General features: G+C 26.9%; 4 protein-coding genes across 18 annotated transcripts; all 4 read left to right on the plus strand.

Moving 5' to 3' along the window:
• Window positions 1-5,763: 5,763 nt before the first annotated feature.
• LOC119680044 (F-box/LRR-repeat protein 7) lies at window positions 5,764-8,623 on the plus strand. The gene is made up of 4 exons (XM_038092668.1): window positions 5,764-6,689; window positions 6,747-7,577; window positions 7,650-7,829; window positions 7,895-8,623. The coding sequence occupies exons 1-4, from the start codon at window positions 5,801-5,803 to the stop codon at window positions 8,428-8,430; spliced, it is 2,436 nt and encodes an 811-aa protein (XP_037948596.1). The 5' UTR covers window positions 5,764-5,800; the 3' UTR covers window positions 8,431-8,623.
• A 2,666-nt stretch (window positions 8,624-11,289) lies between these two features.
• On the plus strand, window positions 11,290-12,349 carry LOC119680045 (mitochondrial import inner membrane translocase subunit Tim16). 2 transcript variants are annotated; one of them, XR_005252443.1, is made up of 3 exons: window positions 11,290-11,645; window positions 11,702-12,052; window positions 12,219-12,349. XR_005252443.1 is itself a non-coding variant. In XM_038092669.1 (2 exons), exons 1-2 carry the CDS (start codon window positions 11,483-11,485, stop codon window positions 11,926-11,928), a joined length of 390 nt encoding a protein of 129 aa, XP_037948597.1. In that variant the 5' UTR covers window positions 11,290-11,482; the 3' UTR covers window positions 11,929-12,166. The 2 variants fall into 2 exon arrangements, 1 of the variants encoding a protein (XP_037948597.1); XM_038092669.1 differs by lacking the exon at window positions 12,219-12,349 and having other exon boundaries at window positions 11,702-12,166.
• Window positions 12,350-15,744: 3,395 nt separating this feature from the next.
• LOC119683899 (synapse-associated protein of 47 kDa) lies at window positions 15,745-120,158 on the plus strand. 14 transcript variants are annotated; one of them, XM_038097773.1, is made up of 12 exons: window positions 15,990-16,129; window positions 16,184-16,279; window positions 16,580-17,218; window positions 78,800-78,838; window positions 96,750-96,989; window positions 100,559-100,656; window positions 100,918-101,018; window positions 101,088-101,362; window positions 101,447-101,565; window positions 105,035-105,349; window positions 119,401-119,620; window positions 120,065-120,157. In XM_038097773.1, exons 3-12 carry the CDS (start codon window positions 17,019-17,021, stop codon window positions 120,105-120,107), a joined length of 1,650 nt encoding a protein of 549 aa, XP_037953701.1. In that variant the 5' UTR covers window positions 15,990-16,129; window positions 16,184-16,279; window positions 16,580-17,018; the 3' UTR covers window positions 120,108-120,157. The 14 variants fall into 14 exon arrangements, with proteins under 14 accessions (XP_037953705.1, XP_037953706.1, XP_037953709.1 ...); XM_038097777.1 differs by lacking the exons at window positions 15,990-16,129; window positions 16,184-16,279 and adding an exon at window positions 15,745-15,935 and having other exon boundaries at window positions 16,755-17,218; XM_038097778.1 differs by lacking the exons at window positions 15,990-16,129; window positions 16,184-16,279 and adding an exon at window positions 15,958-15,975 and having other exon boundaries at window positions 16,755-17,218.
• On the plus strand, window positions 39,826-40,880 carry LOC119683901. The gene is made up of 2 exons (XM_038097787.1): window positions 39,826-40,463; window positions 40,520-40,880. Exon 1 carries the CDS (start codon window positions 39,977-39,979, stop codon window positions 40,454-40,456), a length of 480 nt encoding a protein of 159 aa, XP_037953715.1. The 5' UTR covers window positions 39,826-39,976; the 3' UTR covers window positions 40,457-40,463; window positions 40,520-40,880.
• Window positions 120,159-126,314: the final 6,156 nt, after the last annotated feature.

The following is a 126,314-nucleotide window of genomic DNA, read 5'->3' on the forward strand; positions in this document are numbered from 1 at the left end:
ACACCGTCTGCAGCTTTATAATCGTCCGCATAAACTAGTATGAAGCTTATCACAGATGCCTGATACTGACTAAATTTGCCCTCATCATTTTTAAGTAACAACTTGAGCCTGTGTGCGAGTAAGAATTCACTGCAATTTGTATATACCCACTGGGACTTTTGAAATGCATTAAATTAATGAGCGCAGAATGTGCACTCAATATATTTACCTGTTGCCTGTTATTGGTACATGTTAAGTAGCAAAAATAGTATGTGTACTTGGTTGCTATATCTCGATATACTGAACTTTTATTAAATGTGCTTATTCAGCAAAGTAAATTTATTTCATAGAAAACAATCGGCTTGAATTTTTTTTTGAATTAAATTTGTTTACACTGTCTACCTCGTTTGCGAAAAATTATTCATTCTAATATCTCGAAAACTATTTATTATATAAATTTAAAAGAATAACTATATAGTATAGTCTGAAAACATTTTAAAAATAGTTATAAATCGGGTTCAGCGACAATTATAGCTATCAGATCCAAAGATGATTTAATTAGCTAATAAATAAATAGTCTAAAAATGAAGGCAAACCCTAAACTATTTAGAACATACTACATAATAAGAAACCACTAATATTGATGATTATTCACATTTGTCGAAATAATTGTTTACCTAGATACACGATTCTTTATCTTTTTTAACAGTTGGTTAGATTGTTTATCAGTAAAAATAAAATATCTGTTACTAACAATAACTCAACTGGATAAATCTTGTTTATCCATAGAAGTTTCTCACGATATTTGGTATTAAAAGTGGGAATAATTATCTGAAGGTATCTGCTGATCAGCAATATAACTAACAAAATACGCGAGTACTTCCCGTTCACTTTATCAAAATGTAAGTTCAATTAAATTTTATTGAGGTCTTACATAGACTATCCGATTCTTATACATATATTTCGAATCATAAATGCTTAACACTAAGAATATGAAACTCTTTATGCTCTTTGCAATATCTTTAAAAGTGCAAATTTCTTGGAACTCTTAAGGCTTTAAGAGCCTCTTAGCAAAAAATCATTAAAATTCGCAGCTTATATTATTGATAGAATAAGTTTATAATATTCAGCACCTGAGCAAAATGAAAATTCTTGCATAGGAATATATACGAGCGGAGTCAGGGAAATACAGAAGAAATCGTTTGAATAGACCTCAATTCAAATGCAACTTTAGCATGAATGAAAGAAACAGTGAAATACTCTAGAAAATATAGTATAAAGAGATAAAAAATACCTTTATAGGCCGTATGCGAATTCTAGTCAATTGATGGTACATTGAGGGAAATAGTAAATTATATCGATATGGCAGCAAATGGTATTTATCACAATTTCAAGTAGGGTAAATTAGATAAAAGTTAATTTATTAAATTTTATAAGATGTTTAATAAATAAATATAAATTTAATAAATAAAAATAAATTTGAAACCTTTTAACAGAAAAATAACAAATAAGTACAATAAAAAAGTGTAAATAAATGCAGTGCAAAAAATCCCTAGGAAATTTCAATTTAGTTGACCTCGAACTCGCACTGGGCCATAATAGTAAATTCCTCCGTCCTTTCAGGTCTGCTAACTTGATTTTGAACAACACTTTTATTAGAGTTTCTAAGCACATCTTAATTTTTATGCGATGACTGTATCACTCATTTTTTCAGTTCTTTTCAAAGCAAAAGCAGATAAAGTGGTTTTTGGAATCTATCTATATTCTATTAATCCCTTAAAATACTGTTTGGTTTGGTCCTTTTACCCTTTTATAGAACGGGTAAGAACCAATACAAATTTACTTCCAAAATTGAAATGGGATAAATATATAGTACGGGTATTTACTCACTAATGTTCTCACATAGATAAAAAAGCATTTATTAATTTTATGAAATATTATATGATAGTATAAATCTATATAGCTTATGGTACTTGCAATCTTAAAAAATTATTTACGAAAAATTAATTACAAGAAATAATTCCAACACCATTGATGATGGGTATTTGGCTAAACTCGAAACAGCTGTTTGGTTAGCCAAAAAATCAATTATTTAAAATAATATTATCAGTGTTAATAGCTTTATTTTTACTTCATTTTAAATTTGTTGTATTACATAAAAATTAATAACAATTATATTATATATATAAAGCTTGCAGCTTTGGCCGTCTTAAAATAATATAAAATTAATTTTTATTGTTGCTGTTCACTACTTTTCAAAATCTCTCTAATTTTAGTTTTGAAATACTTATTAATATGGAATGTATAAAATTATAAGATTCCATAATTTATCATAAAAATTATCTAGTACTTTAAAAGTAATTTTAATATAAAATTACATCTGTTATAATCACAAACTGCTAACCCAAGGAAAACTTAAAAAACTTCAAACCGCATACCAAAAATGACAATCCGCTTTATGCACCATTTGAGCTCTATCTAAAAGAAAAGAAAGCACCATTTATTAGCCACTTAGGCACTCTATTAGTAGCCTATCGGACTGCTCTTTGGCATGTCAAACCTCTAATGCTACTAATATTTGATACATGTGGGACAATGCTAAAACCATGTAAAAAATATTTAGTGCATTACATTCTTATCAAACTTCATACATCATTTTCTTTAGAACATAAGTAAGACATCCTTCTTAAAGATTATTTCATTATGAAAAATTATGAAAAAACCATTAGCACCGCACGGGAAAAAGATTGAACCAGTTTTTGTTATTGCGTGAATATACGTCTAAGTATTTTCCCAGTTTCCTAATATAATTACATATATTGACTCCAATAACAATACACGTAGGTGCATATTTTCATAATGAAAAATTAAGTTGTTATTGCGCTTTTTTTCTGCAGCGGTCGTCCAGCTCCGTGCTCATATGCAGTCTGCGGTTTATTCGAGCCGTACAAGTGACAATTTCTTTTGCCTCATATATTATTACCTACTTTGAGTGCGCCCGTAACAAGAATGTAGCAATGTAAAAAATTATGAGAACACAAAATCTAGAGAAAAAGAAAAAAATTAATAAAGAATTTCTAATCCTAAAAAATGAAAAATTGTGCATACAACATTCTAAAGAAATTATAGGCGCATAATTAATGATCACTTTTACCAGAGTTTTTCCAAAGCAGCTCGGCTTGGTTGTTCCTGTTTTGGCTTGGTTTGGCTTGGCTGCTTGGCTTAGGTTGACTTGGCTTGGCTGTAACAAGTCTGCTTTAGGCAAATTCAGTTGAGAGCTTAAGTGGCTTTTATAGAAAATTTAATTGGAATTTTGCATTTGAAACAACACACACAAAATTGAGCTACTGTTCTATTAAGTATTTAACTTGTTTTAATATTTTTAATTTTTTTTCAATGTTTTTTCAATGCAACTTAAAATAACAGGCAAAATTGTAGTCTTTACCACTTCATAACAAGAGCAAAGAAATTTCAGCTAAATGGGTTCGATCTGCTTTCTGTCTTCCTCATGGAAGATTAAATGCGTAAATGACTTTGGCACAACAGTTCGCTGCTTCCGCTAAAAATGCCTGACTTATGATTCAATCTTTCGCTGCCATCGTTCATATTTTAGGCACATCTATCTTCATAACTTTACAGAAAATGTGGAAAAAAATATGCTTATTTTTTAGAGTTTCTTTGCTCTGAATTGCATTTTACAAATTATGCAAATCATTCGAAAATTGTTGTCAAATTTGAATTTAAAATGAAAAATTACCATAAAATGGAATCATTTTTGTTTTGGTTGAACGAAAATTCATTACCTTTTGGGATGACAAGGTATTGCCGTCTGAGGTAACATCTCGACAAAATAATGGGTAGACAATAGGACAGCGAGGACTGACGGATGACTGTTTTAGGACACAATTGGATTGATAATGATTTGGCAGCCAACCTCAAGCTAAATGATCTCCTTACACTAACAAAGAATGTTATGCGAACGGAAGCGGCACAATAATAAAAAAAGGCTGGGAAAACTGGAATAATTCAGTCATTCAGTCATATCTTAAGACCCCCAGAAAAATATGGTGCACTTAAGTTAATCATTGCTACCAGAAGAGAACGGAAACATGGCCTTGGAAGCCGAAGGATACAAAGGTCTATAAATCTACACGATAGTGGCTCAATAAAATACAAGGTCGCTTTTGCGCAAATTTATGAATAAAACAAAATTATTATTATTATTCGAAGCAGATAAAGCATTTAGAAGAAGAAGAAAATGTGAAATAGTTGTTGAACACTTTCGTTGTAAATACCCTAAATTGAGCAGCAGCAAAGCTAATTATCCTCCAGATAGACTTGATTCCCTTATAACATATAGAATAATGCAAAACCAAAAAACGTACTGACATTCATTAAAATCGTAATCGGTTAATGCAACCGATTAACACAACTGATTAACGCAACTTGGATTAATAAAATTGACCACTTGAAGATACAGTATTAGTGGTCATGAAATATACTATTCAAATTTTTAATTTTATAATAAATAAATGTTTGTCTGCACAAATAATGTATGAATTGCGAACAAAATAGATGAAAGTACTTATAGCCTACAGAAAGCACTTTTGCGAATTAGCGATACTGTAATAGTAGATCTCTATCTAATATTTATTTCTACTATTCTGTCAAAATAATTTTGCAGTAAGGGCTATGGTATGTAGAGTATCACGGGCACGTCACTTTCGGACTATGTCGAAAATGCAGCGGGTATCGACAACCAGTCGATCGAATGTTATAGGTATATAGCAGACTCTAGACGAAAACAATCTCCTATACACTGAACGGAGGTCTCATGATAAAGTTACTAAAAAGGGATTTATTTAAAATTTTATAATGTCACCTTGTATCGACAAGCTACCAGTCGAATTTTACCTAAGAAGCAGACTCAGTGATGCAAACTCTTATACATGAAATGAACATCTCATAGTAAAAATATTTAAATAGATCTGTAGCTGTTAATGTAAGATTACACTTGCTTTAGCGTTTTTCACAATTTAGTAAAATCCTACATGAACACATTCTGGAACTAATAAATTGACAACCAAAGAAGTATTAAGCAAATTTCCACCAAATAGATCCTATATTGTTCCTCTAAATATCTTTTGACTTATATTTATACATATATATGTATAGACTTCAAAACATTTTACTAAATTACTTTAAAGCAGAAATACTTCTTCAAAAATCAATAAAGTTCTTGAAGTATAACACAACGGTGACAATATCCGTGTGATGCCCTGCGAAACTCTTGATAATTTGATCACTATTTTAAACGGAAGTACATAAGGTAACTGCTTCGGTTTGCTAATATCCTCGTTGAAATTATGAGAAGCTAATTGAATAAGAAAATGAGGATTAGATTAAAGTTAAGCGTATAACCCGAAGAACATCAATTAAACCGACTATATAGTCTATTCATATAGCTGAGTATTTAGCCACTAGTAAATACCTAGTTTTTTACAAATGTAGACGAATTGTGTTATTAATAATCTGTATAAAAGATTTGTATTTAGTAACAAAGCTACAATTTAACCTAATTTGTAGATAGTGCTGCTATATATATCTTATAAAATCAATTTCAAACTCAGTTATATATATTTTCTTATGCATATTTTCTTAAAGTTTATGCATAAAACTTTAAAATTTTTATATTTTCTTTCTCTCACACTTGACCGATATCTTTCTCTATATATCTTAAAATACATTAAACACAAATCTTTAATTTTTCTGTTTTTTAAATTTCAGATTTATATGGGGTAAACATTAAGCAGAAAGTAGTATGTCACATCAAGCAACACGTCGCGCACCTGTTGTTGCGCCAACAAGCCTAGAATGTCCATTAGCTTCATTAGGCCGTAACAGCAATGCAGTTTTGGACTCGCTAACAGGTCATCATCCACCACCTTATCATCATCCACTTAGTTCGAGTCCACTAGATCCACAAATATATCAAATGTCACGGAAATCACCTGATTTGAGTATTGACACAGATGATATCATATACACTTCCTCAGTATCACAGCAAGGCGATACAGTGGATGGTCTTATAAATGAAATTACGAATATGGAAGAAGATGCTGCAGCAGCGGCAGCGGCGGCACAACGTAATCATGTACTGCCTGAAATGTATCAACTCTCACGTAGTTCTTCGCACAGTTCACTAGAACAAGCTTTACCCGTCCCGCATAAAGCAGCAACCTTCGAGTTGCGTGGACGACATGGTTTTAGTGCCAACAATGGCATATGCGCTGCAATGTCTTCAGCATCTGTGGGACGTAGTGCTCATCAACAACGCTCAACACAAGCGCAGCATAAGAACTTTTTAGCTTTGGAGCATTTACTGCAATACGGACGACATGAACGCACGCCGAGTGCGTATTTGTTGCCCGGCAATAATGCAGACACAGAAGACTCTAGTGATGCTGCTGTTGGAGATGTACGCATACGTCGACATCAAGGTGGACGTTGCAGTGTGCCCACTGTTTCCAGCAATTGCGCACGTAATAATCAATATTATTTAGAAAATAAAATGGATGCTTTATATTTGAGAAGTGGTATGCGTGGTTTACCTTTGGGTTCAGAAGCGAATCACTTTCAAAATGAACGCTACTATTTAGAAGATGGTCTACGGAATATGTGTGATTATAGTGGTAATGATAGAATAACAGGTGAGTTGAAAAAAAGTTTAATATCATTCACAACACTTATTTGTATATTATTTGCAGAAGGTCACTTAATACATCATCGAGCTTCAAGTCCAAGCGAAACTAGTGGTTCGGATCGTTATTTATTAAATCGGACAAGTTCGCCTTCTAATGCATTTAGCTCCTCAAATCATTTGGATCACTTTTCTAATTCAAATAATACTACTTCATCATCAAATTTAGCTTTGGATCAACGTTTTCACCATGGAAAAGTGAAAAGTCTCTCAGATGGTCTTTGTAATTTAGGACGCTTTTCACCTAGTCTAGACCAAGGTTATGCAACTTTAGTCTCACCTTCACCAACAGGCCATCATCCAAATACCATAACCACACATAGCATAGTACACCATCAACCGAATGTAGCTTTAACTGCCGCAACAGCACGTAGACACTTAGAAGCAGGTCCACCGCCATGGGGTAAAAAAGGTCCCTATCGTTCTGGTCCACTATTTGATCGCTTGCCTGATGAAGCTATAATTAAAATATTTAGTTGGTTCGATAGTTGTGAATTGTGTAAAGTAGCAAGAGCATGTCGACGTTTCGAACAGCTAGCCTGGAAACCCATACTTTGGAAAGTTATTTCCCTGAAAGGTGAACACCTAAATGGTGACAAAACACTTAAAATGATATTTCGTAAACTATGCGGACAAAGCCGAAATGGTTCTTGCATGGAAGTTGAACGCGTTTTACTTGCAGACGGCTGTAGAATATCAGATAAAGGTCTACAACTGCTAACACGACGTTGTCCAGAATTAACGCATCTGCAATTGCAAATGTGTGGATGTATATCAAATCAAGCCATGATAGATGTACTCACCAAATGCACCAATTTGCAGCACCTTGATGTAACAGGTAGGTTTATAACTTTAGTGAAGTCCTTCACATCTAGATACAACAATTTTATTTATTTCTATAATTATTTAGGTTGCAGTCAAGTAAATAGCATTAGTCCAAACCCTAACCTGGAGCCAACTCGTAGATTGCTACTGCAATATTTAGACTTAACAGATTGTATAGCCATTGATGACGTGGGTCTTAAAATAGTGGTAAAAAACTGTCCTCAGCTTATATATTTGTATCTAAGAAGATGCATACAAATAACAGGTAAGATAAAATGAAAAAGTTTAAAAGTTTATCTCAATATCTTACATAATAATTTTTTTAAAAAGATGCGGGTCTGAAGTATGTGCCAAGTTTTTGTATAGCTCTAAAAGAGCTGAGCGTATCGGACTGTGTAAATATAACTGATTTCGGTCTCTACGAACTAGCAAAATTGGGCGCTGCGTTACGTTATCTCTCTGTGGCGAAATGTGATAGAGTCTCCGATGCGGGACTAAAAGTAATAGCGAGACGTTGTTATAAACTACGTTACTTGAATGCACGAGGCTGTGAGGCAGTTAGCGACGATTCCATTACAGTGCTCGCCAGATCATGTCCACGTCTGCGTGCACTGGATATTGGTAAATGCGATGTTAGTGATGCTGGTCTACGTGCATTGGCGGAAAGCTGTCCCAATCTGAAGAAGTTGAGTTTACGAAATTGTGATATGATAACTGATCGTGGCGTACAATGCATCGCTTACTACTGCCGTGGTTTACAACAACTGAATATACAGGATTGTCAGATATCAATTGAAGGTTATAGAGCAGTTAAAAAATATTGCAAACGTTGTATAATTGAGCACACAAATCCAGGATTTTGTTAAGATTTAGAAAAGTTACTTATTGATACTGATAAGAAATATTGTACATTTTTTAAACTAGAAAATTGATTTTGAGAGGCAATAGTTGAAACTTAATTTGTAGTTAGTATTTTTATGAAAGGAATTAGTTAAACGATTTTTTAATATAATTATTAAATATATTGGAGATATAATGCGTATATGTGCAAAGTTCTTATTTTTGGCAGGATTTTTTAAATAATGTATATAAGAATAGTATTAGTTTTATGCAAAATAATTTATATTGATTTTAAATAAAATTAGTTTAATTTTAGGTCCTTGTTGTGTTTTACCATAAATTATTATTTTAATTAATATAAAAATTAAATAATATAATTATATTAATATAATACAAAAGAATAAATTAAAGTGAATAAATTAAATTTAATATTTGTTGCGTTTAATTTTAGAAATATTTAATTATGAAATTATGTATTTGAAATTAACAAAAATCAAATATTTTTAAAAATATTATTTTTAAATTTAAGTTTTGTTATTGTAACTCAACTTAAAATAGGGAATCCGATTTCCCAGATACGCTTATTTGGCAACAATTTTTGGTAGAATCAACTATTTTAACTAAACCGTACCAACTAACACTTTCAATTAAAAAATATTTTTTTACTGAAATCATAGCCACAATAGAGGAGTTAAGTGTTTTTTTTGAAACTATTACAAATATCTATGATACTTAAATTACATAAACGCCTTGAATATGTTAGGTCGTATGGTCTAATAAGTCTTATTCCGTTACTATCGAAAATAATGGAAATATTATATCTGAAACATATTAAAGCAAGGATCAAAGATTTATCCCTGATCAGCAATGTACTTTTCGCCAAAAGCGTAGCTCTATTGAGTAAACGAAGACACATATGTATTTTCCACAAAGTAAAGTATAATTTACCAATTAATTACTTATATATTTCTGAGATCATTTTTTTTACTCAAAGCTCATAAAATCTGGATTACCTTAACGTAGCATTACCATTTCTACCCCTGTATACAGTTGACATTACACTTACGAAGGCAGTTTAATGGGTACGAATAAAAATCCAATGATAATAATCCAAGTAGAGGATGAGTAAAACTAAATATGTACCTCGATAACACCACGCTGTAAGTAAAAAATTGCGAATAAAACCAAATGAAATCAGTCCGTCTTGGTCATATTTACCACAAGTCGATCTATTTGCTACCTGTTCGTATTAGTATTAGTCTTTTAACAATTTAATATTTACAGTGTGCAATGTTTAATGATTGTCATATCATTATTTAAAGCAATTCTGCCATACATCAGACTGAATTTTAACAACTATCATATATCACATTGATTCGTCAAATTTTGCTTAATTAGTTTTAAGTGTTTACACTAAGTTAATAACGTTTTTTATAATTTTTATACCCAGCTACAGGTCACCTTTTTATTAAAATTTAAATTAAACATTTGTTTAATATTTTTTAATATATTATATATTCAAAAGAAACAAATTCAAATTTTAATAATTTATTAACATTAGCAAAGAACGAATAAACACATATAACTTATAAATTATATGTGCATAATGTAATTAAATTACTAAATCACTCAATAACTTAATGGTATATTAAATAAAATTAAATTTCTCCCCAAAAATAAAATTTTTTAATTTCTGCTTTATAATAATATTTTTGTGTGTAGAATTTGTTTTTAATGCAAAATGTTGTCCTTAATTTCATCATATGTTGAACGTATAAATTTCACCCTTGAAAATTCTTAAAGCAAAGTCCAATAATTTTAAATGTGTATACATTTAAATAAAAATTTAAATATTATAGTTCATTAAATTAATATACATACATACATATATACATATGAATAAAAGTTATTAGATATATATATACCTATATACATAAGATTAACAATTTATTTTTACTTATCTAATAACTATTATTCAAATGTATATATGTATGTATGTATATTAATTTAATGAACTATAATATTTAAATTTATATATATATATATATATATATATATATATATATATACATGTGATTCACTACTATTATTCATATGCATATATGTATGTGTACTAATTTAACGAACCATAATATTTAAATTTTTATTTAAATGTATACACATTTAAAACAATTATTTTTTAATTTAACAAATTTAATATAATATAAAATTGAATTAAATTTTTCTTAACATTGAAATTAATATTATTTATAACAAAATAATGTAACAAATTTCAATCTACATAATTTAGACATGCAATACTTATGCTAAATAGTTAAAATGTTAAATTTGTGCTAAGTTTTGCGTATAAAAAAATCAAAATATGCTATATGTTAAATACATACTACCGACTCAGATGTAATTGCCATATTAACACATAATTTTATTTATTTTGACATTTCAATCAAATACGTGTGTTATTTGTTATTGTACACAAAAATAGTCACAAAAAATTTTTTTTGTTTATAACTTCAAATAGTTATATAACTAGTCAAACAGTTAAATGCTTCAAATAGTTAATAGGTAAATTATATAGTTTAATTATTATTTAGCAATTTACCTCATGTTACAACTTCGCCCAATTATCACGAGTTTATAGGCAAAATAAAAATGTGAAGAGCTCTGGTATGATATATACAAAAATTTGCTAGCAACTATTATAGTATACTACATTGTTGAACATTTTTTTTCTGTTGTATATTTATTTATAAATTTTTTGTATATAACATTATAAAAAATTAAATAAACAAAAATATAATTTTATCGGTTCATAATAATTTTCGTAAAACATATGTTCTTAAAATTTAAAATTTTATTTTTTGAAAATACAACACTGCCGTCATATTGTTTTTTAGGTTAAGAAATTAAATTGTGTAATGTCAAAAACAAGTGATTGTAACGCACAGTATTTATAATTGTGCTAAAATTAATATTTTATTTAAATGAACAAAATTGTACAGAAAATAAAACAAAATTATAAATTATATAATAATTCCGAGCACCTATAACACTTGTCAGTTTCGAAAACTACCTCAGAAAATGGCTAAATACTTAGCACAAATCATCGTGCTCGGCGGACAGGCAATTGGTAAAGCCTTTGCCAAAGCTTTACGACAGGAATTTGCTGTATCACAGGAAGCCGCAAGGCGTGGAGGTGGTGGCCGAGAGGGCAGAAAAAGAGCAGAAACAAATGCGAGGACGGGTAATATAAGTTTCTGTCATTTTAAGTAAAATACTATTATAACATTTTGAATGCAGGCATGACACTTGAGGAAGCAAAACAAATTTTAAATGTTAATGACTTGAAAAACTTGGAAGACATTGTAAAAAATTATGAACATCTTTTCAAAGTAAATGAAAAATCAAATGGTGGTTCATTCTATCTGCAATCGAAAGTTTTCCGGGCGAAAGAACGTATCGATGCAGAATTACAAAATTTAAAAGACTCTAGCAGGCAGAAAGAAGATCCAACGGACAAACGATGAAATCTAGCCAATTTAGTGATTTAGTTGTATAATAGAATATTTAAATTAATACCAAAATTTAACAAATGAAACTGACAAGGATACACTTTTCTAGTGGTGCTTAGCAAACGATTCGAAGAGAAAGGTATACTTTTGTTAAAATTTCGAAATTACACGTGCTTCATTGAAGAGCTTACGAACTGCTGAATGATTAGTTTTCTTATATATTTGTGAAATATACATGATGTTAAATTTGCAATTTCAGTTTGAATTTTATTTAAAGTTATATTTTTTTATTATAAAATGTTTAGTGTCAACATTATCGCACATAAGAGAGTGAGAATTGCATATAACTGACAGATGTGTAAACACATAGTGCGGATTAACACTAACTTTAGTTAACCATTCTTCATCATTAGTCGACATGTCATGAAATAATTCTAGTGTTAAAGTAAAATTCTAATGTATTTATGCGTTAATGTTTATACTTTACCTATCAGAATCATTTCTTCTTATTATTGCATTAGATGTATTGGTTAAAAACTAAATATATCCATAGCTATGTCTAAATACTCTATTAAGATATATTATAATCAATTTATTGCTGTAATATTACTATCGGCTCATTTAAATTAAATGTTTTTAAATTGTGATCCTATCTCTATTTGGATTTAATCTAACTATAAACTATAAAATGAAGTTTCGATTAATGAAGAAATAATTTTACATTTATGTTACAAGAAAATTGTAGCTCATGGAGTTCCTATTGCAACTATAAATTGCAAAAATTATAGATTTTATGATTGAATATGATAATATTTAATGTCATTAAAGAAACTATTTTTAAAAATCTATTATTTGTTAGTGCAAGTTAAGGTTAAGGTTAAGAGTATAGTATATATATTTAAAATGAAATGAAAAAAAAAATTTTTGTTGCAATTCACTGGTGTTCAAAACCTTTTTAAGGTCGTGTGCGAGTTAGGCTAAGTTGATGCTAAACCAAATGGGAGATTTTTTGTACTGCACACATTTTGCCATTTATCAACACGTATCAACACATCAATACATTATCGACACAACTTAGAATTTCCCTCATTTAGAACGCAACTTAGCCTAACTCGCACACGACCTAACATAGTGGCGCATTAGCTATAATATGATTTTTATTGAATACCAAATTTATGTAGTTTCCATTCTACACTAATCTACTATTTTGTTATTAAAACATATTTAAAATAGCTTGGTTTTAATTACATAAAATAATTCTAAATTGTTGTTTTTTAAAGTCTACATAAGTAAATCCTTCCTTATTAAAACCCTCAATTGTTCTAAGAGTAATTAAGTGATAATTTATTTATAAATTTATAATTTATTAATCTACATAGTATTGCTAGAAGATATTTCTATTCGAAATAGATTTCTGGTCCTAGAACAAAATTAATTTTTAATTAAAAAAAAATAAAATTAAATGCCGCTTTTACAATACACATATATAGAGCAGAGTAAGACAATATCCTGTGAATTATTATTTTCTTATCTTCTTGATGATTTCATTGTAAAAACCATTTAAATAATATTGTAATAACTCAATATGCTTCTTAATAAAAAGAAGTTCTGCAAAAACTCTTACTGAGGTATAAGATAGACAGACACTACATTATTAAATTTATTTATTTGTCTTAAGCCAGATAAGCAATTTTATTAAATTGTTTGTCTTAAGTCAGATAAACAATTTAAGAGTTATTTTAAAGCCATCTAAGAGTTTTGTTTTATATAAAATGAACTAGTAAATAAATCTCGTTATAAATTGCTTAAAAACAGAAGAAACAGTGAATACTTCAGTCAGAGAAAAACATCCAAAACTGGAACAATATATTTAAATTCTATCTTATTTTATATGTTTAGACTATCGTATTTAATTCGTTTTCGGGCTTATCTTGATAAGGATGTACAATGGATATATTTATATTTCTTATACAATATCCATACATAGATATTCAAAATATGCTTATTGAACTTATTTTATAAGTCCGTTAGCTGTTTAGAAAAATTTCTGTGACGATGTGACTCATTGTACAAGTTTAAATAGAAACAAAAAGGAAATAAATAAATGTTGAATACACTCAAGCATAATTGAAGCAGTGCATATACTTATATTCTCTTATCTGAAATCTGTTTTGTTTAATATATTCAAAATAAATTTGCGAAAATTGTATATGTTTTGTTATTTTTTCGAAATTAAACAATAAAAATATATGGTGGCGTATAATATTCAGAAGCAAGTTAAAACAAAAAATGACTTGCCTTCTGTTTTGTTTTGCTGTTCCCAAATCTCTAAAAGTTGAAGTGTAAACGCTTAATATCAATTTCATACTACGCACATAAGTCTCGATTTAACACAAATTTGACTTTTTCATTTGAATATGAAAATATTTATGATATATTCAAATTTTTAAATTTATTTATTTAAAAAGAAATATATAAAATAAAATTAATACATGTAAAAATTTTATTGTATCATATAGCACATTCACACTGTCTTATTTAGCCAGTTTTCTCATTATAGCCACTACTTAGGATGATTTACTATACAAAAATATTTCATATTAGTAAGCTCATTATTAATAAATCAGCTCATTTGGATCAAAAAATGTCGAATGCAACCCTAAAAATAAATTTCTCCGAAGAGTAATTATCAAAATTTGATTTATGTATCATATGTTTTAAATATAAAATGTAAACAAACAATAGTTGAACTGTATCAAATGCACTGAGAAAGTAAATATTTAATAAAATCTTTGTTTTTATTAATTGAATTTGTAATCTTATATATAAAATGTATATAAATGATTTTATATATAAAAAATATAATAAATTTTTTTTGAGATATTTTAAGTAAAGTTTATAAGAGTTCTATCAGCTGCATAAATAAGCTCATCATAATGTGAACGTTCACTCATTGATTTAAATGAGCAAGTCCCTAATTAAGACAGTGTGAATATACTGTTTGCTTATGAACGAACTTTTGCAGATACCATTATCTGCGAAGTTCGTTTGTTCGCAAGCGTTCACTTTGGTGTGGTTGCACCTTTTGGTGTGGATATACCTTTATATACATAGGTACTATGTATATCACTAATATAATAAAATACACATATTGTTACATTTAATTGAAAAAAATAATGAATTGTAACATGTGCATTATACATTTATTTAAAGAAATGCAAATTTTAATAAATATTAAGAATTTGTTTCTTAAAAATTTTGTTACAATAACTTCGTGTGCAAGTTCGAGTAAATTGATGGTAAATTAAGGGAAATAGGATATTATGTCGGTATGGCAGCAAATGTTGGTATTTACCAGAATTTCGAGTAGGATAAATTATTTGCGAAATCTGACAAACTTACCAACACCGCGTTATCAAATCTCAGAATGGTTACAGGCTCCTCGGGGAGGTATGCAGATCTGAGGTCAATTATTGCTTAGTCTGATGAAGTGATAAATAATAATTCAGTCAAAACGCAAAGAGGGGTTTTGAAGAAACCTCGCAGTTAATACAACATAATAATAATAAATTACATAAAAATTAGGTAAATTAGATGTGACCATTATAAAAGTTTTATAAGGTGTTAAATAAATAAATTTAAAAACTTTTAACTAAAAATAATAAATAAGTTCAATATATATATATTTACATAAGTGCATTGCAATTTACTCCAACTCGCACACGGACTAAAATTTTATAAATACATTACAATAAGTCCGAACATCGAAAAGAAATTTGCAAACACATCACGAGGCATCTTTTCATTTGTACTGTAGATTTGACACATCACTGAAAAAAAAAGTTAGAACAGAAAACAAATAAGAAGTTTGTGTGATTAGATTGATAAACATCAACTGAAATATATAAAAAGTGAAATGACTGATTAAAGTGTGACTTTGTCTTAAAATATTGAGCAATAATTATTAAATAAATAATTGCAAGTCATAACATACACTAATTTTTATATTGCGCAGGTCTAGCGTAAGTAAGAGAATTCAAATTCCGACACATCATTGAAAATGTAAAGCTCTTTAAAATATGTACGTGAGGATTTCTTTAGGAAAATTAGACTGAAAAGTGGGTGATGAAGGTTACAAAACAGATTTTCTATTCTTTTGCAGACTTAATATTGGTAAAACGTATACTGAGTAATTTGTCTGCATAGCGCAGCAGCAGTAAGTTCGTAAATAACAGAGCACCTTTTATTCTAAAATCAATTCCTTTTACAGTTAGTTTTCATAGGACCTTCATCACAGTTGGAAGCCAAAAAAGCACACGAAGTTTTGTTAAATAATTTCAATTCAAATTGGAAATTTTAGGAAGTGGTAAACTTCATAGCAAACATTTTTTAAAATAAACGAAACCACAAAACTCAGTACCAAATTAATTGCGTGTTAAAACTTAGTTTTTTGCAATAATTTTTGCTATTTTTCAAACGTGTCACAACACAAAAGCTGCTTTTATTTTATTTTTATTTTAAAATCTTAACTGAATTTTTCACATTCTAAAACGTATATTGATTTTTCTGATTTATTCGATTTTTCTATTTGTGCATTTCTTACTTTTACTTAAAATTTCATCATTTTTTTCCTGCAATTATAAAATAAAAGCATCTCGTATTTCAGTGAAGTGTTAAGTTTTTGAAAAAAAAATATCAAAACGAAAATTCTAAAAGAATTCGAATTCTGCAAAGCAATTTTCCACAAAATCAACCAAATAACGAAAAACACGAGTGAAGCAATTCTGTGCTGCACGCGATTTAAAAAAAATCTCTAACCCCTTTTTTCTGTATCGTCGCAGTTGTCCCCAGTACTCTTTCAATTCGAATATCTGTACAGAAACACGTTGAACGTTGAACATTGCCTTCCTCTTAGAGTTTGTGTCTGCAAAATCTTTTACGCACGTACACTGACATACAAACATATTCATTGATTCAAAAACTTGTGCAAAATAGACAAAAACGCTAAAATACAAAACCACAGCAAAAGTAGCAACAATTTGATTAAAGACAGCAGTTAGAGAAAAAAAAAACTAACAACTTTCAAATCAAATAATCAAACGGACATGTTCTCCGGTTTAACAAATCAGTTTACCTCATTAGTTGGTGCCGTTAAAGGTGGCCAAACTGATGAGGATGCGTCAGCACCAACACAGGATGCAAGCGCTGCTGATGCGACAGTTACTGCCGGTGGTGCTACACTAGAACAGGATGCTAATGCTGCAGCCGGTGGTGAACATGCTGAGGGCGAGGAAGGCGCAAAAAGGTAAGTTTAAGTTATATTCTAATTCAATTTATTGTGCAGTATTGTAAGAATTCTTTGTATAGGATCTGTATAACTGTAACTATTCCATAAGTCTAGCATTAAAACTGATACAGACTTTTTAAAACGTTAGTTACATGTATAAAGAGAGAACTTGTTCACAGTAATATTTAGTATCTTTGTACCTGATCTGATTTAGTACTGTTATTATAATTAACAGTGGTATGTAAACCGCGACTTATTAGATTCATTTGCGATCCATGAAGAAAGGTTTTATCTACAAAGTAAGGCTATTGATAAACCTATTGATCTATTCACATCCTAACCAATGTATTCGTTGTGTAAATTCTTTCATGTTATCTATCTGTTTTCCTGATTCTAGCCGGTTACAATAATAACATAAACCTCTTGGTTCAAGAATTTTGTACTCGGGTGAAAGAAATCCAAGGCAGAAAGTTACTATGTAGGTCAAGCAAAGATAAGATAGCCAAATATCCTCAATATTTCACAGATCTGCAGGACCATTTACGAAATGTCTTATTAGAAGTGTGCTGAATGAAGAAACCATTTAGAGTATATCTTTCTCGACATCTGCAATATTTTATCTTATCATAAACTATCTTTCTTATATCTTGATCATATTAACGAAATTGCATTAGTTTGATTTTTTATCTTATCATTATCTTGTAATTTTTATAATTATTATTTTGTTATTATAATTAATATTATCCAAGAGTCTAGTGTTACTGCTACTAGTACTTTCAAGTCTCTTAGATATTTGTTATATGTCACAAATTTATTGTCTTTATATTATTTATTATTATTATATTATCTTATTTTAATGTTAATTATTATTTTGTATTAAATTGTAATTAATATTTTCCAAGATTCGAATGCTTTTGCTGTTGCTGTACTTTCTAGTTCCTTAAATATATAATTTTGGTATACACATACATACTATATAACTGCTACTTAACCTATTACTGTATTAGTGCTGATACATTACTGCGTATTAAGAAAATATGTAAGGAGACTTGGTCTGAACTATAATGAGTTTTGATGCGGCTCTGCAAAGAAGAAAACTATGTTTTATAGTCTTTTCACCAGTAGGGTCTTATCTCTGGTATTACAACGATTTCACATCACTGGTATTTGTGTTTCAGTGGGCTTAGGTATGTAAGATTGCTGTTTAAACCTAACCTAACCTACCATATGTTCTACTAGTTCATATTGCGATATATTTTTTAAGCAAAATCCTCTTCTATGTTTTTGAAAGCATTAGTTAGTTGGTTGCTCTCCTAGAAATTAGCAAGACGAGTAGGGTCTACTTTCTATTACATAGTATTATTAATAAAGAATAGTTGATCAAAATATTTACAAAACAGTGCTAAATGTATACAAATTTTGGATCTGATAGTTCAAAACTCAACTATAGTTGAGTTAACTTTCTTCCTTTTTTGTTGACTGTATTTTCTTCAGAAAATAAAATAGTGTCCCATTAGGAACTCACATTTCCATATGTATTTCATTTGGGATATGTCCCTGAGGTCGTATTAATATCCATCCTGAATATTTATTACTTACTTAATTAGTTGGCCATTAAAGGCGTGAGTCGTCCTCGCCTCTGGGTGGCACGACGTGACCTATATTACATATATTACGCAGGACATTACTCTATATAAGTAATAAGTAAAAATTATAGACCTACAGATTTTTTTAGCTTTTACGTGTAAAGTTAAAGTGTGTTAGCTTATTTAGATACATTAGTCTTTCAATGAAATTCTTTTCATTGACGTAACGAATTTCAGTATTCGATATCAACACTTAAACTAATACTGATCTTAAGATATTATTCACGAATATTCTTTAAAGTTGATTGTATGTGTATGATATTTTCGTTACCAGGTTTTAGCAATATATACTGTATATTAGGCATAGACACATATGTTGAACAACTTTTTCTACTATGTTATATGTCAATACAGAAGTAGGAAATGTTAACAGGAGGCGTTATCGTTTGTGTTATTAATGTAAATGTAGAAATTGGATATTTTTATTCGGGCTAGATGGTTGGTGTAGTTTTTATATTAGCGCAATCAATGTTTAAACCTTGATACTTCGAGAAAAAACTTGCTCTAAATAGCTGATTCAATTAGAATCACTTGGTAAATCAGTGTACTCGACAAATCGAAATCGTGTCTATCATTTTTATTTTGTATTTTATAATTCTTTACTTCTCTTTAGTCTCTTTTTCCGAGTACTATATAAATTAAAATGATTATTACGTTATAATCTTCAGATTTAATAAATTCTATTAAGTTTTAAAATGGAATAGGTTTTTCCTGTTAAATATATTTATTACTGTAAATACTTTAAAATATAATCTATCTATTAAATATTCTTTTGCAAGCAGTGTTTGATAATAAGTGCTGATGAAATGTATATTTGAGTTTAATCTAATTTGAGAAAAGTTGTGCAATACACTAAATTTTCTTGTACGAAGCTTATGAGGAATACACGAATTACTCAGCGAGATGGTTGAGACTCTGTAGAAACCCCCCAGCTATCAAAGAGCAAAAGTGCCCAGATGCATAACTCGGAAAAGGCTCAACTTTAGGCATTAGACAGTAGGTACAATGATAAGACATTATTCTTTTTAGTTGTGTGGTAAGTAGTCAAACCGTTTGTGAGATATCGACAATGGTCGAACTGTTGACACCGTTTAAAGCTAGACATATCCACAATAAGCGCACAAAGCCAAGATGTACCCATGGCATCGGTACCCTCGTGATGTGAGACATTGGTGGTGAATCAATAGTACAAACAAAGAGAATGTGTGTAAGTAAATATGAAGTTTGCACAACCAAGATTAAGCTCCACAAATTTTAGTACAAATTTTTAATCAATTTCATAACAATTATTATAATGAAGTAAATACTGTTCCTGTCAGTGCATATTTAATAACTTTTTTGTATTAATTTCATACATACATATGTACTGTATACATAACATACAAATATAGCTAAATACAAATTATTTAACATTTACTCTATAGAGTATTATATTTAACAGATTGATGAAAGTATTTGTAGACTGCATAAAATGTCTAGTACAGGGATATAGTAAATTCTTGCATAGTTAAGTAGGAATATCGTAATGATATATAAATGTTGTTTTTAATCGTACGGTTAATAACCTACCCATTTATGAGATATTGCGGATGACTTAGAGAGTGGAGACAGCATCGACCGTTCTTTGTGTACTACTTCATGTAACCTCAATGTAAAAATGAAGGTTAATGATTACAAGAATGATGTTAACACACTTGGGATATCTCTTTGTATGAGTTAAAAATGTATAGGGAAAGTATAGATAGAAAAAGTAGAGAGACAGAGAGAGAGAGAGGGAGAGAGAAAGTATAAAGAGTGGATTATAGAGAGTAGACTACAGAGTATAGATAATAAACATAAAAAAATATAATATATCTCTACAATTATGATTATTCTCTATATATTTTGATGCAGACAGTTGCCAACAATATCTAAAGAGTAGTAATAGTGATGTTTATTTTTATTAGTTAAAAAACTTATTTTTTTGCAAAAATTGTTGTTATCATTCAATCTAGGTTATTACTTAAATATCGTCAACTATGAGATTATGTGTAGAGTATGGGATAATTATTAAGTAGAGAATATTATTCACCGCAAATCAAGTTTTTAGTTGTACTAAGATGTTTGGGAGACGCAATTAGAAGGTAGTTGTGGACTCATGTAGGTACTATTTTGATATTAATCTTCATAAATAATAAATTCTAAAATAAATGCTGAAAGAATATTTACTTACTCAACTTCTTGAATAATTTTTAGACTTAAACAAGTTAAACCTAATTTAGGTTCCGCGTTATAGGAAAACGCGTTATAGGCATATTCCCATATACCCCGTATACACACTTGTAAAAGCATGCAAAGGTAATTATGAACTGTACAAATCCCAACGTTATATGGGGGAATGCCCGTGTTATAGGGGGGATTGCAAACGCGTAAATGAAAACGCGTTATAGGGGGGATTACTGTTTTATATTTTTATGTACTTTGCATTTGAAATTCATGCGAAAACTTCACTTATTGCAAACATATCCTTGACATTTATTTTTTAATATTTTACTAATCTGAATAATTTTAAAATTTTTTAATATTTTATACCTTTTCGTATTACAAATAGAAAAGTTAAATTTAACAAAACGGCATTTACGTCAATTATGTAAAAATAAAAATAATAATGCCTGAAATACATTTCTCATATTAAATTTGCATAATTCCATCTCGAATGATATATGAAAATGAAAGCAAGGTTCACACGTAAACAGCGGAGGTAAAAAATATCTGAAAATGATTTATTAAAAAATAAAAACGCTTTGAAAGTGAAAAACGAAGAAATATAAAACTGTGAATCCGCAAGGCCATAAAAAACACGCCATTCAAAATTTTTTCAGTAAATTTTATTTGAATTTCACGCGACGGAATGAAGTTGATCCTGCAACATATTTTGTAATGAAATTTCAGTATTGTGAGAAGTTCAGAAAAAAATTAAAACTAAAATAAAAATTGAAATAAAAATAAAAATAAACATTTAAAAAAAACTTAATTGTTATTTTAATATTAAAATTTGGACTTCATGAAAACGTGTGAGTTTCATTTTCTGAATAAAGCAAAACGCTGTTTACTCACACGGCAAGCAAATAAAAAATTTTTTCAAAACAATTTTTTTAATTATTTTATTTGAAAAACACTTAACATTTTTGCATTTCAATTAACAATGAATAATAAAAATAAATAAAAATTATTAAACGCAAATATTTTCCACATTTGGAAAATACCTTTTGTGGAAACCGAATTGGGTGTGGAGTCAAAAATTGCGTGGATAGATGCCAGTAATTGTTGCTAAACTTACACAACGTGATTATCCTCGTGCTCTAGTAAATGTCCACCCCCTGCGTCCCTGCGCCCATTTTGCATGGAGGTCAAATGCGATTACTGTGTTGTGTATAGTAAATTCTTTACGAAATCGAAAACATTTTAAAATAATCTTTCTCCGAAGAAGTGAAGTGCAGAATTAGGTAAATTTTTACTCTCATTTAGTGACTGCGCTTTCTCTTCTTTGCCTTGTGGTTTCATTTGACTTTCATGTCCTTTTTTGACTTTATTTTGAAGTGTGCCATTTTGTGAAAAGCCAGTGTAAAAAAATATACGAGAATGAAAAAAAATTTTTTTAAAACTGCAAGGAAGTAAATTGTGCGCAAAGTTGGTCAGGAGAATGAGAACAAAATTGTGGATAATCTCAGAAAAAGAAAATTGCACTCAAAAAAAAAAAACTTTAATAATATCTCTAACATATGTTATTTAACTTATTTTAAATAAATATATTTTTATTTTTAAAAATCAGTTATTATTACAATCAATAATAAGTTTTTTTATTTTCACTGGGATTAGTTCATTTATTTAACACATAAAATTATAAAAAAATTACACTTATTAATTTGTGTTTATATTTATATTATTTATTTATAAAACAGATATTTCAATTTACTTTGTTGATCAACTTTAATAAAAAAATACATAAGTAGAAAAAAAAATTAATTAAATACAAGTAAATAAAAATATAAACATGTATCAAAACAAATATATTTATTTTATTAATTTTTAAATAAAATAAACTATTTAAAAATCGTATATATATTTTTTTATATTCATTATATATGTATATTTCTTTAGTAGAGAGATTTTAAATAGTAATGAACTACAACAACAAAAATTGCAACCAAAAAAGGCGCTTTACATATAATAAGTAAAAAATATGCATAACAGATATCTCTGCAAAAAGAATAGCTTTACGATATAAATAGGCAACCTCAAAAATTAACTTTCAATTCGTTGAACTTGTGTTTCCAAATAAAGTCGTAGTTTTTAAGCTTATTCTAATTTAAAGCACGGCAAAATGCTTTGATTAATGTCACTAATCAAATAAAAAAGTTGCAAAAAACCTGAAACTAGAGCAGTGAAAGTTTGTGCAGCCTGGTTACTTGTGAAAAAACAAGATTAGTTATCGCTTCTAATTTGACAGGCACGAGTTCTAAGTCTGGCACCTGCAGTCCAAACAAATTATATACACACTAGAAACTAATTAAAAAGAAGTTCAAATATTTTCTAAGACCACTGATGATGAATACTTGGCAATACTCGAAAAAGCGTTGTATGGTCAGTCAAATTTAAAAAAATTAACATAATTTTTGTTCTTATCTTTTCTTTGCTATTCGAATCCTTTTAATCTTTAAAAAGTTTCTTTGCGTCGTAAAGACGTGTCACTCTCGTCAAGAAAAAGCTAACATTCTTTTTTTTCATATTATTATAATTAATTGAAAATTCGGGTGACTATGCAGCTATTTCTAGTATTGCTAAATATGAATAAAGCGCTATCTATTAGCCCAAACACCGCTTATGTTGGCTTACAGGCTGCTCCATGTTTCTGGTTTATCTAGGTTTGGTTGAAGAGGCAGCTTTGTGCCTAAAACCCAATTAAGTTCAAGGATCGTTTGTGATTCCATGGATTACAGTTCATATGCAAATCAAAATGACTCCCAAAAAGGACCGCAGTGATCACTGTACAAAAAACGCTGAAAGGTATGAAAGGTTTCAAGTGAAACCAAATGGCGGGACCTGAGACAAGTTTATATATTTGACCAACCTGACAAGTCTTTGAACTTGAACGAGTTTCTAATTTTGCAGGATAGCAAATTTTAAATTTTCACACTTATCAACGATGGATTGTAGAATAGAGTTTCACATCCAAACACATTGCCACAACCCCTACGAAAGTCTTAATCTCATAGCATATACTACCAAACACACTGATACAATAGTACTAAGCAGGTTACGCTGTAGTTTCTTCTCCAGTTTGGATAATATCTTACGGATGATCTTGAGATCTGATATGAATTTTCATTTCTCCACGTTTGTTTATTTATTTAAGTAGATCAGTGATTTCACATACTAGCATAGAAAATTTTCAAGATAAATTAGGTCAGACAATTTGATAGAACCATTACGTGAAGTTATGCATTCATCATATTTTTTCTTTAATAACTTACTTGCTTGTACGACGTGAATTGTGACAAGTTGCACCATCTTCTAGGAAAGTGATGCTATTGCACATAGGGGAATAAAAGAGTCATAATTAATTTAACTTTGGTGCTCTCCATTGAGTGTTGCATATCGGTTGCCAAAATATTGAAAAAAATATAGGCCAGTAATTCTACCAACCAAAGCAGACTTAAATCCACTTATCTATTAAAAGCAAAACATACTGAATATAAATCATATTTCAATTGTTAAACTAATTGTCAGTAAAAATCAGTGTTGCCACTTAAAATCAGTGTTGCCAACTTAAATTTAAAATTCCTAACAAAAACACTTTATATATTTAAATTAAGTTGAACACTAACTGCTTGAGTAACTGAAGGTAAAAAATTTGTTATCTAATTGATATCTATGATATGGCAAAATCTAGTAAATGTAAGTCAGTCATTAATTGTCGAAGTGGATAATACTAGAAATAGTATTGCCAACATAAGAACACTGTATTCATTAGAAAACTGCGATTCAGCGCTGGTATTGTCAGTAATATATTTTTTTATATTATGTATAAGTATATATATTTATATAAAATTATATTTTACTTTCGTCAGTATAAGTTTTTTATGTTGGTATTATTGTTTCTTTAATAATATTTTATTTATATTATTATTTATTAATAATTTACATACAAATAAATATTTATTTATTAATTTGTATATAATAAATATATATTTATTAATTTATTTATGTAAATCAATAGTATATATACTAAGCGGCAATACCAGTGTGAATAATAATTTGTTATAGTTTTAATTTTAAAAACTTTAGTAATATAACGTAGTAAATTACGATTTATTTAAAGATTATTTTATATATTGTACAAATATTTTATGGTTTTATTTTTTTTTATATCTTAGAATAAAATATGAAAATGTATGACTATACCTACAATATAATTGAAATTTTAGTGACAGTAAAATATTAATTTGAAATTTATTTAAACAGTTGTGTATTATTTAAACAACTGACCGATTAGTCCGTTCAAAAATGCATAAATAAAATAATAAATTATAGAATAAAAAATACAAATAGTAAAATTAGCAAAAAAAATTCCTTTTATATATATGGTATATCTCCGAGGCGTGATCAAAAAGTAACGAAAATCTTTAAATTCTTTTAAAAAGTATTTGTTTAATATTGGATGTCTATTCCGTAATCCCCATTGTGTGTTATGTACTTATATCACTCTAGTTTCCTGTTAAAGAAAGATTTTTAGAACTGTTTTATAGTTATTTTCTTAAGCTTGTTTAACTTACACCATTCATAACTCACTCATTCACTAATGGTTGTCACATAGTATTGTCACCAAAGGCTGAGGTAGACGTGCATTCAAGAAAAATGAGAAGCAAATAAATATGACGCGATATCTGACCGCTGTAACACTTTTAACGTTATTCATAAAAGCCTTTTTTAAAACTTTAAATACTTTACACACTTAATTTCGTTTTAACACGAACTTGTACAAAAACTATCTGATCCAACAGTCTGCTATCCAAAAAATCTTTAAATGCACTAATGTAAGTTTTGCTTATTTGGTTAGCAAACATAAACTAATCATCGCAACTATCTTACAATTAACATACACATCACTAGCAGTGCAACCAATACACAAAAACAACTGGACTTATTGAAGACTCTTTTTGATTGCATCCCTTACGCTATAATAAAGTATAATATTATTTGAAGTGCTTTGAAAGTGAAATATTTCTTTTTTCAATTTTTTGTTTATTTTTTTAATATAAAAAATATTGATTTTTAACTAAAAATTTTTCATAATCATATAAATCTTATAATAAATTTAAAGTAATAAATTTTGCTTTTTATTGCATATTTTTATTTCTTTAACAAAAATTCTACTAAGAACTCATAAGCTATTATAACAAAAGATATTCTTCAACATTAATATTATTTATTACACCGTTATCTGGTACAACATAGCGTATGATGATTTTTTTCTCTTTTCACATTAAATCTACTTCAATTTACAAACTTCATTTTATTTACTTTTTTATACAACATATTTTTTTTTATATATATTTTTCTTTTCTGACTCTATTTATACGAGTACAGATAATTTTTTATCCTTACAAATTATCATGCGTATGTCCTTAATTCTCTTAATGATAACTCTCCCTTTTCCCCAGGCACTGATTGTCACTTTATTCTTACGCATTTTTATTAAATTGTGCGTACCATAATTTTATGTAATTTTTTTTCATTTTAACGCCTGGGGATTTGTTTTTGATTATATATTCTCGAATCGTTTAGCCTGCAGGTGGTCTTATGGACGAGCTTCATTTTTTATGACTCAAAAGTGAAAGTATTTAGTAGTTAACAAAATGTTTATGGTTCCAAAAGTGTGTGAAATAAATTTTATTTCGTTTTTCATATTAATATATAAGATTATAGAATGTGTGTACTCATACTTTATAAGGGGGGACTAGTTGTATAGTGTATCAGTTAGAATAACCAAAAAGATAAATTGCTCTATTAAATAAAAGTGGTTAGATATATTAATAAAAAAAAGGTTGTAAATAATGTTATTAATGAATACAACAAATAAATAAATCAGTAAAAATAAATAATTAAGTATAAAAAAATAAATTATTTATTTATATAAAATGTAATATGAGTAATTAAAATGAAAATAGTATTATTGACGCTACAGGGTTTAGAAATCTTCTCAACCCAGAAGGAGGCACAATAGAACCGACGTTCGTAGTAACACATCCCTTAACAATAATAATAATAAAATGAATAAAATATTTTATTTTGTTTTAAGTGCAGATTCAGATGTTCAGATGTTTTGAATATTGCCACATATTCATCATCATTGGGTCTTGAAAATATTTGATTTTCAAAGACCACTGATTATTTAAGATTAATTATTTGAATGAAATTTATTAAAAAATTAATATATTAATTAAATTAATATATATAAAATTTATTAAACATTTATTTTTAATACAATTATTGTATTCCTTCATTTAACGTAATTTAATTTAAATTTATTTACCCTAAAAATGATTTGCTAATAATAAAAAAAAAAGTGAAATTAAATAAAATTTAAAATGTAACATTGAAAACTCTAATTTTTTTTTAAATAAAATACATTGTACATTTTTCTATTACATACATAAATAATAATCTCATTTTTTTTTCTAATTAATTAATAGAATTCATATTTTACTAAAAATTCAATTAAACTAAACCAAAACCAACAACAATAATTTAATCGTATTTTAAATTAATAAAATATTAAATATTTTTCTGTATAGAATTTGAAATAAAAATTATTAAAATTGAAGCAGTATATAATATAAATAGTAATATCAAATATTTTCCAAACATTTTCTTTACTAACTGCAGAGTACCTGTAATGATAACATATGATATTAAAATATTATAGGAACATAATAAATTTTAAATTATTTCTAGTAAAAATGTGAATATGTGCTTTAAAGAAATAAGTAAATAAACGATTTTATTATTATGTAGATTGATTTCAAATATCTCAGGAATATTAAAAATTAATGATAACGCCACGCTGAGAATCATTATATTTTATGAGATATAAAAAATTTTTATGGGAATTTTCTCACGAATGAAATGTCTGAATTCTTATATTTGAATATGTGAAGTGAAATAACACTTGTCAGCAAAATACAAATTAATTACAGTTTTAAATACATATACATAATTTCCATAAATTCTATTCAGCCTTTATATTCGATAAGTAAGAAAGGTCATATATTTTTAATCTTTCTAGATAAACCTTTCTAGATACCACTATTTATATATTTTGTAAAATGTGTGTTGAAAAGTTTAAGAGCTTAGTCTGAATGCCCTTAACTGAGCAGCAGCGGACCTTTTATAGTCCATTTATAGAATAGACTTATTGCTCTTTATATAATTTAAAACAATACAAAATCGTTATAGGTGCTCTTCTAATAATTGGGTGAAATATCTGGAATTAGCACAACAGATCACTTAAGTTGCAATGTATTTCTCTCTGAATAATAATAATAAAGCAATAATACTAAAACATTTGTATTAATGCTTTTCATACAATAAATATTTTAAATATTTTCTTAAACAAACATTTATATTCATTTGATTTGATTACAAAAGTGGTTTCATTGCACATTTTTTCAATAACTATATCTATATATAGTTATTTTTGATATATTTAAATACATCTGTAATATACCATATTTTTATCATTGTTTCACAGTTTGATAGATTTAAAAAATTATAAAAAATATACTTTTATTTGTCTACCTGCAAATAATAAACTTTTCTATTGTAGTAATTTTAATTTACTATTTACTCTTTGCTATTAACAAAAAAAATCTAATTAAAAATCTAATTCTAATTATACAATATTTAAGTGAATAAATTTTTTTAAACTTTATTTTCTCGATCAGTATCAAATTTAAGTATATTACAAAAGTTCTATTTCTAGCCCTTCTATCAATATTTTAAAAATTTAATAAAAGTTCGTATAATTTGTATTTAGTATAAACTGAATACTAGATTACGGTAACAAAAAGACTTTTATTTACAAGTGTTCTGAATTATCTAAGTTCATCGCTTCTTTCGCATTTCATAGTTTAGTTAACGTTTATTCGATTTAGTCCTTTTTAAAATTTAACAATAAATTCTTTCACTAATTTATTTTGTTTCAAATAAATAAAATATGAAGAACTTCAGTTTATGTCAAAGAATATTTCTATAACGTAAAGCAGATCATTATGCGCACCTGATAACTACAAAGACTAACCACCAGGCATCCATGGTTCCAAATCAATCAACATCTAGATGTAGATGTTATCTTCGATATTTCGGATTTTCATCTATGTACTAAGTCGGAGGTTATACATTTGGAATATAAGAGCCATGTTGCTTTTGAACTAGATGTTGAATAAATATTAGCCTGAATAAATATCGTCTGTTGCTAGTACGAGCAGAGATTGGAACGGGACGTTCCATAGAAGGGTTGTCAAATCATGCTAGCTCATCCGAACGTTTATTTCCTACTATATTAGAATGTCCAGGTACTCAAATCAGAGTAATTTTGAAGTTACTGCGTAGTACATTAATAAATCACCTACTTTCATGGACTATAAAAATAGATGAGATAATATTGAAATGCAGATAGCTGAAACAGCTTGAATAACCGACTGTCTATCAGTGAAAATATGTACATGATTGCAGTAAGAGAAGAGGCTATCAAGATAGCAAAAATTGCTGCTTCAAATATTGAAGTAGAGTTGCAATGGTTGTAAGACTAAGAAATCATTAAGTCCACTAATGAGAATCTGGCGCCTGTACTATCATCCATTTTTCATCCGTCAGTGTAAATATATGTCTTCCGATACGTTGTAATCAGCCCTATCTCCCGATTCCCTACAAATAAAAAATAGTATTTTCTTAGTAAAATATCAAGAGGAAAAATGAAATAGCAAGAGGAAAAAAAATAAAGTCCGTACATAACCTTTAGTAATGACTCTAGACTTATCATAGACTTATATGGTTTTTCTACTCTTACAGTCATTAACTCCTCATCCATGACACCAAAAAATTCGTTAAGTTTAACTTAATTTAAATTTTATTTTATTTTTTATACATTAAACATTATACTATGCAGCAGTTAATAATTCTTCTAATTTTATTTTTTTTAAGTTTTTATTTTGTAAACTGGCGTAAATGGCACATTTGGTTGAGTCATGCTGTGCTTTTGACACGTTTTCTTTTTCCATGTATTAAAGGCTCAGTTTAATATACTTATTGCTTTATTTTTGTTGTTGCTTTTTTTACTCTCTTAAATGTACATATTTCTCGATTTCTTCCTTTTTAGTTGTTTTTTTTTTTACTTTCTAGTCTTATTTGCTCTTGTGCTCGAATTAACTTCCTTTCGTTTTTCTTAAATGTACAACGAAAATGAACCACAACTTGTCATACACTGCAGCACACAGCATAAGAGCATTAATGTGTGTACGAGTGTGTATGTGTGTGTTTGCGTAGCCGAGTCCTTTGATAGAAATACCACAAAATCATGTTCATTGGCAGCGCAGTGCTCGTGAATGAGTGACGACGACTGGTAACGAAGTCTTTTACAAATGCTGTGGAAGAATTTTTTTTTCTGTGCCAATGTGATTACATTTGTTTTTATTGTTGTTTTGTACTAACATTGGCCATATGAATTGGCATCCCATTTTATTCATAGTAAAAAGTGCACTGTTCTCTTAAGCGTATTCGCTCTGGAAAACCTACCTTTGTTTCTCTTAATTCGCTTTATGTTTTCTAAAAACAATTTAAATCATTTGTGACCGACTTTGCAGCTAAATTTTTTTTTTTTTTTGTTTCTCTAATGTTGGCTTGAATAGTACACAAATTTGGATCGATAAGGATTTTATTGTTGTTGTTCCTCTATGAGCAGTGAGAGCTTTTTAGATATTTTACTCTTTGGTACGTATTCTGTACATGAAAATTACGTCTGCAAAGTTGCACATGTGATTTATTTTGCAATTTTTTATTATTATTATCTGTGCATGGTTTTTTTTTGGTTTTCTAAGTAAAAAGGTAAAAACTTATCAAACAAAAAAAATTATTTGTACTTCAGATTATGCAAAACAAATCAATTTGCATAAATGCTTTAATGGAACTGATACACTGCGCTATCTATTATACCCAAGTGCATAATTACGAAAAATTATGTAAAAATTTTAAGATAAAATTAAATTTTCATTTTTTCATATATGCACAATCGTGTTCAAGGATTTAAAATTTTTTATCACATGCGAATATAACTTTAATATCACTTCCTTTCGAAAATTCAGGCTCAAATTAAGAGCTGAAATATTAACTTCATGGTCTTTTTTAAGTGCCAGTAAAAGTAAAAAAAAATTTTAAAATGTATAAATTTATTTTTTTTTTACCTTTCTATATACGAGTAGTAAATGTGTCTCCTTATTGTTTTTTTTTTTTTTGCTTTATAAGGTGAATTCTACTATGCCAACGCCATTTTCGCATATTCAAGGACTTCTGTTGCTTTACCATGCAGTTTTATTGAAGTGTACTTCAATTTTTGCAGTGTAGTATTTATTTTATTGACTTATTTAGGTACATAAAGTACGTCCGCAATGTGAGCATAAACTTTTTAGTATGTTTTAAATATTTTTCATAACCGAAATGAAAGTAATTGAGTTTAATCAAATTGTCAAAAAATATACCATATAAACAAATTAGTAAAATAAAATAAATTAGAGTACAACAGTAATTTTTTTAAAGCTAAATTTATTTTTTATTTTATTTAAAAACATAAAATGTAAAAGCTAAATATTTAATTTAGCTAAATTTATTTTGAAGCTATATATGACCAAATAAATTACTTTTTAAATAATAATATTTCTTTTAAATAGCTAGCAATTACAGCAACAAAATATTTATTTAAATTAATTGAATGTTTTGCTGACCATACAGCTGTCCATCGTCAGTGGTCTTTGGAAATATTAGGAATTAATTGTTTGTTAATAATTATTAAGATTGTAGGTATCAAGTAGCCATGCGGGAAAGGGGTTCCAATATTCTTGAGGCAAGGCATGCCTGTCATAAAAGGCAACTATAGTAGGCACCACCTCATACAGTTTGTAGTATAAATCGTAGTAAATGGTTTGGAACACCCGACCATTGGTGTAAATCTGATACCACGGATGTCAGGACCGCAACTTGGTCTGTTTAGACCAATTGAGGATGGCCTCTTTAATTGAAGTATCGTGGTGGTTGTGGTTAAAACAGAAAGTTACATGGGTAAATAGACTGTATTCATTACTTTAATTCGGTGTGGAGTTGCGTTTTACGACCAGCTTTTTTATAAATGTTTATTTTTTTTAAAAATAAATATCTTACACAAAGTATTGTGTATTGTGTTTTTCCATTTTTTGCGTTTCCATGATCAATTAGTTAATTACTAACAAACAAAACTAAAAACAAATACTAAAAACAAATGATTAAAACAAATACTCTCCTAGAATTTTTCGATAACTTTCTGACACATAAAAGCTCATTCACATTGCAATAATCAATTTTTACAAATGAAAACGACCAAAATTTAATTTTGATAGCTGTGAAAACATAGTATAAACCACCTTTACGATGATATCTGGCATTAATATAGGATTATCTATTTTGTAGTGCCAAAACCTAACGTGAATTATTATTATCAAGATGTGACAATTTTGTTTGTCACATTTTTCACATTTATTAAGTGAAAAATGTGTCTCATTAGAGGAGAGAATTCGATGAGAGAGGAGAGAAAAACGTCATAATTTATATAGTAACAATTTTAATATGATCAGAAATTATTGAATGATCTACAGCATGGATCAATATTTAATGAATTTTTCAATTTCAATATTTAACAAAACATAAGATATTAAATAAGTAACCCTAAATTTGATTGCAGCGGCTGATCAGCAGATACCGTTTGCTTTTAAGTGATTATTCATCATTTTAATACCATATTCCTTGCAATAAACTTCGTCAAAAAAAACTAATTAATTCTAACGGGCTTATATGATTAAACAAATATATTTTCTCTTCTGATAAGCAATCCGACAAATTGTCAAAAAAGTATATCCATAAAAACTTTGTTTTTCGGTAAGTCAAAGTTGATCAATCACAGAAAAATCAAGTGATTTTTTTTCATCTTAATTAGATTTATGATACATTAAAACAAATGTGATCTAATAGTGCACAAAAAACATTAAAATTAAGCTTTTGCAATAAGTTGTTTTTTCATTTGGATCCACTAAAAAGTAAAACCTCGTAAAGTTTTATTTAGTATTTAGTACTGCTAGTACTGATCATAGTCCCTATAATATCCTTAATTTTGTATTTAATTAAACTTTTTTATTCAAAATATTTTGCTGTGAAATATAAGTTTTATTGTTTTTTACTGCAAGTATCGTTTGTACATTTAAACTATATACCTTTTTTATTACAAAGATATTTACTTGTAAACTGTTCAACTAAAATGAGCGTTATAAAAATTTACGACCACTTGTATTGACCTTGTTTGTCAATTACCATAAAAACGGCCTAAACATATGTTTGTGTGAATAATTTTTACACCTTGTTGATGGTCAATAAAGTCAATAGAACTTCAAAATAAACTTTGGTTTATATTAAACATCTAAAAACTTTTGCAATTTGTTGTGAGGGACAACTCAACTTAAACAAATGCTGAGGTTATTACTCAGAATATTGGGGTATTGGTTAACTCCTCACTTCTTTTTTGTTTAGTGTTTACCTTTTCAGACTATTAACAATTTCACTCTTGATTTTATTTCTTTTGAATATCTTTCAAATAACATATGTATATTAAAGAAGATATATAAATCCAAGAGATAAATTCTTATCTGTTTATTTTATATTTACATTTATTTCTGTTTGAAAATTATATTCGCTTACAGTATTTATTGTTGTTGAAATGTTTTTCTTCTGTTTAAATAAATTTTACCTTTTTAAAGATTAAATGTTGTTGTGTTTATGGCAAAGCTGGCTAATATCATTGAAATCTTAAATTAATCTTTAAAGCCAATATAAATATATGTACTTAAAGAAGAGTAATACAATTCAATTTTATTTATTTTACTTAGAATCTACAAAATTGTATCTCTCTCTTCAAATATTCAAATTTTCAAGCTAAAAATTGTAATATTTTTTCACCTAAATAAACATTGGTTTTATCGAAAGTTTAAATTTGAAACCTTTTGTTTTTCATTGTCGTTGATTTAGGTATTTTTAAATATTTACTTTATTTACTTGTTTTTATGATTATTGAAAAACCGCTGATTACATTTTTATTACGCGTTGAATTGTTAGGAGCCTTCACTTGCAAACAAACTCCAATTCAAATTCACTAAATATGCATTTATTCGATGTTTTGTTATATTTTTGAATATTTTGAGAGCACTTTTAGTTTAGTATTTGTACATTGAAATTCAAATAAAATTTGAATATATATTTTAGAAACATTTTTATTTTAACTTTACAAACACAGAAAATTTATTTTCTGTGTGTAATATAATTTATAAAATTATATAACTACTATATATTACCACATTACGATTACCACATTAATCTGAAAATTTATTCAATTTACCTTGTGATCAAAAAAGAACTTCAATTTTTAATTTTTGAATTCCCGCGTTTATTCAATCGGTAAATTTTTTTCACGCTGGCAATACTATTATACACATTCTGTCAAAGTTTAACGCATATCGTACGATTAGTTTTTGTTTGGCGTCTATACAAAGAAGTCGAAAAATTTTCGTGTGGCCTCTATGGTCTCAAAACGCGTTCCTCGCAATGGCAATTTGAGTCGGGGGAAGAGGAAAAAGTCACACGGGGCCATATCTAGAGAGTACGGTGCTTAGTTGATGATATTGGTGGAGTTTTTGGCCAAAAACTGCTACTTTTTTGAATGAAATTCAGCCTTTTTGCCACCAGCCGAGAAGCGACGCGTTTCAAACCCAAAACATCTGTTAAAATGTTTTCGGCCAATCCATATGAGATGCCATTAGAGAGATGCAATCTCTCTAATCGGTTCACCACGATTTTCCAACACGATCTACTTCGCCGATTCAATGTTTTCTTCAGTAATAGAAGTTGTTGGACGGCCAGGGATCTCATCATGGTCCACGCTTATACGACCGTCTTTGAACATTTTAAACCATTCGTATACTCGTGGTTGCGAAACACATAAATCACCAAAGATCTTTTTTAACATTTTTTAAGTTTCAGCACATTTGAACCCATAAAAATCGCCACACGAAAATTTTTCGACTTTTTGTATAGACGCCAAACAAAAACTAATCGTACGATATGCGTTAAACTTTGACAGAATGTGTATAATAGTGTTTGAAAGCGTGAAAATAAAAAAAATTTTCCGATTGGTTATGCGCGGAAATTCAAAAATTAAAATTTAAAGTTCTTTTTTGATCACAAGGTATGTATCTAAATTAACTTTAAAGCTTAACTATTCTTTATTTATAATATTTCTTTTACCCTTAAATGAATTAAAAATCCCAAGAACTTTACGTATATTTCTCGTATAACTTATCTGTGTACATATAAAATCAACGAACTCAAAAGATATAAGATAATATTGTATTTTAGTAATTTTATTAGGTTGGATTAGTTTGTTTAAAATTACTCGAGAAATGTTTAAAATTGCATATATAAACATACTAGGTGGATTGATAAATAACCGGCCTAATAATAAAATGGCATTTTTTTTTGGTAAAATATATTTTAAGCTTCAATATAGTCCACTTTGAGCTCAACGCACTAAGTCCAACGATCAAGATTTGGATACTTTTTAAATAATATGATTTATCAAGTCCTCCAAAATATACCTCAGTTTCCACATTCCACTCCATCATTTGACGCAAATTTCTTTCCCTGGAGCAATCTTTTTAAGTTTGCAAAAAGGAAATAGTCACTGGGAGCCAAATCTGGAGAATGCGGTGGGTAAGAAAGTAATTTATACTATCATTTATTTAATTTTGTCATCGTTTTCATTAAGTTGTGAGCAAGTGCGTTATCCTGCAAAAAGCAAAAGTTTTTCTTCGCAAATGTTTTCTCTTAATTTTCTCATTCAATCGATCTAATAATATGCAATAGTAGTCTGATACTATTGGTTTTCCTTTTTCCAAATAGTCTATGAAAATTATTCTATTTGAATCCCAAAAGACTGAAACCAAAATCTATCCATCCGATTGTTGAGTTCGTGGTCGTTTGAGAGCACTATCCCGGATTTAACCCATTCTCTGGCTTTTTCTTTTCCCTCAGATATGAAGTAATGGATCCATGTTTCATCAATTATCACGAAACCTTTACGACTGTCGTTTAAAACTTTCCAAATATACAAAATATAATTATTTTCGTTCTGGCGTTACCACTTCTTGTGAAGTCAAGTAATCAATCCATCTAGTATATAAACAGAAAGAAATATGAATAAATATTTATTGTTTAGTTAGCTCTGTACTAAATATTCGCTATTGTTAATAATTTTACTTTATTGCTATAATTTGTGGTATTTATTTGAGAAAATCCGTTACTAAAAATTTTGGGTTCGATATTTTTTTTACCACAGAATTTATCGCAGTTTTTAGTACAGACATTTTTTTGTGTTTATAAAAAAATTATATTATATTGCAATCAAGGTTACAATATAAATTCGAACTTTCTTTTAAACTTTTTCAAATATTTTTGGCACCAGTAAAAATTAAATATAAGGTGCTAAAGTTTTGGATACTTTTTACCATTGAAGCTATAAACGATCTGAGGATTCTTGTGGTGATTTGTCTTAAAAGTAATGGGCAATAAGCTTGTTAAAATCATCAAAAGTTAAAAACTGTTTGCAACACATCAGGTCTTTTATTTCGAGTCCTTATGAGATATATGAAATAAAGCTAATAAATATTATAAAAATAATAACATTAATATTTAACAAAAACCTAGATCGTAGATTGTATAGTATATATTATATATTAGCACACGAATTTTGAACTCCAGCATATAGCTTTATTTAGATAAACTATATGTTACGTATATGTATATTACTGCTTTTATGTTTTTGATTTCTAAAATAAGTTACTTGAAAATAACTTAACAAATATCAATAGTACCCACTTATAACAATGTGAGCCAAAAAAAAAAGAAGTTTTCTTTTCTCTTCTTTGAATTTCAAAATCATTGGTTTAAAAAAATCGTTTTAAGAAATATTTGGCAAGCCACTTTTTTTAATAAGAAAGGAGAGAAGTTAGGAGTTGGACATCTCAGCCAAAAATGTTAATATATTAATCAGTAGCAAATTTACTAAAGACACGACAGTTCGTATGTCTAAAATAAAAAATTGTAATCACTCCTTTTAAAACTTAAATTAATCTAAAACTCTTGAAAAACAAAAAAAAAAAGTAGTGTCATTTGGTGTAGTTTATAACATGTAAATGACATGATTACATATATATATATATGAAGCTTATAGATTTTAGTACAAGTACAGCAGTCGGAATAAAAAGTATTACTGGGGATAATCTACCAGGATTACCACAATCCAAATCACTTATTGGTACCTATAAAATAGAAGATATCAGGATTGTATGGATTTATCGAAAGAAAAACTTGTATCATCACAGTTTTCTTAACAGGACAATGCAATCTAAAATACCACTTTACGATACTGGGCATATATACGAATGCAAATTGTAGATTCAGCGAAGAGTGCTCTTAGAATGTGCTGCGTCTGAAAAGGCAATAAAACTCTGTAAAGTAACTGCCATACTACTGTTTATCGAAGCTACAGGGCTTAAAGATTTACTGTAAACCCAGAAAGGGAAAATAGTCCCGACGATCGCAGTATCACATCAATAATAATAATAATAGCAGTCAGGATCCAGAAATCATCTGTTCTTTCAATATATTTCTTCTTAACTAGGAATTCAAATCCAAACTCTTATTGACTCGACACCAGCAAATACTACTAGTATCGCAGCAAAACTGTTAAGTTGTATAAATTACAAATAACAAAATTGAAACCAATATATCAATTTCATCTTAATTATAGCTTTATTGTTCTATAATGTAAATTAAAGTTTTTAATTTGTTTAAAACAAAAACTATACCGCAAAATGCATTGTACTATATTTACAAGTGTACCATAAATTTTCCTTACTTTTCAATTAATATTTTCCACTCAAAGTGAAAAATTGTTATATCAGCCGCATAAGCAATTAATAATATTTTACGCAATTATATAGGTCGGCAAAATAAAAAAGGATAACAACAATTTTACATAAACCGCATTGAAACCAATTAAAATGAAAGCTGTGAGACTACTCTTCTACCAATGCCTATGGCACAACAAATATACAACGGAGGAAAACTATTTAACACAATTTATTGTATATAGATATATATTTTAGTATAAAAGCAATTTGCTTGTATGCCATTATTGTTAAATTTATATTTGTAGGCCAACTTTTATGATTACCAATATTTACGCATTTGCATCGTTTTTGTGCATTCAAATTATCAGAAATTTTTTTGTTATAACTTATAATAGTAGTTATAATAAGTATTGCATACTTTCTGGGGTCTCTCTATTTTAATAGAGGCTTGAGGGAAATTTTTAGTAACTGCTTTTATAACAACAAAAGTTGTAAGTATGTTTCTGAGTGGGGATTTTTTACTAATGACTTTCATTATTGATGGGATTATAAATGTTTGTTAAAGATACTTGATTAAAACTTTAAAATATTTGCATATTCTTTTTTCCACTTATATTTACTAGGGTTCTACAAATACAGGTATATATTTCAAAAATAAATTCTTTAATCTTATTAAAAAATTTTCTATTAAATTGAATGAAATTAAACTTTCATTAAGTTTCCTATTTTTATGAAGAAAGCTGATGAAGTGAAAAAATTAAATATAATTAAATTTATTTTTTATCAAGTGAATGTTTGGGCGACAAGACATTTATATTCTTATATTCTTTTTTTTGTGGTGAGAAGGTAGAATGCTTTATGCACCGTCAAACCGATAAATCGGTATGGTGTGTCCTCCCTAACATTCATATGTAGTATACGTACTAAAACACCTCCTCTTCGGCGAAGCTTATTCCCCCTCCGAACCGCTTTCGCATTACTTCGAGGAGGGTCTCTTTTATGTTGGCATTTCAAGCCAAGGTCCAATCTATGCTATTATGTCGTCTCTACTTGTGAGCTACCTATTACAGTAAAAGAAGGTGTGCTTTGCGTCGTCACAGTCTTTATCGCCATAAATGCAGTCGGGTAGATCCACCTTTCCATTGTGGTATAGGTACTTACAAAAGTATCCATGTCCGGTCAGCATCTGAAGCAGATTATAATTTGCGATTTCTCACGATTTCCGTTTGAGCCAAGTGATAATATTTGGTATCAGTCTAGCTGTCCATCTTCCTATAGTGCTCTTGTTCCATCTTTGTTTCCACATTTCGATGGTTTGCTCCTGATCTTCTCTTGCCATTTGTTGAGTATAGTAGCCGGTTCTTTTCTTGTTATAAGACATTTCCATGCCAAATTGGTATATTATGGAAATACCTATTGGTATTATTGTCTTTGAACCACATTGAGACAAAGGGTCAGAAATGGGACCCTGTTAAATTTGAGTCGGTAGGTTCTCGTGTTAACACCCAAAGGTAGCGTCACAATTGGTTTGTGTTATTGAAATTGCAAATTCTTTTAAATTCTTATATTACATTACTTAAATCACTTGAAAATTACTTTGTTGGTTTTGAAATATGAATAAATTAATATTTCATTTCAAAAGTTGAATATTCAAATTCAAATATTTTTATTTTAAATGTAAAATTATTGGGATACGAAATTAGAATATATAAAATATTAATAGAAACAGGTTCCAAAAATCCTGAAGTAATAACTCCTTAGAACGAATCATTTTGGTAAGATTCTAAATTACAGTTTTACAAAATTTTGGTTAAGATCACTCCAAAAACATTATGAAAGGTAAGAAAGTACAAAGCATAATCCACTTTGAACTTGATGGCTGGTATAAGTCGAAAACTTTAAAGTTTTCGGAAAATATTCGTAATAAGAGTGGTCCAATGAATTGTGAATACACATTGGAACCTAAAGTTACTCGCGCTGATAATTGTACCCAAATCATTATAGAACAGAAGTATAAATATCCTCTTGCAAACGATGCTTTTAAACGTACCGAAGCAGGTGCAAATCCACCAAGTGAAAAACCATTTGAAAATTTCAAGGACTTCTATTACGCTTCCGTTGGTTGTACTGATATCAACAAGGACCGGTATAGACGGGCTGCCTATGATGCCTGGCTAAATTTAACCGCTGAAGAACGTATACCTTTTGTTGCTGATGCCATAATTGCCAAAGGAAATGCAGGAAAAATAGATCTCAACAACAAACGTCAAGTGCGTCGTGCTATGAAAAATATGCGCAATATTTATGTCTAAATGCTGTGTAAGTAATATGAATTGCTAAGATTTTACAAATTTTACTTACCACTATCTTTTAAGTTTTTCCTAAGTTTTCGAATTATCTGCATGCAGTCAAAAATTCTTTAACTGCTAGTACTGCAGAATCCTGTTAAATCATCGGAGTGAACAACAAAAAAAACCGAAAACTCTTGATGTTAGCAAGTGTACGAATGAAACAAAAAGTGAATGGTTACATTAAACGTTTTTGGATCATAGTAGCTGTGCCTTGATGGATGGTTAAATGCTTGCAATTATTTGTGGTCTATCTGTCTGTCTGTCATAGAAGTAAAATGTGCTGTTATTTTTTTTTTTGAATCTATTTTGAGAATGTAAGTTTACAAACGTTAAAGGAGTTGCGATAGCATAAATGAAAGAAGCCATTAATACAACATAAAAGCAATTTTTTTTTTTTTTCGTTTTTATCTATTAAAACCAAATTACTATTATCACCGAAAACCATGGATAATCATAAAAATAGCACCTGTATTTCATTTTATTATTTGTTTTCAAAAAAGATATTCTTATGCGCAGACTTGACTTACATAAATGTATACTTGTGATATATGTACAAAAAAATATCTGATATACATGTCGTCTAGTAAGTTGTTCCGTTAATCGATTTCTGTCGTAACTCTGGATCAGAGAAGGAGGAGAAAAATAATGCATCTACTCTTACTTTGTTTGCCATTCACTAGATGGCGTGTACCTAAGGTTTCTTTTTGTCAAGTGTCTCCAAATCGTTAGTAAAACTAAATTTACAATAGTATGCCGTCTGATCCTGTAAATCTTGTTTCCCAACGCTCCAAGAAGAGACACCAAAATATCAGTTGTACCACCAAACAAATTTACCCAGATTAATATAATCTAATAATAAGATAGAAACTTATAGGCGCTAAAATCTTTAATTTATTCAACAATATATCCAACATAAAAGTTAAATATGAGTATAAACAGATATATTCATCAACACCTTCGACTGGTACTCAAAAGCTTAAGACTCTAAGCAATAAGCCTCTAATATTAGAATCAAATATGAAATAGATACTGGGTTTGGGCCTCAGCCAAACTACAAGAAATGTAGTTTTGTGCTTACCAAATTAAGAAGAATTTGATTCCCTTTTAATTGACCTAAATAAATATGTTTAATGTAAGGTAATAAAAAATCGATTAAAAATGTGTTCAAATAAGAGTTTACAATTACACAATTACAATGTGTGGGTGGAACAATATCATTTAGCAGTACAACTCGGCTTGAATTTTAGATTTCTCTATAATGATCTTCCCAATATCTCTCTGCTTTGCTTTTATAGTTCAGTTTGTCACGCTGTTTATACCGGTTTCTTTTTCGATGTAGAAAATCAACTCTTTTCTTGAAGGACTTTTGCTTCTTGTTAAAGATTGGTTTTTGTACGTGATTTTGATTCATTCTAGTCTATGCGTTTTGATATTAAAAACAATAACTTTTCACTGCGTTAATTTCAGCACGGTAACGTTCTCTCTAAGAATGTATTTTATATTCCTGCTGCCCATCTCGCTTTGGTTCCACAATTTTACATTTAAGATAGTTTTCAAATCTAATTGTAGTCATTTCGCTCCTTATAGACCCTCAGCTCGTAAAGTTTGGATCGAATTTTGAATTTGCAAAATTGTTTTAGGCACTCTATTCCATTATTGGACTTGCATTCTCTGAAATATATATCTTTTACTCTTAATGTTCCCCAACAGAAGATGTCGTCTTCAGTTGAAGTTAGGTAAAGTGACTTCAGTTAAAGTCAGGTCAACAATTTTTGTTATGTGTTCAGGGCTCATGCATGAACATATTATTTTTTTTATGTAAAGAGGATACATTAAATACATTTCTTATTTCCTTCTTCAATTTTTGTTGAAGATATAGGATGAAAATTATATTTTATATATGTATTATGTATTATTATATATATTATATTATAATATAATATTATATATTATGACTAGAGAATATGGTCTAGACTATAGTTGAAATATTAGTTACAATAAAATCTTTGAAAAAACTAAAAAAAAATTTTTTTAGTGTATTATTTAACTATTGCCCGATTAGCTCTTTTAAAAAACAAAATTATTCATAAAATATTTTATAAATAATTTTCAGTACAAAAATTTATCGGTCCACTACTGATCTGTTAGCTCGAAAGTCATAATATGCTTTTAACACACTTTATGTTATTGAACTAAGTTGAGTTGTATTTCTTTATGTTCGCTATTATATAAATATATTATATACATAATTAGTTAAATTATATACATTAAAGTGTATTTGACTTGGGCTTATAAGTATATTTAAATGATCAAAGCTCTTTCATTAACTATTTAATTTCAGACACAAAGTGTAATCTCCATTTCTGTTTAGGTTTCTGATTTCAAATCACTTTGGGAATTTCAAAATAAACAAAAACAAAAAAGAATAAAAATTTACCTTTCGTAAAACAATTAAAAAAATTTTCCTTAAAGGTTAAAAACAAAATCTTTTCAAAGTGTGTTATAAAACACTCTAAGGACTTGGCATATCGTCACATACAGAAAAGCTTTTAGTGTATCCTAAATTAATAGTAAAAAAGGGACTCAAAAAAGGTCAAAGGTAACTAGCACATAAAAGTACAACATTTTACACACAATCAAATTAAAATGTTTATATACAGAACAAAAAATACTTATTCTGGAGGTTCATGAAACCCGACAAAATTGTGTAATAGCTTAGGACGCTTAGTGAAAGGAAAACAAAGTTGCCAAATAAATGTTCTTTAAGGATTATACAATATTTATATGGTATTAAAAGCATGAAAATAGAAGCGTGCATTAAAAATAATTTTTTTTTAAATATTAAAGTTGTTAAATACGCATATGAAAGTTTTTGAAATTTTTCAAATTTATATATTGTTTAATATTCATAAGAAAAAATGTGAAACATGTTAAAACGGAAATAAAACTTTGACATCCGCTTTCCTTATATTTTGGTTTTGTAGCAATATTTGTTGCCACCCACAAGACATAAGAAGTTATAAAAAAAAACAACAAATATCAAGTACGTTTACGTTAAACAGAAAAGCTCCTTCAGCCATTTTACGCCATTTTTGTAATATTCTCACATTGTGAATTTTTTTGCAATTTTATTTTTATTTTGTAAAATTTTTATATATTTTCCAACTGTCAAATGCGCCTTCGCCCTCAGTTTTCCCCAGGCCTTTGTGGTTTTATGCAAGTCTGTAAATGGTTGGTTTATGCTGGTTGGTAAGCTTCATACACAACTGCAACCATTGCTCCAGTTTTTCAAGAAGTTTTCTGTAATTTTACGAATTTATTAAAATAAGCAATTTTATGTTTTATTTATTTTTCCAACGACATTTAGGTCTTGACTTTAGCGGCGTGGGTTTTGAGGCCTCACTGCAATTTTATGCGCTGTTTAACAATTTCCATAAATATTATTTCCATGCTTTAAGCTATAAATATGTTAAATAATTCAAATTGAAATAGTATTTTTTAACAACTCACTATTTAAGTGGTAAAGTAAAAAACTATTATATAAATTATTATATTCGGTTCTTCAAAGCAAGAACTTTGAAAATTATACAAATTAAGTAATTCAAATTTATTTGCTAATTAAGGCAAACATTTAATTAAGTCATTAATTAAGTCATAGCGCCTCTGGAACTGTAACAACACTTCATTCAATTATTCGCCATTTCGTCCTTTCGACTAGTGTAAATTGCATAGATTTTAATGAATTGTGTCTGAATATGGCAAGGAAAGTGGACTTTTTGAATAAAAAAACTAAATTATTTTATTTCTGAAATGAAGTAAATTTGTGTCACACTTCTAGAATTTTAATAACTTCTCTATATAATAATGTAAGCATAAAGTTTATTAAATAAATTTCTTTTATCTTAAATTAAATGTATTTAATGCTATAGCTTTTTTAAATTTTAAATATCTACATATTAAATACTATTTTTATGATTACTATATATATATAAATACTATATAATAAATACTATTTACATATTTATTTATATATATATATATATATATATATATATATATATATATATATATATATATTATATATAAATATATTAAAATTTATTTATACTGTTAATTTATCACATCAAGAAAAGGAAACCAAGAAAACTTATGAATAGTTTTTTAAGTTGGAGAAAATTATTAGAGAAATTATTGGAGAAAATTGGCAATTGGTGTCTCATAAGAACTAAGAGCAATAAAAACATGGTTATACAAAACTAGAGTCGATTACCATTTAATCAGGATCCAGCGATCGCGAACAACCACTTCAATTCTTAGACCTTACACAGCAACACGTTAAAATACATACGCCCAAGCTTAAAAAGATACAATAATTAATAATGGTTAAATATTTTATTAAAGTACATTAATGCTGAAAAAAAGATTGTTTGTTTTTGGATACCATCCACTTATCAAGCCAATTTTTGATTTCATCGTGGATTCTTGAAGAGCGCTTTGCACTTATCTAAAAAAACCAGTGAACTGATGCAGCGCCATCTGATGAATAAGAATCATTTAAGTGCTTCAACTTTTAAAATCACTTTACGCTATTTGTTGCCTGTTATCAGAGGTTTTTTGTGTAATGCATGGTTCAAATCTATTAATTATCAAATCTATTAATTATTTCATCTCCAGTCAAAATGAAATGCAAAAAATATCATCTTCGATTTTTTGTAAGCAAGGATTTGTAAATTCATAATTATTAACTTCAATTAATTCATGTGGTACCCATATTTCTTCTTTTAAAAAAATTTTTATTTTATGTAAACGCTAGATTATGGTTACTTAAATGACATAAAACAGTTCTGCAAGTTCTTTTTCATTTTGAGCTGAGATTTCCTTTAATAATACTTCATCTTCGAACTTTTTTAACTGATCAAAATGTTCTTTCTCAAAATCAAAATCAAATTGTTTTTTTCTGTAGCAAAATTGCTTAAAAAAGGTACCATTTCTGTAAAAAAAGATCCAATTTTTTTTATTGTCTTTTAATAAGAAAATGCAATATATATAAAATGTATAAAAGATATAGCACGGTACAAGTATTTTAATCCATGACAATTTTATTATTTAAAGAATTGGACTATCTTATGCTGACCATACATAGTGCATATTTTTTTTTATCAAATAGTTATTTACATAATATAATATTATTTAAGGTCTTAAAATCCATTAGTTTGGTAGTGCACAGTTGTATATATTAATAAATTTAATTGGATAATATAATAAAATGTACAATAAAGTTCGCGCTTCAAAAAAGTACCATTTTCTAAAAATGAGTACCAAAGTACCATAAGGAAAAAAAGTACCAATTTTGGTATTAAAGTACCACATGTGGCAACCATGCGTAAATGTATACAAAATATATACTCCGTGCTACTCGTGAAAGTAACATAAGCATAACTTTCTCAGTACTACGTTCCTAGATTAGGTTCTATACATAAGAAAGAATATATGAATCATGCAACAAATAATGCCTCTACAAACAGAATAGTATTGAAATTTAACAATTAACAAACGTAACAAAACTCCAGAAAAATGTGCGAAAAGTCAAAGTACGGCTTTGGGTCAGCTGGCTAATGAACGATAACTCTGAGCTTCAAATTTGGCATGCACGATTTCGATTCTAAGTATTTGCAGTCTCAAAAAAATGTTAACGAATACTTAAATACCCGACACAGCTGTATGGTCAGTCAAAAATTCAATTAATTAAAATAATATAAAATGAATTTTTGTTATTGTAGTTCACTACTGAAAAACCTCTTTACAAAATAAAAACACAAATTGACCAAATTCTTAGTTAAATAAATTTTGTAATATAATTATTCGTTTAATGCACGTGCTACTATTAACATTTTGAGTGTTAAGGAACTAACCTTAGCCCGTTGAAATTAAATTTTATAACTATTATTATTATATTGAAAAATTCCATTTTTATTGTATTTAAATTTTTTTGTAATCTTTAAGATTTCAATTCATTTAAATTCTACTACAATTTTTGTTTTACAAAAACGACTTATTTAGTTACTGCCTTATCCAATAGCCTCAAGCATGCCTTTTTCAGCTATTATAAATCAAATAAAAAGCAACAACAATCACACCAGTAATAACGGCAATTGCTACGCTAAAGAAAGGACATCACACGCAGTCCTGGTGTCTGTCTGAGCGAGCTTTGTTTTATGAATAATTCAATTTTCGCCTCTATTTTCAAAATTAATGTTATTGTTTTCGTTGGTCCCAACATTTTGTTGTAGTTGTTGAGCTGAGCACTGCCTGTTTGTTAGGTATTCCAAACTTGATGCATACCAGACTTACGAGTGACCGTCATTAGGAAGGAGACTACAACGAAAACAAATAAAGGAAGTACAAAATTGTCATATAGCTAGAATTATATTAACGACGCCAACTTACACTACATGACGACAATGACAACAACAACAACAACAACAACAACAACAACAACAACAATGATAAGAATGAGTTCAGTGACAAAATTTATGTGACAGCATAAAATTTTTTAACAGCATTTTCCAGATATCCTGCGGGCACATTTTACGTTTTAATTATGCAATATTGTTGCTACTTTTATGCTAATATCTATTGTTGTTGTTATTGTAGTTGTTGTTGTTTGCTGATTTCTACTGTTTGCTTAAAATGTTGGTTTTGACAGAATTAAAATGTTTCGCAATTAGCAAGACTTCATCTAATTTTCATATACATGAGGTATATAAGGAAGTTTATTTGTGGGTATTTTTATGTATATCTTTGATATACTATTTTAATTTTCTATTTATACTATTTAATTTTTTTTTTAAATTATTTGGTGTAAAGTATATAATGTTAAATATGTAATTTATTTGAATAATTTAAGAATAAGACCAAGAAAAATTGTATGGTTTAGTATGCATATATTAAATTTACATATTTTATTCAAAATAATTTTCTGAATTATATTATAAATTTATTTAATTTTTAAAAAAAAATCATTTTTTTAAATATTTAATGAAATAGAAAAGAAAATTATCTATTATGTCAGTGAATGTCTACAAATCTAGCTCAATCAAAAAATGTGAAATAAGATGAAATAGTGCATATTATTTACATTATTATTGAACTAAAAATTGTAAATATTTGTCTAAAATTCCCTTATATTTAGAAAATTAAGTAATGCAAAAAGATTCCATCATCAATTCTGATTTTCTTCATGATTAGTGGCATATATTAACTAAGATTTTCAAAGTACTAAGACTTTAATACTAAAGATTATGGCTATTTCTAGTTATATAATTTATTATTATTAGTAAAAATGATTAAATGTTATGGATATTAATAGATTTTATAGTTATAATAAAATAGAAAATTTATTGAAGATTCCTAGCATAATACGTTACTCTACTGTATGTTTAGCAATTATTTAAGATCATACTTTTAATGAATGTAAAAAATAAAATTAAAAAATATATTTCACGCTCGTAAAATATAATATTTAATTTTGATAGTATATAAATCATTAGGCTCCCTTTTCTTAATAACCTGAGAGAGTTGTCATCCAGTAAAATTATAACTTTTTTAAGTTTATAGACTTCTCAGATTAGCTCACTTTTACTTGAATGGAGGAATTGTAAGTTACCGCGTTGCTCGTACGCTGACCAGCATATATATAAAGAATCCTAATGTAATAAATAAATATATATTTAAAGAATCTTTATGTAAACAATTCTTTTAAATTAAATTAGATTGTTAAATGCGATAAAAATAAAAAACAGCGGTAAGTGCTTTTGGAAGATTTCCAAAAATAAGAAACACAAGAATGAGTATAAAGAAATATCCAATGAAATTGGTACACCTCAAAGTAATTAACATTAAAATCAAATTCTGTATTCAATTACTTAAATATTTATGAAGTTATATATAGCCACAATAATAAATCACGTGAGAATTGTAATTTATGCTTATGTATATAACAGAAATAAACTTAATAGGAATAATAAGTCCAAAATATGCATTTGAGAGTAATACAAATGTAAATAATTCTTATTACTAATAATTCTTCTGTTATATACAAACGCTAAAATTACAATTGTAATCATATTTATTACTATAGATATATAAGTTCGTAATTTTATATTGTTTTAATATTACTTATTTTCTATTATATCAAATTCATTGTCTAGTCGATTGTACTCGCTTATATATTTGTTAGTCTTCCAACTCCTATATTCAATAATTTTTAAATATTGAGTCCGCCCTTTACATAAAGATTTTTTGCAGTGTCTTGTACTTTGTTTTCACTGCTTCTCAAGTAAGTTACTTGAGTAACTTTGGGATTTTATCGTTTATATTGACATAAATTACTTGAGGCATGTGAAAGAGCTTTTCTGTATCAAAAAGTTCTAGTTGCATAGCTTATCTTTGTTAAGATTTTAATTGTAAATAGATAACATTAAATTTTGTATTGTTAGAAGAAAATAATTCAGCATGGAAAATGCAAAGAATTTAATAGATAATATATGTGATATTGTTCACAATATGAATGCAGCAGTTGTTGCATATAGAAAAAAACGTGCAATGATTTATAAAATATTACAAACTATTCAAAAACAACAAAATAATAATGATATTCTTCTCTTCTTGATTCTTCTTCTTGAGTTAGTGCTATTACTCACTTTTACTCTATAATGGCTGGGGGCTTACCTCTACCCCACACTAGGCTTTAACTAGGCTAAGAAATCATATCATTTATTTGTTTTTTAGTTGATGACGGACCTTAAATCAGCACATCTTCCTGAGAGCCCAGAAGTGGACTTGAGGATTGTTAGGGCGGGGTTAAGTAGCGTATCAACTTTAGTGAATAATTTTAGAGCTCTGTCTCTGATATATTTTTTCACTGAGTCAATCCTAAGATCTCTATGTATGTATGATATTAAATATATTTTTCATATATAAACTCAATTATATATTTTTATATATCAGTTATATATTTTAATTATAAAAATCAAATATTTTAAAATATTTTTACCTCTTGATTGTTTTGATTTGTTCCTTTTCTTTCCTTTTGTTTTACTCTAAGGTTGGTTATAGAAAAACCTTTATTCCCTTATATGGGCGAGATTATGGTAATTTGGCGTATTAATTTGGTGTATTTAAAAAAGTAAAAATAATTGCGATAACATTCAAAGCTAAGAAATTAAGTTCAAAGTTAATAGAGACGCAGACGGCACAATCGGCAAGTTTAAAACTAATCTTACTGTGACATATAGTGTCAGTTATATTTGTTTGCTTTTTTGTTTTTTTTAAATCTGAGGTAACTATATCGTTGTGGAGAACCAGCAAATTGCTTATGTGCTTAATGAAAAAAATTCACTATTGTTGCATCATTTCGTTAAATTATTATCGTTCTCAATGGTTGTCGAGTTTGAAACAACTGTTAAGACTTCAAAAATATCGCATTAGCTTCTATCTGAACACTCAACATCACTACTGGGTTCATATGTAGATCCTTTATCAAGCACATCTTATCACATCTTCATTTTATCTTTCAATATGTTTTATTTGTATAGAACATTTGCTATTGTTCAGATCTATTTCTGTTAAAAGAACAGAAATAGATAAAGAACAGAAATAAATAGACATAGATAAATCCATACAAAAAAAAAACGCAATCAGAAATTAGAAGTTTTAAATCTAATTTTAGAGCGTTTAATTTCTGGAAGATTCGAATTTCAGAGAGTTCTAATTTGTGAACTTATATATATATATCGTTTTCTCAAAAAGTAGTTATTTTGATTACTAATGTACTTATGGTTAATTAAACCATCAACAGTATTCAACAAAACTTTATGCCCAGTAACATACAACAAACATTGTTCACAGGGTTATTGATTTCCCTCATGTACGACGCTGTTTTAATTTAAATTTAATTTCTCCTTTTTCAGTCCTTTTTAATGAAAAGAAATCCTTTTCTGTCATTTAACTTCGAGTAATTAAATTTTTGCACTCTGTTAATTGCTTAATCGCTTAGTTTGTTTAGTTTGAATTTACTATGAACTTGCGTGTACAACGCCCTTTATAAACGTCGATTTTATTATTACAGCTCTCCAATATTTGTGTTTGTAATTAGGCATTGTCTTATAAAAAATGTTCGCCGTCAGCTAATTTAATAGTTGTTAGCTTTATTTTATGTTGACAGTTCATTAGCGTTAATAGAACAGTGGGCGGGTTGTAGATACTTTCTGCAGTCATTATGTAAATTTCTTTTAAAAAATTACATTTATCATCCAACTATGGTGTGCTTAAATATATTTTGAAAGAGATTTATTAGATATCATAATGTTCGAAATTAGCTTAATTTCGTGACTGTTTAGCGAAAGTATCTTAACTTTCTTAACTAATATATTTTCCTATATAAAGTTTGACATCTATATATATAAAAGAAAGATGTGTTTTTGTTACACCACTTATAACTCAAGAACGGCTGAACCGATTTAGCTGAAAATTGGCAGGGAGGTTAGTTTAAGGCCAGGAGAAGGACATAGGCTGAACCGATTTAGCTGAAAATTGGCAGGGAGGTAGTTTAAGGCCAGGAGAAGGACATAGGATACCTGTTTATCCGTTCACGACAAAGTAGGTTTTTGAAATTATCAAATTTTTGATATAAGAAAATATTTTATTGGAATTTTCGAATAGCAAAGAAAAAATAAAGTACAAAACACAAAAAATTTATTTTAATTTATTGAAGTTCGGCTGACCATACAACGCTGTTTCGAGTATTGCCAAGTACTCTTCATCAGTGGTCTTTAGAAATAATCGAATTTTATTTAATTAGTTTATAGTCCGTATATAATTTGTTTAGACTGCAAATGCCAGGCTTAGAACTCGTGCCTGTCAAATTAGAAGCGATGACTAATCGTGTTATCCACAAGAAGTCAAGGCTGCACAAACTTTCAATGCTCAAGTTCCAGGTTTTATTGTCACTTATTTTTATTTAATTAGTGACAACAACCAAAGCACTTGCCGTGCTTTAAATTAGAACGAGCTTAAAAACTACAGCTTTATTTTGGAAACACAAGTTCAACGAATTGAAAGTTTAACTTTTTGGGTTTGCTAATTCTTTATTTCTTTTCAAAGCTACTCTTTTTGTAGAGACATTTTGTAATGCATATTTTTTACTTACTATATGTAAAGCGACCATTCTGGTGCTTTTACAAAGAAGCTATGCTATGTTATTCTAAAAATTCCTCTAAAATTTAATAAAGCTTCTTTGTCCCTATACAAAGTAAGTCTAGCTTAACAGCAATACTAATACTTTATTAAAATATTTTATTAAAATTTAACAGATAGAAATATAACTTAGTTAATGTGTTTTTAAAAGTTGTATTAGATCAATATAAGTTTGTGTTGCAATAAATATCGTTTTTAATCAATAAAACTACCTGGTTGTTGCAAACTCAACAAAATAAATAATTAACAATTTTAATGTATGGTATGGTTGAAAATTTGAGTTTTTAGTTTTTTAATAATGCCGCGACCAAGACGATCGAATCTTTCCCGACAAAGCCGTAATGCAAGAAGAATACGAAATACTGCAAATTTAAGGACTGAAGGTCGAGCGAACAACAGAGGTCAACAAATAGATAATTTGCGATGTGTACTAAAATACACAAATAAATTATTAATGATTAATGTAGGTATTTTTTTTTTTTTGTATTTTTTCCAATTAAAAAAAAACTGCTTATTTATTGCCTTTAAGGCGGAACAGAGTTCGCCGGGTCATCTACTAGTTTTTAATAAATATTAATTCTTAAAAGTATTTGTACTACTTATTTGTAAGTAAAAGTTTAATATTTTTCACTTGATGTTTAATTTATAAGAAACAAAGCATTTTGGTGCTCTATAGCGTATGAGTGATTAAATTTAGCAAATAGTGAAGAAGTAATTTGGAATTACGAAGAAGTAATTTAAATTATGTCAGTAAAACATTAAAACCGTTGCTATGAATACTTATCAAACATTATATCACTTCTATAGAAAGTTTTTAATATTATTTTAAAGCAATTACGAATTCAAATAAGAATGACGAATGATAACCTATACATATATCGCAAATAATATTTTAAAGTAATTAAAAAAGTAGTGGTTTCTTTAAAAGTATTGATTATCTACCATATTAAAATATATAAAATTTTAACCCAAAGTAAAAGTAATTAAAGCACATTTGGGATTGAGATTTCGTTTTACGTTATATTTCCACATAGCGTTTAAACCTTACCATTAGGTGTGAGTTACAATACCTTTTGAATGGACTTCGCCTTACTGAATCTTTTTTAGTTAATTTTGAATAACTTGTCAGCACATAGCTAGCAATAGCTTTACTATAATTTAAAGCATATTCATGTTTTAGTGCTGAGAGTTTGGGTATTGTTGGGACAAACCATATATCTTCAACATATAGGGTTTGTATCATATGTACGTTCATCATTTTCAAAAAAGTATGGGCCTTCACAACTCCAGATCAAATATCACACCATGTAGTGACTTTCGTGGATGCAATCATTTTTTGATAAGAACTTGTAGTTTTTTTTTATCACCCAAGGTTCGACAATTTCGTTTGTTGACATATCCATCTAGTGAAATATGAGCTTGAAGTAATTTTAATGTCATCATTTTCGTAGTATGTTTTGACAATCTTCACACGTTCAGCGGTTGATAAACGATCCATATTGTAAAATAGCACTTTTACAGTGGTGCCAAATCACGACTACGAAATATAAATATTTTATATAGAAACTGAAATAAAATATAAATATTTTATATAGAAACTAATTCAATTAAATATACTGCCGCAGTAGTTATTAATCTGTTGTATTTATATACAATTTTTGGATTCGTAAATATTCTTTTTTATCAGATTAAATCGAATTATTAACTTAATGGATCACCAAATTAATGAACAAAAATTTTCTTTCAAAATATGTTTTGTTTAACGTTTTTGTTATAAATTATATTATATTATACATTACATTATATTTAACAATAAATGTAAAACGAAACTAATTTAAAAATATATTAATACACCATTTCTCATATAAACTTTAAGATACAAAAAAAATATGTTTTAAGCTACCATCTGCCTTCACTTGCAAATAATTGGGTTTTTCCCACCGATGTGAATTATAAGTAAAATGGGAAGTTATTTATTTTCTGTATATATTGTTTCAGCTGTTTATAAATTTAAAAGTTTTTTGATCTAAAAAATATTAAAAACAAGTGAAGCAGTGTTTTTCTAGAAGACATGAAATTTAGTTTTTTTTGAGTAGTGTTATAACTAAGTTAATATAAATTTAAGTGTTTCCAATTAAAAAATAAATAATTTTTTTAAACAATAACAAAGTGATTACTCACAATATATTTAAATTTGTTTTAAGGTAATAATTAATATCAAAAAGATAAATAAAATATATAGACATATTTCCATATATTTTAATTAAATAAATTGTTTTATATTATTTATATTGTTACATATTGTTTATAACGTAATTAAAAGAGTTGTATTGAATTAATATAATTGAAAACAGTATGGGAAATAGTAAAGGCTTCTGTGTAGGTGATTATCGTTTAAATTCACAGCGAAAAAACTAGAAACTGTCCTCATTTTCTTGTTATTTTAATTACATTTTTCTATATTCGTAAAGGTTCCTTTCTTTAGGCATACGAATAATGTGTCCTATCCATTCCTTCTAAATTGTGTCACCTGTAATTATTTCATTAATTTCCATACTCCTGCCTTAATATTTTTTATATCTTTCTTTCAAATACTGTTTGCTGCTCACTTCAGTATTTAGTAATCTGCAGATTTTAGATCTGTACATTTCTACTGGCTATTTCTACTATTTTTTTTTTTATACATTTTTTTATCTTTGTTTTTCTTGATATTTTAACATATTAGACGTTCTAACTTTATTCTGATGTTCTGAGTTTATCTTCAAGTTCCATTATTATTCAATGCATGCTATCACATTATTTCACTTTTAATATTAATATGTAAACCTAATGGAAGAAAAATATTTAACAAGTTATGATTACTCTGAGCTAAAATTTGGATCAACGCTGATTACCAAGCTTTATTTGTAAATTCAAATCAATTTAATATAAAATGTAAAAGTACAGCTCTCTTGAGTCTGAATTTATATGGATAAATAACTTGCATTACAAACTCGAGTTCTGATTTCTAAACGTTTTAATTTTTATGAGTTTTATTTGTGAACATTCACTGTATGAGCAAAACGTCTATACGATAGCATCAAAAAATTCTAAAAGTGCTGGCAGAGAGATTTGAGCCCAATCGACCTACCTAACGGTCTGCCTACCAGTCGGGACTGATTGAACTATCTCATTATGAAAGAATTCGCCAGGAGATAACGAAAGAAATCAAAAAATTACTCCATATAGATGATTTAAGAAGACGTTCGCAATGAAACCTTTGAACTGGTTTTATGATTTCTATAATTTTTTATAGAATGTATTTATTTATTAATTTTTTTATTTTTAATTATTTGATGTGAATAGCTGGTTTGTCAGATGTGCTCACTCGCTGTAGTAGAGAATAATATTTATAATTATTATACTGTTTTGAGTAATAAAAAACAGAAATATTTAATTAAAAGTTTTTTACTACATAATTTATTATGTGGTATTTTTTAAATCATCATTTATTTATTTTTTTAAACTTTTATAACTAATTATATTTTTTAATTATTAAATTTTTTACTACTACAATAATATTTTCTAATTAGTTAGCAAACTATTTGCATAAAATTCATATTTCATTCATTTTTTTTATTTTGTTGTGAAATAAAAATTTTTTTTTATTAAATATAACGCATATTCTGTAGGAAATTTTTGTTTTTTTTTACATATATCATAGGGAAAAATTATATACTAAATGCAAACATTTATTTGACTAACTAGTAAAATAAATTTGACTGTCATTTATTTAAAAAATTTTTGTTATACTTTTATGAAAAAGTTTCTCTTTCAAGTCGAAAATGAAATATAAAAAGCAACAAAATTCCATTTGTAAACTGTCTGCAAAAATTGGCAAGCATTTACATTGTCTTGTAACAATGTAAGAATGACTTCAAGTTAAATGTTCACTTATAACATTGTTGATTTTACACAAATAAATTTTTACTCGCCACTTTACAATTCACGTTGGAGATAAAAAAACGTTCCACTTAAATTCAAACTAAAAAGTGACTGTCAAACTGAACAAACCAAAGATGTCGAGAAAACTTTTTGCCGCCAATCATGTAAAACGTCGTTTCCGCAAACGTCTTTGTGTTATTATTATCTTCATTTTTTTTTTTACTTAATTTTCTTTTTTTTTATCTTCTGCTTATAAATTTATCTTCTCCTACTTATAAATTTATCTTCATCTTCTTTAATTTTCTTTATAGTTATATTTGACGAGAATTACGTTCAGCTCCTCTGTATGCGCAGCATTTAATTTTTGCTCGTTTAACATTTGCGTCACTGGTGCTTTGACTTGTGCCTCTGCTGACCCTGCCATTCCGTTTCCGTTCAGGCATTTCCGATACGAGTACACCACACAGCAAACTTAATTTTTCATATTCGTTTTTATGGGGGCGCAACATAACGACAACATTCCGGCAACATTTTATGCTTGTTCTGGTGCTGGTGCTGGTCTGGCATGTTTTTTTTTATGTGGGAACCAAAGTTTTAGTGTAATTTTTATATTTTTCATCTAATTTCGTTATTTGACGGATACGACTGCCTTTCTCCTAGACTCACTGTTTATATCGTCGTTGCTTGTGACAACAAATTTTGTGTAACTTTTGTGTACTTCTTTTGAATAATTTATGTTGTTATCAAATTTTCACAAACTCTCTCGGTCGCTGCTCATTTAATTGAATTGAATTACATTGCGCTGAAATTAGATTTTTTCAAGGTTTCCAAAACTTTTACCCAAAGTTTATACTTCGATATAAGTTTGTTATTTATTTTAGTTTACGCCTATAAGCCCAAAGCAGGTAGGTAATCGTAAGTTATTATATTGATTGATTGTAAATATTTATGCAAGCCAACACTCGTCGAAAATGATAAGTGATTGAAATGGCAGAACTTTCGTATTTGACCCTTTCATAACAATTTCTAAAAGTAAAACTTTTTAATTTGCATTTCTCCTATAATCTAAAAACTTTGCTTTGATTTTAATATTATTAACAGAATGTAAAATTTTATTTTCTTTTTTGCTTTTTACTTAATCCAATTAAGTTTTCATTGGCATAAAAATAATTAATTTCACACTTTTGATAAAATATTGTAGGCTTGAAGAATTTTTAAATGAATTAAAAATTTGTTTAATCCATATTTTCGTTTCCCTCTTTATCTTATTCTAATTCGTATTCCTGCTAATAATACTTTATGATCCTATAGGCTCATTGTATTTCTTAGGATTAATGAGATCCCAATAAACACTGCACAGTGTAGCAGAATTAATATTAAACGATCAAAATTTGGTATTTTCTAAACCACATTGCCTAATTGTGTGCCGATTTAACTTAACATCAATGATATTCCATACTTCATACTTCACAACTAAATATGCCAATGATATACATTCTGTGAAAATTATTTTTAAAAATTCATCAATTTATATTAAGACCGTGTGCGAGTTCTAGTAAATTTATGGTAGTAAATTATGTCGGTATGGCAGCGAATGTTGGTATTTACCAGAATTTCGAGTAGGGTAAATTAGATTAGGTGTTACCATTGTAAAAATTTTATAAGATGTTTGATAAATACATACAATTTAAATACAATTTAAAAACTTTTAACAAAAATAATAAATAAGTGCAATAAATAAATAGTTAAATATTTGCATAAGTGCAGTGCAAAAAATCCCTAGGAAATTTCAATTAACTTTACCTCAATTTACTTGAACTAACAAAGGATCTAAAAAAACTTATTTTGTGAGGAACTTTTAAAAATAAATTCTCTTTTATCATTTTATGGAATCACATTCGCATTACATACATTACACATAATTATCTCATTGAAATTTATTCTAATGTACGCAATAAATATCAACTAATTAAAAAAAAATACTTGCAATTTAAAAAAAAAGCACGTGAAGCAACAACAGTACTCTTAAAATCTTCAGAGTTAGCTTTAACTCGCGAAAAATTTTATGTCTTAAGCAAAGAATATCTTTACAAGAACGGAAACTCCGCCCACTTCGTGAGAGTGCATTTGAAATTGCTTTTGAAAACTTATTTTTTATAACATTTTGGCACACGTATTAAATATATGTGATCTTACCACGATAACATCAAATTGCTCTCTTTTTGGGGTTGCAGTATAATAATTTGCTGCTACTTGCTAATCATATATTAACTTTTTAGTAATATAAAAAACTTATGCTTCCTTATTTGGTTAATAATATCACATTACGTAAATAAAATATATATTGTAACAAATAATATATGATAAATAAATATATAAATTAATATATAATAATTTAAATCAATTAATTTAAATCAGTTTAGTTTACTTAATCATGTAATATATATTCAGTAAATTAATTTTTGTTGCTTTTTTCATATGAATTTTAAAGTATATAAATATTTTAATTAAATAAAAAGAACAGTTTTGAATATTTCTTATTTAAAAAGTTATATTTTCTTAAATATTTTTTGAGCGTGTAAAACATTATTTCAAAAACAATTTTGATATAATAGCATTAAATACCGTTTTGATGTGAAATTAATAACAAAGACTGAAGCTACTACCAATTCACTTTTTTATACGGCAGCACTTAAGTGATCCATGATAAATTGTGTTTCTTTGCGAAGACTTAATTTTTAAATTTAGTGCCAAAAAATATGTTGATGAGGAAGGGTGTACGCGCATTCCCTTTAAATGTGTGGTACGTATTATTGCCTTGCATGCATTTCTAATTGATTAGTAACAATAAATCTGTTGATAAGGGAGGATGTGCGCGCATTCGCTCTAAATGTATGTGGTGAATAATACTTATTATTAATTTACGTACATTACTATGTGATCAGTAGCGAAAAATCTATTGATAAGAGTGGGTGCATGCGCATTCATTGTCCGATTTATGAGTTTTTTCTTATGAAGATATATTTTTATATAAAATTTAACAATTTTAATATTTTAATTTTATATTATGATTATAAAATATATTTATATATAAATACTAAAGTATTTAAAAATATTAGCTAAGTTTAATTAAAAGAAGTACAAGTTGTTTACATAATTTATTATTGTTATGAAATGAAATAGACTTGATTATTTACCAGAATTAATGCAAGATTTAAACGAGATAGATGCTATACATTTTTAGTTCATCTGTTTGATGAATATTATAAATTTTTACATAATATAAAAATTAAAAACATATTTATTTTATTTGTGTTGATTATGTAGAATATATGAATATATGAATATAGAATATAGAATATATGAATATTTTCTTCAGTATTTAAATGACCTTAAAAACATAAATTTATTTGGGATATGATTATTATCATGTAGCGCCTTATGTTTATGTTTTAAATATTTTTATCTCAATGTGAACATAAAATGCACACCTACTAATATTTTAAAATAAATAGTAAAATACTTTCGCTAAACTGTTATATTAGAAATATGTATAAAACTTAAATGAAAATTTATTTTCTTTCATTATTATTGTGTGGAAATTTAAAAAAAGAACCATAAGAAATTTTTTACATCCCTTGTATTTTCCTATTTCTACATTTAGTTTATTTAGCTATGTAGTTTATTCGACCAAAGTTCAAGATTTGGTATGCATTTTCCACACCACCCAAGAGGTATGCATAAAGGTGCGTTACCGAGTTTAGGTGCCGGTTCCCCAAGAGGCATATCCACCATTATTTATTCGTTATAATTTTTTACAGATTTTTACAAAAAAAAAAATTAACAAAATAATAATTACAATACTTTTAAAAATTAATTGCAAATTTAAATATACATAAACTTAAAGCAAAAAAATTATTAAAATAAAAATTTAATTTAAAAAATTAATTTATATGTAAAAGTCAACTGAATATCATGTGGAAAACTAAGCCTATAAATGCGTTACACGCAAGAGCTTTTGCCTATAGTCAGGTGTATTCAGAACCCTATTAAAAAATTTTAACAGGAAATATATGCGTACCCTTATAAAAAGAGTTAAAACACTGTCTGTTTTGCAGTTTTGACAGCAAACATATGGACGTATATTTTTTAATTTTTGGTATAAAAATTGTGCTATACCTATTTTTTGGTAACTGCTATTAAAGTGTTTGCAAAATTCTTTATCTAATTTTTGAATATAATCTACGAAATATTTAGGAGGTTGCACCAAATTACAGTTATCAAACTCTTTTTCAAGAGTAAAAAAGTTTTCATATGAAAGAACATTTGCTAAGGGTAGGTTAGCTTGGCAATTGTGTGATTTGTGAATTTTAAAGTATAACCACCCGCATACATAAATAAATGCATTTCTGCTAAGGAATATACGTTCATCCATATCAATATCAACATCAAAATCAAAACAATGAAGAAAACAGTGCATGGGTTCTCTAATCATATGAGACTCCTGCCAGAACGTGTCAATCACTAATGCATCACTGCATACAGTTTCTAAACTTTGATCAGGGGAAATTGGAGTAAGTGAATTAATGGTAGGGCCTACGGTAGAAGGACAGTCAAATTCAATTAATTGCTCAGTATTGCCATTTACTATGCAATTCAAATAACTTAATCCCCATCTCTTCTGAAAAAGGCAAGTGAATAAATGTGGAGTGATGCCTGCACAATTGCCTCCACCACGTCGTATTTGTCCAAAAAAATGTTCTATCACATCTTGACAAAGCTTCCTGGTCATTAAAACCTGAAAATTCTTAGAGGCTAAATATTGCCATATATGCTGAAGGCTGTTAATATTGAGAAGCCACCCTTTAATAAAAGAGAAGTTCTTAACAATATTGTTACCTTCGTTGTCTTCAAATCTAATGGATTTGAGAAGAATTTCGGCTTTTTGCAGAAAATCCAATTGTTCAATTGATCCGCAAAAGCCTTTTTTAAGTCCTAAGCTACTGATGCTGCTTGAATTGAATACATCAAAAAGATTATTAAAAAACAAAACAAATTCAGCAGTGTTAACAGAACTCGTATTACTTGAATCAATTAAACCTGATTTACACAATGCTCTCATTCCTGATGCAACTGTGTTGCTAAATACTTGAGAAGCAAATCTGACACGCATTTTTTGAAAAGAATTGGGCCTAATATGTGCATTTGTCAAGTGAGGCGCACATCGAATAGTTGATTTTGAATCAATATTAAAAAAATGAACAATATCTCCCCAACTTACTTTACAATTATTAAATATAACATTATTACTGCTATTTTCTAAACAATTCCTGGTACTTTTTATCAAATGGGGTGCATCATAAAAAAAGAATATCTTTTCATCATTGACATTGAAAAAAGGGTGATGCACATCTACTTCTAATAACTTAGCTAATTTAATATTGTTTCTACCCTGATCACAAACGAAATGGCATGGGTAAAGATTAATGCCCTGAAGTTGTTGAATTACTTCAATAACATACTTTTTCAGAACTTCACCCTTGCAACTTCCATTTACAAAAAAGTATGCAAGAGGCTGAGACCATCTTACTCCTGCGATTCCTTGTACCATGAAAGTCAAGACAGTACTTGCAATTTTGCAAGTACGATCTTCACCACCAAAATCTTCAAGCCCAACTATTTTGTCATTATGTCTGTCATACTGAAGGTGACTTTTCAAAGACATTTCATCGCAGGATACAGAAACGAATCTTTGTTCGTATGAGAAGCCACGACTTCGTAACTCCAAAGCTTTAATACTACTATGCGTGCAGCCTGGAGACTTGGGCCAACTTGTGACGAACTCTCGTAAGGTTCGTTCTGATGGCCAATTAAAACTTAAGCGTAAATGTCTGTAAGTTAGGGGTGAAAGGAAATAAACTCCTAATGCTATTGTTTTCAACTTAGAATCATAGCGATACCCATGTGAATGACGATTACTGTTTCGAAAACAATTTCTTACACATACCTGCATATTTTGTGGAAGCTTGCTACAAAGCTCATCTATCAAATTCTCTTCTAAATTGCTTGTAACACTTTCAATAGTATTACATTTTAAAAGCAACTCTTTGTTCTCTTCTTTAATTTTTTCTAAACTTTCATTTTTTTTCCTAATTTCTACTTCTTTACTTTTAATAATTTCATTTTTTTCTTCAACTACCTTCTTTAACTTTTTTAATTTTATTAAAATTTCTGAATATTTTTCGTTAAGTTTTCTTTTTCTGGGAGTTGCTTCAGAAAGACTATTGTCTGTTTGGACCTCTCTTCCACAAACAGAAATTTCACTCCTATCAAAGGTTTTACTAACTCCTATGCTAGAGAGGTGATTTTGCTTTTCATTTTCCACATTACTTTCGTTGTTAATTACATTTTTATTTAAATTACTAATATAACTTAAATCTAAATTAACGTCCGGGATTGCGCATTTAGAAATTCGTGCAGAACACATCATTTCGGCAGAAAAATGATTGTTACAGGCAAACATAAATTTAGTTTGCCCAACTACTCCTAAGCGCTTCATCCATTCTGTTCTAATTTGGTAAATAATTATCAGAATTAAATGAAATACAAAAATAAAAATTAATTAAAAAATTAAAAAAAAAAAATTAATTAATTATAAAGAAAAACAAGTATATTTGAGTAGTTACATAAAAAGGATCAACAATAAAAAATAAACATATTTAACGACAAATAATAACACAAAGTTAGTTTTGTCTTTGCAGACGTTTCAATAATTTTCACACAAATTGATATGCTAAAAAACAATTATTTACTTTTTACATACGATATACAATTAAATTTCAATAAATACATGCCATTGAAAATACAATACATTTAAACATCTATTTTGTAGATTACTTAACATTTATGATCAGTAAGATTCATATTCAATTTTTATTTGCTGGTATAGGATAAGAACTACAAGAAATATAAAAAACATTTTTATAACGATTTTTTTTTATATAATAATTTTAAATATAATTTGATTGAAATTAATATTTTCAATAATATTAAAAAAAAAAATCTGGAAACGTTGTTCGCAAAAAATCAGTGTTTTTATTATAAATTTTTATAATTTTATTGCTTTATCATTACGAACATGAATTACTACTTACAAATATTTTAATTAACACATCCATATTTGTTATTCCACATTTACTGTATTCCACATATACTGTAAAACAATTATGCAAAACACTTATGCCACAAATTTACGTAAAACTGAAATGCAAAGTTTACCTTCGTTCCTCATTGTTGTCCGGGAATTTATAAAGGGATTTAAACTCTTTACAACCTTTAATACATTTTTTCCCCATCTTTTTATATAAATACTGATCTTTATTGTCACAATTTATTATTTTTTATAAATACTGATCTTTATTGTCACAATTTATTATTTTTTATATAGTAATAACACAATATGCTACTACTTTCAATTTTAACTACTTTTTGTTAAATATTTGCGCGGTAAATTTTGTATGATTTGGCGCAATGAATTTGTATATTACTCTCAAAAAATCAAAACCAAAAAACAAAACCACACTCTTTCTTATACTCTTCGTGGTAAACTTTTCGAAATATTCTGTTCTCAAAAGTACTCGAAGCATCGGAAAAAGGTGAAAAGGTGAAAAATTTCAGTGATTTCAGCTGGTGTTAGTGCACTTTTCACTAACACTTTCAAGAGCTCTACGGCAAATTGTTGTTGTGCGAAAAAACAAATTTTAGTTCACAATGGAGTTGCCGTTCTTGTAAGGTATTCTTTGGTCTTAAGTTTCAGTGGAGCCATATTTAAAAATCAGTCTATTGTGAATGTACAATGGAAATATATTGCAAAGAGCATTTTATTCACTAATAAATTCAAACACATAAATAAATAAATTAATTTAAATTAAAAATATATTATAAAAATGCAAACCATTACCCTTCTAATATTCATTTTGTTTTCTTTTATTTAAATTAATTAATTTTTAGTGTTAACAATTTTCATATATCATATCGTCTACAACACAACGAAAAACATATATCAAAAAAAAGCATATGACATATTTTAAAAGTGATGCCAATTTATTTTAACCTTTTACTTTTATTTTTAATGCAATCAATAATAAATTTTTACATCACGAACTCTTGATGAGAAATATTTATTTATTCAAACAGTTGGGTACCTAAATTACTTTATGGATGTGTGTCTTATGGCAATGTTGCTCCATCAAATATTACAAAATTTCAAACTTATCAAAATATTGCATGAAGATGTATGCTATAAGCATAACTTATCAGAATTCAACAGAGCTCATGTTGTAGTAGATCACCCATGTTGTCACAAGCACTATGGAGTAAGAATGCTTTAAATACTAACTCGCGTTTCATCAAGCGAAGCAGAAGATTACTTAGGTATAAGAGAAAAGCCTCTCAACGAACTATACCACGAAATAGTAATTAAGGAGAGTAATTATATGTTTTAAATATTTGGGTACAAGACCTCTTAACGAAGTATACCATAAAATCAGGCATTGTGGGAACTTGTGATGCTTACAAAAAGTCAGAGAAAAGGTTGCTAACATAAGGGTTGGGGTGACGTGTCAAGTTGTGAGTTATACAGTAGTGTACCTTACACGACGAGCTATAACAAGAAGGTACTTGTCCGCATAAGTACCTGTGCTTTTTTGTAGAGAGCGGGGTTGAGGATCTCACTTGAGTACAAATAATGGGCCGTTATGGTACCACAGGAAAAAGTGATGTTCGTGATCAGTATACGACCAACGCCCAAAAAGGCAACGACTCCCCCATTTCTATAAATCTGGTCAGGTCCCTCACATTGTAGGATCAAAAAGGAGTCCCAAATGAATAATTTTTATTGGCAAAAATTATAAATTTTTATATTTATATTGATGGAAACAAAAAAAGACTTTTTAATTACATTAAATAAGTACCACTCTGACGTATGAGTTACCATAAATTGTCAATACGCGGACCTATAGTATGTCAAAAGTTTTTCTGAGATACTATATTTCTATATATTTCTTTTGTTTTCAATCATAACTTTGTCATATATGACTTTAACTAATTCTTAATTACTTGATATTCGTTTAATTGTGTTTATAAATTTGTAGTAAACAAGACAAATATTTATATTGATCAGTATCTAAGACACAAAAAGTATTGTAAAACATAAAAGATAAAAAGATAATTAATTGAAATGGTATGTTTGTACACGAGAATCCAATAAACGATTAAATAAAGTAAAACATACATATAAATAATGAAAATTTAATTAAGTTTTTACTTGTTTGTATAATCGAAAAATAAAACAAAACAAGAATCGCAATGGAATGGAATGACAAATAGAATTTTAACATAAAAGAGAAAAAAATAATAAATATTTATCTTTAGCGCTATAAAATGAAATGATATATTGAATTGAATAATATGAAAGTAAAATGTTTAATACAAAAATTTAATAAATTTTTTTTTAAATATACATTATTTAATTTTAAACTTAAAACTATTTTTTTTATAATATAATAAAGATCTTTATAAATAACTAATAATAAACTAATCGTGTCTCCTCATTACAAGTCACTGCTTGAGGGATAACATGCAATTACATTGTGTGCCCTCAGTAGAAACTTTTATGCACTATTAGAACAATAACTCAGTAGTAAGAATTAAACATTATCTCTAAACATATTCTCTTTAAAATAGTTAAAGATAGATACAACTGATTTCATAAAATGTGTTAGGTTTGTTATTAATATCATATTGCTTACTATAAATAGTTAAGTAGCTTAAAATCTCCCTCGAATCGTAACTACCATTATAATAATAATATGATTTTCCTAATATTTTATAACATATGTATTTTATATAAAAAAAGTATATAATGTTCCTACCATTTTATAATACTGTATGTGTTATTTTATATTATGCTATTATTTTCATATGCATTTTTGATTATAATTTAATGAGAACTTTATTTATTTCTTCAATGATATTAACACTTTAAAGTGCCAACAGCAAAATACATGTATTGGAAAGATATTTCATTATTCCTGCCTTGTACTGTTACTATTTTATTTGATTGCCGACCTTGTTACGCGAGATCATTAACACACCTGTTATAATTATACTGTACTTTGACTTTTATATTATTTATATTATTTGTAATGTATATTATTTAGTAGTCTATACTATATTATATACTTATTTGCTATACTTATTTGTTGCACCATAATTTACAAGCTTTGGCTTAAACTCAAGTTACTCTTTTAATTAGTTCCCTCTGAACTTGATCCCATTGCCGCAGAAATGGTCTTCTCCTATGTCTCCTTACGCCAACTGGCGACTTAAGCATTTTTACACTTGTGTATCGTCATCTAATCTCACTACAATAAGTCAGAAGATATACTTTATTTTGACTTTATACTTATATCAGACACCCATCAACATACACTTCCAGTGTTTGCTATTGGTACGAGTATAACCCATAGGGTTACTGAACGAATACATGTAGATAAGGCAGCAAAAATCGTAATGATTACGAAAAACGAACGAACGAACGTGAGCAAAAAGAGTTAAATCAATCAAAACAAAAACGAAAAAACAAAATAGAAAAGACAGAAGAAAAGAGTTTTTTGGTGAAGACAAACGTGTTTTGGAGAAGTCGATAAGTTTTTGAGAAGTTATTATTAAAGAAGTATTTTTTTAATTAAATAAAAGTTAAATAAATTAAATTAAATTAAATTAAGTTAAATTAAATAAAAGAATTAAATTAAGTTAAATTAAATAAAAGAGTGTCGAAAAATATTGCATTTTTATTTTCAAAGAAAATAACTACATGGTGTCAGAAGTGCACAAAAAAAAAATAGTCGACCTTGAAGTGTATATATTAATAAATAAATAAGCGGTCAAAAAGAAAAAAAAAAACTGAAAAAATCGCTAACGAAAAATTTGCGCGAATCGCTATCAGAATTAACCACTAAGCAATTGCAAGAACTTTTAAGAAAATACGGCTTACCACATTGATATAATTTAAAAGTAAATTTAATTGACCGGTTAGAAAAATTCATGGAAAATTCAGAGAAAAATTGGAAATCTGAATTAAAAAATAACGAAATAACACTCAATACAGAAGAAAAATTAGTGAATGTGAACAATAATAATACGATCGAGAGCGACGCGGCGGACGGTGAAACGTTAAACATGTCAAGTGAACCGGTACAAAATAATATAAACTTTAAGGAGGTCGAAGAATCGTTAGAATTGTTCGATGTGAGTCAAACAAAAAAATAGAGGACTGGTTGCTTGATTTCGAAAGCATTTCGGTAGTGTGTAAATGGAATCAAGTTCAAAGATTCCTATATTGCAAAAGATTATTACGTGGGGCTGCAAAGTTGGCCGTAGAAGCAGAAACTGGCGTCAACAGTTGGGAGATATTAAAACGAACTCTCAGAACCGAATTTGGTTGCCAGGAATCGGAAAACTTGCACAAAAAATTGGAAAATACGAAAAAGCTAAGTAACGAATCATTCTTGGAATATTTTTATAAAATGAAAAAAGTTGCTTCTAGAGGTACAGTGGAAGAAACACACTTAATTGAGTACATTATAGCAGGCATACCGGATAGTTCACTAAACAAGGCCACACTCTATCAGTCTTGTAGTCTTGAGCAGCTAAAAATTAACCTCAAAGCTTATGAGAAGTTTAAGGCCGATCAGGAGAAGGAAAAAAGATGCCAAGGTCGAAATAATTACGACAATTATTATAGTGGAAATCAGGTCAATAAAAGATGCAATAACTGTGGAGCGGTGTCACACATAACACAACATTGCCCAGATAGGGGAAGAGGAAGAAGATGTTTCAAGTGTAATGAATTTGGTCACATTGCCACAATATGTCCAAATAATACAAATTTTAGACGGCCTGTAAGCCAACAAAATCCAAATCAAGCGCGTGGTGCAGCATCACGAATTGATAGAGTTCAGCTCTCGGATTTTACATTAAAAATTCAAATATTGGAGCAGCCATTCGAAGCTCTGGTAGATACTGGTAGTGATATTAATATAATAACACAACGCGCAACAGAATGTTTGGGTGTCGAAGGATTCAATGGACCAGGTAAAAGTGTTGTGGGGTTTGGTGACAATAACAAACTTACGAAAGGATCTGTGAAACTCGATGTAATTGTAGATTCAGAGCATTATAATTTGAATTTTGATGTAGTACCTGACTCTTGGGTAAATACTGACGTAATTTTAGGTAAGGGATTTTTGCGATGTGCAACAGTTCTAATAGACAAAGGTGAAATCGTCACATATAAAAACAAGACCAGAGACGATGTTGAAGCGGGCTCATATATAAATTTAATACGTATTTCTGATGTCACCGATACAGAAGAAGTTAAATTAAATTCACCCGAAGAAACACTCAATGAAAGTGTTGAAGACAAAATTGATGATGATTCTGAAGTTAAAAAAGATGATAGTAAAGACATTGATGCTGTATTGGCAATGGATACTAATGATGACGACAAGGTTGAACAATTGCAGGAAATTTCTATCAATAATGATTCTGAAAATGAGAAAGTGTTAGAGAAGGAAATTGAGAATGAAAAGAAAGAAGAAGAATCTACAGCTGATAAAGACAGTAATCTACCAGAAACTATTGATCTTGACAAAGAAAAGGATTGGCCACAACCACGCGCCTTGCATCGCACGTCTTCAATATTTTTACGTAACTTAGCACCAGCTATAACAAAAACTGAAATCGAATCGATTTGTCAACGGTATAGCGGTTTTCTTCGTGTTGCTATTGCTGATCCATCTGTAGAAAGGCGTTGATATCGACGCGGTTGGATTACTTTTCAACGTGATGTTAATATAAAAGAAATATGTTGGAATTTGAATAAGGTAATAATAGATTTGCTAACCAAACTATCATTTGAAAATCCTTTAAGGTGGTACACTTATGTTAGTCGTGTACAGATGGCGATAAACTCCACTAAGTCCAGAAGTACAAAAAGGACACCGTTTGAATTGCTTTTTGGTGTCTCTGTGTTCAACACCGAATGTCAAAATGTTCGACAATGTTTTGAAGAAGAGATATTAAACAACTTCGAGGAATATCGACATGAGTTGCGCCAACAAGCCAAAGAAGAAATTTTAAAGGTTCTACTAGAAACCAAAAAATATTTTAACAAAAGACGCAAGGAAGCCGTTCGTTATCACGTTGGAGACCTAGTTGCTATACTTCGAACGCAGTTTGAAGCTGGACTTAAGATTTTTCCAAAGTACTTGGGCCCTTATGAAGTCACCAAAGAAAAGAAAAACGATCGTTATGAAGTGAAGAAGGTAGGTTCGCATGAGGGACCAAATTTAACGTCCACGGTCGCGGAACAGATGAAACCGTGGAGAGATTATGATGAGAGTGAATCTGAGTCGTCCGAGACAGACGACGAGTCGGATGGACGAGTGTAGATAAGGCAGCAAAAATCGTAATGATTACGAAAAACGAACGAACGAACGTGAGCAAAAAGAGTTAAATCAATCAAAACAAAAACGAAAAAACAAAATAGAAAAGACAGAAGAAAAGAGTTTTTTGGTGAAGACAAACGTGTTTTGGAGAAGTCGATAAGTTTTTGAGAAGTTATTATTAAAGAAGTATTTTTTTAATTAAATAAAAGTTAAATAAATTAAATTAAATTAAATTAAGTTAAATTAAATAAAAGAATTAAATTAAGTTAAATTAAATAAAAGAGTGTCGAAAAATATTGCATTTTTATTTTCAAAGAAAATAACTACATACATGTATAGTTGTTTTGGCTTAGAAATAACTGCTAAAAACTAAAATGTCTGTAAATTAGAAACAATTAGTTAGTTAATTAGTTATATTGAAATTATGTAATTCATTTATATATTTATATATATATATTAATATAATGTCATATTGTGATCGTCAGTATTTAACAGTTAACAGATACTTGTAGAAGAATGCTTAAGTAATATATATATATTAACATATCTATGAGGTTTATGGAAGCCTCATCTGTCTTTTATTTTTTATTAAACGTCAAGCCAGTCGCTTGCTTTTTAATTATTAGAAAATATTTATATATACGACATTTAAAAACTAAACTCCTGACATCTTGTAGAGATCTGTCTTCAACTATTTTAATATTTTTAAGAAAAGAATTCAAAAATGCTTACAGTATATCTATAAAAGGTATAAGTGACTTTTCTGGATCTGTCATCAAATAATCTTAACATCTAAAAAAAATGAGAATCTTAACATCTGAATGCGAAAAGTGTAAAAATAATATGTTTTAATAAAGTTTCTGAAAATCGTTACTGAATTTGCTGAGACCTTTGACGATTAATCTGCATTTGTAATTTGCTTTGTACCTTAGCATTTAGTATATTGTAAATAATAATAAGATAATATAATTTAATAGAAAAATGTTTCTCTCCATAATTTGCTATCCTTTATATATTATACTTATATAGCTTTTTAACCTACTTAGTTAATAACAAAATTATGACTTAAAAGCATTGGGCACATTTTTCTAGCAATATGCATATTTAATATGTATCTCACAAAAGTTGTTTGCATTAATTGACATTAATAGACATTCACAAGTAAACTTAGTCTACCTTTCTCCCTTTCTCCCTTTCTATTTATATTTCCCTGTTTTCATTATTGATTTCCATAAAACCTAATACTTTTGTAGTAGCAAAAATAAATAGAAAAAGTAAATCAAAAGTTTCCATATATGTTTTGGTTGACGTTATTGTATGAGTACATGTTTTATTGCAGATAGAAAATGTGTAAAGGGTGCTGCATACGAATGCATATACTCTACTCAAACTAAAGAGGAAGCTCACCTTTAATGTAATAATTAAAATGCAAAATAAAATAGTTAAAGTGAAAGTTATGCACACGAACAAAAATAATCCTTCTTGCATACTTACATCTATCACAACATGTCCTTGCATTTAAATGCACCAATAATACAAATACAAAATGTTAGATTCATTAAATTGAATCCAGAACCAGTAACTCGTAGTATTTACATTATAGTCCATATGTATAGTTTTATATATGTTTGAAAAGTTTTGCATTTCACTTGTATGAACTGACTTGTGTATGCACAATCGAGCTTGCACTTGCACATCTGAAAGGACATTCGAATGACATTCACTTGTAATAAATGCAAATATATATTTATTTTGCATTGATTTCAGCACTGAGATTGCATTTCAAAACGATAATATTAAGTATATACTATAAAACAGGCAAAACATTGAAAAGCACTTGTTTGTACATTAAGTGGTGCTTTAATATGAGTGAAGTGTACCTAAACGCAGAGTGGTAATGGATTCAATTGAAGTTGCAATGAATTTTATTGATCTGAGTTCTTCTGAGTTCTATATAATAGTTTAAAATGACCAAAAGAAAAAAACAATTTTTTCAATTAAATAACTTCTTTTAAATTCCTTATTATATCTTTTATATTAAAAAAAAATGTTTATTAAAAAAAATCAATCTAAGAATTTAGTTCTCTTTTATTTACGTTTTACTTAACCATCTGCAAAATATGGCAGCATATGCTCAAAACATTTCCATGAAGATGTTTCTGTCATCTGACATTTTGCTGTTGTCATTTTGCACCATAACATTAACTTCATTTATTAGGTGTTAATAATTTTATTATTGACGTAGCTTGCAGCATCCTTAACAAGGACCATCGTGTCGTTTACGTATTTACGGTTAAACAGCAAAGCAAAGCAAGCGCGGCACCATATGCTTTTAATGTCATAGTAATTTGTTGGCAAGGATCTCAATATCCAGCACTTCCTTTATTGCATGCTTTTCCGAATACTTACGTAACATTTTACATATAATATTTGCAGATTTTTAATAAAATTTATGCAATGCTTATAGTAAAATTATTTTTAAAATTTTTTATTTGATGAAGAGTCATAAACAAATAAGAACTTCCTACGATATTTAAGCAAAGGAAGACAACGAATTGCAAAATAAAAACAATATTAATATATATAAATATTATTTTATATTATAAAAAGAAAGTTTAGAAAAAAATTTTTTTATAAGTTAGACAGTTTAATATTAGACCGAAGTAGAAAATTTAATTTAATTGCAGTAGAGTTGAGAGCCCATGCTCCAGGTGGTGTTAACGAAACCAAGAAGGAGAAGAAAAGTATTGAACCACATTATTTTTTTGAGTAATTCTAACTTCAGATATGTACTAATTTTTTGACCTTTTTTTTTCTTAAAAATAATATTTTGCATGTACAATTGTTTCAAAAATGTTGTTTTTACTTAAATAATAACAATAAGAAAAAACAAATACGTTATTCTTCTCCTGTTTTCAGTTTTTTTTTATTAATCAAGATCTAATAAAATCATTCTAATTTCTGGACATTCTAAGTTACAAAGGTTCCAATTTGTGAGTGTTCACTGTATTTGTTTTTAAAAATACTTGAAGCTCTGCTTATTACGCTCGCCAATACTATCTACTGTTACCAGAACTACAACACTTACAATAAATTATTATTTTTATATATGACAACTTTTTTATAATATGTAAAAGAGTTACTTAAGAAGAAATGAGTAAAAATTTAGATTACACTAATACCCCGATTTGCGTTGATTTGAATTGCGTCGCCAAAAAAAAAATTAGTTTTGGCTTCAAATTGCGTCGGTAGGGGAGGGGACTCCCATTTTATTTTTTGTAGATCATATTTTTTAAAAGGAGATTCACAAATTTTAAAGTTTTTAGTTAAAAGGTGTTAGTTAACACTAGTGTGGTGAAGTGTAAAGGTAAATTATTACTTTTTAAAATATAAAAATGAATCAAAAACGAACTGAACCCATGTTGATTAAGTATTATTATCGATATTTTAGTGCAAAACATACTTCCATTTTTACTCTTAAAGCAACAATGCATAAATAAAATTTCTACATTTAATGTTTCTTTAACTCCATTTATTCGATAATTTGATGCCTTTTGAATCATATTAAGATTGAATCCGTGTTAAATTGGCAATGTTCACAAAAGTCCGCATTTTTGTAAGAAGCCACTAAATTAGTATCTTCGATTTTTTTGCTATGTTTTCGCAGTCTTTATTTAAGTACAGAAGTTAACATATCTTCTATCTAACTATCTTTTCGCAGTCTTTATTTAAGTACACAAGTCAAGATATCCAAACAAGTACAATAATTTTTTCTAAAATTCCGATATTCTCAACAATAACTAGCTACATTGATTCGCATTAAAAGAAAAATATTTACATATATCTATATCTACAATATATTTGAATATTGACTATAGTCTATATTATTAAACAAGCATATAGCAATATTGTGTCACCTAGATTTTAACTAAGTTTCCGTTCCTTTCTATACTTAGTATTCTCGCTACTATAATAATGGTTGTTCGTGCTCTATAATTTGTAAAATTAGCTTTAAATGTACTAAATACTTAAGAATTCTTTATATTTACAATTTCCTTTGAATTAGAAAATAAAAGCGACAAATATTTTCTTGCTACCATACTCAATATGTACATACATATTCTTTAAACGTGTTTTCAAAATTTATTTGTTTTTACTATATATTTAACCCAAGGAGCAAAAAACATTATTTTGTCATTAAATTGGTTTCGTTGTGTTTAGTTTGCCGTTTCCATGTTATAAGGATTGTTATTTATATCCTTTCTTTGCAAATTTTTTGCCTATTAATTAACTTAAATGCTCTACAGACATTTCTTAGAGAAAAGTGAAAAAAGAACATATTTCTCTGTTATTTTTATTATAAATTATTGTTATTTGTGGTTTTATTTTGTGTTTTCCAATCGCTACTTTATACAATATATTTTCCCTTCGGTATAAAATAATAAATTTATGCTAAAAGATACGATAAATTGTAAGTTAATATTACTATTTTTCTAACATTATTTCCAGCATATCACTTTCTATTTTAGTACTTGTAAGGGCGACATACACCTTCGCTTTATCGTCTTGGGTTGGTATTTCTATTACAACCTTCAAAAAAGCCAATTAACGCTGGAAGTGTTTGTTTCACGATATCCTATTAGGCGCTGAAAAAAATATTGTCTTAACTGTAACTCCTACACTCTGAATGTTCGAGCATTTCTTTGTTGCCATTTTCTTGCTATTTATTTATTTTTTTTCTTATCCTTACAACTTTGTTATTTCCATATTTCCTTATACTTTGGGTCAAGGTTCTTCGATTTTCTACTCTATCTCCTAGGTTATTTAGTGCGATTTGTGCTAACATTTTCGATGTCTCTACTTTAATTTTATATGAAACAATAACTACTTTTTTTCACTTGTTCATTTTAGTTTTATCTGTTTTCACCATTTAACCATCTTCCTATTTTTATTCGTTTATTATTGTTATTTATGTTTATTGTTGGATGTATACATTCAACATTACCCAGACTATTAAATTTATTAAGCTGGAAAATTGATACTTCATCCCATATGGAGCAATTTGACGTGCGAGTATTTTTATTTTTATTTTTATTTTCATTAAACGCATTGAATTTCTATGAAAGAAAGAAGATTAATTATATTTGCTTTACTTTTCACATATCTCTCTATAAGTTTAGATATATATGTACATGGTATTGAATAGCAGCTATTCTATTGTGTTTCTAATAAGATTTCAATTAAATTGATTTATTTATTTGGTATATTGTGTTGATGTCAATAAATCGTTAAACTGTAATAGAGTCATATTACATTTAAACACTTAAATAAGAATAAAAAACAATATTGGAAAAAATATTAAAGGCTTCTTATAGCACTTGAAATAAAATGAAATCACAGTAGAATTGAAATCGCTAATACTTAGCAATGAATGTAAATAATCATGTAGTGTATATATATCTCGGAATTGACGGAAATGATATTCTTTTATAAAATCAAAACAGTAAAACAACAATCATTGATAAAAAAAAAACAAAATGTTTAAAATGTGTGAAATCATGTTACAGACATATTGCTGTAGTCCATATTTAATACACAAATCTAGTCCAGGTCGCGCAACCGTTTTCGCAAACTGTGTTACAATAAGAAGCATCTTATGTTTGTCATAGACGAGTGTCTTCGGAACATATACCCAGTGACTCTTATAACCTGTTACAAATATTTGAGATAGTTTTTTATATTGATTTATACATACATCTAAAGTAGGCCTTTTAGGTGGCTCGCAAGTATGGCAAAAACCAGCAAGTTGCTAGCCTATACTGGTCTAAATGTAATCAATTAACACTGTTTACCTCGTGTTAAATGTTAACACTGTATACTATACCTAGTATAGTTTTATAATAACATTATTTGTCATAAATTAATGCTTGTGTTAACTATAATAGCATTTCTGATATCTCATACTTTTTAATAAACTTAAATGAGTGCCAAGAGCTTAAATATATACCTATAATTTTAAAATATGTATATTTTATAATATACTGTTAAAACTACATTTTTAATATAATTTTTGACGCGATTCAGAATTGATAGTTCTACAGATCAGCGTCAGTTATTTTGAGCAACTTTTACAATTAATGCCAATATACCTTACTTTTTAAAATATGACAAACAAACAAAAACTATAAGCACCATCTAGCGCCAACTATTATATGCACTTATATTGATTGCACAAATTTTCAATATTATAGTTTGAAATGTAAAAATATCTTTATGAAATCGAATTCCAAATTAACGAAAAATGAAACATTGACTAGTTTAACTCTAGAAGTTCCGAATTACTATTGTCAATAGACAATATAAACTTGTCTCAAAATAATCCACTTTAAATACGTACTCCTCCTTCCCTTCGCGTATTTTTTTCTCTAGCGATTCACTCGCTTATTTACTATCTTATAACTTCTCCTAAAGATTGTTTGGCTTGCATCTAGTTTGGCTAATTCATAAATGTAATTTTTTGCAGCGTGACTATTTATGAATATACTTCTTTTTTTTTATATGCATTTAAATGTTTCTAATATTGCTGCATCCATACTCAAAGTCAACTCTTCAGAAAAAATTCCGTGATTCACTTCATAATTTAACTTCGAAATAAAGATTCATTCCTTCGCAAAATTTTTTCGTCACTAATTTTTTCGAAAATATATGTAAGAAAAACTAATTATTTAATAATTTCCCTTTTTGTTATTCTACACAAAACAATTTTTTTTCTTAATGTTAATTTTTTCTTCCGAGAGTGACGCGTCTTATAACGAAAAGTAACTATTCTAAAATTTAGATGGGTTCGAATAGAAATGGAAAGACAATAAAAATTTAGTTGATTTGTTAAAAGTAACTATTGAATATGGTCAACCAAATTTCAATAAATTAATTAAACTTTTGTTGTTGTCTTTTAATTTCTATTCGAACCCTTCTAAAAAATGTTGTTTTCTATATTACTGTAAGACACGGTTCCAACTTTTTATTCTTTAAATTATACAAAAATAATTAGTTAAATTTTCTTGAATTATTTTTAACTTGAAAATACATAGATTTACAGAAATCAGTAGTAAAATTAAAAAAAAAATTTTTTTCATATTTTCGCAATTTTACAAGTTTATTATTATAAATAATATTTACTGTACACAATATATATATAGTATATATGCTAATATTAATAAATTTTTCTTTTCTTTTCAGGTATATTTCAAGATTTTAACCTACTTTATCGTTAAATTATTAATATATTATAGTTAAAATCAAAAATTATATAAAATTAAGGTAAATACTTTTCAATACTTTAAATCTTAAAAATAAATATATTAATAAATTAATTGTTAAAACAGAAATTTAAGTGTGAATTTAAAATTTTTTTAATTAATTAATTTATTTTGTTACACATAAACATTTTTAAAATTAATATTCTTAATCACACTTTATTCTCTTAACTGTAGAGATTTTTATGAACAGAAATAATTAATACATATACATATTATTATACTTGTTTTAAAATACATGCAATTCCATACAATAACATTTACCCCTAATAAGATTGTTTTAACTAATATATGTTGAGAAATATCAATAAAATAATTTTATTTTAATTTATAATGTATTAAAAGAATAATTAAAAATAAATAAGTGATAGTGATTTATTACCCATTATTAATTTTATATTTGCAATAAATTTGAATACATTTTTCTGAATTTCTTTTTTATATTTGATATTTTTTACATTTTGTTTTAATATACATAAATTTAATTTTTTTCGTATGATTGTAACAAAACCAGTTAATAAATTATTTGTAGATATTATTGTATATATAAAAAGTTTTTAATTAAATAATTAATTGAATTATTTGTATTTCATTTTTAAAATAATAAAAATTTTTCACTTATATTTTTGGTTTTTCGTTTAATATTTATTTTTTGTTGAAATAAACTTTTTTTTTATATTATACAATAAATTATATTTTTATAATTTATTTTCAATATTTTTTAATTATATGTATATTTTAATATTACATTTGTTATATTATTACATATAATTTATATACACATGGTACATTAATGTTTTTGTTTACTTGGTGACAATGCAAGCGTGGATTTGAAGGTTATTGATTTAGTTCTATAGTTAGACCAATTAAATATACAAAAAGGAATGCATGAAACGTCCCACTTGCCGTCCGTTAAAATCTTTTTTTTTTCTTTCATCAGTCTGGTATTATTTGCTTCAATTCACAATATATCTTACTTATGATTGCAAAAAGCTAAAGTCTTTTGAAGACATTATACTAAAAGTTGATACACTTGTGATTTGTATAACTTGTAAAAAAAAAAATAAAAATATATATTCAGGAAAATATTTTAATTAAACTTTTTTAACAATTTTAAACAATTTAAAATTTTTACATCACAAGATGATATTTATCTTTTCAAATGTAAACTTGTCTCTAAGTTATTAAATTATTTAAATGCGACTTCACACAGATATTCTTTTGGAAGTCCAACCAACTCATGCCAACAAATCAATGGAATTAGTTGACTACATTTTATAGCACCCAAAATATGTGTTTGAATTTTACATTAAAAAAATATATATAGTATTTACTTAAAAAATATTCCGCTTGTGTTTTGTGAATAATTGATTTATATTGTATTATCTAAATGTAAAGCACATAGAAGTTTTAGCTAATTTAAAGCCAATTTATTCCCTGGTTTTCTTAAAAAATCAAAAAAAATATTAAATTATTGAGAATTAATTTGTTGTTGTATTTACTTACTTATTTGGACATAACAACCTGTTATCGGGCTTTGGCCTGACGCAGCATGTATCTCTAGGCGCCTGTGTTGTGTGCACGTCTTCGCCAGTCTCGCACATTAAGTGCAGAAAGTGGTCATCAACTTGATCACTAAATTGGGAACGCGATGTAACTCTACGCATTCTTCTGCCATTTGCTGCTTCAAACATTTTTTTCATTGGAACATCATGATCAATTCTTACGATAACTCAGCGAGGCCGTGAAGCTCGTGGTTTATTCGGATGCGGTAATCGTCGTAAAGAACCTAAGATCTTTCGAAGAACTATCGAAGAACTCTCAAACACTCCCAGTGCTGTTTCATCATTTTGTGATAACGTCCGTGCTCCTAGATTCTATTTAAATATAAGATGGAAAAATGGTTTAACAGAGGTCGAACATTAACTGTTAGAAATTTAGCTCAATTGTCAATTATAATAAGAGTAAAATATAAAAACATATTTTATATAAAAAAACGTTTCTCCTCTGGTTTATTTAAATAATAATTGAAGTATTATAAACCTTGATTTTTAATCAATCAGTGCTCAATAATAAAAAATATGTCACGGATTTAGAATCAGTATGATGAGAGACCAATGGTATTCGTAATAAATCAAAATTGATCTATGAATTATGTGTAATATAATTTATTAAATATTTTTGTAAAATTTCACAAGTACCAAGTGTATATAAAGTTAGTTTATTTATTAATTTTTTATTTCTTAATTTCAGTACAATTTATTTTTTATTTTTTTTTTTAATTTTCATTTATTTAGTGAGCCATCCTTGGTAAATTCAATTTTGACAGAAGCAACGTAAGTTAATTTTATTTTTCATTTCTTTTTTTATATTAAGACATTTTAAATATTATTAATTTGTAGTAATAATTACCTATCGTTGTTATAATGTTTGGTTTTAATATGTTTATCTTCAATTTTATCTTTTTTTTTTGTAATTTCAATCTCATAAATCAGTTGTATTTAACATTATATTTACCAAGACTAATCTTAATAGTGCAAAATTAATAGAAATAACGTTTTTTAAATAATCCCAATTTTATTTTAATATATGAAGTGCGTTATATATATTTAAAATAAAAATGTATAAATTAAAGACAATCTATTTTAAAATATCAGTAAAGTCTATGTAATAGTATTGTTTTTATTATCTATAACGAATTTAATATACTTGCTAATACTCTGAGTGAATTAGAATATGTTATCTTTTCTTCTTATGTAACATTTTTCTTTCATCTTTAATAAATTATTCTTCTTTTCTACTATGCTATCACAGTTTAAAGCAGCAAACACGGTCTTTAAATCATTTGTAAACGTCGCTCTAAGAATATATATCTGGAGCTATAAATATATTTTTTTAAGACACTATAAGAATCTGTCTAATTTAATTTGATATTTCTGTGCCATTTCTTTATATGTTGTACTAACATGAAATGGTATTAACTAATCACTTATTTCAAGAAGGTCTCTGGTAGTTTTTCTCCTTAGCCTTATGAAGAAGTTCGAAGCAGACATTGGAATTATATTTACTAAGAAAGTAATTAAAACATTAAAAAGCTAAATCGTTTTCAGAACTTTACAATTTATTGTTCAAGAGTACATCACAACAATTTTTTTTTTTGAAATTTCATGTTATTGAGTTCCAAGAAAGAACAGTAATGAGTGTAAAATTCTTTAGGATTAACCTTTTTGGAGGCCAAACATATGTTATAAAAAAATATATCTCAATTAAGGAGAATGACATGTATTAATAATATTAAAAAGTATATATTCGGTATATTATTTTTTAGGTATAATAGATCTCTAGGTCGCAGTGCAATATTACCTCAACATAATAATAATCGTTTTTTTAGATAACTGATAAAATCAAGAACTGAAATCAAAAATTAAAGTTGTATTATTACATACGTAATAAATGTACATAGTCTAATGAAAGTAAAAGCTTTATTAACAATAATAAACAATTTAACAATAATAAACAATTAAGCGGAATATCATCTCAAAAACTATATTTAAGGAAAATTTTATTAAAGAGGTTTTCGAAAAGTATTGAACTACTATAACAAAAATTCTTTTTTATATTATTTTAATTAATTGAATTTTTTGCTGACCATACAGCGGTTTCAAGTATTGCCAAATACCCATTATCAGTGGTCCTAGAAATTATTCTTGTATTTAATTATGCGTAAATAACTTTTTGAGATTACAAGTAGCAGGAATCGAACTCATGCCCTGCTAAATTTGAAACTCAGAGGTAGCGCTCCTTAACCTACTGACTCAAACCCGTACTTGATTTTTTATGTTCGCACATTTTTCTGGAGTTTTGAAAATTTTGTTTCAATATCTCAACTGGTTAAGAAAATATCGAATTTTTATCGCTTAGTTTCTGTTTTTGCACATGCTCCTAACGTCTTGAATGCTTTGCTTATTAAATTATATGGTAAATTACAAATGTTAATAATAAGAATCGGAAGTAAAAAATATATTAAAAATAATTGCTGCTCAAATTATTGAGGAACGACAGTACGCCGTTTATTCGGGTTGTAAAGTCTACAATGCAGTTGACTGCTATGTACGATTTATCGAACATTCTTATTAACAAGTTGATGCTTGTTAATAAGGAATGTTTGCAAATATTTAAGTTTCATTACTTTAATCGTATAATTCACGACTTAACATCTATCATTAATTTTTATTTACTTTGTTAAGGATTTTAATTTCAATTACCAACTTTGGTTTATTTTCAAGTAAATAACAATTAGTAATCTAATATATCTTTATTCATATCCTTGTCAATACATTCATATTTATTTACTATTACGTATAATTTATGAAATCTGTCGCTGTTCTTAAACTTGAAATGCACAAATTGAGTATAATATTCTAAACAAAAAAGACGGCCACTTCACTTTTTGGTATGCCATATCACGTACTACAAAATGACAAAATGCCTGAACGCATAATTAAATTCATCACATCCTGTGTTGACATTTTCTAGTTGCTGTTACTGTTCTTACTGTTCTGTTGAATTACATGTGCAAGTTAAGCAATTTGCTGTACGTCAAAGTTCCTTAGGCAACATAAAATTGCTTTCAACTTCTAAAAGTGCTTACCTCAAAAAGTAGCACTTCTAAGTTCTGCTCTACAGATTTACTTAAAGCATTTGAGCAAAAAACTTTAAATTTTACCCTTAGAATCAAGCATTTCTATTGCTAATCCGAGGTATTAGGGATGTCTCTGCTTCTACACAGCCTCCTTAACACTTTTGTAGCATTATTTTTGTTTACGGGATACAAGCTCTTCACTTTAATTAGAATTACCTTGCATTATCTCCCAGCCTATCAGCAGCCTATCGGGCTCATCAGCTTTGCCTTTTGCACACAAAACAGCTGTAGTCGCATTTTAATGTATTATTTATGTATATTTATGTTCTTGTTGCTTGATTTTTATCTAAATATTGTACAATACAAATGAATTTGTGTAGCCATAGAAGTGCTTTCAGCGTGTCTAATTAAATCAGAGCACGCGATTTCCGCTTCTACTAAAATATTTGCAAAAAGCGTTCATTTACCTTCATTTCGATACACATTAAATCCTTTTTTGTTTTATATTTTTTGTATTTATACAACAAGTAGATATATAAATTTCTATATCTTATTATTTATTAGTTTTTTTTTTTTTTTTTTGTTCAAAGGAAGGATTTGTCATTTCCTGTCTTGTTTTCTTTTTTTCCGCTTTGTATAAAAAACACACTCCTATTTTCCTTACAAATTAGTTTCTGTCGTGCCTGGATTTGCCTGTAATTCTTTTATGTCTGCTTCGTGAAAATCCTTTTATTTTATTTAATTTTTTTTTTTTCGTTTTGTCAATATGTCTTATATGCTTAATCTAAATCTCAACTTAATGAAAATGTCATTTTGTGTTAGGAAACGTTGCAAAACCAATAAACATATTCTTTCTGTATTCTTTTTCAACATTTTTAATACATCCGTTCAGTTGAGCTCTCTGACATATGTCAAGGATTAACGTGATTTTGTGTTAACCTATATATTTTATATCTAAATATTGGATAACAGGATAAAATGTGTACATATATAATATAGTTCAAAATTTTAAGCAAATAGTTTTAAAGACTTTCTTCTTTAAAAAGTAAAATTTAAATATTTTGATAAATTGTTTTTATTGCAATATTGATAGATTTTGCAATATTAAAGATTTAATACACAAATTTTACTTTGCTTACTTTAAATGTTTGAATTTATATAACAAATCTTTATATAACCATTTCGTTAAATAAAAATATTAATTAGTGAATGCATTATTATAATATCACTTTATTAATATTTTCATTTTGTGATTCTACTATAATGCCCAAAGTTATCCATTTTATGGTATCAAAAGTAAACGAATATACCATATACCAATATAATACAAATTATTTCAGTTTATTGTATAAACCATACCATCATCATCATTAAGGGCGCAACGATTAATAGTTGGGTGTAAGCCCTGCGCTTAACACCTAACTAGGAGGGCCAGCCAGTTTTTTTTCCTTAGGGAAAGGATGTTACCGTTGGTAACTCATAAATTATCCACTGTTGTTGTCTCCTATAAGTGGATCCTCCACCACTATCTCTCGTCGTTTAGCCCTGGTACCTTCAAAATATGCCGAAGCAGATCTGGCAACGTTATCTTTAAGTGATGAATGCATCATTCAATTATCTTCCCTTGGATATGTTACAATATTAGATTGTTTAAAGGTTATATTTGATAACTTATCAGCACTCAGCTGACAGTAGTACAGCCATAATGTAAAGGATGTTGGTCTTCAAAGTGTTGAACGCTTGAGAATTATTCTAACGATGCTTGACATGTTCCCACAAAAAAAGTACAGTGGTCACAAATCACATGATCTGGTGGTCAATTTATTTAATTAAAACGAAAAATTTCTGTCTTGTTGAAACCGTAACTATATCTTTAATGTCATACCTTAAATAACTAGTAATTGTACACAGCAGAGTTGAAGGATTATGTCACACTTCATCATTTTCCGAAAAGTTTGTATGGATCACATCTACATATTAAATGCTACACCACACAGTGACTGTTTATTGTTGCAATATTTTATCAACTAGGAACTCTCATTGTCCCAGGTGCAATAATCTTGTTTGTTAACATATCTATGGAAAACGAAAAATAAGCCTTAATACGTTCAGTGATTGTTAAACGATTCATATCAAAACTTGTTAGAGATTCTTGACTTGAGATTGTTTTAGGTTTAAACTCCTCTCTCTTCTTCCAAAATATTGTGTTTCCTTTAGATATAATTTATTTCTGATTCATTTTTAACAACTCCACCTCTATAATTCCACTTAAGTGGTAAGTATAATCTGCTTTGAAGGTTTAATTAAAAGTAACGCCTTTGTAAAATTTTAACTTAGTTTATATCTCTAATTAGTAAGGTTTCAGTGCAAAATACTTAGTTGTTTTTTATTTTGCATATCAATTTATTTCTTTCCCTCCTCTGTATTCTCTAATATTTATATAAATATTCGTAAATAAATTGATTAGAAAGTCAATGTTCGCTATCAATGTCAAAGCAACCGTTCCATTTAAGAATTAAAACCTCAGAGGCTGCTTAAAGCGCCTGGATTGAAGTGTTTTATTTGCGTGTTAAAAGTCTTTGCTGTTTCATTTCTTATTAATAACTCGTAAATGCTCCTTTCATGCTTTACAAAGGAAATAAGTTTCTGTATGTAAACCTGCATACACGTGTGTTCATTTAAATGCTCCAAGCCTAAAAAGAATGAGTTTTATTTTTGCAAACAAAAAAAAAAATTATTAAAAAAATGAAAAGATTTCTTGTGGCTTTTAGTACCTTACAAAATTAAGGTAATTTGTCAAATATTCAATTTTATTTTAGTAACGCTCCGTTTATGCTCTTATGATTTCCTTTACGTATTATTTTGTTTCACATTTTGTCTCGTTACTTTCTGCTAAACAGGATTATGCGAACGCTATTTTAACATCCTAAAAGGTCGTACCGAAATACGCACACAACAAACAATGTGAGTTCATCTCCTTCCAGATACATATTGGATCTATGGTATACATATATGAATGTATTTTCTTGTGTGCAAACGCACGATTTTTTGAAACTCCCCATTCTACATTATTTGCTTTAATATAATAAATTTCCGGGCATTAGCTAAAATACGTGCGAAGTAGAATTTATCTACATTTACGTATGTGGCTCCGTGCTTTGCACGTGCTAACTTCCTACCACAACACACGATACTTTTACACAAATTTTTTAGAAGAGAATTTTATATTTTGTGAGAAGTATTTTGAACTTTGATGTGAGATAGCAACTCATTATTTTGATAAAAATATCATTATTTTCAGTTTTCTTTGCAGTTCATCAAGTCGTATGACTAACCATAAATGTCGAACATTAATTTAATATCACTCATACGCACGGGGGTGTCAATTTCTGTTTTCTGTTTTATAATTGTTTATTTAAATGCGTACATAATTTTCATTTAATGGCCACATTGTGCCTTTGGGGCAAACACTATTCCGAATATAAAATTGATTTTTAAAACAATAATTGCATCTGTTCTTAATTAACACTCAGTGTGAATAGAGAAAACCATTGTTCAAAATTTGATAAATGATAACATTAGATTTTAATTAAATTAAATGTATTGTATTGTTTATTAAAAGATAAATACATGAGTTTAAAAGGACAGATACACATGAGTTTAAAAGAACAGATACACATGAGTTTAAATAAATAATTTAGAAACCAATTATACGTAATAGTAAGATTGTATATAACACAAATATATTAGTAAATTATTAGGTAAAAATGTATGTATTATTAGCATAATTATTTTGCCACTTGTTCACAATATAACATTGTAATTTAATTTTTTTTTTACCATATACTTACTTACTTGCTGCTGTCCTTCTCTCCTAGTGGAGCAAACAGTTAAGAAGATTCTTCTTAATTTTAATCTATTGTCTGATTCTATCGCAATTTGATTTCAGAAGTGCTGTGCGTCTTTAAATTCCTAGTCCACGGTTTTTTGTCATGTCTTAGCTGAGGGTCGAGGCATCAGTTACACAGAATATGTACCATATAATAGTACAGATTAATTTAAAAATCCTTTAAAATGTGAATTCTAGCATTCGTAATATACCAATTTAATAATACCAAAGTAATGCAAGTTGGAAAACTTGACATCGAAAGCAAACGTTGAACCTTGTTTTTTAGACTTTAAACGTGACCGTTTCCATGAAGTGGAATTTATTTTACATAAGCATAGAACATGGTTAAAACATCGTATCCGTATATGAAATAAAACTGATTTTTGCGTTGAAATTTTTGCGACAATGGATAAAACATAGATCCATCACTTCTCTTCACCAACTGGTGAAAACCGTCCAGAGCAACTAACGAAGCAGGAATCGACTGGTTATAGTATCTGTATTTTATGATGTTATATATAGTATGTTATATTCATCAACTATCTTGCAAAAAAGGAAAATCATCTATAGTGAATATTATATACAGTTATTAGTGCGGTTAAAGCACGGAATCGCATTTAAAGAATAACAAAACGGCAACAAATAAAGAAGAAAAAAATACTGAACCACAAAATTGTATGAACCACACTTCAAATTACATTCACATCCACATCCACAGTAATCGTCAGATTTGATCCCTAGTATCTAGTGCCTACTTACAGACCTTAAAAAATTACAAAAAAATTTGAATGTCGGTTCAAATTTCGACATGAGAGCCAGACTATTTGTGCCTCGGCACTTAGGGAAAGCAGTGTTGTTTAGTAATAACTTTGAGAATTTGCGCCTTTTAGGAGCAGTTTTTCTTTCACTCTCAATTTTATAATTTACATTGACAACAATAACAATAACATGATGAGCCCATGACACTCTACATAATATGGCTCTTAGAAATTATAAAATTTTGAATTAATCAATAATATAATATTTCAAAAATCAAACATTTGTTTTACGAGTATCTACATTTAATAAAAATTTTTTAAAAAATATTTTTATAGTTCAAGCTAATGCTGAGACATTTTATTACTTCGGTGTGTGTTTTTATATTAAAAATGTCACTCTTCGATTGAGTTTGGGATTTAAATCCCAAATTGCATTATTGGCTTTTAGTTTACGAGTAAAGTGTAAATTGCAATATTTTCCAATACTCCAATACTTTGTAATCAAAATGCTTATATGCATGCGTAGCACATCTACAACAACTTTGTATGCTTCTATGTTTTAACCAACACCAAAGATACCATAAATGCCGTTCCACTTAAAATGAAATCGCACTGGAACCATTTGTTAAAACAAAAATGCAAGAGCTGATAATGCAATTTCTCGCTTACAACAAAGACAGCAAAATATTGCGCATTCATAGTCACCAATGGCCACGAACACGTCCTTTTGTTGGCCAAGTGTAAAGCATGAATATGTAGCACACCAGGCCAACAATTGTAATCGTGTTGCATAAACTCTTCTTTCAGTCTTAGTAACTGAAAATCCTTTTATATTTTCTTCCTTTGTGATTTCATGCAAAATGACTTTTTTGTCATGTCGGAATAAAGAAGCTTTCATAGGAAAAATGTGTGTTAATGGGCAGAAGCACTCAATTATTTTCTACTTTCTGGTTGGACTTGAAGAAGGCTTTTGTATTCTACTAAAAGTGTCTTATGCTTGCACAACATGACTGAGTAAAGGATTAACTTACAATAGTCGTATCAGAGGAAATTTTTAATTGAACGTATATAATCCGAAGATCTCAAGTCAAAATGAGTCAAAATGAACTTATAAAACTTCATTTAAATGCATGACGCTCTTAAAATTTAGTAAAATATGTATTCTTTAAATTGTATATATTCACAAAATAACTTAGATCTTATTTTTAGTAACAAAATATAATACTAAATCAAGAAAATACTTGTAATATATTATTATATATAAATAATTTTCTGTTTGCTATACTGCATAACTTAGGCGCTACTCTGACGTCAGCAATTCTTTGTCGTATGAAATTGTGCGCTTAGGTTTTATATCCTTACAGTTGAATATTATATCCTGAAGTGCATATGTTTTAATTACATGTTTGCAATTTTATATGCGTAACTTACATGTGTAATTATTTGTGTATTAATTGCGATTTTTATGTAAAAGTCCTGTTCAAAGTAACAACTTGCCCTTTTCCGTTCATTAAGCGTTCGTGAAATTGGATCATGAATGCACCATAAATTTTTATGTTGTAAATTGCTAACGTTTTTTGCTGACTTTTGTATAATATTTAACAAAAAAGAATTATAGTTAAATAAAAATTATAGTTAAAAGCATTCTGCTGTAAGCATTTTGAAGTTTATGACATTTTCCACAGTTGCAATGCTGTTTTTCGTAATTCAAATATCGAAGTTTTCGCCCCTTTCAAACTTTTTTTATAGCTAAAAGTTTCAATTAGTTGCTTTTAAAACAGAAGTTTTTTTATTGCTTAAAGTTACAAATATAAAAGTTAATTGTAAAATATTGTTAAACACAAATATTACGTTAAGCTATTTAAATTTTTTTAAATATTATTCAGAATATTAAATTTTTTTCTGAGTATATGTCACACAACTTTCATGTACATATAAAAAAAAAATTGGTTGTGTGATTCCCTATTGCTGTAGTCTATAACTCCAGATAGGTTTCGGTATAAATTATAAATCAGAAGTTTTTATCAGAGCTTCAAAAGTACCGTAATTTTAAAGCCAAAGCTTCTTTTTTTTTGTTGAAAATGTGAATTAAATCAATTTACTATCCCACTGAATTTTTAAGGACTGTGTCTATACAGCCTGAGATAATTGTGTAAAATCAAATGAGCAGCTAGATCGTCTAATAATGGATGGACTTATACTCATTTAGTTTGATTCGTCATTATTTCATCTATAGTGAGACATTGTCAACGTTTGTCTGTATTTTTGCAGATGCTTTGCTTGGTTACTATCAATCAATGAGACTGCAATAAGTGAAAGGTTTGCTGTATACAAGAAGCAAAGCATTACTCACATAATGCTCACTTAAGGCACCATAGCTTTGAGCAAAGACAAATTTTAGAAATATAAAGTAATTAAACAGTAAACAGCTGTTAAGTTGTAAACAGCTGTAAAGAAGAACTTTATGCTATAGATGTTGAAAAACTGTATTTCGTTTCCTATCCAGCGCTATCTAGCTACTGTATGAACTTGCTTAATAGTACTATGCTCGTTTTTCTCAGAATCGTATACAGATCTTTTGAAATACCACCGTAGTGTTTATTCCGCATTTATTTGGATCAATCGACCGATCGTCTTTTTGATAGTAACTTTTGCAAATTATGTGGTAGTGTTTAACGAGAATTAATTTCATTTATGATGGTAAAATTACGACGTTAGATTATCTCAAATTTCCAGTATACATATAACCTGACGGTCAGGTATTATTGATATTTCTTTATCAATAATGAAGCGAAAAAAAAGAGACTATAAATTATTATAAGTTAAATAAAATAATATGTAGTATCAATTTGTGTATAATTTTTAATTAAAAGTAAAATTCATTACATAGTTTCGTTTCCACTCAATTTAAAACAAGAGTCTACAAATTTTGAGCATCCTTTAAATTATATAGAACCCCGTTGAATCAAATTAAATGAATAGTTAATTAAAATTAAAATTTGCCAATACTCCTTTTCATTATACTTCATTCAAATATTCTATAAATTCCTATTACCGATTGAATCATTAAGAGCTTGCTTAGTAAATTTTTCTTTTCAAACTTTTAAAAAAATTATGCAGTGACTATAAAATCAAATAAATATTGTCTAACCAAGTCTTCTGAAAGCATTAATATTAACGAATAAGAAAATCAAATCAAAACTCTTATCTTATTTAAATAGAGTTACAAAACATTAAAATTAATTTTAAATATATTTACTTGTAATTTTTTTCTATTCCAATTTAATTTATCAGTGACACTTTTTTATATTTTACCAATCCTGATTTATTTCCTAACCACAGAAAATTTTTGTTTTAATTAATTTATATCATGAATTTCACTAAGTTATTTAATAAAAATAAACCAAATAAATACCTCAAACTGAAAGTGTAAATCTCTCTTGTCAACAACTGACATAGATAATAATTAATTGATTTATGCAAATTAAATTTTACACAAAAGTAATTAACTAAAAACAATTTTAATCTGTACTGCACACAGTTGTCAAAATTTAAGCACATCTGTCCATTTGGATGGACTTAAATTTTATTATAACAAATTAGAATATTAAAAACAGCTTGAAATATATAGATACATGTACATATAGTTGAGCACGTTTAAAACAAAATATACAAGCTTAGTATATATATAATTGAATATAAAAAGAAAATAAAATATTATAGTACTAAATTATTAGTAATTAGTATTATAGGACTCAACTACATAGTACCAACAAAATAAAATTACACTATATAAGATCTAAATATTGCATCTATATACAGTGACTCCATCGCATAATCGGACAAGCATTTGTTCGATATAAATGTGCTCTAAACTTTAAAAGAAATCCTAAAAATATGATTTTTTTTTGCTTTAATCAATACTTAACATACTTATCTATCTAAATTATAAAAAAAACAAAACATTTCTCATAATAACTATTAATTTAAAGTAAAAAACAGAACCAACACAATTTTTTGGGCTCAACGTATAATCGGACAAAATTAAACATCAATGTTAAAAACGCAGAAATGTGGCATTTAATATTTTGTTGCATATCCTTTGTAATCCAGAACGGCCTGAATACGATTTGGAACTGATTTTACCAATTTTTGGCACACTTCTGGCTCAATAGAGTACCATGCTTCGAATAAAGCCTCCTTTAGCTATACTATTTTGTTAAATTTTTTTTGGTACACTCTCCTAGCTAATTCCTCCCAAAGATGGGCAATTACATTAAGGTCTGGGCTCTCTGCAGGTGTGTCTATGAGTTTGGGGCAGTTATGGATCAACCAAAGCATTGCTACGCCTGACCAATGCTTGGGATCGTTGTCCTGATAAAAATTAAAATTTTCTGCGATACTCAACTTCTCTGTACTTTGCTCTGCATTCTGTTTCAGAATGTCGAGGTATCCAGATTTGTCCATTTTACCATCTATAAAATGCAAATTACCTACTCCCGCACTTGACATACAACCCCAAACCATAACAGAGCCTCCTCCATGTTTTATAGTGATTTTTGTATTGTGATGATTGAATTCTGCATTTGGTTTACGTCATACAAACATTTTACCATCAGATCTATTCAGATTAAATTTACTTTCATCAGTGAACAAAACCTTAAAAAAATGAAAATTATCAATGAAAATGTATTTAAGATGATTTACCATCAATTTACTTCATTCCAAAAGCTTTCTCTTCTTAGTAAATATTCCTTAACAAATTTTAATCTTTTGTTTTCATTTTTAATACTTATAAACGGCTTCTTTCTGGCAATTCTTCCGTGATAATTGAATTTATGTAATGTATTGCGAATAGTATTTAAGCATACACCTTTCCCAGTGCGCGATTTTAATGATAATTTAAGATCTTTTGCGGTTTTGAAAGGATTTTTCTTTATTTCTTTTAAATTCGAACGCTCTTTTCGATCATTTTATATATTGCCTTGAGTTGCTCTGATCTTATTGGCCAGCCTAAACTCATCATGGGACCTCTTGATAATGTCTTGAATAGTAGATTGACTTATTCCAACTAAATTGACAATTTCTCTAACGGTTTTACCTTCGAAATTCAATTTAATTATTAATTGCCTAATTTCGACAGTAGATTGCTTTCCATTTGGTGCTATTTTAATACTAATTATGTTACAATTATATAATTTATAATTTATATTTATCTTAATGTAAAAAACATTGTTCTGACAATTATTATTGTAGTTTTGAAGTGCATATTTGTAAAATAACAGTATTTTTAGCATGAATGCTTAATTTTGTCCGATTATACGTTGAGCCCAAAAAATTGTTTTGGTTCTGTTTTTTACTTTAAATTAATAGTTATTATGAGAAATGTTTTAATTTTTTTTATAATTCAGATAGATAAGTATGTTAAGTATTAATTAAAGCAAAAAAAAAAATCATATTTTTAGGATTTTTTTTAAAGTTTAGAGCACTTTTATATCGAACAAATGCTTGTCCGATTATGCGATGGAGTCACTGTATATAGAGCAAATTCATTGCCAAATAATGCCTGTCAATTTAAAAAAATTGAAATAAAATATTATATACATATGTATATTTAGAGATTAAACGAAAGATAACAAGACGACCGAGACAAAACTTTGAATAAATATTGTAGTGAGTTGTATTATGAAATTAACTGAAAGATAACGTAAAAAGAATCAATAATCAAATTAATGAAAAATCATTAAAATATAGTAGTGGCAAACTGATTTCATCTCCTTAATCTTCTTTTTGATTAAAAAAGAACGAAAATTTATAACTTAATTGCAGTTAGACAAAATACATTTGTAGGTTATAAAAATCATCAAGACTGAAATTTTATATGAGTCAGTGAACCAGTACAACCAGTGGTTAGATCAAATTAAATTAGATGGCCGTGACTCATAAATCTTTTGATCCCTAACGAAACCACATAAATCTTTATATAGATTTTGTAGTGGGCATTTTTGTGAATTTAAGCATTTAAGCATTTTTGTGTTTTTACACCAGACCAATTTCCGCCACCCTGTTTGTCAGAATTGTCATAGTCATTCACACTGTGCTATTAGAACGATCTTATATGTGGTTAAAATAGACTAATTTTTTTAAGATACTGATTTGTAAAAGTAAACAAAGAAAAATAGGCAAAGTCCATCTTCTTTAAGTTTCATGATTCATGTCTCCCATTAAAAGTATTTAACATTCTAGTCCTTTCCAACAATTTATTTATTTTATTTTGTATCTTAGGAGAAAACATAGTTTTAGTGTGTTATATTGGTTCTCTATATAAAATCTAACTACGTATCTCTTAACAGTTTATTGGTTTATATAAAGCAATTAGAGATCTCTTTATCTTATAAAAAAAGAAAAAACCGATATCTTTTATCGTTTTAATTATTTAATATTACAAAATTTATGAAGTTTCTTTTTGATATAATAAAAAATATATTTTTTTGCTTTATTTAATGTTATTTGAAATATAAGAATTTATTTTATTAAAAATTAATTATTATTTATTAAGTTAAATTAAGTTGAATTAATCTTAATATGTTGGGCTTAACAAAACTTTATTGTTTTTTTAATAAAATTAAAGTTGTTTATTTATCTTTAAGAACACTTGCTTTATATAAAAATATTTAAAAGAAATATATCTGTAGACTAGAATATTGCCAAGTAATAAGTTAAGTAATAAATTAAGATTTTCATTGCTATCATAACTTAGAAACAAAACATACGCAAAAAGTCATAAAACAAACTTATTATGTTAAAATAAAATAAATAAAAAGTAATATAAAATGTCTGGAAAATTAAAGCACAAATAAATAATATTGTAAAGAAAAAAGATACAGCGAAAATATAATTAAGTGTAACCATTAACTATATTAAGGAGGAAAATGTGCGGAAAAATTTAAATAATTTCTGTGCACGGAAATGCAATTTAAAAGCACTGCGAAGTAATAAATTTTATTTCAGATAGAGCAAAAAACATGGATGCTATGGTGTAGTGTCTGGTAAAAGCATCTCATTTATCTGTACATATATATTAAAATAATTATAATTATTAAAATTACTTATACCTTACTTACTTTTATTTACTTTTATATTCACTGTTATTTAGTAGTCCTAAATAATGTGAATAGTGGATTTATAAATGAGTGCTTTTAAAAGGAATAAATTTACAAATTTTACAAAAAAAATATGTATATTTTGTGTTCTTTTATATACTGTATAGAACTAGCCATAAGGTATTAAATACAACATTATTTAAATGTCAAATATTCTTTACGGGAGATCTTACAAGACTAGATGGATTAGATTTACGGTCCATAATCCATAACTTGTTGGTACAGGTGGCAATAGCTCGGCATTAGGTTAACAGATGTTTGTGTTCAAAAACTACGATTGTATAATGATTGTCAAACCAAAAAAAAAATTCTGGTAGTGACAAATTGCATGATCTCCAGGAAATATTTAGCGCGACCAAGCTAAAGTAGGATATTTGTGTCGCTTTTGGTACCGTCCTCTTAAACCCACATATCGCCCTTAGGCACATTTTCAAATCTAATAAAATAACGTAATTATGTGACTGTGGTAGAATTGAAATTTAATGTCACACCTTCTACAATATCAAACAGTTCTATATGACATATATCACTGACACCGCTGCTAAATAAGCATTACTAAATGGGCAAATATGCTTATATTTATGCTTCCTTGCTTATAAAGTAAATAACATTATTTGATCACGAGTTATTTTCAATATTACTTGACTCGAGATGTTAAAAAAGAAAGCAAAAAGTATTTATAAAAATATTGTAATTATGTTTTGAACAATTACAATATTAATTGTAACAATAATAAATAAAACATTCAAAAATATTCTATGCTATTCGATCATATATAAGTCAGCATTAGGATATTAGTTTTCACATTGACGTTTTTTTTCGCTAAATTAATTTAACAAGAAAAGAATCGTTTTTTATATGACTACTATTTTTAAGAATCTACCTATACCTATGGGTATGAAGTCTGAATACTAAGGTCAACAAATTAACAGTATTTAAAAGAGGTATGCAGATCTGAGGTCAATTATTGCTTAGTCTGATGAAGTGATAAACAATAATCCAGTCAAGGCGCAAAGAGAGGTTTTGAAGAAACCTCGTAGTTAATAGAGAGTAAAAGTGTTCAGGTGCACTGACTCAACTAACCTCAACATAATAATAAAAGAAAGATAATGCGAAAAATATTTGGGCAGGTACACATAAATGGAATATCTAGTATCAGATATAATCATAAAATGAATCTACTAATAGAAGGTTATACAATTATCCAGCAATAAAAAAAATAATGCTTGGATTGTATAGGATACGTAAAAAGGAACTGAAAAACGTAACTGTAAAGAATATTGAAAGGTGAAATTAGAAAAACAAGAAAACGAGTTGAACCAAGTCAAAAATGGGTGACAGTGTGTAGTAAGATATTTAGGAAATGTACTTTATAGCAGAAAATGATAAACAAAGGCAGAAAACAGACCAAAATGGAAAGATGTTATGAAACAACAGCTAAGGTACTAAATGGACTGTATAGCTATAGTAATAATAATAATGATAGTTGTATTTATCTATAATCAATATTTTATAATTACATCATCTATAATATCTTAAGAAAAATTATTAATATACTTGCAAATTATCAAATAATACGATACATCTCAATTTTAAGGAAATGTCCTTTATTCAATTTAAATGAAAATTAAATTTTCTTATTTATCAAAAGCCTATTCAATTTGCATCAACACGGATACGGATATATGTATAAATTGTATTTATATTGAAAACATAATCAAATAGTTCAAACATATACATATATCATCCTTCACGAGTCTAACTACAGGAATGCAATTTTTTCATATTTCATCATCAAATCAATTTGATGAAATATTGTTGTACGACCCAGTACGTGCCTTTCTTATTTTACTGCTGATGAAGGCAATGCGATTGTTAGTGGCATTGTTAGTAATTCCTTTGCACTCTACACAGAATATGTTGTGACATACATATATACTGGTATGAGCACTTGCATTTGAATCCATGTTAACGCTTATAGGCTTTTAGTTCACTTGTAGGCTTTAAGCGAATTCCAAACACACATCGACCAAGTTCGTATATCGTTTCTCCTATTTTGCAGGCAGTGTCATACTTTAATCAATCGAAAAGGATTATTGGTTTTTTTTTCGTATACTACTTTTATTCAATATGTGCTCTCTAGCTTTTTATTTGAATTATAACTTTTAATGTCATCGTACCATATTACTAGTGCAATCGAGCAGCAGCAACAGCAGCAGCAGTAGTAGTGACTGCGAGAGCATCCTCTTATTCATCTTATTTACAAATATTTTGTTCCATTCTATCGATTTCTATTCAATACGCGTACAACCATCAATCAAACTGTAAAGTTTCTAATATGCATTGTGTATAGGTTCCTTATTCTCCATGGTTTCTGGGTGTTATTTATTTCTTTTGTTATATGTGTGTAATTCTACTTCGTTGGTTACCAATGCTCTATGTGACTGTATGATATCAAATATTGAAATTTATGCTTTTTGTCAATTTCATTCATATTATATTTTTCTATCAGTCTTTATTGTCGATTTTTGCTAACTTCTGTCTGTCAATCGATGTCAAATAAAAAATTCTTATTATACACAAGTGTAAATATACTTTTATATTCGATATGTAGTACTTTGTATTATTGCAATCCTCAATGTCATAATTATTATTAAGATACATAGACAACTTTTAATTATGTGATTGGAAGTTTCATAATCAAGAATTTTTTAATCATTTTTAGCTAAAACTCTTCTAAACTCTTTGAAATAGCATAGTTTTTAGATCTGAAACCATTCCTTGACGGTCCAAATCTAATACTCTCCCACCAATTTGGTTTTAGGGGAAAAAGATGAAACTATAGAGCAAGTGAATCGTATAAAGAACGAAATAAGACACACACATTTGAGCTCAGAGAATATTGAATATGGCATAATGGGCTCATATATAAGATTCGCTGTCTATTACGTATTTTATTTTATTTTGTATAATGACAGCATAAGTTCTAATCTCTACCTGACGCGACAAGTAAAAGAACAGTTCACCCAAAAATATAGTAAATGGCCATTCTTCCTTCAACTGCCAATTCAAATACCTTTTTCGTTAGAGCATCGTCAACCATTCTCACAACATAACGAAACCAGCGAAAGCATTAGATGTTACTTCACTAAATTATATCAATATAATAATAATTAATAATAATAATTAATTAATATAATAATAAGTAATCGTATATCGTAATTCATTTAAATGTAGCTGTTGGTGTAGCTTCTGTGATAATGTCCATGTTTCTGCACCACACAGAAGCATAGGTAGGATGAGTGATCTATAAAGCATAAGTTTTGTATGTCGAGAGCTCTACATCCTAATTGTTTACTGAACCCATAATAGCACCTATTGTTAATGGTGATTCTTCGCCCAATAATTCTTGTACGTGAGTACTATGGTATATACATTATTGCCATTAGTTAAATGTATATATTTAACCACCCGACTTTGTAAGAAAAACTTAATATATAAAGAAAAAAATTAGTTACGTTTTAGTCTTTAACTAACACTTTGTTTTTCGCAACTTTTCTTTTTTAACACTCCGTTCAGATAGTCCAATTAGTCTGATTTTTTAAATTATTTGTTATATTATGTTAATATTTATGGTACATATTATAAGTAATTGCAAGACATACACATGTATATATGTTTATATTATTATATATATATTTATTTATAAATTCAATTTTAAATTTTATATATTGTATGTCCATTAAAATTTTTAATTAAATTATTTTCTTTCTTTTATACTATTTTACATTACAGTGGTTGGTTAGGTAGTGCCAAAGGTTGGTTGGGCAGTGCTTCCATACCATCAATGCCGGCTATGCCAACAATGGCTATGCCTTCGATGCCAGCTATGCCAGCAATGCCATCGATACCATCAATTCCAGGTTTACGTAAGAGTGGCGGTGATGCAGCTGAAGCTGGAGCAGATGGAGAACAAGCAGATGCTACAGCAGGTGCTATTAGTGGTGAAGATGATGACAAATCGAGGTATATTAGGTATGGGCTATGCATTTAATGACGGAATTATGGTATTTAATGAAGTTCGTTATATACTTATATATTAATATTTTATATATTTAATTATGTTTAAAAAGTAAATTAACATATATTTTTTGAACAAAATAACAATATTAAAAGTTATTTTGTTTTATTTAATTTATTTAACATTTTTAAATTAGTTTAGTTACAGTTTTGTTCTTCTATTTATTATATTTAAAGCAGAAAAATATAAAAAATTAGTTTTTTGCATTTAAGTTGTTTGAAAATTATGCTATAATTTAATCAATTGAAAGCGTTAATTTTTTTATTAAAGTTTTGGCCGATTTTTAATTGATTTGCTCTGTCACACTAAAATTTTTAAACTATTTCACTTTTATGAAAAAAAAAAAATTGTTCGAGTTTGTTTTGTAAATTTCAGTTACTTTTTCACACAATTTCTCTATCAAATACCTAACGTTTAACTCAATTTGCTACACAATCTGTAATTTGCAAATTTTCTTACTTAATACTTTTTGAAACTTTCTTCACTTTTTATAATGATTACTACTGTACATACAATATCTTTTATATACGAGTACATTTATATACTAAAAGTTGTATAAAAAGTTTTGTCCTCTTATATGAAATATCTTCAACTATGCCAAGAATTTTGAAGACCTTTTCAGTTCAATTTTTGTGCCTGAAGTTTCCACTCGATATAAGGTAAGTACCATACCAAACTATTCTAGGACAACAATTTTATTTGCACATAAATTAAAAAATTTTAAATTTTTGCATTAATATCTATAAACTAAAATGTTTAAATTACAATGAAATTAAAAAAATAATTATATACATTAAAATGCTCTGCTCGTAACAATATAAATTAATCGCATATGAAATTAAATCGTAATTTCGACTGAAAACAATCATTAAAAAGAAACATTATTTAAAGTCAGAATGTAATTAGTGGTAAGTACATTAGTAAAATAAAAATACGTATTAACAAAAAACAAGATGTAACAATCCATGACAGTCATTGAACTATTACTATTAATTAAAATAATTGAAAGCAATATATGTTACATTTTAAATATTATCGAAAAAAAAATTTTTTTTTAATTAAATTCAGTTTAAATACTTAAGTTCAGTTAAAACTTTGCAAATTTAAGAATTAGTAAAATATTTATGTCAAAAATATGTTTCATTAAAACATTTTTAATTTTTTCTTGATGTTTCATATAACATAAGGAACTCTTAAGACTGTGTTATGTATGTTTTTTATTATTTATTGAATTTATTTATAAAATCTTCTCATTTATAGAATGTTTAGACTATCGTACTTAAATCATTCACGAGTTTATATCGATAAGCGTGTATGCTTTAGTCACATTTTTAATATAAAATCTACATAAAATCTATGCAAAAACACATGCGACAAACACTTATACTTATTTTAAGCCCAAAAACTTAAAAAATACTGCCTCGAAAAATTTCGATGTGGCAATTATGGATGCAAGTTTTAAAAAAAAAAAATAGAAAATAAAACTGTGATCAAAATAAATATCGTACAAAAAAAATATAAATAAAAATTCAGTCCGAACTATAGAAGCAGAGGTTCCTCAGGGATCGCTACTTTCCCCCACTCTTTACTACATTTATTCGTTAGGTCCCTAAGAAAAAGTTGAACATCTCAATGCTAATAGAAAGCTGGGGAGGTATGCAGATCTAAAGTCAATTATTGGTTAGTCTGATGAAATGATAAACAATAAACCTGTCAAGGCATAGAGAGGGGTTTTAAACAAACCTCACAGTTAATAGGGAGTAAAACTGCTCAAGTGCACTGACTCAACTAGCATCAACATAATTAATAAATAAATACAAATTCAGTAGAAAATAAATTTAAAATTTTTCGTCTCAAATCGATTTTGTTTTATAAATTCAAAACACAAATGTATGAAATGTTATAAATATCTTATAATTTGTGTTTAGAAATTAACTCTAAATAAAAAACTATGATAGTATATTACAATTACAAATGCTGGTTATAACCAGGGCTTTGAACAGGAACCGAACCGAATTTTTTAAGTGTTTAAACATTTAAGAAATTCAGTACAAATGGAATGTTATAATTAAATACTTTATTTATTACAATTATTATTATTATATTTACTTATTTATATATATAAATAATTATTTTAAAATTAATTTAAAATTTAAAATTAATTAAATTTTTTTAATTAAGAAATATAACATAACTTACTAATCATGATTGATACATCTTGTTTCCTAAAATAAAAAGGACAGAAATTTTTATACGATTTTATTGCTGTTTATATATATATAAAAATGTTTATAATAATATATATAATAATAATAAAATTAAATAATATTGACACAACACATATCATATAACATTTTTCATTCATTTTAAATCAAAAAATAATTTCTATTGCTTTCATTTAACTTAAGGCCAAAATTTTTTAACATTTATAAGAAAATGTCTTCATCTTTTAATAAATTCTATTAATTTTTGTCTTTATTTTTCATTAAAAAACGATTTTAAAATATTTTTTTCTTATATCAGATGATAGAACAGCATTAATATAACAGATTCCATCATTATAGTGCGGCCCATCAAATGAAATCTGAACGGATTATTAAACAAAAAATTCAACATAGAAATAAGCTAAAAAAATAAAAATAAAAAACATTCATGTTTGTTGTTAGTAGATTGTTGTTAGATAAATATAATTTTTTTTTTATTTAAATAAATTTTTATTTGATGTCATATATAGTTTTGGTTGTAGTTTTTAAAATTATATTTGTTTTTAGCTTTTTATAAATTCACTACATATTGCTGAACAAATACAAAATTTGTGAAAAGTACGTAAGGCTGAAGCTTAAAATTTCAAATAAATCTTTTTATTGAATTTTTCTAACTGTTAGCATCATTTAAGATTTAATTTAAATTAAATTGTCTCTGATCATGCAAAAATGCATGCAAAAAATATCGATTTGTGTTCTATCCTATTCTACTTTAAGATTTTTAACAAGTGTACTTTTATGTACTTTTCCTCTTTTATAGTCTACATTCATTTCTATATTTATTTCAATATTTTATTTGTATTCATTCATTCGAAATTCATTTTGAGATTTAATCATACTACTTCATTCGTTCATTGCATACAACTTTTTTTTTTCTCAGTGTAGTACACGTTGTACATAAACAAAACTGTTGATGTAAATAAAAATATTACAATTAAAACAAAAACAATAACAGAAGGACTTGAATGTATAGAAATGCATTTATTTGCACTATTTTTTTCCTATCTGCGCTATGAAAGTACATTTTTCTCAGTGTATGTAAATTTCTTTTGCATGTATTTATACATTTATTATATATACACAGTAAAATGCTATTAAAATGCATGATTTTACGTATTTAATTTTAGTTTAAAATTATTTATATATTCGCATATAAATCAACCTGCTTGTTATTACATTCCCTTTATAACACTTTTTATACATTTATATATTTTTACTAATATATTAATATTCTTTTTTTTTAATCATTGTTATTACAGCGCTACAGAAGGTGCTGACTCGCACCCTGCATCCGGTGGTGGCACACCCACTGGCGAAGAAGGTCAAATTGGACAGGGTAAGGGCGAAGATGTAAAAAGTACGTGTCACAAAACAAAATTTCAACAATTGGTAACAAAAATAAAAGAAAAAAATATTAAAATTAATATAATTATTAAAAGCAGGTCAAAATGCAGTAAAGTGACAGGGTACTAATAAATCTTAAAGCAAAAAAAAAGTAGCAGTTCTTAGTAGTTAGCCCTTTTTTATTTGTAGTTTGTGATTTTCTAAATATTTTATAATAAATTTAAAATTTTTTTTACATTTAATTAAAATTAATATATTATATAAAAAATTTTAGTCACCACAAAAGTCACACAACAAGCCAAACACTTCGGTTCATTCTTGTCTTCAGCAATTAATAAAGCAGGAGCTAAAATTAAGGAAACTGTTAAGGATAATGTAAGTCACATAATTTTAATCTTAAATGTATTTATAAAAATATATTTTTTTATAACATCCACTACATAGACAATTCTTGAATCTTTCAACAAAGAGCAAGAGGCTTTCATTAAAGGTCAAGCTGGTAATGAATCTGGCGCTGCACCTTGGTTAGGTCTTGCCAATGAGGGAAAAATTAAAGAAGAAATTTTGGGCTTAGCACAGGATCGCCGCAACTTTGTGCGCGCACCACCAGCTGGAGTTGATTTTGAATTTAACTATGATACATCATATCCAACTGCCATTGCCATAATGGCTGAGGATAAGGCGCTCGAACAAATGAGATTTGAGCTCGTACCTAAAATGTAAGTTCAACACTGTCGTACCAATCTCCTATAAACTACTAATAATAATTTATAATCATTTATATATATGTATTCAACTTTCAGTATTACTGAAGAGAATTTCTGGCGAAATTACTTCTATCGTGTTTCACTTATCATACAAGCCGCCGAGCTGGGAACACTTGGTGCTGATGGCGTTGGACAAGCCTCAAGCGGTGAAGATGGTAAGTTTTTTCCATACTCTTCGCTATGACTTGTCTTTTTCTTTTCGTAGTCAGCGCAATTTTCCTGAAAACTTTATATTTCTACTTTACTCTATATGACTACTTTTTACTTTACCTCACTTTAGCTATAATTTTTATTTGATTTTAAAATATTTTAGTTATACTTTTTCTACTTTTAAGTTTTGAAGTCTCTTGTCTTTAGGTATTTAAAAAGTAAATAACTTTTGTTTTTACTCTACATTTTTGCTTTTCTCATATTTATTTTTAATTAATAAATAAAGTTTAAATTAATATTTTTAATTTTTCTTCTTTTTGAAAATTCAAATGGAAAATGTGGAAAAGTATTTTTTTAAAATATATTCTTTTTTATCTTAAATAAAAAATTTTATAAAACTATATTCGCAATATAATAACATATCGGTTAATCAATCAATCTATCAATAATCATTCAAAACATAATCAAACAATTCAACAAAAAATTTCGATAAAAGCTACATCACTCAAAATTATAAAACGTTTTCAGTGATAGTCATTTACACATGTCAGTTTTGTATATTTTTTGTTATTTATCTTTCGATTTTTTATTATATTTATTCACATTTTGAATTAATTAATTACTTCTACAAAAAGTTGTTTGCACTGCTTTACATTAATTTTGTAAATAAAGTATTTTGTTATAAAGAAAATATAACAGTTTAAAAATAATAACCATCGATCAAAACATTCGAACTTAGTAATATGATCCAATAATGATCTTAGTTTATTATATTCTTATCGACTAGGCTAAACATATATTAACATTGATTTAATTAATTAAATACATACTTTTTTATAATATTGCGTGATATAAAAAAACTATTTATGATCTCTTGCTATTTTTCGGTAAGCTTTTTAATACCATCGATACCATCGATACTGTGGTTTAGTGGCGAAAAACTTCTAAAAGTGCATTTTTACGGTTTCTTCCTCGGATAATTTTTTACCCTTAAGAGAGTATTGAAAAGACCGAAATAAATTGTGATCAGACGACGAATATATTAATACTTCCCAACCAAGTTCTATCAAATTATACAGAATCAGCAAAGATCTGACATTATCATAATGTAACTCAACTCATTTTCTGTTGACAAGTTTGCTGTTTCTTGATTGCTTTGTCCAAGAGAATCAAATTAAGCATCGTATTATGCTGAAGCAACTTATAATAGACAAATTCTCTTCCAATCATACTATTCAAGATAATTTTGTTTATCTTCATGATAAGTTTGTTTATCTTTATGATAAACAATGTCAATGTAGTTTTTAAAATCGTTTGTAGAGGCCCAACGGCGCTTGAGCATGATTCTTTGCATTGGATATTCTCGTGTTGTATTCATATTCATTAGCCGTAATGATTTGCTTTCACTGAAGTTGACTTAATCCATTCAAATATCGAATATCTTTCCGTAGTCTGTTATTTTTTAATGATTCCAAACTGTCATGTAGTAGACAGCTTGAGCGATGTTTAGTACCTCCGCTGTTTCGTGACAGCTTTCGTTTCACGAATTACAAGGAGTTAGCCGGTGCATTTTTCATATCGAAATTTTCGGAACGAAATAAAGTAAACAACTACTGGATCCGTTGTTTAATCATAATTAGCAAGCGTTCGAAGGTATAAAAAAAGAAAATTTTGGCCATCCCAACACTATTATACAATTTTTCAAAAATTTAGCTTTTTTTAAGAACTGAAAGCGAATTCAGATGACTATTTTGTTTACCAGGTACCTTTTCTTCTCACCAATTCCCATTGGTATAGTTAAATTTTTATTTTTGTTTCAGCGTTAATGTTTTTTTTTTCCAGTGTTTAGAGAATATTTCATTCGAAAAACTAAAAACGTGTCGAGGTATTTTCAGTTCATATTGGTCTTAAAAAGTATATTAAGTCTGACTAAGATCATGTTGTCTCTTTAATGTTGTCTTTGTCTGGAAGATACATTTCTACATTTAGTCTTATTCTTTATGGTGATGAAGTTTTGATCTAGGCAAGCACACAAATACTTATTCGACAGATATCCCTATTTTGTATTAAAAAACTTAAAAGAGAAGTTAAATTTTTATTCATCCGAAGAACTAATTGTTTTCTAATCAATTGATTGCGTTATTATTAAATAATAGGCTTAAAAGCACCCCGACCTATAAGATTTATTGTGCGTCTATTTATAAATCTGGTAATTGCTGTGGGCGTAATTTTACCTATTTGATTTGGCACCAAGATCCCGTTTCCAAGGTAATCAAGTCTATGTCTTGCCACCGCTGGACAGTTGCATAGAATATGTTCTGATGTTTCCTTCTCCTCATGACAAAGTCGACAGGAATCACTTTCTACCTGTCCTAAACTCTTTATGTGGTAATTGCTACTACAGTGTCCTGTTATAAGTTCAGTGTAGAGTTTAATATCGTTTCTGCTAAGGTTAATGATAGCATCAACTTTGATGTGTTTAGGATGAATGAATTTTCTTCACTGCCGCATGCCTGTTTGGGCTCTCTATGTTATTAGTGAAGCTATTTGTTACCCTGCTGAAATCCTCTGGACCTATGGAAGGAGTACATGCTAGGAAGTCTGCTATTTCATTGCCCTTCTGCCCGTCGTGCCCCGGTACCCACATAAGATGCTAGAGTATTGAGAAGTTGAAAGCATTCCCAGACAAACTTTGAATGAAGATTTTGGAATAAAGAGTTTGCTAAAGATTTTAGATCTGCTTCGCTGTCCGAAAGAATGCATATTTTGGTGCCGCAGGTGCCCCTGCATAAGCACTCTCTCGCATATACCTCTAAGGCATGGACCTCTGCCTAAAAAATGGAAGCGGTTTTTCCAATTGCTGTTATTATTATCACATAATAAATAGTATTGTCACAATTTTTAATTACACTAACAGCTCAGATGTCCTGTAATTTTTTTTTTTCAATATACTATATATAAAACGCTACGTTTTGTGGTTGCTGTGTAAAAACGTACAACAAATTAACGCAACTGAAAAAGTGAGCTGAACGTTACGTTTTAGAATTGTGCTCTGCACGGCGTATATATATTATATAAATGTTGAAAGTGCCCACACATAACTAATATATAATCTGAAAATTTGTTGTAATTTTTTTTGTTATAAAGCAGTGTAAACAATTTTGCTAGCTTATAAGAAAATAATTTAATTTAAATATTTTTTAACTATTTTACAGCACAATTTTTTATTTTTAATATATTATTATATATTATTTATTTTCGTTTTTTTTTTTCATATGCTTTTTTATTTCGTTTTGGTTCAAATTCGATTGATATTATACCAAATAAAAATAATAAACTTAAATTTAAAAAAACACTTAAAAAATTACACATGAAAACACTGGAAACTAAAATAAAAAAAATATAATCGAAATCCATCTATAAACAATAAATAAATAAAAAAATATTGCCTTAATAATAAAATACGTAAAAAAGTCAAAACGAAACAAACAACTCTAGAGACAGATGCGACGATAACAAGAGATACGGAAAAGAGTACAGCAAATCCTGTAAAGGATACTTCTGATAAAACTGTTGATACTACAGCTGCAACCACAAAATTAAATGCCCAAACAAAAAAGTCAAATTCCAAACAAAAATCCACCCAAGATGAAAGAAAAAAACTTTCTGAATCAGAATTTGTTTCGGATTCCTTCCAAACCACAACCGAAACTGATTTGGAGGAAATAAAAGATGGAATGCGTAAACTTGGCATTGACACGATGACCCAACAGATTTTAAATAATGACGGTAAGATTAAATATTTTATGTTATTTTAAGTTTTTATTTCTTTGTTTAAATTATTTAAACTTTAATTTTTTATCTTAAGTTACCTTTATTTATTTTACGAGTATTTTATAATTTAATGCTTTTTATGTATTTTTAATTTTATTATTAATTTAAATTATAAGTTATCATTAACATGAAAGATTCATATTCACTTTTAATTTAATTTAACATTTACATTAAAAATAAAAATAATCCAGTAGTTTCTATGGAAACAAAAACTTTTACAATATTTTTAAGAGATCCCAACTTTAATTGAATTTAATACATAAAAATACTTTTTTAAGATTTCAAACTTAAAAGAGTTTTCTCAAAAATATTACTAACTAATATTCAAACAAATATTAAAAAAAATTTTAAGGTATTCATTTATTTATTTATCTTATAGAATTAATAATTACAAAATCTTAAAGCTAGAATAGATTTATGATACAATTCAGTGATCGTTTTATAAATTTCCATTTTATACACTTTGATCTCATTAAAAAATTAATGTTGGAATATAAAAAGAGAGATTTTTAAACTGTATTCAAAATTTTATGAATTTTTTACAATAAGCGTTTTCTTTTGTATGCATATCACAAAAGAACAACCGCTTATTTTAAAAATAACATATGAAATAACAACACTGCTGACTTATTTAGACTTTTTGAAACCACTTAACTAATAAGCAGCTTAAATCGCGTGGTTGCCAAGACTAAAAAATCGTCTATTGTGAACGGTTTTTGGAAGTACGTACAAAATTTTCAGTTAACTGTCAACTAATATTTGAGAAATAATACTCTATTCTTTTTAATTCTTTTTAATTAAAAAATTATACTCAATTATTGAAAAAGCCTGAAAATAAAAATTTTATTTACAATCATGTAAAAAATAAAATATTCTTATGCATTATTGCAAAGAATTTTTATTCATTTTCAAAACTAACTTTAAATTTTATTACATGTTTTGCATATATAAACCTAGCTGGTTTATATATGGTTTATATATATATATATACACTCTGGTTCTTCCAGAGTGTAATCAAAAGTAGTGCTTATTCTATGTTGTTCTTTTGTGACTTATAACAGAAAAGGTCTAATATAATTTTAAAAAAAGGGAGATCTTTTTCAAGACTTCGTAAAGATTGTAATTATGAAAATACAATCCTAACACAAAGTTAAAAGAATTTTAAATAGATTTCAAAAAAAAAAAGTATAAAAAGTAATTATTTATTTAAATATTAGAAAAGTAATATTTAATAAAATTAAAAAAACGATTTATGTTTGGTTTTGAACTCCCATTCTTTCACCCATGATATGCAGTTTATTATACAATTCTATTCCCAAATCTATAAATAAATAATACTTGCAATCCCTTTCAGTGCTATGTGAAATATTAAAGGTATTCAAGATCTCGAGAAAAGAGATGGATATCTAAATAACACGTAAAAGCGCAAAATGGCTACAACAAAACACATGTCTTTGTTATTCGATTAACGAGCTTTTTGCTCAAGATCGTGAACATCTCTATTATTTTAATAAATATGATGTTATACAAAAGTGTATTTAAGTTTTTTCTAAATGTTCCTAAATACTTCTGTGTATACAACTTAAAGATATATGGTATAGATATATAGGTATATGACTTATACACTTTAAAAGAATTGACTGTGTAAATATAGCAATTAATTCCAATGTTATTTTAATAAATAAAAACTAAATACTAGCACATTCATTATCGTAATAGCTATATATTATATATAAAACTTACTTCAACAGAAGTTTAAATTTCAATTCTGATATTATCAATATCTTTGGGTAGAATTTGACACTACTAAAAGACTATATATTTTCAATAGTAAGTTAGCACATAAGAATTTCCACAGACAATATACGCTTATACCACTCATAATTAGTACAAGATTAGGATCCCATACGCTAATTTGACATTAAAATAAATAATAATTAAAAATTTTAAAATTATTTTTTTTGGAAAAAAAATATAGTGAAATATTAAGTTGAATACCAAACCAAACTGTTGAAAACCAAACTGTCCAATTTGAAAAGTTCATTGATTAAGTTCATTGGCTTTACATGTCACACACTGACCACCAGTTCAAATTTGACAGGTTTTAATTCGCAATACTTGAGGTCTAAAAATATGTAATTAAACCAATAAATGTTTCCCAATAGATAATAGATCTGGCAGTAAAAAAAATTGACAGTTCAAATTTGACAGGTTTTAATTCGCAATACTTGAGGTCTAAAAATATGTAATTAAACCAATAAATGTTTCCCAATAGATAATAGATCTGGCAGTAAAAAAAGTCGAATATAAAAATATTTTCAAGTCGGTGTAAAAATTCATTTGATTAAATAATAATTAATAATAAAAATAAATAATGAAAAGTGGCTAAATAAGGTATTTTATTTCTAAGCACTTAACTAAATATTAGACTATTAAGACTAATTTTAATTAAATTATTTTTGATACATTAATATATTTTAGCAACTCTAAAATAAAAGTAAAAGTTTTTGTTTTCGAATTATTATAGTTCCTATTAAATTTTCGCAGAATTTTTATCTCAATCTCAATGTGTCATTCTATATGATCACGTTGCATACTCATATCTCATTAATTAACAAAACCATTTCGTCTCAAAATTAATACTATTTGGTACTAAAAATAATTATAAATAATAATTTGTAAAATATATATACTAAAACTTATTAAATTAAACTAATTACTTAAATATTTTAAACTATTTTTGGCATGATTAATTTTTTATTATATGAAAATTATTATTTATTTTATTATTAATTTTTTAATTTGTGTGAATTCACAAGGTGTAGAATGTAATTATTTTGGTTGTGATAATTTGATAATTAAGTTAAAGTTAAATTAATAAGTTCACGGTATTAAATTATATAACATGAAGTTAAAAAAACAGCTTGGAAATTCAGTAAATTCTTTAGATGTCCAGCAGGCATCATAAAAAAGAATGCAATAAGCAGGATGTACATATATAGTATATATTATATACTTTTTGTATCGGTCTTTGAACCTTATATTTTGTTGTGTAGAATAAAAGAAGAAATTTCTACTAGAGTGCTTTTACAAATCAAAACCTAGTAAAGTATGAAACCAAAACTATGAAACTCAGCAGATAAATCATAGGTCAGAGCGAATGACATCGGTACAATATATTAAGTCCTTTGGTAATCTGAACCATAGAGACTACCGAAGTATCTATCAGCGTATTATTTTGATAATATTAAATGTTTTTTTGTTTTCGCAAATTTGAACGTTTTTCGGTATTTACGACATTTAACTTATCCAGTTCTGTTACATAGTAATACTCCAATTATTGTACGACCCTTTCCAAAGTTTTTAATCAGTACCATCTCTCTTGCGCTGTAGCTGTAAAGCTGTAGCTATCATCTCCCAGATGATACTACAAGCGTTGTCTTCTTTTTATTGAGAGCTCTTCAACCTTTTTCAATTATTTTTTCATCTTTGCAGTGTAGTGGTGGATACACATTTTGCATATAGCTCCCAAATTGCAAAAAAATTACAGTATGTTTTTTTATTAAAACGTAATAATGGAGCTTTGAAAATGTTTAAGTGTTTACATCCACACCCACAGGATTAGGAAGCTTTCTGGTCTTTATTCGATGAACATCCAATACGATTTGTGTCACTGTTTTAATCATTTGTTCATTGCGACACTTTTTGGCTGTTCAAAATCGCCTTTACTAACCAAGCTAGTAAAATCTAAAATCACTCAGACGTTGTTTCACTAATAGAATGATGCAGAGTTTTAGTAAACTTAATCCAATTTTGATTTTATTTGTAAAAATTACTTTAAACTTACAAACACTTGAAGTCAAATAATGACAAAAAATAATAGTAAGGCATTTGATAATTATCAATATTGCATTTTGAAGCATTATTTCTTTCCAATATTGAAAAGATACAACATCATACGTAGCACCTAGCACAAATTGGATTTAATCAACTGACTGAGTTTCATATTTATATTTAGAAGCGTTCTTTATCCTTCAATGATGACAAATCTTAAAAGCAGAAGCATTATTTTATTTTCCAGTTATATTTGAGCATACCTTTTTAAAATTAATTTATATTCTTGTTATATAAATTTAGGATTTCTTATATTTATAATATATTTACATTTTAATATATTATTACGTTTTAATTTTATATATTTCTTGAAATCTACTTTTTCTGCAAAATTAATTCAATTAAATTTTTTTTCTTCTAATTTTAGTTTTTTATATTTTTTTGTATATGAATTTATATGTTTTCAAATTTTTTTCTTCATTAATTACACTTGTTTTTAATATAAAATAACAGTCAAAGACCGTTCGACTTTTGAACCTTGTACAAAACTGTAAATTTTGTATATTTTTCTCTTTTTTCTTTTTCTCTATCTTTTTCTTTCAAAATAAAAGCAACAGCAATGGCATTTAATTTCTAAAAACTTATTAATTATAATTTACAATAGAAATTTCAAATCTAATAAATATATAAACTTCCAACAATCCGCTACAATAATAAAAAATAATAAAACTAATATTAAAAAATTCAAACAAATTATATATAACAAATATTTTTTAATAGAAAAAAAATATAAAAAATCTATATAATAAAATACGCTAAAAATACATACATAATATAAAATTTTGTAATTGTCACACAATGTAGTCATAAAATTTAAACTCACAATACTATAAATTATAAAAATAATAGAAAAATAAAAAAAAAAAAATAATAGAAAAATAACAAAAAAATAAAATAATAGAGAAATAAAATAAACAAATATAAATAATAAAAAATAAAGAAAACGAAATTATTACACGTAGATACACAAAAATAATAATAATATAAAATAAAAAAAAATAATAGTTTTTAAAAAATAAAAAATACAATAATACCATATATTAAACAAGAACTCATTTTAATTACAAAAAAGGTAGTTTTTTATAGAATATCTGAAATAAATTACACGACAAAATTATATTAATCAAAATAATTTTTATTTTTTAATTTTTATTTTATTTTTACAAAAATTTGAATTTGTTAAAGTATGTATAGACTTTAAAAATCTCTAACCTGTCATTGGTCTAGATGCTACTTCTTAATGAGAATCAAATAGTGGAAGTTATTCTACTACTATAATAATTTTTAAATGGCAAGAATAGTTTCAGTTAATAAATATTATAAATTATTTTAATGGTAAAGAAAAGTAAACAAAGTTTCTCAGATGTGATAAAACCATCAACAATTAATTTTTTTTAAATTTTCAATATACAACTTACAGAATCAACTATTTCCTAGATAATTATATAGTTTATATAGAAACAAAAAATTTGTTTCTAAGCTATTATAGATAAACGCTGTATGATATATAAAACGTACCAAAAACAAATTACACTGACTTAGGTATACTCTATTCACACAGCACAAATAATTGTATTAGTTATGCTACAATAGTAAAACAATTATTCAATACAATCATTGTAATAAATTAATAATTGTAACAAAATAAATATTTTGATTGTAATTTTGTTTATTCGGCTTACTTCGTTAAAAACCTGTTCACACAGCAAATCTCATTTTATAACGAACCAAGACGTGTCAAACTACAATTACTTGTGCTGTGTAAGAATGCTATTATGAAAAACATATTCAAATATTACTAGTTACTTATGCTAGGTCTAATGAATTAAATAATTTGCTTATCTTCAAGCATTCAATGCTAAAGGAATAAATTAATAAATACGGGTAAATTGACATATGCAATGTAGAATACAAAAAATACTGTGAGTGTAAACTTGTTAGCCTTAGAAACAAATACTGGGAGTAGGTACTTTTTTGTCTACCTTTGAAATATCGGAAATTTTTTATTGAAAGCGAATATTTTAGCCCAGATAAAAGCTAGATAGCTACAAGAAGTATGATTGAAAGTCTTAATTACTGTTAAACACAGATATAGCAATTATTTGTTCGTTTATATTATAAGAGCAGATTGCTTGATCTTCTTAAGCAGCCGATAGAGCAACCTTATTTTGACACAATAAGATACTATTAAAAAATGGAAGTTGAAAAAATAGCACTAGTTGCTCTATAATTTATTAACTTCGACTTTATTTTGCAATAATTTTATAATATATGGAATAAACAGAGTAGCAGCGCTCAACAGAGCGGAGCACCGCGAATATAGTTGATCTTTTGTGCTACAATGTGGAATACTAGTATATCATTACATATTTTAGAAATGAGTGATTTATTTCTTTACTAGAAAAGTTAAAAAAAGTAAAATCAACAAGAAAAGTAGTAACTTATGATTAGAAACATATCCCATAACAAATATAATTATAATATGTATTTGAGATAGAATATTCATGTCTAAGAGAAGCTCTACTGTTTCTTTTTGTTTTGCTTTATATATCGTTTGTATTTACGCAAATAAAACCATAAAAAAACAAAGATATAATATATACATCTTTAAATAGCTTTCATCTATAAGAAAGGAATCGAATCATATATTAAATCATAAATTGCTTCTTATACACTGATTGTTGCGCTAATATGTATAATATCGTTGGTATTGTTCCATTTAAAAACTGCAAGAGTACTAATTTTGTCTATTCTTAAACCAAGGAAAAAAGAAAAGATAGCATAGATATATTTCTGAACTAACTTTTAAAACAGTATCTATCAAGAATTATCATCTTGAACACTACTAAAAGACACACTACTTATACACAATTAAATACAAAAAATACTATTGAGCACTGCTATGCTATCAATTGTCATAAGCTTTGTTAACTTGACGAAGAACTTTTCTTTAACGCATCTGTGAATCATTTTATTATATGTAAATGATTTCAAAAGATGAAAGTAAAACAAAAAATGTTATCTACTTCAAATTAATTCCTAACAGGGAGACCGGCTTCGTTCTATCAAATTTTTTATAGAGAATTTAGACTATAACTACAATTCAATAAAATAGTACATTGTTTATAAAACCCTAATTATTTTATGTTATAAATAGAGTTTAATTCACCAATCACAGCACCATTTGGATTTTATGCCTTCTGTCAGGCACCTTAGAGTTATGACTACGGAAGAGACACATATGCAGTTGTCATGCAGATAAATATAACTTATATATGTATGTATACATATATGCACATTACAAGAACGGATGATGCCCATTGACCGGTTGGCACTCACGGGGAGGGTTCACAATGAGGATTTTGCCGACTTGTCAGTGAGAAAACTTGCTTATTGACTATTTGTGGGTTCAGTTCAATACCTTAAGTAGAAAGTCTATATAGTGGGTTAATAAATGAATGGTCTAGATATCAGATGTTAAAAATCAGTTACACACTTATATCATTAAACAGGAAATTTGAGAAGATATGAAAAAATCTATATGAAATTATGAGTATTCAGAACAATATTGTGTCTATATTCTTTTATATGAATACTATGTTTCTGTTTAAAAAATAAAAAATAAATTAAACGTTTGTCCAATTTTTATGGGGATTTTTCGTTTCTCAAATAAAATACATATTTTAACAAAAAAATATTACAAATCAATTTTGTTAATTTTAATGTTTTTGCCTAACTATATAAAAACTGAATATTTAGAGTACTTATCAGATTATTTTTTCTTAAGCTACTAGAAAAGTTAATAGCTAATAAACAAAATGGAAAATAAAAAAATTATTTATGTGAAAATTTTCCTCATTTTCCAAATGAAATAATATTTATTTTTTTATTTTCTTGTAGTAATGAAACCTTTCTCAACTTTTCCTAAATCCTTGAAAAAAATAATACTTGGCAGTTGCTAAATTAAATCAAAATTATATAAAAAAATATAAATTTACGAATTTTTTATTTTCATTTTTAATTCATCTTGCAGAAGATTGAATGGATACACGCTAAATTGTTAAATAAATAAAAAAAAAATACAAAAAAAAAACAAAAATTATAAAAAATATTTACTCAACAAAAAATTACAAAAAAAAATTATATATATATAAAATAAATTACAATACAAAAAATCCAAAAACAAAATTTTGTGTGGTAAGTTTTTAATTGTTGGTTCTACAAAATTATTAAATTATTATTAATATTTTACAAACAGAAAAGTTATTTATGTATTTAATTAAAAAATACATTTATATAAAAATATATTTATATTTTTGTAATTATTTTTAAAGTTTTTACTTTGAATTATTAGAGCGTTAAATTAAATGTTTGTTATTTATATATTGTTTCAGTGTGTTTGTGTGTTTAATTATATAAATACATATATCAACTATATTACAATATGAAAATTTGGCGTAAATTTTGTTGCATTTTTGTTGTAGATTTTTTTATATGTGTTTTTTAATGAACATTTAAATGTTAAAATTCATATTAAAATATCATTAAAACCATCCCATTAAAAAATTGAAATTGAATTTTATATATTTTCATATATATTTATATCTAATTTCGTATATGTGTTTGTCTTAGTTTAACGCTGAATACATATTTATTGAATTTTTTTTTTAAATTAAACAATATATTCCAATTTTAATACCATTATAAATAATTAATTAAATTGAATACACTGCAATTAATAAGTGTTAAGTACTGAAAATTAAAGCCCCAATATATCAAATTATAACATTAAAATAATTTATATAAAAAAGTGCTAGAATTCATCAACCCAAAATCTAGTAGAACTACTCAGTTTGTTTTTTTGTAAAATTAAAATTTTTACTGCCTTTCTCTGTAGATCACATAGACTTTTCAGCATTTATATCTTTTCATATTCAGATCAAAAGTCTTCCAAAGATAACAAAAAAAAAAATAAAACAAAATTGGCGTTTGTAATAGCTCTTAGTTGCCCATTACATACGTGAGTTGTCCTAGGGTGCGTTAAATAGTCTCCTCCAGCCAAGACTTCGAACCGAAATTTTTTCATTAAAGTTTACGGTTTGGTTCAATTCACAATTCTGAGTGAATACTTTTTATGTATTTCTATTACTAATAATTTTTTTTGTAATTATTATTGTAATGATTAAAAGAAACTTTTAATTTTTTTTAGAAGGATTATATAAATAAAAACTATATTTAAACTTTTAGCTTATAGGAAACCATGCTAGAAGATTACATCTCCCTTTCAATCATAACTGCCGCAAATGTTCGATTAAGCAATAAAATCTGTGCACTTGACAAATTTGTCAAGTTCTTTAATAAAATTTTTGATTTTTATAAAGCAGAAAGTACCTAATGCTTCTCACCACACTATGGTGTAAAGAGTTTTGTATATAAAACTGTTCGTAACTGTTCGTAAAAAAGAGCATATATTTTAAATTGTCGAAAGCATTTTTCATGCAATTTTATAAAGTGCACAGAATAGGTCCGTAAATCTAAATTGAATCCAGTTTTATCAATTCAAAAGGCCATTAGATTCATGTCACATATGTTATCTGTATGTTTGCTATAAAACTGGTTAGTTTGTTTCAGACTACAGCAAATAATTAATTTTGAATTTCACACTACCATTGGCTTGCAAAATACATTCGGTGAATTATGAAGTTATAATAATAGCATGGTTGACACATGAACACTTCAAAAGATAAACAATGTATGGTCCACGAACCATAACATAGTAAATGACCATGACCGTAAACCATTTCGAAATACGGTGTTCAGAGGAGCAGTTTTTATAGTTTTTTCTTTGACCTGATTTCAAGAATCGATAGCTTAAATACGGTTTAAAATAATGTAAGAAAAAAAATTGGGTTTTTTTTTTAAATTTTTTAACAAATAATGGATTATAACTTATTTTTAGATAAGGAAAATGGATAAGAGTTACCTGATCATTTGAATTTTTTCTATATTATTCTAAATTCAAAGAATTAGTTCATAATTTGTAGAATTTATTCGATAAAAATTTGAGTTTACGGTTTTGGCAAAATCAATCCCCCCATCCGCGCTTCAACACATTTATAAGCACTTATAATATCGAAGTATAATGAATAACCAAAATGTTCGAAAATCACATGCGACTTTTCAAAGCACTTACAATCAATCAAATGCTTTTTTACTATTCACAAAATTTTAGAATATTAAATAAAATGAAAAAATAAATATAAATTATTTTTGGTTATATATCAATACCAACTCACCACACAAAATACGATTATATTATATTTTCCATTACATTTCTTCCAAGTTTCCTATTATCCAATAAAAATGTAAATCTGAAATTATGTAATTAAAATAATTTAATTAATATTTCTTTATTTATTGTTAAAAATTTATATTTTTAAATCACTGCATATCAATTTTTATGTAAATAAAATGTAACAAATATTATATAAAAAATACATTTTTTTATATTTTTTTTCTAACGTAAATTAATTGCTTGCCATGATTGCACGAATTTTATTAATTTAATTTTTTTTTTTTGTGTGGAAGCGAATAATTATATATATTTCATAAATATTTTTTTATGAATATTTAACAAATTATATGCATAAATACATACATATTGCTTATATTCATATTTTTGTATTAATATGATAATAATAATAATTTTTTAATTATTTTTAATAACATGTATTGTTTATATACAACTCATTTACATATAAAGAATTATTTTACATATAAAGAATTATTTTATTTAAAAACCAATATATATGTATATATATAATAGATATATAATATATATATAATAGATATAAAAGATGTTTATTTACAAAAGGATATGAATGCAGGGGACTATCAATTGGTTGAAGAAGCGAAATATATCGTACAAGTTGGACATTTATTTCAAATATGTAACGCGGTTATTTCCAAATTGCCGAAGAATAGTTTAGCCGAAAAAAACTTCAACAAAAAACCTATATTATTTCGCAAATGGATCATGCAAATAGCTAAAGTCGGTTGTTAACCCTTTAATTTATTGTCCTATTATTTTGTGTTTGAAGGGATCCGGAAATTATAGTAAATTAAAGATCATTCTTCCTTAGCTAGAAGAAGACTAAAAATCTTCGGATCCCTTTTCTTACCGATCTGACTGAGCTGTCATCCTGTAATATTAGGGACTTAGCCAAGTTTATAGAACTGTCAGGTTGATTTTCCTTTACCTAATGGTGGAGTCGTTATCTTCGTTCGGCGTTATATGTATACTGATCTAAATCTATGTTCATACCAACGTCACTCCTGTGGTACCACAATGGGCCATTATTTGAGCTCAAATGGGCTTTTTGGGATACAAGGCTGCCACTCCAACCTACCTACCTAAAGATCATTTTTTTTAAAAGTTTAGTGTATAAACTTGAGTACACTTTTTTCTTCTATCGTTCTTTTATCTCTCTAAACCGTTCTATTTACTGCTTTTGGACAAAAACGTACAGATTTTCTAGATGTGTAAGTAATATGAAATAAATATGTGCTTTTTTTAAACCATTATGATATACAGATAATTTTTTAGCAAAAAATTCTTTAATTTACTTGTAAGATAATTGGACATTGATATACAAAAAAATTTTTTAAGATATATAAGGTTTTCCACAAAACTGATCGCATAAAGCATCAAATTAAAAAATTAAATTTGTAATTAAGAAATTTTTTTAGTACGACTTATTGATACTTTATACATACATCTCAGAATGTTTTAAAAATAGAACTCCTTCAAATCGATATCTTTCGCTTTTTGGTGGACCAATGAAATTTTTGGAGAAATCTAATATATTTAGCAAAATAAACATGTATATATATATATTATATATATATATATATATATAATATATATTTATATATATATTTAAATATTTTATATATATTATAATAAACAATATTTTAGAAATAGTATTATGTAATTATTATATGCATTATGTACATATATATAGATATATATATTTGTATTATATTTAATTTATAAGATGTATATAATATATAAATACCATATGTTGAAGTATTTTGAATTCTTCTAATTACCATTATATTGTACATTTATTATTTTATGCCGTATGTTAATATAATAAAATATATTAGTATGTATCCCAGTATCATAATATATCTGTATATATTATATATTTATATACATAAATAATATATATTTTTATACGTAAAATATATTCATGTATATAATATATATATATTATATATATATATTCTACATTTGTATTTACATAAAATATTCTTATATACACAATGTAATATATATTGTATAATATAATATAGTATATATATATAATGTAGTATAATTTATCTTAGGTCCAATTGGTATTCGATTTCGTATATGTACTTAAACTATATTTCTCCAAAAGGAAAAATGAAAATTATTAATAAATTTTTATAACTTTTCTTAAGATTATGTTTCAGTAACAATACGTATACCAAAAAGAATAAGTGTCTGTCAAGGACTCTGCTTAGGTGCTACTCAAGAAAATTAATTTAATTTGGCAGGTAAATTAATCATTTTGGAAACTAACTCAAAAGGTTAAGGGTTTAACAGAAGCATGTTAAAAAAATACTTTTCGGAAACCTATCAAAATTTTTTTTGCATTCTTGTAAAGTATAAAAATTAATCAAAACATTTTTTGAAATTTAAGAGTATTATTTACTTATTTAGTTAGAACTCAAGAGAAAATATTAGTGATTAATGTATTAAACTTATAAATACAATATCTATAACATTAGTGGTCTAACCTACATTCACAAAATATATATGTACCATCTTTTTATTTATCGGATATGAAATTAAGACTTTTATACAGCAGTTGACAAACAATGTACAAATTAGTATATTAGTTTTTATAAATAAATGTTTCCTTTATAAATAAATATTTGAGCACTTAACTGTCAGTACAGATGAAAAGATATAAATAAATCCTTCTACATAATCGAAGGAGAATGAGTTTGACAGAAAATAAAAATTAAACTTGACATAAAATTTAAGTTTAAGATGTACATATAGTGCTATATAATAAATCAAGTAAAAAAGAAAAATGAATTATATTGATTTTTTGTTTCAATTCTATAAATACATATATAATATTCACTTTCAACATTATCAATCCTAATCTTATAACAATCCAATTTTGTGATGTTACACAATCCGTAAACAACCGGTAGGGCCAATCTAAATTTTTTCTATTTCCGAAACTAAAGCTTTCACTTTAAGGAATTTATAATGTTCGAAAAATGAGATAAGAAAAAATAGACATTGGTATATTCATTAGATCCTACTTTGAGATGAGAGTCTGATTGATTGTTTTTTATTTGTGTTGTATTAAATAATTCGGGTACTTTTAATGTAGAATGCAATATACTGTATAGCAAAGAAATATTTACAAAAAAAGAGTTTCTTATTTTCAATAGTGGTATCTACTTATCACAACAAGTCTGTTTTATGTTTAACTATAGCATATGTCGTTTAAGACTGACTGTCACTGATATATAACTATCAACTATTTCTATTCTATTATTATAATTATTATAAAATATTTCAATGTTTTTAAATATAATTGTAATGAATATTTTAAATATTTAAATATATATGCCTTATTCTTTATATAATATATATATATATTCTGTATATAAAAAATTTATTTATATGTATGCAATAATTTTTTTATATTTTCTAATCTCATAGCATATATTTACTGCTTATATCTTTAATTAAGATAATGCTTTTCTTTTATATATTTTAGCTTTTTACTGATCATTTTAATTTAGAATTATTTTAACTTAAATAAAAATAATAGTATTATTAAAATAGTAGTATTTGCTAAATTTTATTTAAATTTTATTAAAACTGAGTTAATTATTGTATATAAATTTCTAGAATAATAATTATATTATTAACTCAAATGATTTTTAATAATAATCTTATAGTGTTTTATTATATGTGTTTTCGAATTTGAATGAATTGAAAATTTTTTTAATATATAGAAACATTGGTTTTCTTTTATTTTTTTCTTCCGCACATACAGAGGAACAATGGGAAAAAGATTTAGAGGCTGAATTAAAGGATTACGAAGTGGTTAGTGAAAGTGGTGGTGATGGAGGCGGCGGCATTGGTACATTAACAAGTATCAATATTGGTGCGGATACTGACGACGAATTACCGACAATATCAAATCTGCGCACACGTTCAACAAACAACGACTGGGAAGAAATGGCCGATCTCATTGAAGATACCGATGATTTAAAGTAATTAAGAGTTTATATCGTAGTTTCTTCTAAGTTTGGCTATTAAGTTATAATAACAATTTTCTACTTTGTTTCTTATAATTCATTTAAATATATATATACAATATAATATATATACATATATATCTAAATACTTTTGTGTGCTTTTTTGCAATATTGTTTAAATATAGTTTTATGTAACTTTATATTAACTTTATGTCCATTTTAATTCGTAATATTTTTTATCTTCTTTTTCTTGCTTTCTCTTCACTACCGGTAAATTCTATTTTTTACTTTATTCAATATTATTTTCTTAAACTAAACTCTTGCAAAATTATTTAATTTTTAATAAATATTGCTCTAAAATTAAATATAAAATTCTTAATATATAAATAAAAATTGTTGTATTTTGAAATTAAATAATTAATTTTTTATATGATTCTTCACATATAATTTTTGATTTAGAACTTTAAAAAGCTTAAAACGTGTTATGCTGGGTTATCAATGAGATCAGGGGTTTTTTACAATTTTTTAGTTCACATATTTTTATAATAAAATATTAAGTTAATTTGTAATTCATCAAAAATTAAATTAATTTTTAATTAATTTAGTAATTAAATAATTACTAAATCATTTATTGAAAAATATTGTATTCTAATTATGAAAAAATCTAAAATCAAGTTCTTACTTATATATACCATTCCATAAAAAATACATTAAAGTATGTTTTAAGCTAATATATGTTAAATTATATTATAATTGTTTTTTCTTATTTGTACAAACAGAATAATTGGTCAAAAAAAAAATTTTTTTTTGTACATACAACACATATAGCTATTTGCGAAAAATATATAAAAGGATTTTTATTCTAAATACTTTAAAAAAATATTTTTTTTTAATGACTGTTATGAGAAACTACTTTTATGTGTTTTTATGGATAAAAAAAATAAATTTATTGAAACAATTAATATTGAATATTGACCACAATATACAAATAAGGACTTTTTTATTAACATTATCATCTGTTGGAAGATTTAAACGAAAAAAATTTTGTTCAAAGAATAAACATATGGTAAAATAATTATTTATAAACTTTTACAAGTTTAAATAAATATTTGGCATTCTGCGTAAAATGCATAAATTTTTTTGTTTAAATCATAATAATTCATAAAAATTAAAATTATTTAATATATTATTTTATGTAAATTTTTTTAGTGAAAGTAATTATTTAATTTCAATATTACAACAAAAAATAAATCTAATCATTTTTTCTTATAAATACAAAAAAAAATTTTTTTGAACTATAACTAAAACCGATTGTTCAACACACAAAATATGTTACAAATTATTTGAAATAAAAAATAAAATTAATTAAAATTAATTTAAATTGGATAAAATTAAATCATAAATAAACATATTTAAATTTGATAAAATTAGTGTGAGAAAAATAAACGATAAAAAAAGCTTCAAAGGGAAAAACAACAATTTTTGTTATTTTATATTAAAAACATATATTTATAATTATACAATTATTATGATTATTATTATTATTATAATTATTACTATTACTATAATTAAAAATTAAATGCATTTGAATGTAATGTGTATAAATAAATATATAAATTATTATATTAAAAACTATATAAAACTATGTAAAAACTAATTTTAAATATATTTAAAAAAGATTTTAAGTGGAAGTTAAATATTTAAATTTTGTTTTTGTTTTAGCAACAGTAAATAATAGTTGACACAATAAAACAAAACTCACAGTTGAATATATATATATAAATATATACATATATATACTAAAAATATATTTATATGAAAATAGTATAAATGGAGTTTAAAACAAAAAAGTAATTGCTTTAAATGAGAATAGTTGATATTAATAAAACAATGATTAAAAATTATAATAGTTTTTCGCAACAATATGTAACAATATTTTAATTGTAATTTAAAATAAAATAAAATATTTAAAAAATTTAAATTTGTTTGTTTTTTTTTGTGCAATTACACAAAAGTCGCATAAAACTGTATATAACTAAAAAATAAGATAATAGAGCGTTTGTAAGTAATAAATAAATTACCTAAATTAATTTAAATAAATTTTGTTATTAAAACTTTGTAATGCTGTTTTACTTGGCGCATGTCTCAGTTAATTTATTGTAACTACTTTAATTTTTTTTTCTTATATATATTTGTATACATAATTTTACATCTTAATATATTTTTTTATTTATATAAATTTCTTTATATCTTCTATTTTTATATTAATTTTTTATGCATTTATAAAACACATATACATATTATTATTTTTTATAATTAATAAAAGTGATTTAACAACTTAAAAAAATGTTATTTTTTTCATAATAAACTTATATAGAAATAATAAGGATAACTTCATTAAAAATTTATTTTTATTTATTTATTTTTTATAATTAGTTTTTTCTTCACTTTATAGATTCCTATATAATGTGTATAACCTTATTAAAAAATTATTTTGATTTAAATTAAAATTTATTTTTTTAAATTTATTTTAATTTCAATAATTAATTTTTATTACAAAATATAATCTGTATTACTATAAAATAATAAATAAAAATTAATTTATTAAAAATGTTTTTGCAATATGCGTAAAAGCAAAAATTAAATTATAAAATAAAAATAAATGAAAAAATTACATATTTACATAAAATTATATTTTTATGTGTAGCACCAAAAAATGGTTAGTGCATTAAAGTACTAATTACTTTCTAATTACCTCATTTGGAAGTGACGGATACTTGTAAGATATTATAAGCAATATCTTTATTAAAATGTCTCTTTGAAAAAATATTCATTAATTAATTTAGAATGGAATTTTATTTTTTATCGTGCTTTAGGATTTTCAACAATTCCAAATTAACAGTATCTATTAAATTTAATAGAAAATTTGACTAAATTTAATTTTAAAAAATTAATTATGTATTAATACACTCTTCTTCAAAAATTTAATAATTTCTTGATTTTAAATGTGCATAACTTTATTGTGTCTATATATTTTAGAAGATTGAGAATCTTGAAAACAATTTATAAATAGGCCAAGATCCGTTTCGAAACGCTGGTGCAGCAGAAACATATTTTTTTGTGCTACATGATGTTATAATTAGTTTTTTTTATATGATAACTATTTGAACCTATATTCATATATTTGTGTTATTATACATATAGATATTTCAAATATATGATTTTCATTTTATAAAATGACTATTATTATAATTTATTATATTATTTTTATATATTATTATTATAGTTGTATTTATTATGTTACTTTTTTTACATTTATTCTTTTGTTTATAGCTTTATTATATATTTTATTAAATAAATAATTCATAATTCAATTTTTTATATTAATTTATAAAATATTTTTAATTGATAGTTTTATTAATGCATTTGTTTTTTTTTACTGATAATGACACAATCTTAAACACTTAATGTATCAGAAGCACAACTTATAATTCATTTATCCTATTTCTTTAAAATATCATATTTAATTTTTAATGTTATATTACTTAATAATATCTCTAACTATAGTATAATAATATTCATTTAATTTGCAATTTGCTATTTTATATATATTTAAATGATATTATTAAAATGATAAATATTATTTGTTAAATTTTTAATTTAGATTATATTTTGTTTTTCATTATATAAAATTTGAATTTCTGCATAAATGTTTAATATTTGTTAAATCACAAATATTTTTGTAGTAGCTATACTCATGTTTATTAAGTTAATATTATTATTAATTATTATTTTTTGTTTTTAAATAATAATGCGAGAAATTTCAAAAATAAATTAATTCAAATTTTTTAAGCTGTATTATTAAATTAAATTAATGCTTTATTAAATTAATGTATATAATTTTATATTTGTTAGAATTTATCATTTTCATTTTTTAGAACTATTGCTCGATTATTTTATAATTATTATCTATTTACTAAAAAAATTACTTTCTTATAATTAATAATGATTTTAAAATAATATTACTCTTACGCTCAACATTTATTAAACAATAAATTCTAAAAAAAAATTCTGCATTTTCTTATATCAGATATTATGTTAAAAATTAAAAATATTTATATATAAATATATGTTAATGTTTAACTTTTAATATACGAGTAATAAAATTATTGTTAATTAATATTTTCACTCTAAATGTCTAACTTTAATTGTTAAAACTGAAATATTAAAATTTTTACTAAATGTGAAACTATATATTAGATATAAATTTATTTAATAAAAAACAAATTTAAATATAATTTGAAAAAATTAAAATGAAAATTCATAAATAATATAACTAACAATTGCATAAAAAGCATGGAATAACAATGCATAATATTTGTGTAAATTATACATTTTAATTTCAGACTATACAATAATATGTATATTTAAAATATTATATTTATATATTATAATTATTATTAAATTTAGCAAAAACTACTGTGAATTCAATTCATTTTTAAATTAAAATGATGATTTTAATTAAAAAATATAAAATAAACTATCATAATCATACAAATAATATCACTAAATAATAATATTTGTATACATTAACGAGCAATTATAATATATATTAAAGTTATTATTGTTATAATCATTGAAGTATATAATTTTAATAATAAACTAAAAGCAAATGTTAATATATACACAATCTAAATATTTATATAAAGCAAGTAATTCTTTATATTGTTTTCAAAAGTTTAAAGCAAATATATTCTTATTTTATTTATCTTATTAAAATATATTTGTCTAATCAAACTTTCTCTATGAATCTTTAATTTTTAAAAATAATTTTATGATTTTTAAATAAATTTATAAAATGTTTCGATTTTAGTAAACAATTTTTAAAAAATAAATAAACTTTAAAAACCATAAACCATAGAAGAAAAATTCATTAAACTTCATTGAAAATGATTAAAAGGGATTTAATACAATAAATAGCAGCAAATATAAATAAAATTAAAAAAATGTTTTTGAAATATGCAAGATAAAAGTTCAAATATCTTAAGCTATTATTTATAGAAAGTACTTCAATGAACATTCAATTAATACTCACTTACCTGTAGTAACAGCAGAAAAACATGACATTTTATTAAATCTGTTAGAAAAGAACTAAAACAATTAATAAAGGGAATATAATAGAGAACTATAAAATAAATAAATGATAATTAAACCAATAACAATAAATAAAAAATGGGTTTTATTTCTCATAAATTCTGATTTTTTAACACCAAATTTATTTTTATGAAAATATTGTATACACAAGAGACTGAACAAAATAAAGAGAAGAGAGACTATCTACAAAATGACTAGTTGAGGAATATATCTAGGCACTGACAGCAACGAAATCAGCTGATTACTAACTTTGGAAAGCTACAAGAAAATTAAGATAACCTGCCGATCAATTAGCGTCTTACCATTTGTAAGCAAAATGTTTGATTCTTCTATAAACTAAAACCAGTAATTGCTACTAATATATTATTAGTGAACCACTAATAGGATTTCAACAACAACATGAAACTTGAATATATTCATAGAGATTACTTAACCATCCGTACTGCAATACAAAACAGTACACATTACACAAGTCTTTAGTAAAATTTGGAATTAAGAACTGCTATATAAACTGAAAATGGTACAAACGACTTTGTAGTTAAAATAAATAACAAAATATTAAAAATTCTCCTGATGAAGACAAAAGCGAATCTGTCGAAAAACGTATAGTCAAAAGTCAAAATTTTTAAAAATACAAAACCAACTTTACAAGAAAATTACAATTTAATATATAATCTACTTAAGCGTTCTACAAGACAGAGTTCTTGGACCAATTTTTAATAATATTTACATATCTGATCTGATCTGCCCACCTTCACATAAATATCTCAAATCCAACAATGATATTCGCTCAATTATCAAAACGGTTAAGAAACATTACCAGGTGGTTGGAAAAATACAGACCGAAAGCAAATCCATGCAAATCAATCTAAGTAACATACACCTTTCTCAAAATTGAGTGTCAACCAAATAAACGTCTGGCGACAATAAGCGTCTTGGCCAAGCAACCAATATCTCTATTGGCCCCTATCTATCGCTTGGCCCCGAATCACAGTTATCGCTACAAAATATACTTCTAATCCATATATTGTCATTAAGCGGGTATTAAGACGGTATACAACTGTTGGGATAAAAATCATAAGTAGAAATAATGCAACAATTCCAGTCAAAATAAGAAAAGCACCATAATATATCACAAACGACAGATTATACCGAGATTTAAAAATTCATACGGTTGAGCTGTCTTGAAAGACAGTCGAACGTTTTAGTACAGGCACTTTCTAATCCATCCCAAGCACCCTGATAACTTAAAAGATTTAAACGAAACTTGCTGTAACTATTTAAAAAATGCTGGCTTCGATCAAAAAAAAAAATGAGAGAAGCTAAATCTGGCAAATAGACTAAATGTTACAGCAATTCTTACTTTAATTCATTGTGTTAATGGAAAATGGGTTTTTTCTGCTTTAATTCCTTTTTACACACATTTTTGTATGTAACTTGGACAAGAATGTACTCAGCATTCCACAAAAATTGGCGCTAACATCTTGGTCTATTAAAGACAACAAACTAACTTTAGAACCAAAGTGTCAGTTTTATACAACTTCATAGTACGTAA

Source organism: Teleopsis dalmanni, chromosome 2 (genome assembly GCF_002237135.1).
Source record: "Teleopsis dalmanni isolate 2A chromosome 2, ASM223713v2, whole genome shotgun sequence".
In the NCBI taxonomy this organism is placed as follows: Eukaryota; Metazoa; Arthropoda; class Insecta; order Diptera; family Diopsidae; genus Teleopsis; species Teleopsis dalmanni.

Coding starts and splice junctions, on each gene's coding strand:
- LOC119680045 (XM_038092669.1), top strand. CDS start 11,483: ATGGCTAAATACTTAGCACAAATCATCGTGCTCGGCGGACAGGCAATT. Junction 11,646..11,701: donor AGAAACAAATGCGAGGACGG/GTAATATAAGTT, acceptor TTTTGAATGCAG/GCATGACACTTGAGGAAGCA.
- LOC119680044 (XM_038092668.1), top strand. CDS start 5,801: ATGTCACATCAAGCAACACGTCGCGCACCTGTTGTTGCGCCAACAAGC. Junction 6,690..6,746: donor TGGTAATGATAGAATAACAG/GTGAGTTGAAAA, acceptor TATTATTTGCAG/AAGGTCACTTAATACATCAT. Junction 7,830..7,894: donor AAGATGCATACAAATAACAG/GTAAGATAAAAT, acceptor TTTTTTAAAAAG/ATGCGGGTCTGAAGTATGTG.
- LOC119683901 (XM_038097787.1), top strand. CDS start 39,977: ATGAAAGGTAAGAAAGTACAAAGCATAATCCACTTTGAACTTGATGGC.
- LOC119683899 (XM_038097777.1), top strand. CDS start 17,019: ATGTTCTCCGGTTTAACAAATCAGTTTACCTCATTAGTTGGTGCCGTT. Junction 100,657..100,917: donor TAAGGGCGAAGATGTAAAAA/GTACGTGTCACA, acceptor AAAAAATTTTAG/TCACCACAAAAGTCACACAA. Junction 105,350..119,400: donor ACAGATTTTAAATAATGACG/GTAAGATTAAAT, acceptor CCGCACATACAG/AGGAACAATGGGAAAAAGAT.